At 31.0% G+C, this 114,061-nt stretch overlaps 26 protein-coding genes across 26 annotated transcripts; 14 read left to right on the top strand and 12 right to left on the bottom strand.

Moving 5' to 3' along the window:
• Positions 1-100: 100 nt before the first annotated feature.
• On the top strand, positions 101-2,976 carry PGO_050470 (hypothetical protein, conserved; the record flags this gene model as incomplete). The annotated part of the gene is made up of 3 exons (XM_028686425.1): positions 101-127; positions 488-526; positions 952-2,976. 3 exons carry the CDS (start codon positions 101-103, stop codon positions 2,974-2,976), a joined length of 2,091 nt encoding a protein of 696 aa, XP_028542226.1.
• Positions 2,977-3,634: 658 nt separating this feature from the next.
• Positions 3,635-7,267, bottom strand: PGO_050460 (ATP-dependent RNA helicase DBP10; the record flags this gene model as incomplete). Its single annotated transcript, XM_028686424.1, has 1 exon — positions 3,635-7,267. One exon carries the CDS (start codon positions 7,265-7,267, stop codon positions 3,635-3,637), a length of 3,633 nt encoding a protein of 1,210 aa, XP_028542225.1.
• Positions 7,268-9,075: 1,808 nt separating this feature from the next.
• On the top strand, positions 9,076-13,065 carry PGO_050450 (translation initiation factor IF-2; the record flags this gene model as incomplete). Its single annotated transcript, XM_028686423.1, has 1 exon — positions 9,076-13,065. One exon carries the CDS (start codon positions 9,076-9,078, stop codon positions 13,063-13,065), a length of 3,990 nt encoding a protein of 1,329 aa, XP_028542224.1.
• A 1,588-nt stretch (positions 13,066-14,653) lies between these two features.
• Positions 14,654-18,211, top strand: PGO_050440 (hypothetical protein; the record flags this gene model as incomplete). Its single annotated transcript, XM_028686422.1, has 1 exon — positions 14,654-18,211. The coding sequence occupies one exon, from the start codon at positions 14,654-14,656 to the stop codon at positions 18,209-18,211; it is 3,558 nt and encodes a 1,185-aa protein (XP_028542223.1).
• A 960-nt stretch (positions 18,212-19,171) lies between these two features.
• PGO_050430 (hypothetical protein, conserved) lies at positions 19,172-21,754 on the top strand (the record flags this gene model as incomplete). The annotated part of the gene is made up of 1 exon (XM_028686421.1): positions 19,172-21,754. The coding sequence occupies one exon, from the start codon at positions 19,172-19,174 to the stop codon at positions 21,752-21,754; it is 2,583 nt and encodes an 860-aa protein (XP_028542222.1).
• A 1,888-nt stretch (positions 21,755-23,642) lies between these two features.
• PGO_050420 (hypothetical protein, conserved) lies at positions 23,643-24,281 on the top strand (the record flags this gene model as incomplete). Its single annotated transcript, XM_028686420.1, has 1 exon — positions 23,643-24,281. The coding sequence occupies one exon, from the start codon at positions 23,643-23,645 to the stop codon at positions 24,279-24,281; it is 639 nt and encodes a 212-aa protein (XP_028542221.1).
• A 1,585-nt stretch (positions 24,282-25,866) lies between these two features.
• Positions 25,867-26,802, top strand: PGO_050410 (plastid 50S ribosomal protein L21; the record flags this gene model as incomplete). The annotated part of the gene is made up of 1 exon (XM_028686419.1): positions 25,867-26,802. The coding sequence occupies one exon, from the start codon at positions 25,867-25,869 to the stop codon at positions 26,800-26,802; it is 936 nt and encodes a 311-aa protein (XP_028542220.1).
• A 552-nt stretch (positions 26,803-27,354) lies between these two features.
• Positions 27,355-32,542, bottom strand: PGO_050400 (hypothetical protein, conserved; the record flags this gene model as incomplete). Its single annotated transcript, XM_028686418.1, has 2 exons — positions 27,355-28,260; positions 28,475-32,542. The coding sequence occupies 2 exons, from the start codon at positions 32,540-32,542 to the stop codon at positions 27,355-27,357; spliced, it is 4,974 nt and encodes a 1,657-aa protein (XP_028542219.1).
• Positions 32,543-34,010: 1,468 nt separating this feature from the next.
• PGO_050390 (hypothetical protein, conserved) lies at positions 34,011-36,623 on the bottom strand (the record flags this gene model as incomplete). The annotated part of the gene is made up of 1 exon (XM_028686417.1): positions 34,011-36,623. One exon carries the CDS (start codon positions 36,621-36,623, stop codon positions 34,011-34,013), a length of 2,613 nt encoding a protein of 870 aa, XP_028542218.1.
• Positions 36,624-41,115: 4,492 nt separating this feature from the next.
• Positions 41,116-47,721, top strand: PGO_050380 (SET domain protein; the record flags this gene model as incomplete). The annotated part of the gene is made up of 1 exon (XM_028686416.1): positions 41,116-47,721. One exon carries the CDS (start codon positions 41,116-41,118, stop codon positions 47,719-47,721), a length of 6,606 nt encoding a protein of 2,201 aa, XP_028542217.1.
• A 1,510-nt stretch (positions 47,722-49,231) lies between these two features.
• PGO_050370 (protein disulfide isomerase) lies at positions 49,232-50,928 on the bottom strand (the record flags this gene model as incomplete). The annotated part of the gene is made up of 2 exons (XM_028686415.1): positions 49,232-50,507; positions 50,756-50,928. The coding sequence occupies 2 exons, from the start codon at positions 50,926-50,928 to the stop codon at positions 49,232-49,234; spliced, it is 1,449 nt and encodes a 482-aa protein (XP_028542216.1).
• A 3,010-nt stretch (positions 50,929-53,938) lies between these two features.
• On the top strand, positions 53,939-55,471 carry PGO_050360 (rhomboid protease ROM3; the record flags this gene model as incomplete). Its single annotated transcript, XM_028686414.1, has 4 exons — positions 53,939-54,063; positions 54,197-54,325; positions 54,650-55,090; positions 55,363-55,471. The coding sequence occupies 4 exons, from the start codon at positions 53,939-53,941 to the stop codon at positions 55,469-55,471; spliced, it is 804 nt and encodes a 267-aa protein (XP_028542215.1).
• Positions 55,472-56,163: 692 nt separating this feature from the next.
• PGO_050350 (hypothetical protein, conserved) lies at positions 56,164-59,193 on the bottom strand (the record flags this gene model as incomplete). The annotated part of the gene is made up of 1 exon (XM_028686413.1): positions 56,164-59,193. The coding sequence occupies one exon, from the start codon at positions 59,191-59,193 to the stop codon at positions 56,164-56,166; it is 3,030 nt and encodes a 1,009-aa protein (XP_028542214.1).
• Positions 59,194-60,275: 1,082 nt separating this feature from the next.
• Positions 60,276-64,625, top strand: PGO_050340 (leucine--tRNA ligase; the record flags this gene model as incomplete). The annotated part of the gene is made up of 1 exon (XM_028686412.1): positions 60,276-64,625. The coding sequence occupies one exon, from the start codon at positions 60,276-60,278 to the stop codon at positions 64,623-64,625; it is 4,350 nt and encodes a 1,449-aa protein (XP_028542213.1).
• A 1,235-nt stretch (positions 64,626-65,860) lies between these two features.
• PGO_050330 (hypothetical protein, conserved) lies at positions 65,861-67,432 on the bottom strand (the record flags this gene model as incomplete). Its single annotated transcript, XM_028686411.1, has 1 exon — positions 65,861-67,432. The coding sequence occupies one exon, from the start codon at positions 67,430-67,432 to the stop codon at positions 65,861-65,863; it is 1,572 nt and encodes a 523-aa protein (XP_028542212.1).
• Positions 67,433-69,880: 2,448 nt separating this feature from the next.
• On the bottom strand, positions 69,881-71,254 carry PGO_050320 (mitochondrial inner membrane protein OXA; the record flags this gene model as incomplete). The annotated part of the gene is made up of 1 exon (XM_028686410.1): positions 69,881-71,254. The coding sequence occupies one exon, from the start codon at positions 71,252-71,254 to the stop codon at positions 69,881-69,883; it is 1,374 nt and encodes a 457-aa protein (XP_028542211.1).
• Positions 71,255-72,795: 1,541 nt separating this feature from the next.
• On the bottom strand, positions 72,796-74,789 carry PGO_050310 (translation initiation factor EIF-2b alpha subunit; the record flags this gene model as incomplete). The annotated part of the gene is made up of 4 exons (XM_028686409.1): positions 72,796-73,479; positions 73,699-73,912; positions 74,418-74,493; positions 74,735-74,789. 4 exons carry the CDS (start codon positions 74,787-74,789, stop codon positions 72,796-72,798), a joined length of 1,029 nt encoding a protein of 342 aa, XP_028542210.1.
• A 1,983-nt stretch (positions 74,790-76,772) lies between these two features.
• Positions 76,773-79,194, bottom strand: PGO_050300 (folate transporter 1; the record flags this gene model as incomplete). The annotated part of the gene is made up of 4 exons (XM_028686408.1): positions 76,773-78,037; positions 78,432-78,509; positions 78,764-78,877; positions 79,152-79,194. The coding sequence occupies 4 exons, from the start codon at positions 79,192-79,194 to the stop codon at positions 76,773-76,775; spliced, it is 1,500 nt and encodes a 499-aa protein (XP_028542209.1).
• Positions 79,195-81,891: 2,697 nt separating this feature from the next.
• PGO_050290 (hypothetical protein, conserved) lies at positions 81,892-85,050 on the top strand (the record flags this gene model as incomplete). Its single annotated transcript, XM_028686407.1, has 1 exon — positions 81,892-85,050. The coding sequence occupies one exon, from the start codon at positions 81,892-81,894 to the stop codon at positions 85,048-85,050; it is 3,159 nt and encodes a 1,052-aa protein (XP_028542208.1).
• Positions 85,051-85,972: 922 nt separating this feature from the next.
• Positions 85,973-88,321, bottom strand: PGO_050280 (GPI-anchored micronemal antigen; the record flags this gene model as incomplete). The annotated part of the gene is made up of 1 exon (XM_028686406.1): positions 85,973-88,321. The coding sequence occupies one exon, from the start codon at positions 88,319-88,321 to the stop codon at positions 85,973-85,975; it is 2,349 nt and encodes a 782-aa protein (XP_028542207.1).
• A 2,998-nt stretch (positions 88,322-91,319) lies between these two features.
• Positions 91,320-92,302, bottom strand: PGO_050270 (hypothetical protein; the record flags this gene model as incomplete). Its single annotated transcript, XM_028686405.1, has 4 exons — positions 91,320-91,654; positions 91,775-91,924; positions 92,073-92,093; positions 92,236-92,302. The coding sequence occupies 4 exons, from the start codon at positions 92,300-92,302 to the stop codon at positions 91,320-91,322; spliced, it is 573 nt and encodes a 190-aa protein (XP_028542206.1).
• Positions 92,303-95,567: 3,265 nt separating this feature from the next.
• PGO_050260 (hypothetical protein, conserved) lies at positions 95,568-101,210 on the top strand (the record flags this gene model as incomplete). The annotated part of the gene is made up of 2 exons (XM_028686404.1): positions 95,568-97,612; positions 97,850-101,210. The coding sequence occupies 2 exons, from the start codon at positions 95,568-95,570 to the stop codon at positions 101,208-101,210; spliced, it is 5,406 nt and encodes a 1,801-aa protein (XP_028542205.1).
• Positions 101,211-102,740: 1,530 nt separating this feature from the next.
• PGO_050250 (hypothetical protein, conserved) lies at positions 102,741-104,952 on the top strand (the record flags this gene model as incomplete). The annotated part of the gene is made up of 7 exons (XM_028686403.1): positions 102,741-102,896; positions 103,086-103,187; positions 103,464-103,556; positions 103,997-104,087; positions 104,310-104,380; positions 104,591-104,686; positions 104,911-104,952. The coding sequence occupies 7 exons, from the start codon at positions 102,741-102,743 to the stop codon at positions 104,950-104,952; spliced, it is 651 nt and encodes a 216-aa protein (XP_028542204.1).
• A 1,648-nt stretch (positions 104,953-106,600) lies between these two features.
• Positions 106,601-107,419, top strand: PGO_050240 (prohibitin; the record flags this gene model as incomplete). Its single annotated transcript, XM_028686402.1, has 1 exon — positions 106,601-107,419. The coding sequence occupies one exon, from the start codon at positions 106,601-106,603 to the stop codon at positions 107,417-107,419; it is 819 nt and encodes a 272-aa protein (XP_028542203.1).
• Positions 107,420-109,588: 2,169 nt separating this feature from the next.
• On the top strand, positions 109,589-110,467 carry PGO_050230 (U6 snRNA-associated Sm-like protein LSm8; the record flags this gene model as incomplete). Its single annotated transcript, XM_028686401.1, has 4 exons — positions 109,589-109,622; positions 109,743-109,905; positions 110,061-110,139; positions 110,456-110,467. The coding sequence occupies 4 exons, from the start codon at positions 109,589-109,591 to the stop codon at positions 110,465-110,467; spliced, it is 288 nt and encodes a 95-aa protein (XP_028542202.1).
• Positions 110,468-111,687: 1,220 nt separating this feature from the next.
• PGO_050220 (prolyl 4-hydroxylase subunit alpha) lies at positions 111,688-113,037 on the bottom strand (the record flags this gene model as incomplete). The annotated part of the gene is made up of 1 exon (XM_028686400.1): positions 111,688-113,037. One exon carries the CDS (start codon positions 113,035-113,037, stop codon positions 111,688-111,690), a length of 1,350 nt encoding a protein of 449 aa, XP_028542201.1.
• Between the last annotated feature and the right edge of the window lie 1,024 nt (positions 113,038-114,061).

Genomic DNA, 114,061 nt, shown 5'->3' with positions numbered 1-114,061 from the left:
AAAAAATTTTCACGTTTTTTGTTTTTTTGAAAAAAAAAAAAAAAAAAAAAAAAAAAAAAAAAAAAAAAAAAAAAAGTAAAAGCGTTAAAGGAGAGGGGAGATGCAGGACAACAAAGCTCAGGGTATAGTGAGAGATGGGATACTTTATATAAAATTAAAGACTTGAAGAAATATTTACCATTTAGTAAATTTAAGAAAGCAACCGAATTTAAGATGCCACCTATCGTACACTTATTCATTTAAAAAAAAATTTTGTTATAAGTGATAAAGGCACAAAAATGAACATTGGTATGGTGAGTATTTCAATGGGGCATTTTTAAGACCACAGGAGAGTCCTGTTTTAGGGTCTAGACATGACTGCCCAAATTAGAAAATCCTTGTGCAGCAGCACATGGATAAGCAATCACATGCGAGTAATAGCATCCAAATGATCATATTTAATAAATTTTTTTTTTTTTTTCATTTTTTCTCCCGCTGTTACCCGAAGCGATCATCGAAAGAGCCTTTCAGGAGAATGAATTATGAGGTAGGAAAATTGTCCAAAGTATTTTTTTTTTTTTTTTTTTTTTTGCTCAACCAATGAATAACTATATATTTGTGTGTTATGCGTATATGATCATATTTATATGTAGTCTTCTTACATTATCATCAATCTGGAATGTCTTTCATTGAGATATCCATTAGTGTTCGTGTGTGTCTTTTTGTCGGATCAGCGTGGTCAGGCTGTTCCAGGAAAAGTATCACATCTGTCTTTTCAATGGGGAGAAAAAAGGGTGATATCATACAAAGAGGGTTATGTATGGGATAGATGTCTATACAGATGCGATTGGTGAGAGAACAATGCATTCTTGATACTGCAAGTAGGTTCGAGTTGATAACCGAGCTGGACATTACCACTAAGTTCTTCTTCAAAAGGAGCAATTTTTTATACACCGTTCTCTCACCTTGCAGTTACGACCCAGAGGCAACAGAGTGAAATCGTATAGAATTCCTGAAACATTTAGTAGCTCTGATGGAGAAGTAGATAAAAGTTATTATGATGAGGTAAAGTATCTTAATAAGGATCAAATGAAAGCATACATATGCAAAATGAAAAAAGAAATTGATGAATACAAAATGAGAGAAATGAATTATGTTATTGAAATAAAATACTTGAGAAGAAAAATAGAAAGATTAAAAGGGATGTTAGAAAATGATAAATTTTTGTTAAAACACCAAAGAGCATTTTCTTTGAGGAGTCAGGATGGTTTTTCCCTTAAAAGTGGTATCAACGAAATAAATTCAGAATACACTGGAAGTCACTCCAGATGGTATAAAAGAAATAATATTTCAGAAGGAAATTTTCGTGATAGTTCTTTTACACAAAAATATCGAGGTGGTGGTGAAGGCTGTTATAATTATCGCTTTCGTAAGGACAGTTTTTTCGATGAGAGATGTTCAAACGTGTCTATTAAAAGAATTAACGATAGTATACATAAGAACAAACCAATGAGTGTTAATAATTTCACCGATGGGTGTAGAGAAATATCCAGGAGAAGTGAAGGGAATCAAATGATTTTCCCCATGAAAGCAAAGAAAGAACGTAATCATTCGAGTAGTAATTCTTGTAGAATCAACAGTATGAAAGATAATTATGTTAAATCGCATAACATTTCTAGATCTGGAAAAAATGACAAAAAGATGAACATGGTAACCATGGGAAGAGGTTTCGACCCTCTCCTATCAAACAGAAGTTATTCTTCCACATCTAAATTTCAATTAAAAAAACATTTAATTTCAAATAGTAATAATATACGTAATATGTCTACTGATATCAACAGTACTATCACAAAAGATATAAAAAATTATTACAACTCAAAGCAAAGTATTATGTCTGGTGCGAGTCAAAAAATGTTTTCTGCCAGTTTGGCTTCTGTGAGGAAATTCTCAAATTTGTACAACGGAAGAGAAGGTAGAACACATTTTCAGAAGGAATGTTTTAGTATAAAAAATCTTAGCAAGTTAACACCAAATGAAATAAAAAAAAAACTTAACTGTGATTTATTTGATTATGCACATCACCAGAGAATCCTCAGCAAAAAGTATATCTCTCCATATGCCTTCAAAAAAAAAACAAATATGAGCAGAATATCTATATGCAAGAAGGGTATTCAACATAGCGGTTCCAACACAAATTCAGCAACACTTGGGAAGAACAATGTTCCAATTCCAGCACCCTGTGAAGGGAAGGAGATAATTTCAAGACCAACAGAATATCTCAGCAACCAGAATGACAAAGCGGACTCCGATTGTGTGAAAAACACAGAGGAGATGCAAAATGACGAAAAAATGGATGAATCGCAGGACAGCACGGATTCTATTAAAAGAATCAAATCATACTTAGACACACAGAGAGGAAAAAAAAATTCAAGTTGTCGTATGAATAAGCAGGGTGCAACATTAACAAGTCAACGGTCCAAAGAAATAAGCAGCAGAACTGTTCTGACGAATAGAGGCACCCTATCGAATAGAAATATTCTAACGTCTAAATCAGAAAAACATACAGATCAAAACTTGAACACAAATAATGCAATCCCTGTTAAATTGCGTGATGGAGCACATTTGAAAAAAGAAGAAAAGAAAAAGAAACCAAATGTTCATACAGACGTTAAGAAAAATGTAGATGTAGGCATAAAAAGCATTTTTAAAAAAGAGTTAGAAGAATTAAAAAGGAGAAAAGACATATTGATATCCAAAAGGAACGACTGTTGTGATATTTCCTTCGGTAGTAGTAGCAGTAGTAGTAAGAGCAGTTACAACTTCCAAGATGATAAGGTCGGCCATGAACATGTGGAAAACAGAGAAAAAATCTCCAGTAAGCAAAGTAAAACCATGAGTAATCCGCTAAAAGAATCGAACATTTTAAACATCTCATTCAATGACTTAGATAAAAGAATAAGTAACTTGAAAAATTATTTGAAAAATACCAACAAGTGATATGTCACTTGAAATACTTAAAATGTGGGGGTGGGGGACCCTTCCTCCATCCAAAGAATCATTATTTGTGTAGTTTGCTGGACGCGCGTTTATAAAAAAAATAAAACTAAAATGTTAAAATAAAATAGTGTTTAAAAAAAAAAAAAAAAAAGTAAGGGGGGTGAGAAAAAAGGGGATTTTCATCCATTCTTCCAGCTCATGAATCTAATTAAACGGGAATATACATGTATTTCTTTCATTTTTTTTTTTTTTTTTTTTTCGTTTTATCCATTTGTAGTGTTTGCCTCTTTCCTTTTTTGGCTTCAATTTTTTTTCAGTATCTTTTTTTTTTTTGCCCCATTTTTTTTTTTTTTTCAATTTTGAAAGGTCATTTTTGATAAATGATTTTTCACTTCATTTGAAATGAAACCGAAGGATCATTTCTAGGAAAAGTAAGATTACTGTGTAAGTAAAAATTTCGGATACGTTTGAATCGATTTATTTTTTTTTTTTTTTTAAAGTATCATTTCAAGGAGTTAACATTACTCAGGAGTGGAGTTACACACAAATCCAATGTTATATGTTGTGGACAATGAAAAAAGTATGTTTATAGCCTAAGGAACCCTTCATGTCTCTGTTTTGTTGGTTGATCAATTCTCCTCTTTTGTGTATGCATCCCTCATTTACTTATTTTTTTCTTCTTAACAATTACTAGGGATCTAGCCCGAGCACTCTTGAGATTTTCCTTTTCTCGTAATTTTTGCACATGTTGCTTTTTCTTAATTCGCACATATCTCATCCTAAAGTTTTTATCCGTTCTGAGTTTTTTCTGCAACATTTTGGCTTTCTCCTTTTGCACTTGTGGATGATTTTTGTGCAGATTAGAATTAGGATCAGATTCTATATATCTGCCGGTTAGATATTTTTTGTACAATCTCTGTTGTTTCTTAGTTAGCTTAGTATTTTTGGACAAAGAATCTGTAATTTCTGGATGATTCTGTTGCAACATTTGGAGATGTGTTTGTTTTTCATCATCCATATCTCTCTTCCTTGTTTTTTCCGAAATAAAACGACTCGATTGTTTCTTTTTTCTAAAATCAGTTTGATCATTTTCGTCTTCCAATTCGCCTACATTTTTAATTCTATTTTTGGTTCGCTTTACCCATTTGTGGTAGATGCTACTGATGGGCTGATTCCATCGTCCTCCTAATCCTTTTCTTCCTTCTTCTTGTGCTCCTACTTCTCGAGTGCTTCTTCCAGATATTTCACCATTGCGTGAGTTCTTCTTTTTGAATCCATCTTCTTGCAAGGTATCTATCTCTTTTAAAATGAATTTCTTTTTTCTCATGTCCCAAACTTTTTTTTTAATAAATCTATGTTTATTCAATTCTTCTTCTTCATCTGGTGGCAAATCAAATCCTGGTGTTTTAATAGCAAAAACTGAACATGTCTCTCTTTTCTTTTTTCTTTCGTTAATTTTTTTTAAGATATCATCCAAGGGAGTATCTTCCTTAGCCCATCTCTCTCCTGACGTGTCATACAAGGAATTTTTTTTAATAGATTCCTTCATATTTCCATTTTCCTTTTCTTCACGTTTCTTCTTTTTTAGAGCTCTTTTACTCATTTTCTTTTGTTTCTTATTAATTTTTTCATTATTCTGATTATTTTCATCATCTTCACCATCGTTTGTATTTTTCTGATTTTTGTTTTTCAAAAATTCGTTATCATCCTCATGGTCAGTTATGCCCATTGCAAGAGCATCCATAAGTTCATTTATATCTTTTGACGTGTTTCCATTTTTGCTAATTTTGTTCCTATGCATCTTTACCTTTAATCTGTTCAATTTTTCTTTAATTTCTTCTGATATACTTTTTGTCTTACCTTTTTCATTATTTTGAAAATTATGTATAAATGTCATTACTTCGTTCTGTGTGTAATTCTTTATCTTTACTTTTTCGATATGTTCACTTTCATTTCTTTCTTCCATTTGTGAGATTGTTAATTTCGACACATTCCCTTCTTCTACATTGTGAAACTTATCATCCATGTCAATTACTTCACTCTCAATTAAAGCCTCTGTTGTGGGTTTTTTTCCTTTTGGGTCTTCCTCTCCAACGTTTCTCTTCAACGTGAAAGTGAGTGTATCAAAGAGTTCATCTACCTGTTTTAATTTTTTCTCATTCGATTGTTCTACTTTTGATTGGATATGAAGGCCCCTCTCCTCCTTCTCCTCCTCCTCCTCCATGAGAGATGATCTTTCTTCCTGATAAATTTCGTGGGGGTGACAGAATAGACATAATTTGTAAATTCCTCCGATTTTATTAATTTTTTTCACGCATTTTGTACTTGCATATTTAGAAACCTTTGGTCTCATCGCATAATATAGTTTGTATGAAGCTAAGATACTTTTATTTAACGAGATAAGTTCATCATCTGCATTCTTTAGCTTGTCCACAAGTTCTACGCAATCACTGATGTTGTTCACGCTGCCAATGTAGACAACGTTCCGGGGATGCTTTCCTACATCTGTCACGTCCTTTTTTTTTTCTGCATCTGTCACGTCCTTTTTTTTTTCTGCATCTGTCACGTCCTTTTTCTTTTCTGCATCTGTCACGTCCTTTTTTTTTTCTGCATCTACCCTTTGTCCCTCTGGATCGGCGTGTACGGGGACCCCCCCAGATTGGGAGTTCATCAAGGCACTCACCAGATCCGGATCCCTAAAAAATTTGAGTTTCTTTCCAATAAAAAAACATATCTCGTATGCATAAATAATGTCCTGATATGTAACAAGGGATATGGCAAAACCATGTGGAGTGTTGTCATCTCTGCAAGCACGACCAATACGATGAATGAAAAGTTTAGGCGAAAATGGTAAACTGTAGTTAATGACATTTTGAACAGACGTGATATTTATACCTCTAGCTGCAACATCTGTTACTAATAAAAATTGGATATTCTCATTTTGTGTAAATTTTTTAATCTGTTCCAAGCGGAATGATGTGTCTGAATTTCCGTATAAGATTGTATGCTGTATTTTTAGGTGCGTTAATATTTTTGAGAAGAATAAAATGTGATATTTGGTACAGAAGAAAATAAGAGTTTTTCCTAAATTTTTTTTTTGAAAAAGCAAAATAAGCTTAATTAAAAGTCCATATTTTTCATATGACCTTGTAAATAAAAAATGTAAATTTAATTTATCACTTATGGAATTATCAGAACTGAGAGAAAGAATATCAGGATTTTTTAGTTTTAGTTTGAAGTAATTCTGAATATCCGTTGGTAAAGTTGCACTAATTAATAATGTTTGCTTACAACTTCGGTGTAAATATTTATAAATAATATTCATGTCGTTAAAATAGTTAAGTTCCAATAGTCTATCAGCCTCATCAATAATTAAAATTTCAACTTTTTCAAGACTTAATTTTGTCTCTACTAGAATGAAGCTTAATCTCCCTGGAGTACAAATTAAGATATCTAAATTTTCTTTTAACATGTCAAATTGTTTTGTAAGGCTTATTCCACCAATTATTACATTTATTTTTAAATTAAAAAAGTTTTTACATATTTTTTTTGCCAACTTGTATATTTGAATGGCTAGTTCTTTCGTTGGTACTAGTACTAGTCCCCTGATTCCAAAATATTTACTGTGTTCTGATAGGATATCTATTAATGTACTTACATATACGAGTGATTTTCCTGTACCTGTTTTACTTATACATATTATATCTTTTCTGTTTAAAATTTTCGGGATGCATAATTTTTGTATATCAGTTGGTCTATTATATTTCAAATTGCTTGATATGCTTCTGCACATTTTTTCACTCAGTCCTAGATTATGAAAACAAATTAGCATTCCTTTTTGTTTAATATTTTTCTTTTTTCCTTTCTTTTTTTTATACAAGACAAATTTTTTTCTTTTTCTCTTATAATCAGTGGTCCCTTCTTCTTCTTCACTCTCGTTTTCATCACTATGGGATGTTTTCTTTTTTTTTCTATACTCGATTGATGAATTCCCAATTCTTCCTACGGTTGTGTATGTGTCCTTGTTGATTTTTTTTTCCTCCTTCATTTTTTCTTTATTGAATAACCAACTATATCGATTATTATTTGTGCTTCGATTTGTTTTTTCTTTCTTTTTTATGGCATCATTTTTTCCTGTTCTTTTTAATCTTCCTTCATTTGATTGCATTTTTTTTTTTAAAATTCCAATTTTTTCATTTTTTCCTTTCCTTATTTTCTTCCCTTTGTTAGATATGTTGCTTTTCATCATGTGGTTGGTATTTCCTTTCTTTCTCATTTTCTTGTTTTTCATTTTGGAAAAGTTTCAAAGTAAGCGCACTTTGGATCCTCAGCTTTGATAACACTGATTTGCCTTTTTCGCCTTTTCTATTCCTGGTAATACACACCACCAGGGATGGTTCGTTCGCTATTGGTTGCAATTTGGTTTCTGTTTACGTGTCCTCTTTTGCCCCTTTCCACGCAGACATGTGTGACAAATATGTTGCACGTAAGTGTTTCAAATATTTCAAGTGTTACTCGTAAATGTGAGATGTAAATGTATACATATATTTATATACATATATGTATGCATAAATCCCTTTGTACGTGGTTCTCCGAGATGAAACGTAGGAGTATCTAGATTTATCACTCCATAATAATGCAGATGACAATATGCAAATGAAATGCTGTAAGTTAGATTTTGCTTCAACTGTGACAAGCGAATATTTTTTCAGAATGCAGTTTTGTCTCTGTTTTTGCTTCTTTAACGGAAGAAGGCATTTTAATGTTTTTTTTTTTTTTTTTTTTTTTTTTTTTTTCTTAAAATTCGCTTCTTTTTTTTTTTTTCCGACTCAAGTTTTATGTTCATGGGAAGGAGGATCTATATGGGATGGTTGCAATTCACAATGAAAAAAAATAAAATAAAGCAATACGGGAAGACAAAAAAATTAATAAAATGAAATAATACAAAATTTCAGGAAAAATGGAAACAAAAGTAGGGAAAATACTAACAAGGGGCAAAATGTCACGTGCCAAAATGAAGAAGTAATTGCCATGGGGAAATGAATCCTTGATTGCATAAAAAATAAAACAAATCAACAAATAAATTAGCAAATAAATTAGCAAATAAATCAGCAAATAAATCAGCAAATAAATCAGCAAATAAATCAGCAAATAAATCAGCAAATAAATCAGCAAATAAATCAGCAAATAAATCAGCAAATAAATAAATAAATGAATGAATAAACAAAATTAAGTAAAAATGAAAATAAAAATAACGGTGAAAGCATAGCAGATACGTGCGGCGCGACATGTATTATTCGCAGATTGGTAGGAAGATATATATATATATTGGGGAAATTAAAATTGAATTTCCTCAACCTGCACCTTTTCTTTTTTAAAGAAAATGCAATTCATCACTCGTCAATTTTTTCTTTTTTGCCGAGAAAGGAGCGCATGTTTCATTTCTTAAATTAGTGGGGTGTTTCTTTTTTTTTTCTTTTTTTTCATGAGTTTCCATTTTAGATGTACAAATTTGTCATGTTGCTGAAAAATTTTCAAAATTTAAAAAATGATTTTCAAGCTGAGCTGTTTGCGAATGGCCCACCTGTACTAGTTTATATGTATACTTATTTAGATGCATGTTCATGCATATGTAGAAATTTGTTCGCATGGTTACATTCTCAATGGGTTATTCACTAAACGGATAAAGAGCATGTAAATGTATATGCACAGGTATACGTACAGGTATATGTACAGGTATATGTACAGGTATATGTACAGGTATATGTACAGGTATATGTACAGGTATATGCACAGGTATACGTACAGGTATATGTACAGGTATATATGTGCATGCATAATGTAGAGCCAACTTATTTTTATCTTTGGAAGAACCCTCGCTCCCTTCGTGAACATATTTTGAGCGAGCCGAACAGAGGCTTATCATGTGTTTTGTTTATAGTAACTCTCTAGCACCTTCATCGGTAGGAACGAACGGCATAAGTAAATATGTCATTCGCATGTGATGGAACGAAAGAAGGTGAAAATTAAGAAATAACGGGGAAGGCGTGAAATATGCTGAAGAAGTGAAAAACAAGACACAACAAACGGCATGACAAAATGAAGAAAATGAACATGAAAAAATTCGAAGATCCTAATTTTTGGATATATGAAAATGTGCTGAGAAATGTAGCAAAAAATGCGAGCTTCAAAATCACGAAGAGCGAACTAAGACGCAAGGCAGGAGAAAAACTGAATGAAATTATTGAGGCCTCTAAAGAATTCGATAAAGAATTGAAAGAAATAAACTACCAAAAATGTATCCCCCTTTGTAACCCACACCAGGGAAGAAAAGTAGATGTGAATAAACTACCAGTAAATCCTTTTAATGAAAGAAATAAACTAATCGATTTGAAACAATTTTTATCCAAAGGTAGTACCGGAAATGTTGGAATTGTTTCAGGTATGAAAAATAACAGAATACAAAAAGGTAATATAGTAAAAAAGAACGTTTTGCAAAAAATGGAAGAAAAAAACGTAATTAAAAGAAACATGATTTTTACAAATATAAAGAAAACAAAAACAGAGGAAATTTTCAAAATTACTTCCTTTTTTAATGAACATGCCAATTATTATGATACACATTTAAAGGAAAAATATATGAATGTGTTTTTAAATTCACTTCAAGAAAAAGGAAAAAATAATCTAATAGAAGAAGACTATTATGATTCCTCTCCCGTTTTAAATATACATAAATCTAATATTATCGAAAAGAATTATGAACAAAATCCGTGTATTTCCATCGCGTCTAAACATCAACTTGTTGCTAATCCCCAGGATAGTATCCTTCACACTTTGCCATGTAACAAATTGGTGAAAAATAGAACCGATGCATCACAAAGAAGCTCTGTCGATTTTAGAATTAATGATAATAATAGGAGTGACAATAATGTGGATAATAATAACTCATTAAATGATGAAGTAGAAATTCCTTTTACATATAATAAGATGTTTTTTAAATTCGACAATAGAGTCCATTCTTATGGAAATTCTACCAAATATGTAGAAAAGGCGATAAGGCATGAACCAAGAGAGGGGTATGACCTCGTTCAGGAGAATTTTTTTCAGTTAAGAAATTGTGATACAAGTGATGAAGGTAAAAAATGCGTTCCTCTTAACAAAAACTTTGGAATGGTAGAAATGAATTTAAATGAAGATGCCGTTGAATATGTCAACTCAGATGAACACTGGGATATGTTGAACCTTTGTGATAAGTCCCATCATGGTAGTGGTGAATTATTTGATAAAAAAGTTGTAGATGTTCCCCCATCCATTAGGGGAACAACTAACTTTTTTGCGAATCATTCAGAATATCATGCGAAAAATCTAGATATCAATTTGGCTAGCTCGATAAGAAAAATTCCAAATGAAAAAGTCATTTCGGTTGATAAATCTAAATCTAAGGGTTCCAAATTGGAAGAAACCCTAATTCAAGACAAAAGAAAAAGAACCATAAAGGAAAAACTGCACGAAATGAACAATGATGGGAATCCTACTTCTACCAATTGTAGTATCTCCAACAAAATAAACAGTTTCAACATTTTCGAAAAAATGAATAAGACATCGTTATACTGTGATATACAGCAATCCCATGACGAAGGTATTGGTAAAACAGATACTATCTTGTCCATACTACAAAACCTGAAAGAGAAAAAGAAAAATTCACATGTGACGAGCACAGGTTTCATTGGTTGTGATAGCGTTCTCTTCTCTCGGAATGGAAAAAATGGAACTGAAGAAAGTTCAACTAGTGTGACGTCTGGTGTGGTATCAGAAAATGGAAATATTATCTTAGGAAAAGGGAGTGATAATAAGAATGCAAATGTCGAAACAGAAGCAGAAGAAGCAGATGAAGAAGAAGGCCTACTTGCACGAGATGCCAGCGTCGCGCAGGCAAAGTTACAGAGTGAAGGGAATGATAAAAACGTGGCCCAAGTTAGTAGAAACAAAAAAATCATGAATAAAGGAAGAGGAGAACCACCCCTCCATGAGCAAGAATACATAGATAGTAACAACATAACTGTGTATTCATTGAGTCAACATGTGTGCATAGAAGAAGAAAAAATAATAAACCTGTGCAAATTCATTTTGGATAATGAATATATTACGAAATACACGAAACTGGAAAAAGAAGTAGCCGAACTGATTTGCGAAGAGTTGGGAATTTTAAATAGGCTAAAATATAGTAATGTAAATTTAAAGAAACGTAATCCAGTTGTAACAATTTTGGGACATGTAGATCATGGAAAGACAACATTACTGGATAGATTCAGGAATTCCAATATTGCTCAAAATGAAATTGGAGGAATAACACAAAAGTTAGGAGCATTTGAAGTGTTAGATAAAGAAACGAATAAAAAAATTACATTCCTTGATACCCCTGGTCATTCAGTTTTTAAAAAAATTCGACAAAGATGTGCTCAGTGTACAGATTTGATAATATTAGTTATTTCTCTGGATGATGGAATTATGAGTGAAACTATTGAATGTATACAACTAGCCAAAAAATTTAACATTCCATTGATAATAGCTGCAAATAAAATAGATAAATTTGGGTCCAACTTGGAAAAAATTTCGAAATCGTTAGTAGCATATGACATCATAACAGAATTGGAAGAGAATGGTCAAGTACCTATAGTACCCATATCAGCAAAGGAAAATATAAATATTGACAAATTACAGAAATGTATTCTGCATCTAAGTGATTCACTAAATTTAATGTCCGATTATGGAAGTTTATGTTCAGCATACGTATTAGAAAAGAAGATACATCCATCCAAAGGAAAGCTCCTCACAGTGATATGTAAATCAGGAACTTTAAAAGTAAATTCCTATATCTTAATTGGACATGTGTATACAAAGATTAAACAGATATACGATTGTAATGATAAGTTAATCAAAGAAGCTTTTCCCTCCGAAGTGGTTCAAATCGTTAGTCCAATTTCCTTATCTCAAGATAGTAATATAAATTATGGGGATCTAATTTTTGAAATGAGCAGCTTGAAGAGTGCACAAAAAATTGCCAAGTATAAGTTGAAAGTGGAACAGTATAATCTCATGAATAGTTATTATGAGGAAAATCAGAAAGGAGAAAATAAAAAGGAAAAGAAGAACAAAATTATGCAACCAGATGGGTCGAGTACTTGCCCGAGGGATATCCATTTGAAATCCTCTACCACGGAAAAACAGAGAGAAAACAAAATAACTCAAGATAAAACGAAGAACATCAAAATAGTGACAGAAAATGATGTAGTAACAGAAATAAAGTTACCACAAATTCAGCTAATAATCAAGGCATGTGATGAAGGAAGTATAGAGGCAATAATTGAAGGAATTAATGAATATAATAAAAAAGGAAAAAAGGAGAAATATTGCGACATTAATAATTTTATTGATAGGAATTATGTAAAGAAAAATAGCTTAACAGGTGATATCCGAGAAGATGATAAAATTTTCAAAAAATGGGAACCATTTAGAATTATAACCAAAGGAGTTGGATCTTTTAACATGAACGATTTGAAATATTGTAATGATATGAAACCAATATTTTTAATTGCTTTTAATATAGACATAGATCGACATATACAGTATAGTATAGAAAATAATGGAGCTATTTTAAGGACACATAATATTATATATAAATTATTTGAAGACATTGAACATATTTGCAATTTTTATTTCGATTCTTTGCATCTATATGAACCTGTTTCCAAAATGGTTGTTAATAAAACTGGGTATTATACAATAAAGAAAAATAAAACAAAAAAAAAAAGAGTCCTATCCGTGTCAATTAAAGAGGGGTCTTGCAATATGAAAAATTATTTCACCGTTAGTAGAAATAAAAATATTATTCATAAAAGACTTACCGTTCTGTCTATGCAAAAAAATAAGCAGAGTACTACTGAACTAGCCAAAGATTGCACTATCAATTCTATCATTTTTAACACTCCATCAGACGATTTCGAAGTCGGAGATGAAATAGTTGCCTACAAAAAGGTGGATCGCGCGCCGCTTTTCAACCGAGTGAAAACGTTTGACTTGTCCTCCTGAGGGTGAGCACAGTTGCCTTCTCCACCTGAGAGTGAGCACAGTTGCCCTCTCTCACTGAGAATGAACACGGCTGCCCTCTCCCACTGAGAGTGAAGACAATCGACTTACCCTCCTGAAAGTGTGCAGATGTTGTAGCCGAAACGGAGTAATAGAAATGGCGTAGCTCTTGATGCGTTGGAAAAGCTTGTGGAAATGTTGTGTGGTTTTTTTGTCTTTACGATATAGAGTGACATGGCTGATACTATTAATTCGCGGGATTATATACCTATCCTTTTGCTTCATTTTAGCAATTCATTTACAAATGTGCGACTGAGATTTATGGAGAAATTTTTTTTGAAGTCATGTGGATGTGCCCTATTACCCTCATTATTCAAATGACTAAAATATTGGGCCTGTACATACATAAGGACTCACGCACAACAACCCCTCACCGATGTGCACCACACACACGGCGTTTCATTAGCATATATATATATATATATATATATTTGTATTTCCTTTTAAGTATGTCCTATTTTTACCTGACAATTTTTTTTTATTATTTTTTCTACATTATTATGGTTATTTTTTTGTTACTTTTATTGTTTCGTTGGTTTTTTTTTTTTTTTTTTTTTTCGTTGTGTCGTCATTTGTTCGCTATATAATTTGTTGTTTCCATATTTTCTCATTCATTTTTTTACTTTTTTTTTTTTTTTTTTTTTTTTTTTTTTTTTTTTTTTTTTTTTTTTTTTTTTTTTTTTTTTTTTTTTTTTTTTTTTTTTTTTTTTTTTTTTTTTTTTTTTTTTTGTGCTTAATTTTTAACCTATCAAAAGAGTTCTACTTAAAAGGTAGCAGTTCCCTCGCTGCTTTATTTTATTTTATTTTTTTTTTGTGCAAATATCAATTTTGTAACATCACGTCTATTTTCTGCTCAGGTTGTACACAATGTGTAACTTGACTGTATATTTTTCCTAGAGTCCTATTTTTTATTTTTAATTTCGCTACTTGATTGACATAATAAGACATAACTCTATATGATACGATATAACTTTTTTTTCCTTCTCTGAAAGGCCAGGGGAAAATGCATACATGGGCTAATGAAATCACGGGGGATTCTGTTGGTGCATTTTGTTCAGGTGGCCATTTGGGGGGCACAATCCCATTTGGTAACTTTTTCATTTGGCAGCCATCCAATTTTGTTTCTTCCCCATTTGGCCGCTAGCCAATTTTGTTTCTTCCCCATTTGGTAGCTAGCCAATTTTGTTTCTTCCCCATTTGGTAGCTAGCCAATTTTGTTTCTTCCCCAGTTTATACCGCATTTTTCGTTTTTCCTTTTTTTTTTATTATATTTTTTTTTTTTTCGTTAAAAAGCTAGATTTACATTCTGTATCTGTTTCCGGTTATCCATCGCAACGCAATTCCACCACTTTGTCCATTTTTGACAATCCCTCCATTGCTATATAATAGTAACTTCTTCTTGTCTACATTAGAACCTGTTCAGCTGAGATCACTAAGTATATGTTTACCCCACTCATTCGAGTTCGCTCTCTTGTGTACACAACTCCAAGTGATATCCACTAATTTTTCTGAACACTTAAAATAGAACCCAATGATACCACTATGCGAACAGGCAGGGGTGGTGGAGAATCCAAGGGAAATAATTTCCTTCTATGAAGATATAATTAATCAAATGAAAAATTCATATAATGAATTGTATGATACACTTATGGTATTGAAGAATAAAACAATTGGTAATATAGATGAACAGTTAAAGGAAAGCGAAAAGTGCAAATTAAACACGTCGTTATGCCTAAGAAAAGAAGTCAAGGAGCAGGGAGAAGAAAAAAGGAATCTCTCGTTTCATAACACAGATATATTAAACGATATTTTGTGTAATTTCCATGGTAAGGACATTGTTCATAGAGGTGGAGAAGTAAGTTGGTTAGATGACCAAGAGGAAGAAGGGATAGAACCACGAAGACGTCACACCGAAAATGTTCACGAGTATGCGGGGGAAAAACGTATAAGCGAAGTCCAATCCAATGAAGATTTTTTCCAAGAGCGCAAAATAAAGCATGTGAACTGTTACAAAAAAGAATTTATGGTGAGGAATATACGTGAAAAAATCAATGATTTTTCTTGCATAAATGAAATGGCTAATTCGAACACAAGTATATGTGAAGTGAATAATGCAGAGCTGAAGGAGGGAGAACAGACACACATTTTTAATGGTAAGATTTTTTCACAGGGGAGGAGAGAAAATGTGGAAAAGCAACATATCCCTTCTTCTAAATCGTCAAACAGACATTCAACAGATTTAGAGGAAGAAGAAAAAGAAAAAGAAAAGAAGAAAAAAAACTCATTGAATGAAGAATCATTGCATTTCAGAAACTCATTTACATGTATGAATAAGGTAGACAATGAAGAAGTGAAAAAAGATTTGACTGTGTCTAAGAAAAATTATAATAAAAATGAAAATTCAAATTCATCACCTGAGAATTTTGCAGATTTAAACTTTTCTGACAATTCGATGGATTCAATAAAGGATGTAATGATTCGATTATCACAGGAAAATGAGAGATTGTCTAAAATAGTGAATGAAAAAAAGAGAGAATATGAAAATGGTGCATATAGTCATGTTAGGAACAGGAACGGTTATTTATGTTCCCTCATGAATGTAGATCAACTAGCTAGCCATGAATTGGAAAATTTTAACTATAGAGAATATGAAATAGGAGAGCAAAACAAACACTGTTGTAAAAACCTTATGTTAGAAAAATGGAGAAGTACATGTTCGAAAAACTGTAAAAAGGGGAACAGAATGACAAATATATATAATGAGCAAATAAGAAAGTTAAATTCTGACTGTTCAGAAAGAAATGAAGATTTTTATAAATTTGTGCAGGAAAAAAAAAAAAAAAAAAAAAAAAATTTCAGGAAAAATGGACCAATTCTTCGAAATGTAAGAAGTACAACATGCAGCACCTGTTGTAATGATAATACTACTACTTCGCATGAAATGTCAAGGGAATCCTGTAGGGATAGCAATTCGATGATGAATTTCAAACATGAACACATCTCAACAAATAACATAACGAACAACTGCATTTGTAGTGGCAAAAATGGAAAAGATTGTAACACATGTTATGCAAAAAAAGTTAAGCTGAAGATGTGTAAGGCACATAAAGTTAAGGATCAGTTCAGATTAAATGATACATCACTGTCAGAAATATACTTAAATGATGAACCCCATATGTATAGCAATTATTTACATGTGAGAAGAAGGAATCAGCTGATGACAGATCAAATGAAGCTAAGAGGTAAGAAGAGGGAAAAACAAAATTGTCCTTTTTCTTTTGAAACTACAAATTTGTATCAAAATGTTCATTCGAAAGGGAATGGAGATTGTAACAAGTATAAGGAATGTTACCCCATAGGGGATGATGAAAATACTGAGAAGGAAAAAATGGATACACGAAACAATAACCACGAACATTTTCTTCATGATGAAGGAAAAATTTTGTGTAAAGATTGCAATGATGATGAAACAAATATTCAAGATAGTATCTCAGTACTAGAGGAAAAGTTAAATAGCATCATCGATGGGAGTACCGAAACGATACAAAAAGGTAACAGCAATGGGAGGAAGTTCAACAGCTTGATGATGAAGAGACACAATGAAATTCCCTATCATAATTGCGATTTAAAACAGAATGTGAATAACAATTTATTACTTGGACATTACACAAAACATTGTGGAAATCACAACATTTGTCTTGGGGGTAAGTTGCAGAAAATAGGAAATTCAAATAGGTTCAATTCGTTTAAATCGGATACACTTCCTTATGGATTCCATCCCCCACGTTCCACTTATATCTCTTCCTTAGACCAATCCTTATTGGCTTTCTTCCCAGAGGGATTAGAACCCAGTCCCCCTCAGATGCAGCTAGATGTCCCCATGCATGCTCCATTTTTCCGCGGCACTTGGGGAGCCTGCAAGTGGGAACACGACAAAGGTTCGCTCAGCAGATGTTCACACGGAAGGTGCTCACACGGAAGATGCTCACACGGAAGGTGCTCACACGGAAGGTGCTCACACGACAGATGTTCACGAGACAAGTGGGGGTATGACACGTGTAGATGCCAAATCGTGAATCACGAGAACGTGGTAAACAACCAACTTTTCTCCAATTATATAGACATCAACGTGAATCCAGCATTGCATTCATGTAACAGTCTTGATACTTCTGAGGAGCAAGGCACTAGTAAGGAGAGACACAGGATGAGAGAGACGAAAGGTATTGAAGTTATGGGAGACGAAGGAAAGAGGAAGAATGAACTATCACAACACATGGCACAATATGTGAAGGAGGAATGGGAAATGTCTCAAACTTCACCAATTAGAAAAAAAAGTAACATAGTTGAAATTCCTAACACGCTGAACGAAACAAATGAGAAGGAAAATAATGACACGATCAGCTGTAGGGAAAGAAAAAAAACAGTCACATGTATCTCTACCCCTGGGGGAGAGGTTATTAGTTCTTCAGATGCAGGATTGAGCCTCTTCGATGGACTCACAGCGGAGGGTAGCTTAAGTGAGAGATGTGAAGAGGATAGTCTTTGCAAGAGTGCTGAAAAAAAAAATATTCAAAAGAGAAAAAATCAGGTGTGCATCGCAAACGAGCAGAATCGTATCGAAATGCATGATAAGAAGGAAAAAAAGAAAAAGGAGAAGTGTGGTAGTATCGAGAAATATTGCAATGAGACAAGAAAAACGAAAAAAAAGAAAAAAAAAAAAAAAAAGATAAAAAGGGCCCAAAATGTGAAAAAGTACTACGAAAGCAATCCAACCAATCTGTTTTGGACTGACTTGCATAATGCACACATAACTCAAGTGAATCAAACAATGAAAGTAATGCAAATGGCTCAACTAATTGAAACAACACACACTGATGATGGAAATCGAAATGATAGGTCTATGCAATTATATAAACAGTATAACAAAGTGAACTTGGGAAATATACATAAAAAGAAATACGAGCTACGGACTAAGCGAAAAGTTAAGTATGCATGGCCCTCCATACATAAGAAGCTAAGAAGAGACGGTTCGCGATTGGTGTATGATCCCTTTTTGTATAACAGCACTTGGAGGATAAAAAAAGTTTGACGATTGATGATTGACGATTGACGATTGACGATTGACGATTGACGATTGACGATTGACGTTTTTTTTTTTAACATAGGATGTTTGTTTTCTTTCCCCTGTCGCAACCGATTGGTAGAGGTCATTCTACATGCGTGCCCATGCAAATTTCTTTTCGTAAGGCCACTTATTGCTTAGGAATAAAACGGTGAATACTGGTGGTGACTCCGTGACAGATTGATGATTTGTCTACTTATATGCACAGTGCTTTGTTTTTGCACATTTTTACCTATTTTTATTCTACTTCTATGCCACTTCCATGCCAATCTATGCTACTTTTATTTTTGCTCCTCTTTTTTGTTTTCCCATACCTCCCGTTTGATAGTTCGGGAAATGTTATGTCAACACATGTACCATTTGCATATCCGTGTGGACTGCTTGATATGTCTCACAAAAACTTATATCCAAAAGGAACTGTTGTTTTATCGTGGCCTTAAAATTAGGCCCATCAAATATATGCACATCATGGGGGGGGGGAGGGAAATCCCCTGATCATAATTCACACAGTTTGAGAATTGGAATCGAGCAATCCATTGGTATCTTTTTTTTTTTTTTTTTTTTGTTTGTTTGTATTAGGAAGAATAAACCTTATTTGTTCATTTTTTGTTTTTATTAGTTTTTCTCTTTGGGGGCAAAAAAAAAAAAATGGGAGATGGTACATAGCTGGCTCTATATACCAGATTTGATCATCCAGGTTAACATTGACATTGTATAAAAAAAAAAAAAAAAAAAAAAAAAAAAAAAAAAAAAAAAAAAAAAAAAAAAAAAAAAAAAAAAAAAAAAAAAAAAAAAAAAAAAAAAAAAAAAAAAAAAAAAAAAAAAAAAAAAAAAAAAAAAAAAAAAAAAAAAAAAAATAACCTTTTTTTTTTTTTTTTTTTTTTTTTTTCTTTTCCTTGTTCATTTTTCTCACTTTATGCTAACATGATGACATTTCCCCACTTACTGATTAACCATGAAAAGAGTCTCAAAATTAAGAACGAAGAGAATTATAATACTAGAACTCCACCCCTGGACGGTCATGTAATAAAATGCTACAACTTACCGTTACATATACGCGAAGGGATATTTTATTATCTGTTGGATATACAAAAGAATGCTGAATTTGAAATTAAAAAAGTGATAAAGCCAGTAGAAGAAGAGACAAATTTATATCCATGGAAAGTTATATGTAATGATAAATTTGCAAAATTTTTGCTAAAAAAAGAAAAAATTCAGATTTATGATGATTTAAAAAATAATAACAGAGTTTTAGTGAGGCTTATCAATGAGACAGAATTAAATGGAAAAACTTCAGGCTTAAATGAAATTCAACAAGAGGAGAATGAAGGGAAAGATAAAGAAAAAAAGGAACCACAGGAACAGAAGGAACAGAAGAAACAAAAGGAGCAGGATGATAGTATTCACTTTGGGAAAAATGATTCAGTAGGAGAAGAACAAATAGTTGAGGGACGCCACTTAACAAAAGATTTATTTGAATCCATTATTATTCAAAAAAGAGATGAAACGAAAGGGAGTATTTTTCGTTTTACAAATTGTAGAAGATATGAGAAGGATGAAGAAGACATTTCAAGATTATCCGGAAGGCATAACATTCATGTAGCATCTTCGTGTCAAAATTATGAATCAATCGAAAGAAATAACAAGAATAAAGGAAATGTCTATGACGATCAAGAGAGGAGTAGACTGAATGAGATAGTGCAATACAATGAGAGTTATTTAAACTGTAGTGAAGAGATTGAAAACGAAAGGAATAGAAGTGATAAAAAAGTCCACTATTGTTTATACAATGAAAAGCTTGTAGGGGTAGAAGCTGAAGATGATATAGAGAATAGTGAATGGGATTATAGTGAAGTTAACAGCGAGCGCGATTTGTTTAGAAATGGATTCGACAGTGAATCTAGTTTCTCGATTCATGGAGAAGGAATTTCCAAATGGAGTAGGGAGAAACAATTTAGACATGAAGTGGATGAAACAGATGAAGGGGATGAGACAGATGGAGGGGAAGAAGATACACACGAAAAACCTATGTCAACGGAAGTTTCAAGCAACATGAATAAGAAACGTAGGGAATATCAAGACCACAGAAATTATAACCCAGGAAAAGAGAAACGGTACAGAGAATCATATGAAAGTAATAATGTTAGAAATAGATGGAAAGAAAAATATGGAGAAATAATAGAAAAAAAGGATTTTTCTAGTCAATATGTTGAAAATAGAAATTACTCAAACACGTCAGATACAAAAAGTGGAAGTGAACTTAAGAGCACTAATAGTTCTTACCGATATGATGATACACGTGTTCTGAATTGTGATGAATCAATTTTTAGTAACACAACAATGAGAAGTAAAAACCATAGTAGTAACAATAACCCCTCTAATTATGCGAAGGTGCAATCAGAAGAGGGAAAAAACAAAAATAATCGTGTCATTGAAGAAAGAAATATATGTGAGAAAAGGAGAAACAGAAAATACAACTGTGACATAATTCAAGGTATAATAAATGAACAGAATGAAATTTTTAAAAAATTGAAAAAATTGAAAAAAAGAGAAAAAAAAATTATCGGGATAAAAAAAATTACCATCTATTTTTATGAAGGAAATATGGAGGAAATAATTCAAGAAATACGAGAAGAAGATGTAGAAAGAAAAATATCATTAAATATAGACCCTCCAATAGAAGAGAAAAAAAAATTTTTTTGGGATAATTATGGTTGGAGAATAGATGATGATAATCAGGATGTTACTATCTCCATAAGTCAGAAAATAAAAGATAAAGGAGGAAATGAAAATGAGAACAAGGAAGAAGAGAATAAGATGGAAGAGGAGCTGATGCAGATGCAGCAGCAGGAGTGGATGGGAAAGCATGACCAGCGTCGTTACAATACAGGTGATGAAACAAATGGGGAAAAGAAATCCGATAGGAGGAAACGAAATAAGGAGGTAAGAAGTTGTAGCAGTGGTACTAGTGGGAGAAGTTTGGAAAGGAGGATCCAGAAAAAGAGTTGCAGCATGGACAGACGTAGCAAGCAGGAGTGCATTGAACAGAAGCGAAGGGGATCAATGATATGGCCGAGCAATCTAGGATGGAAAGAAATATCAGAAGAAATTAAGGAAAAGTTATGTGTTGTTATTAAAAATAAACCAGCGGAGTGGAGCGATTATGATTTGAGAAAATTTATAGAATCTCAATTTTCAAGCACGGATCGTTGTCCAGTATTTGAGGATATATTTTTAACAAAAAGTTGCCCAACTATAGCTACAGTAGCTTTTAAAAATGAAATATTAAGAGAAAATTTTTTGAAACATCATAAATTTAAGTTACCATCTTCTATTAAGACATATACAAATGATCGAAATTATGGAAGTAGTAATAATACCTCAGGGAACTATTATTACAATAATAGATATTCCAATTTTTTAACACTTGAAGAATATATGATATCGCGTAATGGGACACAACTTAATAACCAGAAGAAACACCTCTACCAGAAAAAAAGAAGGTGGTAATTATGAAACCTCGACAAGATGGAAAAATAACCATTATGAGTTTACTTCTGACCGAAAGGCAAGAGAATCTACAAAAGATAGTGATTTCCCGAGGAGTAAAAACAAATAGCGAAGTCATAATTACAAAAATAATTTTCCTCTCCCCCCCCCCTCCCCTTTTGTGCGTTAAAATAGAAGACAGTGAATGTGCGAAGAATCTTACCATACAATAGAAATGAAAAGCGTAAAAAAAAAAAAAAAAAAAAAAAAAAATCAACTTCACATGGATAAGATTTCTAACAATACGAGAAATAAAAATTGAGAGAGGCATATTTGTGCATGAGTTCATAAAATATCTTCACATTTTTATGTTTCCCAAGTGTTTTGTTACCCCTTATAATATTTCCTTCTTTATTTACCTTCCCCATCGTTTTTTTTTTTTTTTTTGTATTTTCCGAATCGATTTGTTGATTTTATTTTTTTGCCACACTTTTTTGCCGCATTTCCAAAGTGCCAAAGACGAACGTGAACATGTCATTTCATCCGATGTACAAATGAACACATTTGTTCGGAACGTACATATGAATAACCATCGCGAAGCATATTTTTAGTTTCTCAAGAGATTTGGAGAATGTGAACTGTGGTATGAACTGCCTCCTCAGTTGCATCCCCCTAGTTGCAACAGCAGGTGCTCATGGTCACATGTCTTCATATCCATTAACTTACCTCTTACCTGATGTGAGTAAACTATTCTTCTCAATTTTTTAATTGATAAATATTAATATAAAAAAAAAAAAAAAAAAAAAAGTGAATCAAAGAATTAAAAACTTTAATCAGGTTATCATATGTAATAACATATGTATTTTAATTCGACCATGTTGTCTCACCTGGCGTGGTTTTTGATGTATATATGCCTACACCTCTTTGTTAATTTTAAGTAATTCTCTTCAAAGAAATATATTTTGCTTTTTGATTTTTTTTCCTTACTGAAAGAGTGATCATTTGATTAAATTTCTTAGTGGGAGATGTTCTTTTTCTTGGACTGTTTTTGAAAACGATATTTTTTTTGTAGTTTCATTTTTTGCAGTTTCTTTTTTTGTAATTTCCTTTTTGCAATTTCCTTTTGTGCGTTGTACACATAGGAATTTTTTTTTTTTTTTTTCCAAAATTTTCCTGTGTGTACATTAAAAAAGTGTAGGAAAATATACCACCTGATGTTGCTTTTCACACTCATGATGATTAACAAGGGAATTATTTACTACACGTAGATAAACGTACAGTATATGCACACTACGCGCCTGCAAGAATATTCCCACTTCTCCCCCCGCGAAATTTCTTTTTCTTATTTTGTTTACAAGGACACAAGTTTCAAATGTTGAATGAGAAAATGTGCAACACGTTGTGAAAGTGTCTACATGAGGTGGCTTCAAAAACAAAGAAGATTTTTTCGTCATCTTTGCAGTGGCATGCATCACATAATTGTGCCGTGTGTATGCATGAATGTATACATGTATGTACACACATATGTACACACATATGTACACACATATGTACACACATATATACACACATATGTACACACATATGTACACACATATATACACACATATATACACACATATGTACACACATATGTACATACATATGTATTGGAAGGAGGAGAGTAAAAACTGAAGAGTTCTGATAAGGTCCTCCAGTTCCTATTGGTGCAGTTCATTTTGTGCTTATTCGACGCGGGCAAAGCAGCCGGATCTTGGATGTGCTTTTGTTTTCCCTTCTGATTTAATTTTTTGTCCATTCCGCTTTTTCGTTTTAATCCATATTGTTAAACATACACACACAGTGCTTTTGATTTTTGAAAAAATCTCAGCTTGTTGTGATCATAATATACCCCATTATAATATCAAAAATGAAAAGGACAAAACTGTTCAAGTCTTTTTGTATTTATCTAGTAATTATAAGTTCACTGTTTTGCAATTGTGGGAAGGTGCGGAAAAACAAGAAAGTGCGAAACCTGTTAAAATCTCTGATCGAGAAGGTAGAGACCGATGAAGGAGAAAATGAATATGCTCGATTGACCCAATCACCAATTATACACTTGAATTTATCTAAAGTGAAGTTCAAAACAACATTACAAAATATACTAGTGGAGCCGTATTCAGAAATGGTTAAAGATTTCATATCGAAAAGTAATTACGAAATTCGGAATGAAAAGTCATTATTAGATGAAATAAAAAATGCTAATCAAAACATAAATAGAATTAGAAATATCATTTCCGCACGAGACATTAAAAAGAGTAAACATCAAGACAATAACATTATGAGAAGTAGATATTTCCATTACTTAAACGATGAAGATTTAGGTTTAAGTTTTTTTCCTGTATACAAAACTTTTAAATCGAATTCTTCACATTTTGATGACAATTTGAAAAATTCTTTATATCCCCATGAATTGTTGGAAAAGGGTTCCTTATCCAGAGAAAATTTTTTAAAAAATTTCTCAAATGGAATTTCCTTCCCAGAACGGTTGGCAGTGGATGTAATGTAATGTAAAAAAAAAAAAAAAAAAAAAATGTCCAGAGTTTGATACATGTCTACACATAGAATTTTCCATTTTGAGTCATTGATCCTATTGGTACAATGAGTCCATATATCATTCATATTTTACCAATGCAAGATTGAAAAAAAGAATATTTTGTGAAAACATATCTTAGCTCTATTATTATGATATTCATTTTGATTGTCATTTTGTGTAGCTACGTTTCCTATGACATAAGGTTTACATAAGGTTTTTTTTTTTTTTTTTTCTTTTTTATATTTTATTTGTCCAATAGTTGTAATCGTGAAGGGAAAATAATACATATATTGTATATTATACACAGTGAAAAAATGTACATATGTATATGTAGATATACTACATACATCTTCATATGTGTTGATTAAACGATCAGTCTAACGCATGAAAAGTTTTTCGCTTGAAAAAAAAAAAAAAAAGTGCTAATGCTTTGAACAAGGATAATTTTACTTCCAAAAGAACCATCAAGTGAAAAAGTACTGGAATGTGTTCGCAAAAATGTTCTTTTCACTCAATTGTTTTGTTGCAGTTTCCTGCAGTAAATGCTTTATAAGATTTGTTGTGAAAGCAAAAATGTGCTTTTGAAAATGTTTGCTTACAACTTGTGTAAAAAACTATTTGTGTGCTCTTTATGCTAGAAAAGGTTAAATAAATTGAAGTGAATGTAAAGCTATTTAGGAATCCTCTTTTTTTTTTTTTTTTTTTTTCTTTTCTCTTTTTTCTGAATTGTTCAGAAAATTGTGATGGTACACTTTAGCTAGGTAGCGCTATTTTTTTCGGGGAAAAATTGCCTGTGCATGAGGAAAAAAAAAAAAAAAAAAAAAAAAAAAAAAAGCCAAACATAACACGTGTGCTACTAATGTGTGAAGATATACATTTCGGTTGGGCTTAAATCCCCGGATTATGACCCCTGTTGATTTTTTACATCAACACTAGGCAATTTAAGCAATGTAAGAAGTTTAAATAATGTAAGGAGTTTAAATAATGTAAGAAGTTTAAGTATTGTAAGAAGTTTAAGTATTGTAAGAAGTTTAAGTATTGTAAGAAGTTTAAGTATTGTAAGAAGTTTAAGTATTGTAAGAAGTTTAAGTATTGTAAGAAGTTTAAGTATTGTAAGAAGTTTAAGTATTGTAAGAAGTTTAAGTATTGTAAGAAGCTTAAGCATTGTAACAATTTTAAGCTTTGCAAGAATTATAAGCATCATAGTATTTACAAAGAGCGTGTGCATATAGAACATTTACAGCACGTGCACATAATGTACATGCCCCGCCCGCCCGGGTACAAACTCATGCACTTAACACACGTGTTTACACTCGCGTCCTAAAGCATGAGTGGAGACCCACGGATGGGCAGGTTCATGAAAACAAAGTAGTCATAAAAAAAATAAGACTTCCTCAGGAAAAAAAAAAAGGAAAGAAAAAAAGGAAAATATACCACAGAACAGGATGCAATAGAGTGTCACAATTCCAAGTTGATAAAAAAATGAAAATAGGAAGGTAAAGATTTTGAAAGACGAACAAAATAGGGAAGAAACAAAAAGAGGAGATGTGTGAGAAATATGCTTTTTTTGGGCATATATGTCATTTTTTTCGTTTTTTCTCCACCATTTTTATATGGTACTAAAGTAAATCTAGTATCATCCCCTACCCGTTGTATAAGAAACCATAATATAAATTTTGTTAGTAATTTGAAAAAGTGTAAACACAAATGGACTAGACGAAATAAATTACACGTTTTAATAAATTCTCCTGCACAAGTAAAACTTTCAGAAATAGAAGATGACAGAGATAGGAGTGGGAAATTCTGTGTGATTGAAATATGTGGTAAGATCAGATGGGTTGAGGAGGGAAGATATTATGACGTATTTAGAATTAAACAAGAAGAAAACAAAAATATATATTTAAATAGAGTTTTTTTTTATAGTACTATGAACGGGAAACTATTATTTGGTACTCCTTTTTTAGATAATGTAAGAATAAAAGCAACAGTTATGAATCATTTTAGAGGAAATAAAATATATCGTTTAAAATTTAAGCCCAAGAAAAATTATAAAAGATTTTATGGACACAGACAAGAAATGAGTAGAATATTCATAAATAAAATCGAAATAAATAATGAATTAATTGATCAAGAAAAAAGAAAATATAATTTTTTTAAAGATGATTCCATTTATTACGTACTCAATCGGATTCACAATATTGTGAGGCCAAGTTTGGAATTAAAATATTTAAAAAGAAATTTCATGGACTACCTCAATAAATTCTGCAGCCTTAAATTTGAGACGTTTTATAAACATAGAGGAAATTATAAAAAAGAGCAAATGCTTAGAAACATTTTGAAAACCAAAAAATTAAGTAAAAGACCTGAGGTTCAGGAAGAGGTTCGGAAAATAGAACAGGAAAAGGAAAATAAGCGAAAGAATAAGTATGACCCTCTTGCTGATTTTGACCCCGTGGCTAATGAGTGTTTAATAAGGGAACATTTCTACACTTGATTAGTTTTCATCATATGAGGGTGGACAGAAGTGTAAGAAGGCATATAAAACAAAAAAAAAAAAAAAAAAAAGAAAAAAATGTGAAAAAAGGAGGAAACAGGTGCGAGACGAAAAAAACGAGGGGGAAAAAAATAAAAAAATTATACCATTGCAAATATGTTTGCATAAAGGTTGTACACACACTGCGAGTATCAAATTTGAATACATATTTATAATTATTCACTTAATGCTTTCGTTCAGCTGTTTTCCCACCTTCTATTCCTTTCTTCCCTTTATAACTGTGTTCCGTGCAAAATTGTATGAACAGCAAAAGGGGGGCATTTTGGGGAGATAGCTCTTCCATTTCGCTATTCCATTACGCTGTTCTATTTTTCTTATCTATCTTTATTATCCATTTTTCTGATCCATTTTTCTGACCTATTTTTCTGACCCCTTTTCTGGCCCATTTTTCTGACCTATTTTTCTGACCCCTTTTCTGGCCCATTTTTCTGACCCATTTTTCTGACCCATTTTTCTGACCCATTTTTCTGACCCATTTTTCATATCGTCAACCTAATTCATGTTCAACTTGCGATTTTGTTCCTTCCTAGGAAAAGGCCTCTCAAAGTAAAGCAGCTTAGTCATTTTATAAATCAATGGTATGGTGACATTTTTTGTATTTTTAATGTTGTAATATTTTAAGGCTCTCTTAAATTTGGGGTTACTTATAAAATGATTAATGAGTGACTGATCATCTAAATGCATATCCTTTTCTTTTATTAAACCTAGTTTCAATGACCATGATCGTAAGGCTAAACTTTCATTAGACATATGATTCAATTCTGTTTCTACTGCATTTATTGATTTTGTATTCATGTAGTTCGCTATAGTTTCATGGGTTCTTTGTTTAGACTGTTTAGTTCTTGGATCTCCTTCCCTTTCGATTATATTGAATGAATTCGCTATACTATTTGATTGTTTTTCTATAATATGTTTTTGTTTTTTGTCTATATCTGTAAAGTTTTCTTCAAGAAAATCAGCACTTTTGTTTGTTTCCCCATTTTCGTTATAAAAACTTTTAATAAACTCATCCGGATGTTCATTGACATATCTGTAATGTTGAAGGAGCATATCAATTTCTTTGCTGGCACCTTTGTTTTCAATTTTTTCTTTTGTGAGTAATTTTTCTAAATAATTGCCTTGTGTTATTTTGTCGTTCTTCCCAAGCAAGAAGAACATATCCATTTGCTGATCCAGTTTTAAAGATTCTTTATGTATTTCATCCGGATAACCGTTCCTCTTTTCTGCTCCATCGTCACGGTTGTCCCTGTAGCTGTCACAATTTTCAGTACCTTCATTTGCATTATTATCTAGAAAATCGTTATTATTTAAAATTAGGTCATCATTATTTTCTGAATCCACAGCTTCTAAATCGTCAATGTTTCTCACTTTTCTTTTTCTCTTATAATATCCTTGCACCTGCAGAGATGTTTAAAAAAGAAAAAAAAAAAAAAAAAAAAAAAAACCAAACTGTCAGTAAATGGAAGTATATTAACAATAGGGTATGTATGCCCTTTTTTCATAAACGAAACGGTATATAGATTATAAAAGAAAAGTATAAGATAGATTATTTGCACTAATGGGGTGGTATGCTCTTTTATGCTATGCTATGTTTTTTTTTTTTTTCTCTCACATCGTATGATGCATGCTTGTATAATTTCATATCGTCTCGATTATCATGGGTGTTCCTTTTATTGCTTCCTGAAACATCTTCCATGCAATTTCGTTTTGCATTTTTACTTTCTTCTTCTTCTTCTTCATTTTTTTTTAATTTCGCACTTTCCCCCTCCTTATTGCCCTGTCGTGCAATTCTGCTAACCCTGAGGAAGGGCTTACGTGAGAAATTTTCCATTGGCCCCTCGCCCAGGTGCTCATTAATTTCCCTCGTGATGGAACTCCTCGAATGGTCTCTACCACCATCTCTATCTTCATCTCTATCCCCATCGCTGTCTTCATCACTGTCTTCATCACTGTCTGTACCATCATAACAATCGCTACGATTGGACGTTTGTGCCTTTCTTCTTTGAAGAAGTTTTTCCAGTTCCTTCCTTCTGAACATGTCTCCTATTCTTATGGCCTTATTCAAAATATCAGAAACATTTATCTGGTTCTCAGATGAAGATTTCACGGCATTTTCTATATCCTCTTTTTGCTCTCTGTGCACCAAATCAATGAGCTGGTTTGTGTCACTCTTTTTTATTCCTTTGTTTGAGGTATTCAATATAGTTGATCTTTCATTTGTGTCTTTAACTGGGTTAATCTTTTTGTCTTTTCTTTTTTCTTTTGGTGGATGTAAAATGGGTTCATCATTTTGTATTTGTTTTTTTACCTGCATTTGTTCATATGTTTGTTCATTTGAGTCATCTTCATCATCCAAAAAGGTGTTCATGTAATTTTCGAGATCCCCTTCATTATCATCAATTTGTTTGTCCATTTTCATATTATATGCACAAATGATATTTTCTCCCTTAGTCCCATACCCTTTTTCCCTATCTCGGTCTACTTCCTCTGTATCAAGATAGGATCCTTGTGAATCCTTTTGACTGTTTCTCGTTTCGATTGGATTATGACTAGTTTGGCAATCATTAGCAGATGTGGCATCTACTACACTATCGTCCCCATATTTGGCTCCCATAAGGTCTATATCAGACGATCCATTAAACTTGTGTGAGTCCAGAATTTTGTCATATTCACTAAATTCTTGAATCTTATTATTGACAGTGTTAATTTTAAATTCATCTTGATCATAAATATCGAAACCATCAAGAGAAACATTATCCCTGTCTCCAAAATAGTAATACATTTTTTCATCCCATGTTTTGATATCATCTCCAAACAGCTTAGATGCTTCCTCAATACATTTCTCTTCATTATGTGGTAAACTCATACTTACATTTTGGCTGATAATGTATTTTAGATGTTTTTTCACGTTAAGGAAGTCCTCTTCACTTTCTTCTGAAGTGCCATAGTCGTCATTTTCGTCACCGCTGTTGAAATCGTCCTCACTTCTTTTGTAATTGTTCACTTCTTCATATCTGTTTTCATTCTTCACTCCTGAATTTTTATTTTCTTCATCCAGTGGTTCATGTTCATCATCTAAAAAGATATTTTTTTTTTTCATTTTTTTTTTTTTTTTTTTTTCTTCTATGTAACTTGGATTTCCTGCGAATTTTTTCTTTCCTTCTCCTTGGTTGAGATCACGGTGGAAATCGAAATCGTCTTTAGCTTCCTTCCCCTCTTCCTCCTCATCCTCATCACCATCATCATCACCTTCGTCAAGGTAGCTTGCAAAATTACATTGATCTCCCGAGGAAGGATCCTTCTGCTCCTCATGCTGATTAAAAGTTCCATGTTGAATTTTGTGAGTATCTTCAGTTACTACTTTATTCCAAGTGTCAAAAAGTTTTCGCGAAACATCATAAGGAACATTACCGTTTCGTTCATGTACATGCTGTAGTTTAGAATTTTCTTTCTTAACCCCTTCGTTCATTACACTTTCTTTGATTTTTTTGATGTTTTGTTTTAGATATTGTAATGTTTGTTTATTTCCGTCCGGAGTTGAGTCATTTTGTTTGTTAGGAAATGTTTTTTTCATATTATCATTGCAGATGTGGAATATATCATCTGATTCTTCCTCCATTTGGAAATTTTGGTTTTCTTCAGATACTTCGTCTCTATATTCATGACTTGAGAAATTTGTTGTGGATTCATTATTCAACATTTGTGCATTTTCTGTAAAAAATGGATTCAAATTATGATGCATTTGTTTTTCTGTCCATTCGAGTTTGGGTTCATCATGTTGATAATTCCTACTTATCCCAGATGTGGCGTTATCGCTAGGAATGGATTCTCTAAAACGATTAATTTCTTCTTTTAATGATTTATTTTGTTTCCTTAAAAGTTCTAAATTGAATTTATTGTTTCCTTGTTCGTTATGAGAATTTGGAAAAACACCAATTTCTTTCAGAAATTGTTCATTATCTGCATTTTGTTCTATCATATCTTCATAATTATTATTCGGGGTTGTAAGTTCGTTATATCTTAACATAAATGGAGTAAATTGACTTTTTTTTAAATGTGTAACATTCTTCAATTCGTTTAATTGTTCTTTTTTTTCAAATAAATTATGTATATTTTTTTTTTTTTTTTTTTTTAGCTCGTTATATTTTTTAAGATAATTAATCATATGATAATTATGCACAATAAAGGATGAACATGGCATATACTTATTTTGTTCTTTCAAAGTTTCTTGTTGATTTAGTATTCGTAGACATGCTTCTTCTTGCATGTTATAGATTGTAACTTCTATTCTGTTATTAAAGATATCAATTTTTCGAATTTTTAAATTTTTAATATAATCACTGACTTTTAGTTTCTTCTTTTTTACATCTTTAAACATATATTTTGGATCCTTATTATAATGTCCCAAATTTAAGAAAGCCAATGTTTCACACCCTATGTCTATGTATGCACCTTCTTCATTTATAAATTTTATTACGCCTCCTACTGTGTCTTCTATTTTAAAATCTGTGATTTTTTTTCTCTTCTTCATTATGTTTTCTTCCTTGATGTACATGAGGTCTGTTTCTCCGTCGTTCGTTTGGAAGCTCACGCCCAGTTTTTTTTTAATATCTTCCGGGTGGATGGGATCAGCCACTGGGTCAGAAGCCGAATCAGCCAATGGATCAGAAGCCGAATCAGCCAATGGATCAGAAGCCGAATCAGCCAATGGATTAGAAGCCGAATCAGCCAATGAGTCAGAAGCCGAATCAGCCAATGGATTAGAAGCCGAATCAGCCAATGAGTCAGAAGCCGTATCAACGAATGAGTCAGAAGCCGTATCAACGAATGAGTCAGATGTTCGTCGCAGGGAGGAATCGTCTTGCTGATGCATAGTGTTGTCGTCTAGGGTTCCATTTGGAGATGCACTGTGCAGATTTGGACCGGAATGTGGTGTCATCTGGTGGTCAAGGGATGATTCCCCCAGTTTGGGTAAATATCCTGAGTCTCTTAGCTTGCGCAAACTTCGGTGCAAGATTTTTATTTCTTCCTCATTATCTGTGACTTGAATAATTCCATTTTTTTTATGGATATAACAGATAACAACATCGATGTATTTTCCTACTTGGTACTTTTTATGAACTTGTGTTTTTTCTTCAAAGTATCGTTTAATATAGAGATGTGCAAAATTAATAGCATTTACATCTATCTTAATTAAATGATTTTGTACGTTGACAATTTTTCCCCTTATTTGAGATCCTAGTTTGAAAAAGTCAATTGGTAATTTGAATTTGTATCCACATATTTTGGTTTTGTTTATTAATTCTTGATCGTTTTTTATTTTTTCTTTAATTTTTTCATACATGTCATATTTCCACCTTTTTAATAAAAGTTTTTTTTTTGGTAATTTTTGAAGATATGAGACAGAATAATTTTTTTTTCTTTTTTTTTTTTCTTTATCCATATCATCTTCTTCATTTGTCAATGTGGCGAAATATTCGAACAAGTCATTTCCGCTAATATATATGCAGTTTTTTTTTTTTTTTTGTCTTATTTTTTTTATTTGCCATGTATGTTTCGCTTGTCGTGTGCTTGGCTGGAGGGGAAAATCTGCAAAGTTCATAATGTATGCCTGATTTATGCTCCTTTCGCACTTTATTGGCACCAAGCACAGGACAAGGGTTGTTATGATGACTTTCATTTTGTGACATTGACATGGTCCTTCGGTTTGACATTTCACTAGAGTGTCACATCCTCTCATGTATGCAACTTTGTCAGACGAGAGGATATTACACACTGATGTCTTTTCACTACCTCTACAACCGAAGTGTTCCAATTCAGGTTTAATTTCAATTGTGATGACGTCTTCCCGTTTTTTTCGCTTTTTAGATACTTTTCCTCTCCTTACCTATTTTCCTCTCTTTTTTTTTTTTTTTTTTTTTTTTTTCTTTCCCGTTCAGATGATATTAAATGAGTAAACACATTAACTGGTGGCATATTTCATGAATTGTTCTTTTCTACGGGTATACATATGTGCGAATGTGATAATATTTTTTACCCCAATTACTACTTCACTTATTTATGGGTACAGGGTCCTTTTTCATTGGTAAATTGGATATTATTCTGAAACGTGTTTTTTCCTTACTTTCTCACAAATGATTTTTTCTTCTTGTAGATAAGATACACCATGTTATGTGCTTATCTCCCATTCTAGCTAAGCGTGCATTTGGTGTTCCTGTTCACGTTTCTGCTTCTGTTTCTGCTTCTGTTTCTGCTTCTGCTCATGTTCATGTTTTTTTTTTTTTTTTTTTATTTTTAAAAATTGCGCATAAGCTCGAAAAGTCACAAGCGAAACACAGAAATATCACAAATTTATTTACTTGAATTTTTTCGCTTCGGGTTTTTTCCCTTTTTCATTTTCCCTTATTTTGCAAAAATATGCAGCATGTCATTTTTCATGTGGCAGAAGAAAGTAGTATTTTAAAATATTTTTGAAAAGTTTGCGACCATAGTTAGTGTTAGTTGTGTAGCTTTTTAGCGAGATGTAGCTTCCTACAGACGTATTGGTAAATTTTGACACGTTGGAATATTGGATAAGCATTTTGTTTCTAATGGTTCTTTGCAAATTTTTGCTAACAAATGTGGGTGTATGAGTACTACTAGAGGTCCTCCATTTGTATGCATAAACACTCTTGATAATTTATTTTTCCCATCACATGTATGTTGATCTGGGTCAGGGGTGGTAGTAGTGGTGGATATCTATCCCTTTAAATATTTTATTTTTCCTTTTCTAGTGCTGTGTGCATATTCTCTCTCCTTCGAGAGGAGTTCAAAAAGGAGCACAAAAAAAAGAAAAAAAAAAAAAAAAAAAAAAAAATGAAAAAAAAATAGCAAACCTTCATTTCTCTTGAAAAACAACACTTGTAAATAAGGCAAAAAAATAGGTTACAAAAAGGGAAAAAAAAAAAAAATTGTCTTTAGCTGACCGAAAGAGGCATTTTTTCTAACCATGATTAATATCTTTTAGCAAAAAATAAAATAAAATCATGAAATATACAAAATTAACACGATTAGAAGTAGGTATAGAAGCAGAAGCAGGTGTAGAAGTAGGGCCAGAAGGAAATACACGTGGAGGATAAGAGGAGGGAGAAAGGAATGACTCTCTCAGTTTACCCATTTTTGGTCTTGAAATATCTCAAAATAATGCGGTTAATATTATACTGCAAGTACAAAATGCCCAAGATGACAAGCAAGACACCGAGAGAGAAGAAAATGGCATTATTGGGTTGAATAACGGATTCTTTTTCTTGCATTATTATAGTAGTGAGGCTGCTGAAAAAAACGATATTGGACATTATCAGTGGGATGACAGATGTAACGCTAAATTTTGATAAAGATATGTTTAAAAAGAACAGTTGATTACATAAACAAAAAAGGGTTAATATGATTAATATATATGAAAAGGGGTGTTGAAATATATGTATATTTTCTCTTGAAAATACTCCAATTATTTGTTCTGAAAAAATATTAACGAAGCCTCCTGACATTCCACATAATGTGCAGCAGCAAATTCTGTAGTATATTTCATTTTTTCGCAGTTTGTCAGACTTGGGTGGTGTTGAATAGATAGATGCGATAAAAACTAGGTACGGAAAATGGACCCCGTTACCTCGTTCGTTTTGTTCACTTCGTCCACTTCTTCCATTTCTTCCACTTCTTCCACTTCTTCTACTTCTTCCACTTCTTCCACTTCTTCTACTTCTTCCACTTCTTCCACTTCTTCCACTTCTCTCGCATCGTCTACTTCTCTCATTTCTCTCACTTTTCTCACTTCTTCCACTTCCTCCTCTCGCGAGACGCCCAATGCTACCCTTATCCGAACTTCCATTTGTGCAGGCACCACCCACATCTCCATCCGAAACTGTGAACGTTGGTGAATAAACCATTAAAGAGAATGATTCCCCTTCTTTCCAATTTGTAGGTGTGTCAATTTGGTCTCCGTATTTAAGAAAATCTATATGACAAAAATGGTTTTTAACTTCGCTTGAATCAGGATGATTTGATTTAGCATTAACGTGGGGTATGTCCACTATCCTAGGGGAATATTGCTTGTGTTCATTTATATAAGGAACAAATTTTGTCTTTTTTTTTGTGAATTTTTTTAATTTTTTTCTATTCTTTTTTAGAAGATATTTTTTTAGCACTTTGACACTATTGTGTGGTGATAATAAATTATCATTTTTTTTGTTCACTTTAGTAAGTATAATTCCTTCTGTAGTGTCATTTATTGCATGATTTATTTTGGATTCTATGTGAATGTAGCTAGATGATGTGTTACATCCATTTTTTATGCGATGTCTATTTTGCCATTTTAGCTTATGGTTTCTTTCACCTGATTTGTGATGTATTTCACCACGACAATGAACTTTCCACGTTTTCATTTTTTTCTCATACTTCAATTTTTGCATATCTGGGTGGCTAGAACGAGCGTAGTTCAATAACTCAAGGTTCATCCACTTGATATCTCCTTTATGTTTCACCATAGATTTATCACTTTTGCAAAATTGGGAAAAGACCCTATGTGTTCCACTTTCTTCGTCCCTTTCTTTTTCTCTTTCCTGATATGTTTTTTTTTCCCCTTCTTTGTATCTCTTTTTACCTTGCTTACTCGATTTGATATTGTTTTTTTTAATTTTATCTGCCGGATTAAGAGGAAATAACGTGTTCACGCATAGATGTGCTACGGTAGCATCAGATCGGTATGTGCCTTTATTTTTTCTGAGACAAAAGTTTCTTGGTTTTTCTCCCATTTTTGCGTTTTTTTCTATCTCATTAAGCAATATGAACCCACCCCTGGACAAGACAAGTTCCTCCATTTCAGCCTCACTACCAATGTGATTACTCAAATCTTTTTTTCTATATCCATTTTTTGACAATACAGAAGAATTGTCAATATCGATGGATGTACCTGATTCTGTATCATTCCAAATTGGACTAGAACTGCCACTTGTAGGTATGCTTTTACGATCATTGAAGTTGGGGTTATCCCCAAGGGAATCATGGCCATCATTGTTTTTCACAAGAAGAAGTGAATGATTGTAGAACCTGGGAGAGATATGCTGAGGAGAATCTCCTTTTTCCATTTTAGATGAAAATACATTTCCTAATAATTTGACACGCGGATTAATTTTTTGAAAAAATGAATTTTCACGTGAACGTGAATACATGTTTGTAACAAATTTTTTAGCGTAAAAAATTTTTTCATTTTCATAAGGGGAATTATTTTGTATATCTTTAAAAAAAAAAGGAAGTAAACAAATAATTAAGAGTATAATAATAGTAGTAAAAGTAAGAATAAGATAAATGACAACCTTTGTTTGACTATACAAGATAGCTAAGTCGTTCATACTGCTTATGTCTACTTTTTTTTCAGAAAAAATAATAATTAATGCAATACCACAGATTAAAAAAAAGGATCCCATATATTGATGAAATTTCGTTTTTATTTTTAACGAAATGTTAGATATTATTAAATTCCATAAAATATGTACACCTGCAAAAGGAGCAACTAAAGCAGCTGAAGTGAAGTATAATGCAAATATTGTAAATACTGGATCTATAACAACACTCAATATGGTTCCAAATATCCATAGGGTCATTTTGGACATGTGTTGTTTTTTTACATCTTCTTTACTGTAACTATCATGAACTAATTTATCTCCCAGTGCTCCTAAAAACGAGCCAACAAAGCAGATAGCGATTCCGATGAATGACGTGTTCATTTCGTGGATCCTGTTCGTTTATTGCACGTCTAATTATCCGCATGTACATTTGTAGCTATGTTTTTACGTATATATTTTTTTACTGCATATGTACCTATGTTTTTTATGTATATATTTGTTAGTGCATAGTACATATGTTTTTATGTATATTTTTTTTTTGTATATACTTTGTCTATATCTGTGCATGGGAGAGATGAGAATATGAATAACAACAATAAAACAAACATAACAGGAATGGGCGAGGTAAATAAATTATCTCCATTATGTTGTTATTGGAATGTAAAAACAATGGGTGTATCTTTATGTATACCTCAAATATGTCTCGTGAACGCAAAAAAATAAAAAAAAAATAAAAATATATATATATATATATATATATAATAAATAAAGAATAAAAACGGTATGCAAACATGTGAATAAAAATAGGGGCATACCCAAATTGTCTATATCATATTTTACACACACAAAATAAGAGATCTATGTATAGGGCGCAAAAGGAAAAAAAAAAAAAAAAAAAAAAAAAAAAAAAAAAAAAGGAAACAACTTAGATAGGTCTTTTCGCGTAACAAAATGAACGATGTTTTGATTTTTCCTCGCAATTTTTAAAACGAATATATTTAAGCTCCATTCGTCAGGACATATATAACAAAGAACATACACACTTAGCACCGTACTTGAATGTTGTGATACAACCTCTTCAATTTATTTACGTAATCCATTATAATTTTTTTTTTTTTTTTTTTAGATAAAATTTAAAAGGACACAAATGAATAAGCATTATTTTAAGGAATTCAAGGTATAGTTAAATTTGAAGAGAGGGGAAGAAGGTACTTCCTACAACTTGTCATAGTATGACTACTAATGTGGATGTTTTAATTTCATGTTTCGCGTCGATGAATGAAAAACAACTCAGAAATTGCAAAGATGTATGTTACACTAGATAGAGAATAAGGGACCTCTTAGGGGAATAAATGTCTATATCACATATAATTCCTATGTAGACATGCATGTGTGTATGTATGTATACATGTATATATGTACAACCGAACTTATGTAGAAAAAAAAAAAAAAAAAATTCCAATTTTGAAAACTTTCTGAACGGTACAATCATATTGAGGTAAACAAAAAACGAAATAAAAAATACATAAACCAGTTGAACGCCCTTTTTTTTTTTTTTTTTTTTTTTTTTTTCCCGAATATGTTCACATGATCAAATAGTACTCCTTTATAAATAACAAGTGTATGAGATATATATATTTTTTTTTTCTTCATTTTTGCATAAGCGATGTTGTTAATTCATTCCGATAAAGAACTATGTACACAGTGAGATACTCACGCACCTGCACGTCTTAATGTGGAGAGAAGTTTAGTGAAAGTTCATTCGAAGAGAAAATACAGTGTACGAAGATTCAAAGCACGAGAAAATTCTGCGTAGCGTAAGGCATTCCATTTATTATGTTTATTTTCAGGAGTGGCAAAAATAGAGCTTTAATGTAGTATTTTTTTGCCAATGGAAAAAGGAGGGAAAATCAAAATGCTTATGGGGCGTAAGCTTCTCCTTCAAAGGATTTACTTATGCTCAAAAGTGGGATGTAGAGTTTTTTTTTCATTTGTCCTTTTTATTTTTTCTCTTTCCCCTTCTGATCCTTTTTTTCCCATTTCTAATTGTCGTATTTCGAATAATTAAAAATAGGAAAAAAGGAAGACACGCCTGGGCATTATCCTCAAATTTTATACACAACAAAATATTGTGAATGCGAAAAGGTGAAAATGTAAAAAAAGTAGAACAAAAAGTAGGGAGTTTTTCACATGAACTGTTCATATATATATTTTTTTTTTTTTCTCTTTGGAAAATAGTAAAATAGTAGAATAGTAAAACAGTAAAATGCACGGAAAAATAGCAGTTCACTTCGAAAATGGTGAAACGGCAACAAAAAAAGGAAAAAAAAAAAAAAAAAGAAATAGGTATTCATTTTCTTACATTTTAACACAATAAATCGGGGATAAGGAGGTGAATAGGTAGAGGATTTTGTCAGAAAAAGAAAAGGATTGCAAAATGTTCAAGAAGAGAAGAAAAGGGGAGGTTAAAAAATAATGTTCTCATTTTTGGTGAGTTCAACATTTCTTTTTTTTTTTTTTTTTCCTAGCTAGCCAATTAAAAAGTAGGTTTAGTAACAAGGATATTTCACGTTATAACAAATGAAAATTCATTCGTCACACGTTGTGTATATATTGTGTGTGGGGTTTAGTTTTCTTTCTAGATAGAGTTTAAAAGTTTAAAAAAAAAATAAATAAGTTAAAGGTTTCGCCCAAAAAAAAAAAAAAAAAGTTAAAAGTTTGTTTAAAAAAAAAAAAAAAAAAAAAAAATGTCTCTTATTGCCATTGTCAATTTGATACATTTTTAACATAAATGTACGTATGTGGAGAGATAGCATGCATGTTTTTGTTTTTGTTCATGTTTATTTGTGTCAGTGAGGTGTGTGTGTGTGTGTAGGCGAATTGAATTAACACCATATTTCTTCTCGACTAAATTGAAAGTATTAAAAATTTCACTAAAAGCATTAGGTATAATATAATACGAAGTAACATTTTTTAAGCAATTTCGGGAAAAAAAAAAAAAAAAAAAGGGAAAAAATATGTTTTGGATTAGGATGTGCTCCTTATAGTGGTATGAGTGACGGGGGTATGTGTACGGGTGCATGGTGTTATATATATTATGTAAAAAATGTGAACGAGTTAGGCAAGAAAATACGGTTACGTGAATTCGGAAATGTTAAATATTAATTTATTTTATTATTAAGTGTGCTTAATAAGCATATATTTTTATACTAACTCTAGGAAAAAGGTTAACCAAGTTTTGGTTATTTTTTTTTTTCTCCCCTCAACCCACTCCTTCTTGTCTCTTGATGAGATATTAGTTATTATTCACGAAATGCAGACAGAACATTTGGTTGTATTACAAAAATGTAAATATTATTTATATATGTCCATTTATTCTTTATTTTTGCAAGGAAAATGTGAAAAAAAATGTTAACTTTTTTTCTTTTTTTTTTTTTTGCTCTCCTGGATACTGCTTAACCTATATATGGAATGACATGTTTATGATTTTCAATCAAAAAAAAAAAAAAAAAAAAAACACGAATCAGAAAAGATCGAGCTACTTTTGGTGTAAGTGAAGAAGAAAATTTAAAAAAGAAAAAAAAAAAAAAAAAATTCGCAAAGGACGTAACCAAAAATAATGTAGCAAAATAAAGAAAAAAAATAAAATAAAAAAAGCATAAATTTACATGAAATTCTTTTAATATTTTTATTATTGAACGAAACGGAAAAGATAATTTATAAAGGTGGGGATTTTCCCATCTCTGTGGCCCTAATTAAATATTCTCTTATTCATCATAATTATAACTTTTTTTTTTTTTTTTTTTTTAAGAAGCCTTTTTTTTTTTAAGATTTTTACGGGAACAAATAAGTAAAAAAAAGTATATAAATACATATATACGTATATTTTCCCATCGAAAGCTAAGCAACTGAAAAAACCGTGATAATGAAGTAGTAAATTACACTAAATTTTGTTATTATCATGATTTTTTTTTTTTTTTTTTAATTTTTTCACGACGCTTTTATTCTGTTATTATATTTTTTTTTTCTTATTTATTTATTTATCCTAAATATTAAAAAAAAAAAAAAAAAGGGGGGGGGGGACATAGAAATATATTATTTTTTTTTTGTCCCCAGTGGAGAATCACAGATGTTTTTTTTTTTTTTTTTTTTTTTTTTTTTTTTTACAAATTTTTTTTTTTTTTTTTTTTTTTTTTTTTTTTTTTTTTTTTTTTTTTAAAAAATTTAAAAAAAAAAAAAAAAAGGGGGGGGGGGGACATAGAAATATATTAGTCTTCTTTTGTCCCCAGTGGAGAATCACAGATGTTTTTTTTTTTTTTTTTTTATTTTTTTTTGTTTACATAAGCGTCATCCGTGCATGAACCCGTGAACATACGAATATATTTATTTATATAAGTGGGGTTAATATACATATTCTATAATAACTCCTTAGGGATTTGGTAGAAAGGGGAAATAAATACGAATAAAAATGCTTCATGAAAAAAAAGGGAGGACCAACAGTTTGTAACATATGTTGTATGTACACGGTATAGTACATTATATGAATATATGTATTCATATGCATAGATACGTAGGTGCACAGATTGCATATATATGTAGATACATAGGTGCATATACATGTACTCATATGCAATGCCAATCCGTTTATTTACCTAACCTAGCTTTTGTTTTCTCCTCCATTTGCTTCTCATCCATTTTAAAGATCAAACACAACATTGTGGTAGTCTAACAGAGTCCCACTATACTACATTGAACTAAGATACAAAAAAAAAAAAAAAAAAAAAAAAAAAATGTTACGTATACGATAAATATATTCATAAAATTATTTTGAAGAAATCGTTAAACCATAAATTTAAAAAAAAAAAAAAAAAAAATGAAAGAGAAGGGGGACGAGGTAGAGAGAGAGAGCGAAAATGAAAAGGGCAACAGTAAAGACATCGGTAGTTATAGCAGTGGTGATAAAAACTGCGAAGAGAGTTCCCACAAAAGTTGTTTCAGCAATCAAAGGGGGAATAAGGTAGGGAATGAGGTAGAGAATAAGATGGGTAATAAGATACATAATAAAATGAACAGTGGAACATGTAGTGATCGTGATAACGGGATTGGAGATGGGTGCAACACTATTGAGGATGACACGGACAGTCCTAAGATTGATGAAATTAGAGAAAAGATGAATGAGAGAAAAACCAGAAATTTCTTCAATCGGGAAAACGATGAAGAGGTACACTCTCAGGAAGTTAACCAGAGAGACGAACAACATGTGCAGAAAAAATTCAATGAAAAAATGGATGATGAAGGAAGAAAGGCAATAACGTGTAAGATAATAAATCATTTTGAAGGAGGTGATGAAATGAAAATTGCAGCAGAGGGAGAAATTATTATGTGTGATGAACTAGATTGTAGTGATAAAAATCAAGAGATTCCCAAGAATAATAGTAATAATATAATTGGAACAGAAATAGGAAGAAAGAATCAATTATCCAATGACGATTTGGTACAGTTGTCCATAAAATCTATTCAGAGGAATGATAATATCAGTCATAGTTTTCCTATGGAAGGGGAAATCTCTAGTGTTAACACTTCGACAGCACGTATTAGTGTTGTAAATAAGATTGAAAATGTAGATAAAATTGAGCATGTTCAAAAATGTGAAATCATTGCATCCTCTCTTCAGAGGGAAGAAATCAGTCATATAAAAAATGACAACGGTGATGAGCACAGCTTGGTGCAGAAGGTGGAAGTGAAAAAATTGAAAAAGAGAGGAAACCCAAACTTTTTTAAAAGAGGAACGAATATGAAAGGTGGCAATAATGAAGAAATAGGAGAAGAGCAAGCCATAGCAAAGTTAGGGAATAATAGTAAACTATTTACCGTTGGAAGGAACATAAGCATGAATAAAGTGGGACGGAAAAAGGGAAGGAGGGAAAAGAACGTGAACACGAGCAACAGTACAAATGTGGATTGTGGAAATTCATTTCGAATTAATAACGGATGTAATATCATAAAAGAGAACAACAATGTTAATGATGGTGGTGATAATAACAACAGTAACCATAATTATGTCAATATTAATAGCGGCAGCAATAACGGTAGCAATAATAATCCGCTCAATTTTGAGAAAAACATTATGAACAAAACAGGTGAAAGAGGAAAAAGAAAATTGCGCAGAGGGAGGATGAAGCAGAAAAAAAAAATTCCTCGAAAGAAGAGATCTCGATGCACATTAAATGGAAATAGTTCAAGTGATAAATTTATATATGAAACAACTCATTCTCTAAATAGTAAATTAAAAAATGAGAAAAAAAATTATTTAAAAGATATGTTGTACTATAACCATAATGATGATAACACTGATACTTGTGGCGGTGAGGTGGTACATGAAATGGATAAAAAATTCTCTAACATCAAAATTTCTAAACATTTTTTCTTAAAAATGGATGATGATGATGATGATGATGATGATGATGATGAAGAGGAAGAGGAAGAAGCGGAGGAGGAGGAGGAGGAGGAAGAGACGGAAGAAGAAAAAGCAGAAGAAAAAGAAGAACATGAAGAAGAAGAAAAAAAAAAGAAAAGAAAAGAAAAAGAACATGAACAAGGAGAAGAAGAAATAAAAGAAGATAGAAAAAAAAAAGATACTTTTGATGATGCCCAATCTAGTAAACAGAGTTCAATGTCCTCCAATTGGATTAAACAAAATGTTCCAAAAAAAATCATTATCTTAGATGAGCGTGCTTGTGGTTGGAGTGGTGACCATAGTGCTTCTAATGCTTCTAATGCTTCTAATGCTTCTAATGTTCCTAATGCTCATAATGGCCCAAGTGGCTGTAAGGGTGATAACACCAATAGTGACACGAAAAGTGAGAGTAACCCATGTGGGGGAAATAAACTAAAGAAGAAAATTTTGAACAACGAAGAAAGTATTGCTTTATTAAACCTTGTTAAGGAAGTAAATATGAAACGATTAAATTTCAGTTACATCGTTTCGAGTAAAGATACTCTCATGGAACAGTTCATGTTGTATAATTTGTTTTCTTATGATATTACTATATTGAAAGGTGCTTTAAAATTTATATACACCTTTTGTTTATTTAAAAATTTAAGATTGTACTATCAAACTCAAAATAAAAATATATATATTGATGAAAAAGCCATATCAAATTGTAGAATAAAAGACAACCTGATTGATACGCACTCCATTATACTAGCCATGTATAATGATTATTGCAAGCACCTAAACAAAAATAAAATGCCCATTGATGATTTTATAAATTTGAATTATTTCAATATACATAATATAAAATTTGCTAAAAAAAATGTCGTTCAGCACAATAAAATGTATGAAGATATTATTCTCCCTGAAAAGGACAATCGAAAAATTAGTTCCATGTATAAATGTCTCCCCTATCTTTACTCCAGTTATTCGGATGAAGAAAAGAACTTGTCTAAGAATAAGAAGTGCGATGTCATGGATTGTGAGAGTGGTGCTGTAAAGATGGAAGAGAATTTTCTTCCCATGAGAAGGAGGGAGTGCAAAGAGGAGAAAGCAACCCTTAGCGGAATAACGAAGGAGGATCCAAATGGGCAGTTCGACAATCAGCCGGAGAAGCAGCTGGAGAAGCAGCCGAATGAATCATGCAAAGAGCACGGAAGAGAGTCAATAAAATATCCAGCATGTGAGTCCAAAAAAGAATCGGTTCCTTTAAATTGCGTGGTTAAGAATAACCATGTTGATTCTGAAAATCTAACGCAAGGTAATAAAACATCCGATGAGACCCATGACATGCAGGATATTCAGAAGAACGAGATAATAAACATTGCAAATGAGGCTAAGGATGGAAAGTGTTTACATGAATATAGCAAAGAGAAGAACTTGGCAAGTGATACAACATCCAAAGGGGAGTATCCACTGGGGATTTTAAGTAATCAGTGTGGTAGAGACCGATCGGAAGGAGCTACAGATGTAGAAAATGTGGTATGTGCTGAAAACGTGGGTGAAGAGAATCAATCTTGTTGGGATTCGCAAAAAATGAGGAAGAGGAAAGTTGTGCTTGGGATAGGAGCAGACGAGACTTTTGATTACACATGTAAGAAGCAAAGAGGAGTGTATGATGTTAAAAAAGAAGATGAGAATTGTGAGTTTAAAGTGCAGGAATCATCATCTGTGCAAGAGGAGAATCCAAAGAGAAGGACAGTTAATGACGTTTGTTTCAAAATGGAAAGGGTAGAAGCAGAACCCAATGGTGATAAGGACATGAGGGAAAAGGGTTCTATTTGTGAGTTGACAAAGAAATGTGATATTAAAAAAGAAAAGAAGGAAAATATTTTTAAAGAAGAAGAAGAAGAAGAAAAAAAAAAAAAAAAAAAAAAACATAAAAGTAAAGAAATGGATCTTTTAGGGGTTCGAGTGAAAAATGAAGAGAGGGGAGAATATGTGAATGAGAAGAAGAAGTGTATCCAGATGAGTGGGAATGATACAGGCATTGGTGTTGATTCAGGAAATACAAGAATGAAAGGTGAGTATAACATTATAGGTGATGAACCTTTTGCTCCAGATGGAAGAGATTATAATAAATGTTTAGAGGATAAGGAAACCGAATCGATAATGAATGGAGAGTTGGGAGTGTACAAAAAAAAATGGATATTACGAAACAGAAGTATAAAAAAAGAGAAAGAAATAAAAAGGAGTAAATTAGGAAGACCGTGTAAGAAAAATGGTTCCTCGAAAGTAGGAATGAAAAGAGGAAGAAAGAAATATTTTTGCAACAATAATCTTTCGCTTATGAAAAATAGAGGAACGAGAAGAGGTCGCATTGCATCGAAGAGGACAAGAAAGAAGAGTGAAGAAAAAATGACAAAAAATGAATTTCATTTTAAAAAAAGGAATTCAGAATATGATGATTCTACTGAATATGGCGAAGATGTAAATGAATTGGAAAACGTGAATGTTATGCTTTTGGAAAGGATAAAGCATAATTACAAAATGATAATGGAAAATGACAAGCTGAATAAGAAAAAAAAGGAAGAGAAGATGTCTCTGATGAATGGTGGTGGTGGTGGAAGTGGAAGTGGTAATGGCAGAGGTAACGGCAGAGGTAACGGCAGTGGCAGTGGCAATGGTGGTAATAATGGGAACGCGTGTAATTCTACGCTTGGGAAAACAGAATGTGGTTTAAGTTTTAAGAACATTCAGCATGCTGAAAGAAGCAGCAATAATAACAATGGGGTAGGAGGTGGAGGCGTGGGAAGTGGGGTTGTTGGAGCTAGTGTTGAAGGACGTGATTACGATTGCAGTATGAAGAGCGGATGCAATAAGAACAATAATGTCGAGTGCAATGATTACAAAGAGAGTGATAGTAAGAATGTCAAAATGGAAGAGTGTGAATGGGGAGGAAGAGGTGTGGGGATGTATATGAATAATAGCGAGCTGACAGAAAAGGAAAAAAAGCACATGTTGAGTGTAGATTGGTTATATAATAACAATTTTAATATTTTGGATATCAAGGTAAATACACATTTTTCTCACAATTATCATATATCATTATTTTTTTTATGTAAATATACATCATATAATTTGTTTTTACACCCCATAAATAAGAATGAACATATTGTATCATCAATAATTTTAAATTCCAAAAATGAATTGCTAACGGATAATGGGAATTTTTTTGTTTTAAGATATTTGTTATCTTTTTTAAGTAATAAAATTTCTAGTTTGAGAAAATGTTATGCCAATGCTTTGTACAATTCATATTTGTTGCAAATGCCTATACGGATTTTTCGTCATAACAATTTAAAAACAAAATATAGTCCAAATTATGGAATTCGATATGATGGAATATACAAAATCGTGAATGCTTTTACTACCAATGATTATTCTACTTCAGAATATAAGAGAGATATTCTCTATGTCTTTAAGAGGCTTTATGTGGATAAATGTTTCATTCCTCGTAGTTGTCGATTTTATGATAACCAATCAGAAATGAAGAAATACTTAATTGAGAAAAACTCCGTTTCTATTAATGTTTTTAGGAACAAGGAAATTATAATGACTTTGACTGTGCCGTACTTGAAGAATTACAAATCCACGACGTTTATGAATTTTAATCACATATATAAGTTTATCAGACGCAAGTGCATCAGGGAGAAGCTGGCCCCAGAATGGGTTAGGAGAGACGTGCGCATGTATGAGGAATGCAAGCGGCACTTGCGACATGAGGAGATGCAGAAGAGGGATGACAATCGGGATGATAACAGGGATGAGAACAGGGATGATAACCAAGATCAAATGCAGAATAAGATGCAGAATAAGATGCAGGATAAGATGCAGGATAAGATGCAGGATAAGATGCAGCTGGGGATGCATGACAAAGGGTCGAAAATTGGACGGAGTAAAGTGGAAGAATATCCATTTTGGTGCAGAGGGAAGTATCTGCCATTGGTACTGACCCTAGAAACATTGAACTTTGAAAAGGAAATAAAGGAAAATCCAAGTATTATTCGAACGAAAAATTTTAAAAATATAGAAATATCTATTAGAAAAACCGATATCCCAATAAATTGTGAAATGGCAAAGAGACCAGCTCATTTATTCATACCTATAAAAAGTAAAGAAGCTATAGGAGCATATATTGAATTGAAGAAACCTTTTGATGATACATGGAATCCATATGAAGATTTATCTGCTGGGAAAGAAAAGTTTAAAATTCCAGTTGAAAATGTAGTAGATGATTCATTACCTCCCATGAATTTCACTTATGTAAATAAAACATTATTTTTTTCAAGACTTCCACCTTATAATTTATTACCATTGTGTTCTGGTTGTGCACCGCAAAATTACAGTAAAAAAGAATATGATGAAATATATATAAATGGATATTGTAAAGGATTACGTCATAAAAAAACAAATAAAGTTTATTGTGATGGAAATAAGAGTTATGATATTAATGACTTTAATGTTTTAGCTGCATGTTCAGGTAATTGCTTATGCGATCCTGTAAAATGCACAAATAAATTTCCTGAAGGATTACATTATCCTGTTAAGGTAGTAAAAACGCGAGATATTGGATGGGACATTGTTTCATCATCACATATAAAAGCGAATTCTTTAATTATGCATTATGTAGGAGAAATTACTACAAGAAAGGAAATGATTTCTCGAGAACATGAATATGATAAGAAAGGTTATTTTAATTATTTTATAGAAACAGCTGAGGTTGATGAAACTTATACTGACGATTGGAAAATTCCTTGTATTGATGCTTTATTCATTTCAAATGTAGCTAGATTTTTAAACCATTCCTGTGAGCCTAATGTTAATGTTATTACAATTTGGCGTGGAGATAACTATCCCTCTGTTGGCATCTTTGCATCTAGAGACATAAAACCGGATGAACCCTTGAAATATCACTACGGGATTAATTACAAAAATATTAAGTGCATGTGTAATTCGAAGAACTGCAAAGGATACATCGGGTAACGTCGTCTCTCCCCTGTGTGTGTAGCGGTTGGTATATGCAGTGGTTCATTTGAAGCGAATCATTTTCATGGGATCAATATTTTGCCTTGTTTTATTCCGTTACCTGTAAACTCTCTTTTGTTACACTTTCAATGTGTCATATTGTATTAGGCCATATTTTTACTTTTTTTTTTTTTTTTTTTTTACCGTGGCAGTTTGTGCATATCTCTTTCACTTTTAAAAACAATCCTCTCTTCCTCATATTAGAACCCAAAACTTTTCTCCACGTTTTCAATGTTAACATTAATTTTGTACGTTACACACACGTCTTTGTGGATGTGTTATGTATATATATATATATATATACACACCTTATGTTCACATTTTACACAAATGGGTGCTTGAAAATGGAAAAGCAGAAAGTCGCGGAGAGACTTAAAACCTACGCAGGTAAGACATGCACGTGCTTAAAGTTCATAAATTCGTGGGTTCATGGGTTCCTGTTTGTGCGTTAATATGGATATTATATGCAAGTGCTTTCACGTAGACATTTCAGCGTGGACGTGGCTGAAAATGTAGTAGAGGAAGCACAACTGAAATATATCGAAATGCATTTTTATGCATTTTGGGAAAAAAAAAAAAAAAAAAAAGGAAAAAGGAAAAAGAAACTTATTCAGCAAAAAATACATGCGCTCCCCAAATGTGATCTAAAATTTATGAGTTTGCAAAAAATGTTTTTTTTTTTTGTGCAAGCTCTAGATGTGTAAATTGTCGTCCACACAAAGATGGAAAACGCAGATCAGATCATCCCCTCTTTTTTTTTTTTCTTCTTATTTTTTTTTTTTGTTGTAAAGCTTGTGGCTTTGATGGACATTCAATCATCCGTTCATTCGTTTGTTCAATCATCTGTTCATTCGTTTGTTCAATCATCCGTTCATTCGTTTGTTCAATCATCCGTTCATTCGTTTACTTGTGTACCATGTACAGATGTAAACGCCGAATGTATGTATAAATAATATGGGTTCTGAAAATCTGAATATTCATGGGGAAAAGGGGAGAAGTGCCGATAGTAGCAAATGTCAATCAGCAACCATGTATACTGTTCCGATTATTGTGAATTATAAGAGGTAGTGATAATCGTGTACATTTTGTTCAAAATAATTTTTCTCTAATAGGATAAGATTTAACTCTTCTATTTGTGAATCATAAGTGTTTTTTTTTTTTTTTTTTATTTTTTTTTTTTTCATTTCTTCTCTTCCCTTCTCTTTCCACATTGTGCTGTTTGAAGGTCCAACTGATAAATCCACATAATGTCGTTTATGCACATCCCGTAGCAAATACCTTTACATGTTCATGAATAATTTTACCGGGATATGTTATTTGAATAAATCTCACAAGCACCGGATGTGTAAAAAATGAATGAATAATACATTTCCCAATCTGATTAATTATTCTCCATTGAAACTGATTGTGGCCCAGCTGCAACTACGAGTAACCAACTGCGACTGCGCGCATCCAAGTGCAAAATAACTTACAGTTCATCTGTACTTCCATCTTCAAACTCCGGAACTCCTTCCACAGATATGGGTGTGTTAGTTGCGTGTTTATTGAGAAAATCTACGAACCCCTTTAAGGATCTTTCTCCCTCATAAGGTAAAGGTATCTTCGAACCTGCCTTAACAAAAAAGATGGTTGGGAATCCTGACCATTCGAAATCTTTAATTGGTGTTTCATTAAGAGTTCCATCCATTTTTGCAACAATTATGGAATCATATTTTTTTAATTTTCTTCCAAGATCTTCATAAACTGGTTCTAATTTTTTACAATGACCACACCATGGAGCATAAATTTCAATGAGTACATCTTTTCCACTTTTTAAAACAACATCTATGAAAGAATTTCCAACTACAATTTTAACAGGTGCATTATTATCATCTTCTGGGATTGGTTCTGATTTTAAGGATTTTTCAATTTTTCCTTCTTCTACATCTTTAAAAAATGTGACAATAGATTTATGGTTATGTAAGGATTCTTTTGGGTTGGGTAGTAAATATCGACCTTCACTAGATTGATAAGCTAAACCTGGAAAGTCATTCAATCCTAATGATGCTCTGGCATGATCTGCATATTCTGGTATGTTGAGAAGGACAAAATGTGTTTTCTTTCTTAATTCAGATGCGGCTAATCTAACTTCTTCTTTTATTTCATTATACTGTTCAGAAGTAGCACATACCCAAACTAATTCTTTAGGACTTTCCGCATAGAATCGATAATTTTCAGTGTTTATTTCTCCAAATAATGGAAAAGATTCAGTAGATACAAATTCGCTTAGTGGTGTTTTTTCATCGTATTCAACTTTGTTTTCATCTTTTCTATAACAAAAAATTTTATTATGTTTATCATTTTTTTTAACAAAAAATTTTGCAATTTCACGATTCTTATCCCCTACTTCATTAAATTGTTTATACAATTCATTATCTTCAGATGTATATTCAAGATAAAATGCTACAGAGATGTTTTTTTCTTTTAACACATCTTCAATATTTGTGGTAATTTCACTAAATACGGGCCCAGTCATCTGTTGCAACCAATCTACGATTGATTGTGCTGTTCTTCCTCCTCCATAATTTACACGATTCTTTTTATTAAACATGATCATCGTTGGATATCCTGTGATTCCATATTCTTGTGCTAATGCATTTTCAGTAGTTGCATCTATACTGGCTAACTTTATTTCACTCTTGTTATCTGCTAGGATTTTAGCAGCTTCGTTGTATTCTGGAATTAGTCTCTTGCAGTGACCACACCTGTGAGATTTACATTTATATGAGCGTATGTGTGTGATTGTGTAAGATGGTATTTTACATGTATGTTCATAAATGTGCATGCAAAGGTGTGTTTTCCCTTGCATGGATATTCTTGGAATTGTTTAGGAATTCGGTTTCATTTAATTCCTGGAATGCACCTTATCATACATACTCATATACACATCAGGGGTGTGTAAACATTTTTACCACTTTTTTTTTTTTTTTTTCTTTTGCATGCAAAATCTTACCATGGGGCAAAAAACATAACCAAAACGATGTTATTCTTCGTGATAAAATTATTTAATTCTCCATCGTGTATGCTCGTCACAAACTCGTTAAAGAGATCTTCATGAGCACGTGCATAATTGTAAAGAACAAAGGGACTTAAGAATAAAAAGAACAATAAAAATTTCGTATTCATCTTATGAGCCAATTCGTGTGAAGTATAAAAATGTGTACGACACGTTTCTGAAGGGGATATACTATGTTTGGTGGGGTGTTGGTGGAATAATAGGAAAAAAAAAAAAAAAAAAAAAAAAAATGAGAATGGGTATGGTTTTACGTGGAACAGGTGGAATTACATGAATTATGTGCGTTGTGTGAGTTCAAAAATTATCCAATTTGACTTTAAAAGAATTATTTTCTTTTTTCTGAGCTCTCATTTCGTTAACCAATCTTAGCTGTGTTGGTATTGTTGGAAAGTGGTAATATAGCACACGCGTAAATGTGTTTACCAATTTTTTATTCAATTTACCTGAACAAGCAAGGTGAAAAAGGAAAAGAAAAAAAAAAAAAAAAAAAGGGGGAAAAGGGGGTACCAATTATAATATATCTATAATGGTAACAAAAAATGGCATAAACACATTATGGTAAGTTGTGAGGGAGGGGGGGGGTATAACTCATCCCAAGTGTCGATAATTATGACTATATAAATAACCTAAATTTTAAGTATGTTGGTTTTTTTTAAGTTACAGATATGTTATTAATTTTATAAATAAAATAAAATAATAATAAAAGAAGAAGGAATTGGGGAATACAAACAAACGTGTACTTAATTATGAAATTGAGGGGGGGATGGAAAAAAAAAAAAAAAAAAGCTACACTTACTGCTGTGTGCTGTATGTAACAATGTTTTGCTTATACTGAGAAGGGTGCCTAACTTGGGTTTTTTTTTTTTTTTTTTTTTTTTTTTTTTTTTTTTTTTTTTTTTTTTTCCCTTTCTTATCATGTATGAATACATATGAACGCATACATAATGTATTTTTTCGTATTATACACAAATACCACAATGCATACTGCCCATGTGCACGATGTTATATATATGAGATCGTGGGTGTGATTAACCCCGAACTGCCAACCCAGGTGATAACTTACGTGTGTCGAATTCACAGGGATCAACATTGAGTTATGATGCACATGTATAATGTATTGTTTTACCCATATATATATGATGCCTTAAAAAAGAAAAAAGAAATTCCACATTTTATAAGTAATTGATTCTAAGCATATGTAGCGGAACCATTTTATATACACCCCATTTTGCATGTATATAATGTTAGGCTGCGTAAGTTACATGTTTAAATTGGGGAAGGAAAAAAAAGAAAAAAAAAAAGAAGAGGTACCTCAATTGTATTTTTAAGGCACATTCTTGTATTGGGATTATCGAATGACAAAGAGTGAAAATGTGAAAGACCAAGGGATAAATGGGAATAACAGAATAATGAGACTGGCACACGTGACATATGAATAAGGAAGAAATAGTTGCATTTGAGTAACCCTAGAAAAAAAATTAAATTAAAATAAAGAAGAATATATAAAAAGTTCCCAAAATGAACAAGCTCTTATATAAAGAATTGTGCACCCAGGAAAAGTAAAAACACAACAACGTATGTTTTTCTTCACATTTGATTTGAATGCAATTTTGCAATTGTGAGATTTTTTTTTATTATTTTTTTTCATTGTTGCTTGTAAGGAGATTTTCGTTTTACACCAAAATTATTGTCAAATTATTGGAGGAGAATGGTGTGTAAAAAAAGTGGGGACTTTTAGTATAATCCCATGATTTAGTAACACATGTGTTTTATTTATACTCTTTAACAATTTATGTATTGTCATTGCTGATAAAACCATTCATGCGTGCAGCTATTTGGAGGATGTGTACACATCCTTTCATAAGATGAAAAACAAAAATAGAGGAACATAACTTTATTTGAAAAAAGAAAAAAAAAAAAAAAAAAAAAAAAACTATTCCCCTTGTTGATTCGTGTGCATAAAGCGACATTTTTGCTGGGCAAATCTGTATCCTTTTTTTACATAATTTTTAATTTAATGTCATTTATGAATTTTTTTTTTTTTTTTTTTTTTTTAAGAATTTTAAATGCAACCAAGATGAGTGAGATACCACACTATAATGAGAATTTACTTGCTACCTCACTTGATATAAACTAAATAAATATCATTTGAAGAAAAGACGAAAGAACTATTTTGCCTTTTTTTTTTTTTTTTTTTCAACTATTATGTAAAGACGTGGTATACAAAATAAATGTATCTCGTCATATTGGGGAGTAGTAAACGAAACCGGCTGACTAGGTACAATGGAATTTAGTAAAAAAAAAAAAAAAAAAAAGAAAAGGAAAAGAAAAAGAAAAAAGAGCCTTTTTATTACGGCTTAACCAGATTATATGTACGTTGTTGTTCTTGGAAAACTTACTACCTTTACGCCCTTTTGAGACAATTCGATTTTTTTGAGAAGATCAAAAACATAAAGGGACTTGAATTAGTTGCCATTCGGAGTAATGGATATGGTCATATCACATTGACACGCGGTTTTATGTATTTTTCCATTTTAAATTCTTTCTTTTAGTTATTATAGAAAGCTCGTTCATGTTTGTATTTAAGGAGATGGATCAAATGGGTGGGTAAGGAAAACAGGAAATGCGTGTATTTACAAAGATTTTTTTTTTTTTTTTTTTTTTTTTTTTTCTACTCATTTCTCATTCGCGATTATAACGAGCATGCAAAATGTGCAACGGTAAATTTCACGCATACACCAAGTTAGCAAGTTCACACCAGTGCATTACCATAATCGAATTGGAAATTTTTCATGAGGTTGTGTATTCTACACATATAAAATAGATGAAAAGACAGTTTTGCAATAGATTTAATGTCCATTGCAATTACAAGTATACTCATTTGTATGTGTACAACATATGTGTATATTAAATGTATATATAAATTAGTATATAAATGTGTGTGATGACTGTATTGCATTGATTTAATCTTCCCCCTGTTCACCAAAAATGCAAGTACGAATAATGTCTAATCTTGTAAACAAAAAATAAAATAACCCCTCATAGTATGTATAAAAAGATATGTAATTTTGTATATCATTTGATCCCTTCATTTTATATATAATATAAAAATTGAGGAAAATGTTACGAGAAAATTTACAAAATGAAAATGATGTCAATGAGGTGAATGAAAATATTCCCTTAGTGGGCAGAAATAAAAAAGATACATTTTATGACATGCTTATGCCTGATATATCCTTAAATAAGTAAATATGTTTTGTTATAGACATATCTTCGAAATAAATTTTATGAGAGAGAGATTCGCATGATGATTTTATTTGTATATGTCACTTCGAATGGAATTCATCCGTTGTTTATATCCTTGTTACATCATTGCAGAATCATTGTCTGGATAAGTTTAGCTCAAGTTATCATTTACATTTTGAGTTGTCTTTTGAGTGAAAATTTATTGGCACCCAATGTAGAGATATTGATGTTCCTAGGTGCTACTTATGGGCCCTCCATTAAGTACAATGCATAGAAGCAGTTATACACTTTTTTCCAAAAAGGCGTATACGTGTTTCTTCCTTTATAATTCAGAACATGTTTTTAGTTTGGAACGACGTTGTGCTTTTTCTGTTATTCCATGTGTTCATAAATATATTAACACATGAATGAGCACGCGTGCATGTATATGTAAATATGTTCACATATTTACATATTTGCACATTTGCATATTTGCATATTTTGTATATTTATATGTGCAAATACATAAACGTATAAAATATATGACACATGCACGCACACAATGCACACACACACCGTCACTCGGGCAAAACCCCACCTGAACAGACAGGGAGAATTGTGGAGACTATTATTTCCAATTTTTCTGCACGCAAATTGGTGGCATTTAATAATAAACATAATATGTATACTAAATTTAGGGCTAGTAATTGAAGGCAAATACAAGAGAGGGAAATTTTCCCTCTTATATATCATGTCAGGGTTTATTGGAAATACATTAACGACAATTTGTAATCCATGCCAGCTAGCCGTTGGAGCATCAACAAGTGGCTTCGGATTAATTGGATGTTCCATTCTTGAAATATTTTTAGCTTGGAATAATTTATCAAGAAAGGCTAAGAAGTACTATATTTTTAATGTATTTATATTTTTGCTATTTTTTTTGTTTCTTAGTTTTTCTCCAACTGTTGATTTTTTTGGACACATTGGAGGATTTCTCTGTGGGGCTTTTTTCGCTTGTCATTACAACAAGTTTATAGGATACGATTTGTATGACTTCCCAGTTTTCAGAAGCGACAATTTCGAACAATTTATGCGCGCTAAGATTCAAAATCGATCATGCAGAAAGAGAGAGAAATGGAGAAATATATATATATATATATATATATATATATAGAGAGAGAGAGAGAGAGAGAGAAAAGACAACTTTGAAATCTGCTCACCAGAACATATGCTACCATAACTTTTCACTATTATAAAATTCACACTTCCCCGTCCTTTTTTTTTTTTTTTTTTTTTTTTTTTTTCCTCTTATTCTTCAGCTTTCAAAAGTCCCTATATTACAGCTTTTCATCCATTTGTGTCATAATTGTTTTATACTTGCCAATTCGACTATTTGTTACAGATATGCCATGCAGGCTTTATCATTAGTTTTATGCGAATTTTTTTTTTTTGCTTTAAACATGTTTTATTTTGCCCTTTATGAGATGAAAATGAGTCTGAGTGGTGTTGGAGAAAAAGAAGCAGACGCTAGAGAAGTAGATGAAACGACACAACTACTGAAATAAGCCCCATCGGATGGAACCAAATCGAGCTATTCGTCATAACCATCGTATGGATAGGAATACCCTCCTGAGTTGGGTTTCACGAAAGTTATGTCTACAAACGGTCACCGAATCCTTGAGCCGGAACGGGAGAATTACAAAATTCGGGGCACAGATATGTAGTAAAAAAAAAAAAAAAAATTAATAAATTAGCAAATTAGTAAGTCAACAAATTAGTAAATCAACAAATCAACAAATCAACAAATCAACAAATCAACAAATCAACAAATCAACAAATCAACAAATCAACAAATCAACAAATCAACAAATCAACAAATCAACAAATCAACAAATCAACAAATCAACAAATCAACAAATCAACAAATCAACAAATCAACAAATCAACAAATCAACAAATCAACAAATCAACAAATCAACAAATCAACAAGGCAACAAAGCAACAAATCAACAAGGCAACAAAGCAACAAATCAACAAATCAACAAATTAATAAATATGAAGGTGGGCACTTCTCACCATCACAAATGAAAGGATGCAAATAAAAAGAAGACTGAATTTAATCATGGACACGACGTGACCATGGGTGCAGAAGTTCGCATTTTCTTTAAAAATCTAGAAATAGAAAAGTGTGATAGATGGTTCCCTTCTATGGTACCTCTAATAAGAGCTGAAACGCTTGTTCTTTTTTCATCGGATATATGATCCATTTTAAAAACTTCTTTCAAGAATGGAAGGTAAACATCTTCCCATCTTGTCATTTCATTTAAACAAAGCATAAAAATAGAGGATGGACGAAGAAATTCACCAGCATATAAGAAATCAAATGGATGTTTTTTCCTTTTTATTTGTTTTCTAATTCTTCTTTGATTGTTTATAGTTATAATAGAATTTTCCCACTGAATTAATTTCTTTAAAACATGATGAAGGTTAAACATTGACTCGTTCATTTGTGCACATGGAGATTCTACAAACATATCTGTTCGAAATGGAAATGACAAGATGTATGAAATTGTCATTTTAGTCACGTTTAAAGATTCTTCACGAGTGTCACTAAAGATGTGTGGTAAAATTATTCTTAAAAATAAATAATAAAGAAAAATCGGTTCTGAGGACGACATTATTTTTTTTTTTAAAATTTCGTTCATATCACCTTTTTCTAACATAACATGGATTTTATTACTTCTTTTCTGGTCATTTGAAAAATTTAGCTTTTCCAAAAATATATAAAATGTTCTCTCGAATATATCTACTGATTTGTCGATAGTGTACTTATATGAATCTTTGTGTAATTTAACTGATGAAGTGATAGTACAAGTTCCATTTTCTGTTAACGGGGTTCCTTCAAGGGATACACTTTCTTGCATGAGCTTCACAAGGAAGAAACATTCGCATATTGAACTAAGCTCATATAAAGTGAAATTTTCATTCATGTCATAATGTTGATTATTTTTGTCATGAAAATGAAGATATTCATCTTTACATTTTGAAGTATTCATAAAATTGAGTAAATGATCGGATACATAATTAACCCGGCTGATAAGAGTATTTAGTTCTTCACTTTTGTCGTTCGTTTGATTGTATTGATAATCTTGGTTGAGATATTTTACTTCGTTTTGAGGTTTTTCATAATTATCAATGAACACATCAATAGTGTGCGAAAAAATTTTTTCAAAAAATAAAATAAAAGATTGGTCATGTAGCAATTTTGGCTTAAATAGTGATGTACGAATGAATGATTTGAATATGTATGGAAAATACCTCGGGTTTCCTGAATTTCGGTGATTTGATTGGTTTGATTGGTTTGATTGGTTTGATTGATTCGATTGATTCGATTGATTTGATTGGTTTGATTGATTCGATTGATTCGGCCGATTTGACTCCTTTCTGATTATTTTTTTGGTTGTCGAAATTTGTAAAGAATCCTCGTTCGCACGTTCTTCATTGAGATAACTAAAACTCTTGTTTTTGTATAGTAATATATTTAACAGATGCGATATTTTATCTACCATATGATTTCTATTTGGAATTCTTGATCGAACAACTCCTTTGTAAATTTTTTTTTTTTTTTTTAATTTTTCATTTATTACTGTGTCATCCCACCAATTGGAGAATAAAGTGAAATGGCAGTAGGATGTCAAAACGAGGTATCTTTGGATATACTCGACCTCGTTACAAGTATTTGATATGTAATAGTCATTCGTTCTTATAACTATATTTATCATAGATTTTGTTGATAAGAAATTTCTATACCTTTTATCGAAATTCGTTTTGGAATGTTTTCCCTCCGTCTTCTTCTCCTTCTTCATTTCCTTCGTCTCCTTCTTCTCCTTGTTGTGCTCCATCTGTGTTTCTGCATGTAGTTCTTCGTTTGGATCTAAAATAATATAATCATTTTTAGTAAAATTAAGTAGCACATTCGAGTATAGAAGTAAGGTGTCGAATGGATTCACGTAAGATGTACATGTGTGTATATACCTTTTAACTAATAAATTGAATTCATTGTCATAGAAACTCGTTTTTACAAAAATTTCCTGCATTTTGATTAACTCATCTGCATTATTTACAAGTTTGGGTTCTATATCCTTTTTTAAGTTGTTATTAAAATAATGCATGTACTTTTTGAATACTGTATGCAATGCAAGCATATTAGTACGGTTGGAAGAACACATAACCGATTCAGTTAAATAATTCAGAAGAATTACAAAATTGCTTTTGATGCATGAGTTCCTATGGAGAAATTTGAAAAAAGAATCGTTAAAAAGGTACTTGGAAAGCAATATACCAATTACCCGGTCGTACATGTTTTTCTCACTTAGGTGTTTTATTATGCAGTAGCACTGAATAACTTTTTCTTCTTCATTTCTTGTGTGTATAAGTATTTTATGGATTAAATTTCGATACAATTTCATATCTACTATGTTATATATGCAGGATAACTCGAAAATGTTGAACAAATAAGAATATTGCTTATGCTTAATGGTGAAATTTGTGTACTCCTTTAGTAAGCATCTAATTTTGCTCGTACATATGAATTTTTTTTTCTTTTCTTTTTCAATATCGTGTTTATGTAGGATTGATAAGGTTAAGAAATCAAGAAAGCCGCTACTCGTGTGTTCTTTTTCAAGTGCCAGTTGGTCTATTAAAAGGATCATTTTTTCTGCCTCCTTTCCTGCCTCCTTTCCTGCCTCTTTTCCTGCCTCTTTCTCTGCATCTTTTACTGTCTCTTCTCTCGTTCTGTTTATCAGCGCTTGCGTTACTCTCCTTTCATCAGGGAGCTCCTTGGGTGGTGATAAGTTACCTACTCGACGTCTTACCTCACCATTTGGAAGGTTCACATGAGACATACTTTGCATCATCCCATCTTGAATTTTGTATTCTCTGTATGTTCCTACTTCTGATAAACTCCTTTTTTTCACCTCTGAATTTGTTTCACTACCAGCACATTCTATTGCATTGTTTTTTTTTTTCCTTGTCGAGAACTTCATGTAATTCTTTTTGGTGACTCCAGCATGATTTACACACTGATTGAATCTATAACATTTGCCACATCTGATGATGTTGTTCGATAGCCATTTTTGTAATATCTTCATGAATACACTCCCTTTTAAGTTAATTGAACTTTCTTATGACATATGATAAGTATTAAATTGATTCTTAATCTGAATGAAGGAAAAAAAGAAAAAATGCCAATTTATTTGGTAGAGGGGAGGCGCGCTGTTTAGAGGCCTTGGGTGGGGCAAGCAATGCCAACATCACGGTTTTGCATTATCTCAATTTTGTATTATCTCAATTTTGTATTATCTCAATTTTGTGCTATCTCAATTTTGTGCTATCTCAATTTTGTGCTATCTCAATTTTGTGTTATCTCAATTTTGTGTTATCTCAATTTTGTGTCATCTCAATTTTGTATTATCTCAATTTTGTATCATCATGGTTTTCTGACTTGACAGGTTTGCTATAATTTTTTTTATTTTCTGAACACGCCGTGGCGTTGGTCGGGACGTTTGCACAACAAATTGGAGAAATAGATAGGGGCAAGAAAAAAAAAAAAAAAAAAAAAAAGATGCAGCCCTTTATGATTTTTATTACTTCATTTATTTTTTATTTTATTTTTTTCCTCTACTTTTGCCTGTGCATATATCCTTCGCTAAACATATTTGCAATTTGATGAAATTTGACGTGTACACACAATTTCAGCCTTTTTCCCTTCTTTTTTTTTTTTTTTTTTTTTTCTTTTTTGATAGATCTTCAGAAATTGACATAACACTATGTTGTTGTTGTTCTTCTAATTGTTGAGTTCATGTGACTATGGGCTTATACCTACACGCTGATGAGAAGAATAAGAAGACTATTTTTGAGAGAAGTTTTTCCTCCCGTGCCTTTTTTTTTTTTTCATTAACACTTACTATATATATTTTTAAGAAGATTACACAAAACATACTCAATGTGAGGGACAAATATGGTATAAATAAGAAAGAAGAAAAAAGAAGGTGCACCTCATGGGGGTTGTTTTGTGAATCGTTCGTCTTCCATTCTGTTTATTCTTCTCCTTTTTTAACCTATTTTTGCCCATTTTTGCCCATTTTTGCCCATTTTTGCCCATTTTTGCATATTTTTTCATATATATATATTTTTTTCTCCGCTAGAGCATTACACATAACATGTCTGTGGCATGCCATTCAGCTTAATTCTAACAATTGTCATATACTACTTACTGGTATGTAAAAAGGATAATAATGTGTTTTCAATAAAAATTCCATTTAAAGATGGTACTTATTCGTTCGTACACCCAGGTCATGGTATGACCTTTACAAGAAATGGGAAAAGGAAAAGATATGTGTATAGGGTAAAAGCATATGATTTTAGATCCATCGAGAGGAAATGGCAAATCGTGTGGAATTCAAAGAGACTGTTGGATAGAGACTTTGAACAATTCAACAAACAGTTTGTGGGAAAAAATATTGGGAACGACAGGAGTGATTCAGAGGAAGATTTCCAAAAAGAAGGGAGAGACGAAAGTAGTGATGCTGAAGAGAACTTCAAAATAAAAGGAAGAGATGAAAATGGTGAAGGAAGAAAATTGAGAAGAAAGTTTTACATCTTGGATATGTTTCCATACCCATCAGCCCAAGGACTTCACATGGGTCATATTCTCTGCTTTACAATAACAGATGTGATTAGTAAATTCAAACGTATGAACGATCATTGTGTTTTTCACCCTATCGGATGGGATAGTTTCGGATTACCATGTGACAGATTATCAATGAAATTGAAAGTAGATCCAAGAATAATTATAAAGAAGAATATTTTGAATTTTAAAAAGCAGCTAATAAAGTTAGGATTTCTGTTTAATTGGGATGAAGAAATTAACACATGTGATGAAAGTTTTTATAAATGGACTCAGTGGATTATCATACAAATGTATATGAACAGATTAGGATATAAAAAGAAGTCTTATGTAAATTGGTCAAAAAGAATTAATTGTGTAATTTCAAATGATGAGATGAAAAATGAAATGAATAATTTAGAATTTTTAAAAATTAAAAAAATGAAATTATTACAATGGTATCTTAGGATTACTAAATATGCAAATAGACTAATTGATGATTTGAAACTTATCAACTGGCCAGAGAAAATAAAAAATATGCAAATTAATTGGATAGGTGAAAAAAAAGGAATAATTATAAAAGCTAGAATTATACTTTTTGACGAATGGGTTAATCAGACATTTTTATATGAACGTTCATGTAAGTTCATGACGCATGTTCATTACAGTAGCATCTACAGAAATGTAGAACTCACGCTTTTGTTTAATTATTTGTATTCGCATGAAATAGATGATGCACCTTTGCATGGTGTTTCTCGCTATGAATTCTTTTCCTCATTCGTAAGAGGGTTAGAAGAGGATGACGCTTCCTCTTTAGCTACCTATCAGATGCACTCAAAGTGGCCTGATCGTGATGTGAAGGAGAAAAAGGGACTAAAAGATGTGGATCATACAGAAGACAAGTTAGATGATTTTTTACATCCGATTCATCTTGATTGTAATCGTGAGAATTATGAGGTACAAAAGGAGGAGGAGGAGGGTGAAGTATGGAATTTACTAAGTGAGGTAGAACCAAGTTTCCACAGGATATGCTCTTTATGGGAAAGTTCAGAAAAAGACCAGAGTAAAAATAAAAAAGAAGATTTATTAAAAGTGGAAAGCTATAAAATAGAAAATGAGAAAGATTTGTATGTGAAAATATTTTTAAATTATAAAGAAGCCATTTTTCAGAGAGATAAAATTCTAATCAGTGTTAACCACCCGAACATCAAGCAAATTGTAAATAAAAGAAAATATTTATTAAACTTCGTGAGAAAAACGGTTAAACAGAGCGATAATGAGAGACTAAAAAATGAAAGTATTTATTTCACGGGTTCGGTTATTTACAACCCTATAATCAATCAGTATATTCCTATATTTGTATGTGCATTCATATTAGAAAATAATAGGAATATTCTTTTTGTGAAAAAGGGAAATGTCACACAAGTGAGTGAAACTAGACAAAGGGAATTGACTCACAACTTCTTGCGTGCATCTAATTATGGCAAAAGAAAAAGTGTTTATAATTTGAGGGATTGGCTTTTTTCGAGACAGAGGTATTGGGGAGAACCTTTTCCATTTCTTTTCCCAGTGAGAAGCACAAAAGAGAATGAGGAGTTGAAATCATTGGAGGCGAAGCCAAATGCATCGAGGGAGGAATCTCCTCATATGGAAAATGCTACCCACTCGAATGACAACTCCTCCACCCCAAAGAAAGAATCCACCAATGACTCCAACATTGAAATTAAAAATATCTGCAATTCATTGGATAGTGACATATACATAGACAATATTCCTGTACATCTACCAAAGTTTGATAAAAGAATATATGAAGTTAGTAAAAGCAAAAATAAAAGTTATACGCCTGTCCTTTCGAGATTTAAAAAATGGATTTTTCAAAAAAAAAATAATGTTATGTACAAGAGAGAATGTGATATAATGCCTCAGTGGGCTGGATCTAGTTGGTATTACTTAAGATACTTGGATTCGAAAAATAAAGAACAAATTTTTGATAAAGGAAAAGTAAAATTGTGGCTTCCTGTTGATTTATACGTTGGAGGAAGTGAACATGCTGTGCTACATTTGCTTTATGCAAGATTCTTCCACAAGTTTTTGTATGACCTCAAATTGGTTAATCATAAAGAACCCTTTCAGCAATTGTTTAATCAAGGGATCTTGCTTAGTGCAACATCATTTTTTGTTTACACCACACGCATGGGTAATCTGATTAGCTACTCTGCTGTTTTGCGTGAGCAAACACAAAACGGGAGAGGTGCATCACGTGGGGTCATACATGACAGATGTGCAGATACAAACACGGGCTCTAGTGGAAGTAGCAGGTGCAGTGATAGTAGTAATTGCAGTGATAGTAGCACTTGCAGTGATAGTAGAAGTTGCATCACCAGTAGAAGTAACAATGGCGATGCAAAAGGTGAACTTAACATGGGTGCTAAAGAAGGGAGTGAGAATGGGACTGAAATAGAGCATCCCGAAATGAACCATTCGCATGAGAGAAATATGAAAAATAAAAATGGTAGAGGCGAAGAGACAGATGCGCTTTGTGTAGAAAAGGAAAAAGAAAAAGAAATAAATAATGCAATAGAAAAAATGATAAGAGGAATTAAACCAATAATGGTAGGGAAGAAATACAAAAAGTATCAAATTGATGAAGAATATGTAATTCAAAGAGAAGGAAAATATTATTTAAAGAAATATCCAGATATTGAAGTTAAAGCAATTTTTGAAAAAATGTCTAAATCGAAAGGTAACACAGTTAATCCGAATGATGTAGTGAAGAAATATGGGTCGGATTGTTTACGTTTACACATTCTATTTTTAGGACCCATAGATCAAAATAAAAAATGGAATTTAAAAGGAATAAAAGGAACCTTTAAGTTCTTGAACAAATTGTATAATTTTTTTATAAAAACAAGAGAAACGACGAATGTCAAGAGGGATGAGAAGATGGGAAAATTTGGAAAGAAGAAGGAACCAAGTGAAAGTAAAATTGTTTCTTCTAATGTTCAGATAGGGGAAGACCAACATAATGAACGAAAAGGAACTGTTAATTTAGAAATAAATGAAAACAAGAATGATATGTATGAAACAGAATCTAATACTGTGGGGTACTATAACAATAACGATATAATTTGCTTATCTTGTATGAGAAAAAAAAGAAATAAACAATTAATCCTGAAGTTTGATAAAATTAGAAGTGGGAAAGGGCATGATGAGAGAGATAGAAAAATGTTTGAAGAAAAAGTAGTATTATTAAAAAAGTATTTTCATAAATTGAAAAGTGAAGATCATTTATCGAAAGAACTATCAAGCATTATAATAAAAAAGAAAAACAAGGAAATTGAAAAGGAAAAAAAAGAAAAAGCAAATTATTACATCAATAAAATAACTACATGTATAAATACTATGAAGCTAAACACGGCTGTGTCTTTTTTTATGATGTTTTTCAATGAGATAAAAAATTGGGATTATGTACCTTTAAAGATCTTTTTAATATTTATTAAATTATTATATCCATTTTGCCCACACATTTGTGAAGAATTTTGGTTTTATTATTTGAAAAAGTACAAAAAGGAGAAAAAAAAGCATATTTGCTATTTTTGTAATTCCAAATTAATGTTCTTTTCCAGGTGGCCATCACTGTTTCAATTGAAGGAAGAGAAATTGAACAGGCTGTCCATTAGATTGAATAATAAGCACGTGGCCTTTATTGATATTGACACATCTGAAGTTTCGAACAAATCGAGGGATTGTGAAAATGTGAAGAAACACCCCGATTATGCGAATCATTCACAAAATGTCATACGAGAGGCCACAAATGTGATACGGGGTCGAATCGAAAAAGAAAATAAAAGAGGGAAAAAACTTGTCAACGTTGTGTATATTCCAAATCGAGTAATAAACTTTGTAATGAAATGAGGCACAGCTGGGGAGGCGTGAAAATGGGAAGAGTAAAAATGGGGAGGAATAAAAATGGAAAGAAGTGAAAAGTGTGAAAAAAGAATGACAATTTCGCCGGTTATTTATCCCTCTCCTATATGGGGCCAACCATTGGATCCCTGAAACAATTGTGAGCAACTTTTCCCTTGTATATGCACACACACACACACACACACACACACACAAAAAAAAAAAAAAAAGAAAAAAAGAAAAGAAAAAAAGAAAAGAACGGCATAGAGATGATGCCCCTTTGGGAACATTTTTTTTTTTTTTTTTTTTGCCTGAAAAATTTAGATCAAACAAATACGACCCTGTGATGAATGGATCGATGGGAAGAGATAGACTTTTTCTCCTGGGAAAGTTCTCCTGATAGGAGGGGGTGGAGGAAAAAAAAAAAAAAAAAAAAAAAAAAAAATACACCACTAAGTTTTACCATTTGTTGTTTTTCTTCTTATCCTTCATCTACTTTGTCTGCCTCGCCAGCTCCGTCTGCTTCATTCGCTTCGTTCGCTTCTCCCCCATCATGTTTTTTTTTTGTTTCATTTTTTTTTGTAATTCGGTTAAGTTTCACTTGTACATCTTTTAACTCCTTTTCCAGTGTTTTTTCCTTATACGTTTCATTATAGGGGGAATTTTTCAAAGACTTGATTTGATTTTTAATGGCTTCACATATAAGTTGCAAGAGCTCGATGTCCGTTTTTTTAATTAAATTGTTGTAACATGGACATGTGTCTTTGTCTCTTAAGTCGTATGCCTTTCCTGTTGCATCTCTAAAAACTCCAGGGAATGCAGAAATTTGGTATACTTTCTTGAATCCATCTTTGTCTATATCCTCTTTGTCTTCATATTCTTCCAAAGAGACTAACTTCAATTTTCTTTTTGTCAATTCGGGTTCATAGTTGAAATCTGGTATTGGCCAATCTGGGAGAACGTACCACCAGCGAATGAGTAGCTGGGCCACAAGTTTTTCCTTTGGTGTCCTATTATGGGGGTCAAATGTACCTATAACAATGGAATCTGTTTCATTGTCGTTATTGTAGCTATTTTCATAATCTTCATCATTTCTATGTGTATGTTGCTTATGTTTATGCTTATCTTTAATAATTACATGATTGCCACCTTTGATTTTGTGCGTTTTTTTATTTTTTTCGCTTCGCTTTTTTTTTTTTTTTTTTTTTTTTTTTGTATCTTTTTATTTTTCACAGCTACGCCACTTAGGCGTACCTCCGTGGAGGTGCTCTTGCGGGCAACTTTCTGCAAACCCGTGGTACTTTTTCTCTCGTTTTTTTCCTTATTTTTTTCCTTATTTTTTTCCTTATTTTTTTCCTTATTTTTTTCCTTATTTTTGCCCTTTTTACTTTTATCTTTTTTTTTTTTTTCTTCTTTAAGGATTTCCTGTTTTCACTTGCAATCCTTTTCTTTTCATTTACATTACTTTTGGCTACTTGAGCCACTACACTATTTTTTTTCGGAATATTCATTTTTTTGCTTTCACTGCTATGATGGACGCCTTGCTTCAGGTTCCCGCTGCTGGCACTGCCACTATTTCCACTATTGCTGGTACTACAAGTATTGCTACTATTTCTGTTTTTATTGCCTGTGTCTCGCGAATATGCATTCACTTTATTTTTTAATTTACTTTTAACAAGGAGTGGTGCATCCGAATCCAAGCTGGATATGCTACGTTCTTCTCCGGAAGGGGTATGTTCTTCATCTGCTGCATCACTTAGTCTTTTTTTTTTTAAAACATTCCCATTTAATAGATGTGTACTGTTCCTTTTTACACTTTCGCATCTTTTTACATCACATAATTTATCACTACTACTGTTATTGTTAATTAAACTTATTAAGTATTCGTCATCGCTGCTTACATCTGTTTCTGTATTTTCATTCTTTTTTTTATTTGCACATTTTATATCGTCACTGAATCTTGAACGCTTTATGCTTTTTATTTTTTCTGTACCTTCATTTGTTTTCTTTATCTTTAAAATTGTACCTCCTACATCCGACGTTCCCATATTTGGCTTTTTTTTTTCTCCTATTTTTACCTTTGCAAGGTTGAGCTTTTTCAATATTGAAACATCATCATCGCTGCTGCTACTGTCAGTGATAATGTTAACATGTTCATGTGCAAATTTGGACGAACGTTCGGGTGGAAGTTTGTGGATTCCATTTGCATCTCCATCGTTTCTTCTTTTTTTACTTTCTTTTGTTTCTTCACTGTCTCCACTCTCTTTGATGAGATTTAAACCTATATCGCTCATTTGCTTACTCAGATATTTCCTGATTATTTTATCTTCAACATCTTCGTTAAATGATTTACCATTAGAATGGCTATCGGTGTGCGATTTGCCTGTTGTTAGACGACCCTGGTCGGTGATGACCTCGTGTGATACATTCTGATTCTTACTAATGGTGGTAATAGTAGTTTCTTCTCCTTGTATGCTATGTTCACTAGTCTCATTTATCGATGCATTAGCCTCATTTATCGATGCATTGGTCTCATTTATCGATGCATTAGTCTCATTTATCGATGCATTAGTCTCATTTGTCGATGCATTAGTCTCATTTGTCGATGCATTAGTCTCATTTGTCGATGCATTAGTCTCATTTGTCGATGCATTAGTCTCATTTATTGACACACTAGCGTCATGTTGCATCCTAGATAAAGTATTCTCTTCATCTTTTTCATTAAAGTGGTTTATTTTATTTTCATTATTGGAACTCTTTTCGCGCTCACTTGGTTTCTCCTCGGGTTCACAATTTACGTTTTCAACTTTTTTCATTTTGATTGCACATTTTATTTATTTTTTTTCTTAATTATGGATAGTTGGTGGAATCCATGAATGGGAAGACTTGCATGCAAGTGTATGCGTGTTAAGCGTGCGTGTTGTGTATGAGACAGTTGGGTTGCATATATGACAGCACAGATGTTGTAGAAATGAGGAGAAGGATGGCCACGGGATTTGTTCTGTAAGAATGAGTTATATATCAACCTAAACTTATGGTTATGTTAAATGGAACAACTTTGAACTTTTTTCTATTGCCCAGATGAAGAGAAAAATGGGTGTGTGCAATGTGATGTATATGACACTTATAAAAACTGAATAAAAATATTACGTTCAGGGTTTGTTGAAGCAGTTTGCCATAGAATAAGATGACGCATAAAAAAAAAAAAAAAAAGTACCACTTGAACATGTAAAAATGTGAGTCCTTTTATAGTTTCAATTTTTCGATTTCAAAAAGGATAAAATAGAATAACAAGAAAAAAAAAAAAAAAAAAAAAAAAAAAAGAAAAGAGGGGAAAAAAAGAAAAGGAAAAGGAGACGAAAAAAGAAAAAGAAGAGGAGACGAAAAAAGAAAAAGAAAAGAACAAAGTGGAAAAAAAAAAAAAAAAGAACAACAGAAAAAAAAAAAAAAAAAATCTGCTGTTACTTTTACATGCACAAATATAATTGTTGCATATCACAGAAAATTATTATTCCTGTTCTTCTCCTCTTTTTGAATATTATATGGAAAACTTATTTGATAAAACAAAAAAATCGAAGAAAAATCAAATAAAAACATATAGGAAGAAAGAACATAAAAAAAGTTATCATCAAATATGGGAATATATATGTTTAAACAAGTGTACACAAAATTTAAACGGGAAATTGTGTGATGAAGCGGATGAGGGAGGAAAAAGGGACAGAAAAAAAGGATTAATGAAAAATAGAACAGATAGGATAAGTGAAAATGTAAATACCGAATAGGTGTCAACAAAAGAAGAAAAAAAAAGAAAAAACATTGTTTAAGCTTTTTTATTTTTTTTTTCTGAAAATGAGCAGATACATGAAGGAAACACACAAAAAAAAAAAAAAAAAAAAAAAAAAAAAAAAAAAAAAAGTAAATCCAAAATGGAAAATAAAAAGTAAAAGATAAAAAATAAAAAAACAAATTATATGAAAAAGAAAAGGGAGAAAGGAAAGTATAGTAAGAGTAAAAATGCAGAGAAAAAATATAGTCATGGGTAACAAAACATATCTTTTTTTTTTTTTTTTTTTTTTTTTTTTTTAAATAAAATTTCCTGTTCGTTTTTACAATTTTTTCACAGAAGAGGAAAATATCCCGTGTGATATATATTTTCCTCTATTTTAGTCTTACATTTTTATTTTACTGTTTAAAAAAAAAAATATATATAAATAAATTAAATACCCAAGAAAAAAAGCCTACCTAAGCTGTTCTAGTGTGTGTTCACACATATGAATATGAAAATCTTTATATTTTTCTTTTGAATAAAAAAAAAAAAAATGGGAAAAAGGGGAAAAAAAGGATAAAAAAGAAAAAAAAGAAAAAAAAGGATAAAACTGGAAAAAAAGGAAAAAATTGCAGTCACAGTTTCTTCCATTATTTCATTTCCCTTACTATCCTCTGTGTTTTACACATATCTTTTTAAATATGTTCCTGAAGTTTCTGTTTCCTAGAAATATTTTCACCTTCTTCCTCATGCATATGTGTTGACATTCTTTATTCCGTGCTTATACGAATGAACAGTGGAAAATACATTCAAGTAGCAAACACATACACACACACACAAAAAAAAAAAAAAAAAAAAAAAAAAAAAAGCATTTTACTCAGCTTATTCAAAAAGAATTATGTTGTATTTTAAAAAAGTTCTTCTAAGTGGTACGAAAGTTTATATGAAAGTGGATGCACTGCATAATTTAAAAAAAAAAAAAAAAAAAAAAAAAAAAAAAAAAAATGATGGTGATAAAACGACAAAATGATAAAGTGACAATAATAAAATGATAGCAGAACGCACAAAATATAGAGACTGCATAACAAAAAAAATGTAGTGAAAAAATTTTCTGGTCCAACATGTCCAAAAAATAGAAATGTATATCTATAACACATAAATTCACTTTTTCCGAACTTGTACTGATTGACAAAAGTGTTGGCCATCCCATAGTTGCATTTGATAAAGGATGTAGGGGTAGTGTACATGTGAGAATATCCAATATTATTGGGCGTAGGTGAAATATACATGAGCAGGCATAGACCCTGCATTTATGAAACAATTACAGTTCTGGTGTCACGTCTTTTTCTTGTTTGGCTTCTTTCTCCTCTTTTACTTTCTCTTCTTTTTCTTTCTTCTCTTTTTCTTTCTTCTCTTTTACTTTCTCCTCTTTTTCTTTCTGTTCTCCTTCTTTCCCCTCTCCTATGGTACACACCCCCTCGTACGTAAATGAATCAGTTTACATGAACTTATCTTGTAATAAGTCGTTCATGTGAACACCCTTTTTTCGTCTGGAATCGAAATAATCGGTCGGTTTCCCATCCTTCTGCATGGATAAGCCCCTGGAATATAGTGGAGGTAAGTCCAAAAACCTTTCAACAATTTTGAGTTTACAAATTTGGGTAGTGAGTAATTGAAAGAAGGTATTGGTGATCAAATAGAGGAGTAACCCAGATGGCATAGACTTAAAAAAAAATAAGGATGATATATAGAATAGCCTCATAGCTATTAGGGAGATTTCTTTCATTTTTTTTTGAAAATCACTTTCATCTGTGTATGTATATTTCAATTTACTATTGCTCAATGTTTTGTCAATCAATGCTGTTAATTCGTTATTTGATAATAATAAGAGGGATGAAAGGAAGGGTAATATGTAATAAGGATCTGGTAGAGATAAGCTATCAAGCCATAGTGGAGATTCAAAAGTAAATTCTTTAAAAATTTCTGGATAAGATGCCATTTTTTTCATAGAAAAATAAAATATAAAAAATAATGGTGTTTGAAAGCATGCCATTAATATAATCGATTTAGGTATTAAAGATATTCCATGTGTGTTTCTAATGTTGAGAATTTTTTTTTTAAATTCAAGAGCCCTTTTTACATTTCCATCTTGTGCATTACTTTTTAATTTATTTGTTAATTCCTTTATTAATGGGTTTAATATTTTCTGCTTTCTCCTGTCCCTTTCTGCTGATACAGTTAGTGGTAAAATTATTATTCTCATAAATAGAGTTGTTCCTACGATCGATGTCATCCATGAGCAATCGAACATAATTTTTGTACAGTTTAGCAATTCATATACAAGTTCAACATACCAAGAACTTTCATAATCGTCTACATCATGTTTTGTATTAAGTTTGCACTTTTCGATGATGAAATGAGTGTATGGTGGGAGATTCTCAGTATTGTCCACTTCTTGGAAAAGATCATTACTCAATATTTCTTCAGTTTTGTCCTTTTTTAACGATACTAGTGTTTCTTCCCCATTTTTATATATGTTATATATCTTTTCGTCATCCTGTGTTGAGGTGCCAATGGGGTTATCTCCTTCATCCTTTTCTTTTTTCCTCTTTGAATTTGTTTCATCACAACATGTGACAATGTTCGATTGATACGAAAAATATCGAGAATGGACAAAATGTTCCCCGATAGTAATATTATTCACATTTTTTAATTTTTTGTCATATGTGCTATTATTATGTTTATAACTTGTACTTCTTATGCACCACCCATGGTTACTTCTTTTGAAAGCACTGCTACAAGAAAATGTATTTAGAGAGTTTTTTTTTAAAATTCCATTATGCAGCTTAATTTGTAAATAGACGAAGTTCATATTATTAAAAAAGGAAAATGGGTAAAAACGACGAGGGTAGGGGGAGAGAGAGTAGTATTCGAGTGAAATTTTTATATATCTACGCCTTTGCAAAAAAAAAAAAAAAAAAAAAAATGAGAAAGAGAAAGAGAAAGAGTGTAAATATACTATATTTTGTAGAAAATGGGGATGACAAAGTGAACATGTATATATGTATTTACAACTCCCCTTTTGTGATTTTTTTTTTTTTTTTTTTTTTTTTTTTTTTTTTTTATAAAAAAATCCATTTTTTTTTTTTTTTTTTTTTTTTTTTGTACTGTGCAGTAAGCTTGCCGAAATACTGAAGCAACATTACTGTTGCACTTTTAATTTTAAGAAGAGAAAAATAAATCTTAACTTTGAAGTAGCATTAAGGTAACATATTCATTTGGTATAATTTTAATACACATGTGTTACACATAAATGAATATGTACATGAATTATACACATGTTTGTGTTTTATCTGTATTGGGGTTTTGCTTTGCACACATATTTTGAACGAACCTTTAGAGATGGCTCGGACGCCAATTGAAGAGAGCAGTAAGAGCAAAAGAAGGAAAAAAAAAATGTACGAAAAATGGACGAAAAAGCGTAAGGAATATACATTTAAATCGGTATAGAACAAAAGGAGAATAGGCAGAAAGGTTATGCTTTTCTACAATTTTAAGTTCTAATGCAAAAGAACATATGAGTGAAATAAAAAGATATGCACCAAATATGTGTTGCATAGCAAAAATAAGTGCCACAACGTTAGGACTGTTAAAATAAGAATACATATATTCGGGCTATACAAGTAAAGAAAAAAAAAAAAAAAAAAAAAACAGAAAAAAAATGGAACCATTCCAAAAAGTGTCGAGTAAAACTGTGCTGAACATATAGTATGTGCTATATACCTACATACAGAGGTTCCAAAAGCTTCGCAACAATTTGTTTTAAAGTTGCAAATTATTTTTTTCTTTTTTTTTCCCTTAAATGCATACTGAAGAAGGGAAATATGCTTGTCTAAATTCGGAATATCAACACATTATTATGATTCGATTGTGTCATAGAAAAGGAAAAAAAAAAAAAAAAAAAAAAAAGAGGCAAAGATGGGGAAAATGGAAATGGTGAAACAAATTAAAAATATGAAAATTGAAAAAATACATAAAAAATTTAGGACTTCCCCCAACCCTCACCCCCAAATGTCTGTAAAGGGGCCCAGAACCCTTAATCAATGTGATAAAATGAGTTGGTACAAAATTGGGGAAGTCAAATCAAATAAAATGATATGTAGTACAGTATGGTACAACAATGTGTGGGACTAACAAGAGGGAAATACTAGGGATGAGTTATATAAGGAGTACATAAAAAACATGAGAGAAGAAAGATAGAAAGGGGATGGTGGTGATGCGAGTAGAATACACTTGTGAATATGCATATTTGTGCATACGTGTATCCATATGCAGAGATAACACATCGCATAGATAAGCAGACGAAACGGTGGTACAGTAAATGTGGTCTATGCACATTGGGGATATAAAATTTTATATAGCGTCGTTTATGTATATTTGATTCAGTTCGTACGATATTGCAGATGGAGGAAAAATTCCAATGTCCGTGTAAAAAAGAGTAATAAAATGGTGTGGTAGAAATTCATAAAAATTTCCAGCTTCGGTAGCTATATTTTTGGTACAGTAAGAATAAAGATCATGAGACCAATTTTTTATTCTCTCAATTTTTAAAAATTTATATGCTTCACATGCGACATAAAATTCTTTTTTATTTAATGAACATAATTCGGCTAAGACTTTAATACCTTTTTTGTTAATAATTCCCCCATTGTCAAACACGAGTTCTGTTCCTATAACTACAAAGTCGATTGTACCTAATATATCCTTAACATTATTAAAATGAATTTTGGTTACCTTAATATTTTCTTTCTGCAAATCTTGAATAAACTTGTCATCGAAATTTTTGTCTTTCTTCAAATAGTCCTCACAAATATATTCTGTGCTGGTAAAATAGACACTCACCTGTTTCATTTGATTTTTTACAACATTTAATAACAAGCTTTTTACACATTCAGAATTGCTATGTGTTAAGATGGTTGTCTTCCTATTAATGAACATGCTATTGCTTCTATTTCCTATGGCAGTTAAACTTTTTTTAACACTTTCCGGAAAATTATTCGCGCCCCTGGTCATCAGGCTTTTCATGTTGGAAAAGTTCTTTTAGAGCGAAGAGAAATGGGGTGTAGGGACGTAAATAAAACTGCTTACAATCATGTGAACATTTGTAAATGCAAAATGGGGGAGGGAAGGAATTTCCCCTCTTGAGAATATGTTCCAATCAGTTTCCTCAAAGGAATTCCTATACAAAAACAAGCACGCATATAGGCATGTGAATATATGAACATATACATATATGCATATATACATCTTCCTTACGTTCTCATTATGTGTATATTTTTTCACTAAAAAGTGAAGATAAATATCGCTAGAGGAAAGAATAGGATAAATGGTCATTCGCTTAGAATGGGGCATAGCTATAATCTCTTTTTGCGTTTTCTTGTTTTTCAAAAAATTATTTAGCTTCATTTTAGCTTCACTTAAGTTAATAAACAATTCGAAGTTAGTCTTTGTGGAATTGCTTTGTAAAATTCTGTAGAGAGGAAAAGACATAGAGCACGAAGTGTGCAATGTACATGTTCATTTACATATGAACATAAGAATGCAGGTAACTGGTTCAGAAAAAAAAAAAAAAAATGCATTAATTTCTCGAAGAAGTTCTATAGCTTTAACTTTGTAGCAACGAAATGTGTTATTTATCACAAACGTTATTACATATTTTTTTTTTTTTTTTTTTTTTTTTTTTAAAGCGCATTCTTTTTTCATTTCCTTTTTTTTTATGAAATTACGAGTTTTGTTTTTTTAAATGTACCCACTTGGATGTGTTGACTATTCGTAATTTTCATCTCATTACAGTTTTTACTTATCATATTAGCGTTTAAGTAATTTCATCTTAGCTCTTGTTCACTAGAACGGTATTAGTAGAACGTGAACAGTGTAAACTTTTCTGTCTTTTCTACTTTTTTTTTTTTTTTTTTTTTTCGGTCTACTGCTCATTTAATTTCTTTTTATTTCCTCAGAATGTTTTTTCGTCTTACTGTGCTATGGCCTTAATGGCTGCAATGTGCATCTCATCCTTGCCATCAAAGTAGTGTTTTTTGAATGTTCGTACAACTTCAGTAAGGAAATAAGTGAATACATAAAAACATTAATATTTTTTTTTGTTTTTTGTTTTTTTTCTTTGTAAGATCAAAAGCGACAGTGTGTGTAATATGTACATAAAAAAAAGGTTTTCTCCAAATTTTAAAAATAAAACCGCTGTCTGTGTGAAAATGTTATATGTTGTAAAAAAAAAAAAAAAAAAAAAAAAAAAAACCAAAAAACTGTGAACATAAAATCACAACAAACAAAATACCTTCATGCTCCTCGAGAACATCACCTTCTTCATTTGTATATTCACAATGGTCCATTTTGTAAAAGCATTTATTCTGTTTTTACGAAAGTAGTATGGAAATAAATTTGTATGGAAGTATTCTTTTGTTAAAAATTCTCTACATTATTTTCATCTCACTTTATGTCACAATTTTGATACATAAAAACATACTAGGATTTTTTTTTTTTTTTTTTTTTTTTTTTGTTTTGCATTAAATCTACAAGGATTTTTTTAATTTTTACGTGACCCTAAGTATGAACTTTTTCCTCCTCACTTCGAAAAAAAGCGAAGAGGGGTGTATTTCTCTGTGTGGCTTAATTTTGAAATTTTCGCAAATTTCAAAAGTTCACAAAGCCGGAAGATCTGAAATTCCTGAATGTGTTGAAATATCTGAAATATGTGATGAACACAATTTGAAGTAGATATTAAAAGTGGAAAAGGCAAAAAATGCGTTAAAGAAAAAAAAAAAAAAAAAAAGAAAAAGAAAAAAGGGACTACCATTTGAACATGTAGGACGAACTATGACATTATAAAGGATGAATTTTTTCTTCCAATAATATTCTTCACACTATAAGCCATTTCTGATTTAGCAACGTACAATTTGGTGAATGACGATCTTATAATTTCCCCATGGCTCGCCTGTATTTTATTTCATTTTATTTTTTTTTCTGCTTAAAAGGAGACGGTTTTTATTACGTCACACATATATAACATGTTGCCAAATTGCCAACAGCGGAATAAAGTATTTGTACTTATAGCAAAAGGGTTGAAGTGTTGCAATGATGAAGTGTTGAAATGATGAAGTGTTGAAATGTTGATGAGTGAAATTGCACGCGCATTGATAACTTTTAAACACATGTAAAAAGTGAAAAAAAATAGCAATTTCCTTCTTTTTTTTTTTTTTGAAAATCCCCACCCCATTTTACCACCATCCTGGTTGCATATTTTACTGTTACGCTATTTCTCAAAATGAACAAAATGATGAGAGTATGTCTAATAATTTTAAGGACTCTCGTCCAGGGAAGAATCCATTTCAGACAATTAGTCTTGCCACAAAGTGGAATGAACGCAAAAAGATTAATGAATTTCAGATTTATCACAAGGGTTGGGATTATCTCTCTTTCTGAGTGATAAATTATGGCATGCCTGTATGCACACAAAGCAACAAAAAAAAAAAATAAATAAAATAAAAAAAGAATAAATAAAAAAAGAATAAATAAAAAAAGAATAAATAAAAAAAGAATAAATAAAAAAAGAATAAATAAAAAAAGAATAAATAAAAAAAGAATAAATAAAAAAAGAATAAATAAAAAAAGAATAAATAAAAAAAGAATAAATAAAAAAAGAATAAATAAAAAAAGAATAAAAAAAAAAAGAATAAATAAAAAAAGAATAAATAAAAAAAGAATAAATAAAAAAAGAATAAATAAAAAAATAAATAATAAATAAATAATAAATAAATAAAAAGGTGAAAAGATAAAGCTCAGTGAAGTGTAACAATAACATAAAAATGATGAACTGTGAGAGTGTTGTACAAAATTTTGATATAAAAAAAAAAAAAAAATTAAAAAAAAAAGGTCCTTCAAAATTTGGGAAAGTAATGTCCACTGGTTTCAAATGAATGTCAAACACCAAATGACGATTTGTTTCACTCCTTTAAACATTTTTGCAAAGATTGAATGTAAATAAACATTAAGACATATGGATAAGGTCTACTCCTATGTCTACATATATACACATCCACATCTTTCCCCAGGTGTGAACTCAATGCATAATTAAAAAAAAGCGATATGCCATGAGTGGCCATTAAAAAATGCGCACAAAAAATATGCATATATATATATATACATGTCGAACTGTTTTTAATTCCATTTACGCATAAAAATGAATACCTTCTTTTTATGTGAAAAAAATTGGAAATATCCACGAATATTCGAATAGGACTTGTTTAATGAAACCCTGTTGGTATTATTTCTTCAGCTACAATCACAGGGGGACTACTACTTCTGTATCGCTCCGGTTACAATGCCATGGGAAGTGCATCTACTTCAAGTTCCCGAGAAAGATGTGTCTCTTCGTCAGCATCTGAGTTGTCTGATGATGCACAATGTGTTGATTCGTATATGGTACGAGGAGGAGGGGAATTTGCTATATTCTGTACACTCTTGATATTATTGTTGAAGACAGGGAAAAGGCACAAAAATGTAATGGGTATAATATTTGTAAGGCAGCAGATAATTATCATGAGAGGGAGATTATTAAAATTTTTTGAAGTTATTTGAAGTTGATATGTTAGTAGTGAGGTAAGAAAGGAACTTGTGATGATAGCTAAATTATTAGCTGATAGAAAGAGTGAATAAATGGTTGATTCAAATCCTTCCGGTATTATACGTGAGCATTGTACTAATATAGGCATAGTCTGAAATTCTGCAATAAATTCCACGAGAATTGTATCTGTGATAATGAATAAGCTACTAGGTAAATTGAGAAGAAGATTTATTTTTTTTACAACTATCAAGGGAAGTAATCCGAATGGAGTTATTATAATTGTAGAGTACAGTATCAATTTGGTTACATCAATTGTGCTAAATAGAAACATATAAGATAAAATGGCTATTAAGCTAGCCAAAGATTGAAACATTGCCATTTTCCCCAATAAATTTGGACTAAAATTTAATTCATTGGTCATATAAAAAAATAATGTATTTCCACAAGATGGCATAGACATTAAAAGAAAAATAAAAATAATAAAATTTTTGACGTGGGACATTTTTACTATTTTGTATACACATCTAACTTGTTCTTTCACGGAACATTTTCTATAACTTTTTTTCTCGGTTGTAAAAAAGGAAGAAATGAAGACTATTGTAGGTAACATGGATCCAATTAGAAATATATGCTGCTTGGTCATAACTGATAATAAATACCCAGATAAGTAAGACATAATTGCAAAACTTAATTTTCTGAACGCAAAGAAAATAGAAACATTTTTTGCTGAACATTTTACTGTACCTCTTCTACTAGATTCTACTACTTGTGCTTCTCCTATGACATTACACAGAGAACTGCCAAAAAAGTACATCATTAACAACCCAACACTTACTGTAATGTTTTTGTGATGAATCCATCCTAACATAAGCAAGGACAGGATGCACACCAAGGAACCCACCAGTAAGTAATATTTTCTTCGAAATCCACATACAGGAAAACTGTCAGATATGATTGCCCAGAGGAGCTTGATCGACCAAGGGAGTTTTATCAGGCTCAGGACTACACTAAGTGTTGCTGCGAAGGGGGAATATGGGTTCGCTTGAAGTGGGTTCGCTTGAGGTAGATTCGATTAAAGTAGGTTCGATAGAAGTAGATTCGATTAAAGTAGGTTCGATAGAAGTAGATTCGATTGAAGTAGGTTCGATAGAAGTAGATTCGATTGAAGTAGGTTCTATAGATGGAGACCCTATCGAAGTTTTCTTTAAGAAACTCACTTAAAAGGTGGACTCATAAAGGATATACACAGCATATACTGCACATTGTACATATTTCACACATTGTACATGTTTCACACATTGTACATGCTTCATACTTCACAGAGTGCACTTCTTTTGCACCGTCCAACCGGTGGTTTACACATACATGGCAAGATTTTGATGCGCACTCTCTACATCTGCCATATGCATACCTGGATGCAACTTGTAATTATCCTTGAAAATGTATAAAATGGAAAGATTACACAATACTTCCACGCCCTGTAACATGGCTAGATAGAAGGAGAAAGGCGATTTAAAGATGTTCTAAAGTTTGGTTTGATGTGTGTTAAACGATCGATAAGAAGTGTGGTAAGATTGTGTTATAGGTCAAATTTGGTAAGATGGTTTTATATAGGAAAGATGAATGGTATGTTCAAATTGTGCAAGGCACAGAAGAAAGGAGTATACAGAATGTTGTAACGACACACATGAAAGAGCTCCACTTGGGACGTGCGAAATGATCATGTAGTAGTGAAGACCAAACCTATGAGACTTGAGGATATTTTGTTGTATATAGAATTGTTTTCTTTATCATCGTCATCATTTTTTATTTTTTCAATTAAGTAGCTGTTTTCGTTAAAGGAGCTGTAAGAATCAACTGCAAGAAGGAGGAGAGAGAGAGAGAGATAGAGAGAAAAAAAAAAAAAAAAAAAAAAAAACATTTATAATTTTGCAATCTTCTCAAAATAATTTATTTATTTATTTTTTTCCCATGAGTGGGGAATATCATACACATATAGGAATGGAAATATATATAAAAAAAAAAAAAATGGTTAAATATACGAGACCCCACACATAGTATAGGAGAGGTGTCTACATGTGTGCAAGAATATGTACATGTACATATGCATGTATATTTTGTAAGGAATTACTTGTCAGGGTACTGCAAGTTTCGTAACTGATTTGTTTATCCATCATGTGAGTGCATAAGTGCAATTAGGAAAGTAGACTTTCGTAGCAATACACGTTAAAAGCGAAGAGAGTTAAAGTATACGAATAACTGATTAGGAAAAATAGAAATGGATGAACGGAAAGTATTGCATCTGTGGTTTCACTGCAATTCGTTATTCTTAACTTGTCGTTCTTTATATGGTTCGATTAACAGAGGTAGCAAATATAAGCGTTTATATCATGCAGGGAAATTTCAATTGAATAAAACAACATAAGCAAATGAATCATAGTGCAAATTTTAATAACAAAAAAAAAAAAAAAAAAAAAAAACAGCCCAACGAGGAATCAAATAAAAATCAATGAAGTGGTACAACGGACGATGGTTCCTCACTTCTCATGTAAGATGGATAGATAAATAGGAAGATATATAGATAGATAAAATAAGGAATGGGGGTGGTGGTGGTAACAACATGAGGGTAAAATAAAAATAATATAAGCGACTTTTTAGGACCAACAAAATAATTAGGTATGTAGAAACAAAAAAAATAGAACAAAATGGTATGCATGTTACATGTTCTGTGTTCATAAAAAATAGAAATTACTTGTTCTGTTGCAGCGTAGGTCTATATGAAGTAGATACAATTTTATTGTACACAGGAGGTTACAGAATGGCACTAAAAAGGGAACCGTTCTTGTAGCAAAGAAGAAAAAATGGATGTACATACATGCTAATACGTGGTAATGAATGCGAACACGTGGTAATGAATGCGAACACGTGGTAATGAATTCTAACACGCACTAACACAGACTAATACATGCAAATATGGGCCGACTGAGACTAATACATGCCAACACACACATTCATGTAATGTTTTGTAACTGCCCAAAGGGGCAGATATCAAAATGGTTAAAGATATCGTGGCACGAGAAAAAAAAAAAATAAATAAAATAATGTAAAAATAATAATGAAGCAGAAAGCCAAAGGAAAATATAAATTCCTTTGGATCACAGAAGCGACAGGGGTTTAGTGCACAACACAATAAATCTGAAACGATGAGGTCTGCGTTATATGAAAAGACTATTTTCTAATGGATGAAATGTTAATTTTCTAAAATGTAAAGTGATAATTCGAGAAAATGTAAAATTTTTAAGGCAACAAGATTTGATGCATAACTTATCCATGTAAACGAAAATGCACACACAAGAAGGGCCAATGTGAAATGTGTAATTTTCCAGGGAATTTTTTTTTTTTTTTTTTTTTTTTCCTTTTTTTTCCTTTTTTTTTCTTTTTGCATAAACATTTTAAAAGATATATTTATTATTCCTTAAAAAGTAAATCCCCAAAGTGCAAGTTGTTACAAAACAATTTGGACAAAACGTAACTTTTTTCGTAAGTATCATTTTGGTTTTCAACTTTTTTCTTTTTTTAAAATAGAGATAGAAAATTATAAAAAGTATATCCTTTTTTTTTTTTTTTTTTTTACTCCCCTATTTTTGTCTAAAAAAAAAAAAAAAAAAAAAAAAAATAATTTGTTAAAACTGACAAATTTACCAATCCTCCCCCCGAAGAGATAAATAAAAAAAAAAAAAAAATGTACAAATTTGAAAAGATTCAAATTTCTTTTTGCATTTATCACGTCTATACTTATCATCCTCAAAGATTTGGGATAAAGAAGCTTCTAATTTGAGATTAGTTCATCTGTTTTATTAAAAAAAGTAAGATCAACTTGGGTAGCACTCGAAAAGGAGGTTATTCTGACGTTGCATGATGTTGGATTATAACACATCCAGCTTATACTGTGTCATGTTTTTTTTTTTTTTTTTTTTTTCAAAATTGGTTAAATGACAAATATTTTTAATTCTTCATATTTGTATGAGGGAAAGTGTGCACATACATTTCCCTTTAAGAGGTCCCTGTAAAAAACGACGCGTCTATTTATCATTCTACTCATGGTAGAAAATTTTGGGGTTATGTAAAATGTGTGTAATTTTTCAAACGGTAGAAGGATGAAGAAACAAATTTAAAGTTGGCCATTACACTTGTGGTGTGTTTTAGAATTGCGGAGATAATTAGGCCTGTGTGTGCAAGTATATAAACATTGCAATTATACATGTGCGCATATGTATATATATATATATATATATATATATATATATATATATTCATATTTCACACATACGTATATACATGCGTAAATATGTATGTGCAAATGATTGTATTCCCCTTTTTTCGAAAGGGCACACAAATAAAAGGAAAGGACATACAATAAATTGTAAAACGGGAATAACAAATTAGTGAAAACGAATTGAAAAAAAAATTATTCAAAAAAAAAAAAAAAAAAAAAAAAAAGGGGACAGGTAATTACGCATCTGAGTATGATTTTTGTATGAGATACACTTGTGGACACTATTTAAAAAAAAAAAAAAAAAAAAAAAAAAATTTAAACTTTATCTTATCTCCCAATTTGTCCAAGGAAACGTGGAAATTGAATTGAAGCAAAATATTAATGAATCTATGTAGCGCTTTACCTACTTCATCTGTGTCTATCTCATTTGTGTCTACCCCATTTACGTATACCTAGACAAGCTCATTCCGTTCTTTTTATTCATTTATTTATTGATTCATTTTGCTTTTTTTTTTTTTTTTTTTTTCTCTTTCGCACAAACGTGGGATGAAGTCCCCCTCACGCGTGTTCGTACATTTAGGAAACATTTCCAATTATGAAAAAGGAAAAAACAAAAAAGGGGAATAGTGCTACGAGTTATCAGGATTATGGTGCTGATGATCAGATGAACAATGACAGAAGTGGAGATGTTTGTATAGGTAATTGTAATTCGAAAGTTAGTAGTAAAATGGAAGAAGGAGATGAAAATGTCACCACACGCGATGTAAGTTGTACAAGTGAATTATACCCATTTGAGGAATTTCAAAAAAAGGAAAATTTTGATAACACAGATCTGGAAACTGATCTAAGGGAAACAATAAATAGATCAATGGATATAGAAACAAGTTGGGAAGAATTTGAAAAGAAGGAGGATGAAATTCCCAGCTATTGTAATCAACATATGTTACAAGGAGGGGAAGATGAAATAAGTGATATATCTACAGATGAAATGTTGAGCGGTATGGAAAGTGACAGTGATGTCTTGGATGATGCAAAGGAGTTAAGTAAAGATGAAGAATCAGTTTATGAACACTTTAATAGTGATGAGATAAGTGCATTATCAAGAGAAATATTAACTAAAGAAAAGCTCCTAGAAGAAACTAACAAAAAGATATGGAACCTAAAGAATCGATTCAGCAAAATTGAAAAATATATAAATAATAAAAAAAAGCAAATAACAAAAACGAAGAAAATGATTGAAGAAAAAAGTAAAACAGAAGCAGAAGAAAGAGGTATATGTCAAAATATTCAAGTGAAGAACGATTTTTTAGAAAGAGAAAATGAAAAATTAAAATTGGAAAGAGAAAAAAATAATGAAAAAATAGTAAAAACACAGAATGATTTACTGCAGTGTGATAACAATATTGAAGAAATAAAAAAAAAATTAATTAATAAAGAAAAGGAATTAAAAGAATGGATAGATAAAATTAATAAACTACAAAAGGAAGAATTTGAGATAGAAAAATTTACCCTGTCAAAAGATAAAGAAATTAAAAACTTAACTTACAAATTAGAGAAGCTATGTCTAGAAAGAGTAGAACAAGAAAAAAAAGTTAGTGCAATTAAAACGAAAAACATGCAATTAAGTATGGAATTACAAGCAAGCGTAAGAAGAAATGAAGAAATGGAAGAAGAAAAAAAAAACCTTCAAATAAAGTGGAAATGCATTGTAGACACTATAAATAATAGGGATCAAACGATATACAAATTTGAAGAGGAATTTCAAAAATATCTAAAAAAAAAAGAAAAGTTAACACAGAAATATGCATCTATAAATCAACATATAGACGCACAGAAAATGAAAAATAATGAATTGAATGACAAAATAAAAAGAGAAGAAATGTATTTAAACAAATTACAGAATGACAGAACCAAGGTAGAGGATGCATACAAAAGGGTTCATGATGAAAGGGATATTTTGTTTAAAGACTTGGAATGTGAAAAAATCGCATCTAAGGAAAAATTTGAAGAAAAAAAAAATCTCCAAATCAGTTTGGACGATTTAGAAAAGACATATGAAAAGCTCATTACATCATATGAGGAATCCAAAAAGGAACAAATGAAGGAAGAGCTAAATAATGTGGAAAAGAATAAATTAATAAAATCTAACGAACAGATACTAAAAGAAGAAAACAAATTAGCAAAACTGAATACAGAAATAAAAGCATTAGATGAAGAGAAATTTCGATTATATGAAATTTTAAAGAAAAGTAAAAATGATTATATTGCCCTGGAATCAGATATGGTAGGAACACAAATAAAAATTAAGCAAATTAAAAATAACATTAAAAAAACTGAACAAGAATTGGAGAGACAAAAGGAAATTTTATATAAATTTGATTTCCAAACACAAGTACTAACTAAAAAACTTAATGTCGCATCTGGAATTAGCACCTTTGAAACAAAAAAAAAAAGTCAAAAGAAAATAATTACTTTAGAAAAAGAGCTCAATAAATATGAGGAAATATATATTACTCTGAATAACGAAATTAAACGCATTAACATTGAATTAAAAAATATAAAAACTCATCAAACATGTTTGATAGAAGAAAAATGCAACATTCATCAAGAGATAGAAAACTTAGAACTTGAAATTAAGTCCTTAGAAAGTGCGGTATCAAATCAAAATAAAGAAAAAGAAAACGTCATGCTCATTGAAATGAATGTAAAAATAGAGTTAGCCAAAATAAAGGAAATATTTTCGAAAAATTTAAATAATTTAAATCTTTTAAGAAAAAAGAAAAAAGAAAATTTCAAAAATGAAAAATTAAGTGAACAAGATATGAATGCACATGTTGAATCCCTCAAAGCTATTATAAAAAATATGAAGGATGAAATTCATAAATTAAATATTCATGTCTATGATAAAAAAAGTAAATGCAACAATTTGGAGCTCAAATTAGATGCTATAAATGTTATCAGTAGGGAAGAAAAAGAGAATGAACAAGAGTGCAACAACGATATAAGCATTGCCAACCACCCGTATGCACAAGGAGGTAAAGAAATTCTTTATAAAATTAAAATAGAAGAAGATATTACCAAGTTGAAGAAAGAAATAAAGACGATAGATGAAGAAATTGAAAGGGGAAATGAACAAATATGCAAATTTCAAAAAACTTTAAATGATATTATTCAAACGAATAAATCCTTCAGTGATAACATAAAATGCATAGACCCTCAATATAAATTATTTTTGAAAAAAAAAAACAAGTTAAACAAAAAAATGAACGAAATCAAGGAGGAAATATCATTTATGGAGAAAGAAATAAATGAATATAAAAAAAAAATAAGCGTGGTAGAAAATCAGCTAAACACTACTCTAATGGAAACCAAAAGTGTGGAAGACAAAGTAACTCTTTTGAAAGAAAATTGTTCCAAAATGGAAGTATCCATCAACGAAATATTCGTAAAAATTAAAAGATCATCCGATCAGCTGAAGGGTCTCCTGGGTGCAGAAAAAAAGATGTTCAAGAACCATTCAGCTGGGGTTCAGAGTACAGACCATGGAGAAGTTTCTGAAATGGGTGATGAATCATCTCTTGAAGGAAAATCAAATAATCATTCAGAAAATGTTACACTGGAAAAGAAAATTTTTAAACAAATACAAATGGAATCATTAAAGGAGAAGATAGACCTTCTCTTAGAATGCTTCAAAAATTATGGAGATAACACAGTAGTTGAGCAGATTTATCATGTTATAGAGGCTTCTGAATAAGTTTAAGAAGAAATACTAAAATGATCCTATTATTCCATATATGCAGTATCAAACTAGGGGGGTGGGGTGAGAATCAGTTTCTTCAATTCTGAAGGAACATTGAAGAGATAGATGCAAGGAATGGGTGCACTCTGGATTAAGAATTGCTTATTTGCACGAGTTTATTATGTTTCACTTATTTATATATCTACATACTTATCAATCTATCTATCCATCTATCGATATAGTTATTTATTTTTTTTTGCCTCATCATGCATATATATCTGTGTGGGGAAAAGGGGGGGGGGACTACACCTTTGATCGACTTTTTTTAAGTTCTCCTCTTTTTCATACAAATAGTGAATCAAAAGCATATGGAATGGTCTGTGATGGTTTGCTAACGTTTCCATATTTTAACTGAAAAAGTAGGAATTCATTCATTTTGTGAAAATGGATTTCTACATTGAGACACTTTTCATTATTTGGAGGCGACTCCCTAGAGGAAGCCATTTTCAGCTTCAAATAGCTCTGGTATGGCAATAAAAATTGGAATTTATTTATGCTGTTCTTTTATATATATATATATATATGTATGTATGTATTTATGTTAGAGTTTTATGAAAAGAAAAAATTAGACAGGGTAAAAAAAAACAAATAGCAATAAAAAAGGGGACGAAGTGAGGAAATATACCATAAACGGACGTAGACAACAAAAAAGTATTAAAGAAATAAGGGTTCTCTATGGTGTACCCTTTGTGCATGCATGTATTGCATGTACATTAAAAATAATATATATGTAAAGCAAAATAGAAAAACGAAAAAAAGAAAAAAATGGTATAAGAGAAAGGAAAAATAAAGCCAAGAAATTAAATGGGTAAATTAATTCTATAGATTAACTTGACAATATTTTGAGTGGGATATCATGAATTATGTGTCTTATTATTTAACAAATAAATAGTAGTAAGGAAAAGGAAAAAATGATCATGATGACATACGATAAGTTTGCTGAGAAACTTCCACCTTTAGCTTCAAGGGTTTTAAAGGCTTGTTCTACGTCGGCTGATAAAGCCGAGACATCTATATTATTTTTAATGATGTCATCTGTTTTTTCTCCTTGTGCGTCACCAACTATTGCAATTAATGGAGAACCATTTCGATCGTTACCATTCCCATTTTCACTATTCATAGTATTACGAACTTGTAGCGCTGATAAATTTGTATTTGAACTTTTTAACGCTTTTTTATTCTGCTCAATTTCTCTCAATTCTTCCAATTTTAATTTCTCATATAATAAATTGTACTTGCTAGCGAACTTGTTAATTAAGTCATCTTCTTCTGACATTGTATTTAAATCCCTATTTTCAACTAACTGACCATTGACTAAAGCTTTCTTACAATATGCTTTTGCATCTCTTGTTGGAGAGGGTGTCATCATAATAAAAGACTGAATTATGAATAAGATAGACGCTTGTGGTTTTATTAACAAACGCATTAGCATAGTATTATCACTCAAATCAAAGAAGGAACTTTCTATGAGCTTTTTAATTCCTTCTGCATCTATTTCATTAGTTGGTTCATCTTTCTCAAACTTGATAATATTTATGTCCTTTAGTAAATCTTTTATTAACACTGCCACATTCTTTGGCTTTAATGAAGCAGTGTCATACAAGGGGTTGTTAAAGGAGGTGGGAGAGGTTGTTCTTTTGCTTTGCACTGCATTGGTAGTTTTGATGCTACGTGTTTCGTCATTTGGTCCCGTAGTTGGTGCAGATGTTTGTGCAGAAGTTGGTACAGAAGTTTGTGCAGAAGTTGGTACAGAAGTTTGTGCAGAAGTTGGTACAGAAGTTTGTGCAGAAGTTGGTACAGAAGTTGGTACAGAAGTTTGTGCAGAAGTTGGTACAGAAGCTGGTGCAGAAGTTGGTACAGAAGCTGGTGCAGAAGTTGGTGTAGAAGTTTGTGAAGAAGCAGGGGTAGATGTTTGTGAAGAAGCAGGGGTAGATGTTTGTGAAGAACCTGGTGCAGAAGTTTGTGAAGAAGCAGGGGTAGATGTTTGTGAAGAACCTGGTGCAGAAGTTTGTGAAGAAGCAGGGGTAGATGTTTGTGAAGAACCTGGTGCAGAAGTTGTATTCGAGTTAGCATTAGCATTTCTGTTCTGGTTTACAGTGGAATTTCCGTTGGAATTCGTGTTAGAATTTTTGTTATCATTCTCGGTTTCTCCATCGTTGGCATTCTTACTATCATTTTCGGTTCCACTGGAAGTAGCGGAGGGAACATCCCTTAATCCGTTCCCCTGGAGGAAGGAACCCCTATGGCTCACGCCGTGATGCTTGTAATTGCTCAGAGTATGCATAATATTCTCATTGTTGAGAACCTCATTTTTTGCTTGTTGATTTATTCTCTCCAATATATTTCTAGTTCTATAATTGGTTAAACTTTCGTGTATAGACACTAATCGTTCAACGAATCCACCTTTTTTTAACAAGTTTATAGCAAAGGGGGGGAAATTTGAATAATAATCTGAAAACGCTGCATATGCTTGATTTAGTAGTTCCTCATTATTGACCTTGAGAATTACAAAATTTTCATATGATATACTATTTGATACTAAGCTTGAATTATTTCCATTTCTTAATTCACATAAGATTCCTGCAATTGTTTGTTCTCTTGTTTTTAAAACATCGGTCATATTTTTAGACCACAATTTTTCTGTTATTTCTGTGATAGAGTTTCTTATATCGGAGAATAATTCTATAGATGAATTATAAATATCTCTTAAGTCATCATCAACACAAGTTAATAAAACTTTGTAATTCTGAATTATTGTGTTAAATGTATTTTCTTCATTTTTTTTATCAATGAAGGATTTGAGTAATATATTACTAAAAGCCACCTTAGAATTGCATAATTTTTTATACGTAAATCGATGTATTAATTGTTCATATTGGGGACTTGTGCAGGGGAAGGTCAAAGGAACCTTATCTTTTGCATGAATACAAATGTTCGTATATTTTGGCTCTGTACATAAATGATCATCGGTTAATTTATTCTGTAATGGTTCCATAATAGAGCTAAATACATCTTTTTCATTCATCAACTTTTCCATCATTTCTTCTGCCATGTTTTGATTTTCACATGAGTATTCATTATTGTTAAATGCATTATTTGGGTTTTCATTTTGGTTATAATTTTTCTCCGGAACCAAAGCTTGCGGGTTGTTTCCATTTCGTATCAGTGCATTCCCAGAGCTTAAGAACGCACTGACAAGTACTAGCAAGGAGATGTTATATTTCATCCTTTATAGCAATTCATATGTAAGAGCACACGTGGGGATTGTGAGTTAAGAAGGTGTATGTATGTATATATATATATATATATATATGTACATGTAAGTATATATATTTATATGCGTTCGGACATTTATTCCTACTCAAAAGAGAAATAATGAAGAATGCATAACACATAAACTGACTACAGCAGCTTTGGGTCGGAACACGCATAATTTATTACATACGTTGTGAATCTCTATTATTTTATGGTCTACTACTCATTTTTTTTCTTTATCTCTTGTTCGTGAAAAAAAAAAAAAAAAAAAAAGTCTTCATATATTATTTTTTTTCTTTCTCCTTTTTCATTTACAAGAAATGTATATAAAAACTGTATGCATAGATAGCTGTTATTTATATATTTATTTATTTTATTTTTTTTTTTTTTGAAGTTATTTGAAAGTTCACTTTTTCATTAACTGAAAATAAAATGTAAATTTTTTTTTATATAAGCAATAAAGAGGGAGCAAAAAATAGAAAAAAGGAAAACGGTGTAACGAAGCAGAACAAAGTAAAACAACAGATTAATTCTGTTGTTTTAATTAACACTATGGACTGTTTTAAATTTTATTGTATATGGAGAATGCAATAAATCAAAAGTGATATTTTCATAAAAAAACCAAGATTATTCAAAATTTTAAAAAGAATTTATATGCGTACTACTAATTTAAGTATAGAACAAAGAATTAAAAACAACTCTCACTTTTTTTTTTTTTTTTTTTTTTAAATAAAACAAGCTAGCTTTTTTTTCCATAAATGTGATTGTTCAGGAAAAAAAAAAAAAAATAAATAATAATAATTAAATAAGCGGGAAAAAAAAAAAAAAATGGTGTAATTAATTCATGTAAAATTATACGTTCATGTGAAAAATTTTAGCTACCTCATATGATGCAGTCACAAAAAAAGAAAAAAAAAAAAAAAAAAAAAAAAGGGGAAAAATAAAATGAAATGAAACACTCTCAGTCTATGTGAACAATTGAAAAGTTATATCTCCTGACAAGTAAACAAGTTTTATAGTAGACATAGGGTCTAGCAATATATTTAAAAGATACACAAATAAAAAAAAAAAAAAAAAATTATTATAAGAAATTACTAATTTTCATGAAAGAAAAATTGTGTAATTCCTTATTGCGAACGAATTTCATTTTTTTTTTTTTTTCAGAACAACATTGTAGCAACAACGACAAATGGAGATAAGACTTATAATCATAAGAAACTTTAAAAAAAAAAGAAAATAAAATAATTTCAAATTAAACGAACATAACCTTTCCAAATTTTCTCATATAAGACACAAAGAAAATTTATAAATATGAATGTTATATAATATATTTATACATCATTAAATGTTATTGTAGAGCATTTTTCCTCTTTTTTCGTTATCCTTTTTTTTTTTTTTTTTTTTTTCACATAAGCTGCGAGCGTTTTTGTTAAAACATGCAATTGACTTTATGAGGTTCACATTTATGTTCAATTTGTTGTGTGTTGCATGAAAAAAAGATCAATGTTGCATTTTTTTAATTAAGATATGTTGCAAAATATAAAAAAAATTATTTTTATATATACAATCAATATATTTTCTCATAATGATGTTAAATTGTTGAAGCAAAAGGCTTCACGAATATGTGTATATACAAATATGTGTGTGTGTGTGTTTTTTTTTTTTTTTTTTTTTTTTGTGCAAAAATTAAAGAGTTTTTACCTGACAAATCATGTGTCCCATTAAAACTGTTAATGTGCATGCATCGATCTACTTGAGAAAAAAAAAAAAATTGAACAGTTAATATAATATAACAATCATGACAATAATTCCTGTTAATTCTTCTTATATAAGTAAAATAATTAATGTCTCTCTCTTTTCTTAACTTGCCAAAGTTGAGAAAATGATAGAAACATATTGTAATATGCTTTTTTTTTTTTTAAAAGAGGTAGTGATTTTTTTTTTTAATATTTTTGAGAATTCCGAATGAAGGTTGAAATGATTGCTGTTCATTTTATGAATCCTCATATATGTGTAAATTTTAAAAAAACAGACAATTTTGTGTTGAATTCTTTACATTCACTTTAAGGGGAATTTTAAGACCCCTTAAAATATGGTGTCTGTAGTGATGAGATTAACATGCATGTGTTATATGCACACTCATATATACATATATAATTATATATATACATAGGGGGAGAACTGTTTGTGTGTGAATTCTTGCAAAAAGAGAAAATAGATATAAATGGGAAATCCTTGTGCATTTGGCAATACTTAGGTGCTATGGAAAAATTATGCGTATATTCATGAATGTGAATATGCACATCTACACACACGTATAAAACTTTTTTCATTATGCCCCATCTCTACAGTTGCAACGGGCAACCCTTTGTGTGTGCATATCCAAAAGGGGTAGCTGTTTGCTTAGTATATCTTAAAATTAAGGCACATAATACATTACTTTTTATTTTTCCAATAGTGGAATTAAAAAAACAAGCTTTCACAAATATTGTATGCTTTGAAATTTTTTTTTTATAATGTTTACATGCATTTACAAATGAAGTTTTCCCAGAGAATGTTTAAATAAAAATAGTTTGATCATAGGTTAATTAAAAATAAGTAAAATGTTACTACGCTTTATTTCATGTGGTTGACACGTCATAGTGCGTCTTGTCACAACGTGTTGTATCTTGTCTCGTCATGTTATACCATATTTGCGTCACGATGTGGCAACTGTTTGCCATAACAGAGGGTTCATTTTTAGACCATAAAAAATGAAAAACGAGACGTGTGCTAAAGTTACTGTGTCTCAGGTAAGAAGTGACAAACTTGTAATCCTAAATATGTAGAAATAAATGGAAGGGGATTGATAATCCTTACAAAAAGGGAAGTTTCTCCCTCCCCTCATCTATGATTTAAGCGAAAGGGTTAAGTTGTTTTAATACACATATACATACATATATGTGTGTATATATTATATTATTTCCTGATCACTCTTCCGTTTCTTCCTCATTGTATAATTCCCCTTGCAATATCCTTGTGACTCCATTATCTCGAATTAATTCTTCCGAGATTAAGCTAACATAATCATATTTGCAATTAGGACATTGCACATCTGTGTTTGATTTATCACTTAAGCAATTAGGGCATTTTAATCTAGCCACAATAAAGTCTAAATTTCCTTCATCTTCTAAATTTTGTAATGCTATATCATTTCCTATAGATACTCCATCAATTAAAATTTGAGGTAAAACAATTCCACTGTCATTTGATTGCAGCAGTTCATCTTCTTTCCATCTGTTAAAAAGTTCTTGATCTTTTAAATCTGCATTGATCGGTTAAATGTAAACAGGAAATGAATTAAGGAGGTAATGGTGGTGGATGAAGGGTGTTGTAAAATAACTAAATGTATGAGACATTTCTCAGTAATTTAAATTGAACTCACTTTTTGCTGTGCTGGTGTCTCTATTGGAGTCTATTACAACATAGAGGAACTTTTTACAGTTCAATAGGTTCTGTGCCCTTAAGGATGAAAAAAATGATGACTTTATTCCCCCTAGAGAAGTAGTTATGAGAACAATCTCTGCTTCTTGTACTGAAAAAGTGTATATAGTTAAAAATAAAATGTTTAATTTATATGGTGGAAGGAATGTTCTGTGTATGTGTTGTGTGAGTACAGGTTTTCACTACTTTGTGCCTTGTTTTTGTACAATTTTTTTTTTTTTTTCCTTTTGCATATTTACTTATTAAGTTTCCATTTTGCCCTAAAGACATGAAATAAAGTTGGAGGGGTTAAGTGGAATAAAGAAAAGGGAAATAGCGTAATATGGAATTTTTTAACCTAATTTGCAACATGGACATTTGAAGAAAAACCATAAAAATTTGTTTCATTTTTTTGAATCTTACCTTCATACTCGTACTGAGTGTTGTCGTTTTGCACGTCATGGACATTTTCCACGTTTTCAGTTTCCATGACCGAAAAATGTGCATATGTCTGTAAACATTACACGTGTGTGTGAACACACAGATGTATATATATATATATATATATGTAAAATTAACAGGACTTAGTCAAATTGCATGCATCAACTGTTAATGCGTATTAACTAGCTGAAATGCAGCCCACAAGAAAAATTAAACATTTTAATGGACACGAACATACGCAGATTTTTAATTATTCCAGGGAATAATGTTTGTTCCTCGCGTAAAACGTTTTGGAAAAAAAGAAAAAAAAGTAAACAAGTAATGCGAGAAGGGAAAAAAGGAAGAAAACACAAATGAACGAATGAGCGAAAAAAACGAAAGAATAATATAAATAAAAAGAAAAAAGAAAAAGAAAAATTTGCACATTTAAATTCCCTTGACGGGATTTCTAAACCGCTGCAACTTTTGCCCTTGTACATTTTTCGTATAAGGAAAAAAAGCAAAAAGCGAAAATTAAAAAATTAAAAAAAAGATTGTTAAGAAATTATTCCCAAATTTAAAATTAAAAAGTCGCATTTTTTAAATGGAGTTCCTTATTAACATTTTTATTTTTGCACATGTCATTTTATCTGTCTGTTTGTGTTTATGCGTGTGTTTGTTCATGTGTATTTGTTCATGTGTATTTGTTCATGTGTGTTTGTTGATGTGTGTCTATTTGAGTGTGATTTTCCTCTTTTCATTTTTCAGAGTGTTTAAATGTGTACAATTGCAGATGTGTTCATGTAACCAACAGCTCCAAAATAAATTTTTCCACTTGAAGAATAAATTCGACAAAATGATCTGAAAAACTATTTTTACATTTCGTTGTATATCATAAAAGGATTTAATATAATATGGTTGCACATTTTTTATTTGGACTATTGGCAAGTTCCATTTGAAAGGTTTAAGTATTTAAAAAAAAGGTAGCATTTGAGAAAAAAAAATACATTTACTCGTTATATTGGTTGTTCGATTTGTGTTACATTTTGATATTTCAAAAAAGTTATGTAGCGACTTTTTTTTTTTTTTTTGAAGCGTAGAAATGGTAGGTATGAAGGTAAAATAAAAAAAAAAAATCCCGCATATTTACACCCTATAATTAAGAAAAACCTGGTCCACGGGTTTATATCGGTAAAAATATATATATGTGGCATATCAAAAAAATGAAAATATGACCGATGGTACTGCAAATGATAGTGTTAATATACCAAGTCATTTGTATTCGATACAAAATTTGAATTTTTTTTTTTTGTGTGTGTGCTTGCAGGATGACTCATAATGGTGATAATTATTGTGTATATAAAAAGTGTGTAATTTATATGAATAGACAGTGAACCAGCTGACCTTGAATGGCTGCATTTTAAACATACGTGTGTGAGGTGAGAGCAAGGGACATTTCTTGATCCTTTGCTCTTGGTGTAATATTTGATGTTGCGGTTTTTTAGGTAATTTTTACAAAACATGTGCAAAAAAGAAGAAAACAAATAAGTAAATAAACAATATATATATATATATATATAAGCATCTTATTTCGTGTGAATGATGTCATAATGCATTTCCCAAGGGGGATGGTGAAAAAGTTTCACTGGAGCTGCTTTTCTTCTAATTTATGAATGTGTAAAAACGGTAAATATATTTTTTCAAGTTCTTCCCTACGTGTGCACCAAGACTTATGAGAGTGAAATTTGATTTTTTCTGGCGAATTTTTCCCCTACCATTGGTTTCTTTTTCACGAGTATCACCTGTCACAGCCTGTTTTGATGTAAAAATAGGGAAACATATCTGTCGTTTTATAGGAAATTGTTTCATTTTTGAATAAGATGGTGTACACTACACTTATATATCTAAGGCAGTAATACTTTTGCTTTAATATTTATACATATTAGTATGTATGCGTGCACATATGTATTTTTTTTTTTTTTTTTTTTTTTAATATTTGAACAAATGAATTATGGTTAATAAAATAATTATGTTAAGACGAGGTGTAATATATTTTCACAAACTTTTCTTTTTTAATTTGATGATATAAGCATTATTTATTTTTTTTTTTTTTTATTGTGAAAAAATGCCAAGTTCATTAGAAAGTTCACCCATATATATCATATTGCACAATTTATTGGTATCTTCTTAAAGGTGCTGATGACTGTGAAGTTCCGCTTCACTTTTAATGTAGAAAAATTTGGTTATTATGTAACACCCCATCGCAATACTTTCCCCTTTTGCAAGATGACATTTTAAACATTTTCTACAAAAAAAAAAAAAAAAAGAAAAAAAAAAAAATGGTTACAACTATGGTACATTCATCTTGGGAAGTTAACGTGCATTAAAAAATAAGGATTGTGAAGAAGGATAAAAATGATAAAAAAGGGCAAGAAAACACAGGCTCGTATAACACAAGTATTTTTACATTTAGTAGGCTTATATTCGCATGCACAAATAAACATTTGCGTGCACAGAAAACAACGAAGAAGAAGAAGAAGAGGAAAAAGTGGGTGGATGAGAGTCGAAGGGTGGGTCCTTCGTTGATCAAGCCTTCCAATTAAATATTCTCCTATTGAGGAGGATACATTAAAATGTAACAAGTTACAAAAAGGGAGAAAAATAAAATAAAGAAAAGATAAGAAAGGAAAAGAGTAAAGGAGATATAATTGTTAAGTGTGGGTGGAGTTCCGGTGAACAAGTTGTGGCTTGAAAATCGATGAGAATTGAAAAAATTAAGTAAATCAAGAAAAGTAAAAAAAACATAAAAAAAAAAAAAAAAAAAATTAGGGACAATATCAAAAGCAGTTAATGGCAGCATGAGTTGCTATAAAAAAAAACGCATGCAATAGTTTTGGCTGCATCTATAAAAAAAAGAAAAAATAAGCAAGGGCGTAAAGGAGGAAAAGTGGTGCTAATTGATGAACCAAAAGATATGGAAAAGAGGTCAACTTGGGTGAAAACTAAAAGGAATGATTTTACACCCACATGACTACCAATTCATACATGCGTTCAAAAGAAGAAAAAAAAAAGAAAAGAACAAGTATATGCATTTAATAGTATAAGAACGTAATAGCACAAGCACGTAATAGTATAAGAACATAGTAGTATAAGAACGTAGTAGTATAAGAACGTAGTAGTATAAGAACGTAGTAGTATAAGAACGTAGTAGTATAAAAACTTGAGAACGTGAGAACTTATGAAAGAAGGCGAGTTCCCAAAAAAGACGTTCATACAGTTGCACAAAAAGTGAACTGTTCCAAGGAAAACATAAGAAGGGACAAGAGGAATAAAATATGGAGTTATATGACGAGGAAATATATGATCGGGCAAGTGTAAATGTTAGTGTAATTTTGAATGATGATATAAAAGAGGAAATAATAGAAAATTTAAAGTATAATATGAAACATAGAAATGTTAAAATAAGTAGTTACAATTATAGTAATATTCATAAAATTAATTGCTACAAGAAAGAGAGTGTAGATGATAGAGTGGAGGGGTGTAACAATAATGCCATGTTGATGAACTCATGGCTGAAAAAGATGAAAATAGTTTCATCCGTTGTAATATTTTGTGTCGATTGGCAGGATATTATTAATGAGGATAGTGATGTTGTACCTGTGAGCCCCTGGGGTAGTGATTGTGAGAGAAACGGGAATGGATCGGACCAAATGTGTCTACATGACGTGAGTTCAGGTCAGGTGAATCGTAGCCAAACAAGTCCCAGTGATAGTGGACTCATGGAAGTTCAGCCAAGAGAGCATAAAGAGATAAAGTACAGCAAAGAAAGGAAATGCGTGCAGAACACAGATTTCATGAAAAAAGTCAACAAGGATCTCCTTGAGCGTATAGAAGAAATAAACACAATAATCATGAAAAGAAAGAAAATATGCAAGATTATTGTTTTAGTTATTTTACCTGAGAATACACAAAACACGGAAGAATATGTGAAATACATTAGTATGTTGAATTCAAAAAATATTAGTGCAATATTTATTACATTAGGACTAAAAGAAATACATAATAAAATAAAAAAATTAGAAAATTTGTTAAAAGATTGTATTAACTCCTTTTTTAAACAGTATATAATAAGTTTTGAAAGGAAAAGTGGACAAAATATATTTTCTTTTTTTAATTATAATTTTAAGAAAGCATATATATTAGAAATGTTAGAAAAATATGATGATAGTATTAAAATTTACGTAAATTTATGTAAAGTATTTTATGAACATACAGGTGAAAATATATTTTCAGACAAATTCGCATTTTTTAAGCATGTTATTTTTTTCAATTCAGTGAGCATCAGAATGATATATATATATTTGTTTTTTAAAGATATCAAAAAAGCAGTTCACCATATACATACTCATAATAAAATTATTTATTTGGCATTGGTGAGGAGAGAAGAATGTGTAGAAGTGTTGAACCTGAAAGGGGCAATGTACGAACTTATTGCAACATATAATATCACAGGAAATAGTGATTTCATTAACTATGTGATGTACTTCGATAATCCTGATGAAGGAGTGTGGCAGGATGCAGACGGAGGGGAGAATGATGTATCGAAGGACATGAAAGATCAAGTGGGCGATATAAATTTAGATAAGGTGAGCGATATAAATTTAGATAAGGTGAGCGATATAAATTTAGATAAGGTGAGCGATATAAATTTAGATAAGGTGAGCGATAGAAATTCAGATAAGTTAGGCCTTAAGAGTTCAGATCAAATGAGAGATGGGAATCCAAATCAGATGGGTGAAAAGAATGCAGACCAGATAATCAGCCCCGTAAAAGAATCGATTCACCTTTTATATGTTCAAACAATGAAAGAGTATTTATATTACAACCTGTTATCATGTATTTACTTCTATGTATATAGTATTTTAAAAAATATTAACATAAACATACACGACACAACATTGAATGGCATGTACAGCTGCTTCTGTATATACTATATGCTGAAAGCACGCATGAAAAGAGACAAATTAATAGATTGCTTTTCGAGAACCATCCAATTCGAGAGCTATTTCAAGATAGTTTCCACCGAATTTATATACGATTTTATTTTAAACTTCTTAATTGAATTGTATAGAATTATTAATGTTAACAAAATTAGCAATTTGTTTCGAATTATCATATATTTTTTATGTCTGATTTATTATGAAAAGGGGAATCACTTTTTTTGCTTACACTTGCTATTGTTATTTTATAGCAGTGCTGAGGATTCTTTTTTTTTCAATGCAGTCGATTCAGATGCACTGAGAAGGGAAAAGTGCAACTTGCATGATTTGTATTCCACCATCCAAAACGTTTGGCTTGAGAGGAGCTACCAGCGGACTCGGTAAGTGTTCATATTTGTGCATTTGGAGGAGTTATACATTTTGCGTATCTTTTCGTTGGATATTGATTTACCACATTATCTTTTGCTTTATTTGCGGCTCATTAGGGGACCATTTTTTGGCTCACGTTTTGGCTCATTTTTTGGCTTACATTTTAGCCCATTTTTTGGCTTACATTTTAGCCCATTTTTTGGCTTATTTCCCACCCCCTGCTGTATATTTCTCCCCCCCACACACAGGAATTCGCAAACACACGAACCAATGTTACTTCTAACCATGAGCTGTCTCGGATTTTTGCTTCACCGGGAGAATATTGGATCAAATGAGGTTGAAGATAATTTGAAGAATGAAGGATTTAATATGAATAAGTATGGAAATTTCTTTATCGAAATATGTTTCGAATATTTAAACTGTCTAATAAGGAATAATAAAAACAAGGAGCAAAATGATTTTACCCTGTTTTTGAGAAAATGTTTTAAATGCATAAATATAGAAAGTGTAAATAATCATGAGAAATTAACGAATATAACAATTATGAATATTTATGTGAACTTATATTATTTAATTAAGAAAAATGGCATTCATTTATTTTTAGAAATAAAAAATAAGACTCAAGTGGATTTTTCCTTTTTGCCGTTCATTGGCATTTTTATAAATAAGGAATTGATAACTTTTAAATTAAAATTTTCTAATTTGTTTGATGGAATTGTTTTTTCAACTGCTCAAACTGTACATGAAAAAGTAGATGGGGGAAGAAATTTTTTACTTCATTACGCAGTTAGTGAATGTATACAAAGTAAAGTGCATAACAAGGGGAATGCCAAAAATGAGAGAAACGGAGAATGTGAGAAGGACAACAGTAGGGGATTTTTCTTGAAAGAAAAAAATATAGTTAGTTTTTTCTTACATAATGGAAAGGAAAATCAAATAGATGTTGATTATGTCGATATGTATTTGAACATTTCAGGTCATATTATTAAGATGCAGATTCATCAAATTAATGCATGTTTATTGAAGGATAAGTTTCTTGAAAGGGTTAATACAAGAGAATTGCAAAAGGGGCTTGGGGGTATATTATCGAATGATATAAAATGGAATAACTCTCTGAATACAAACGGAATGAATATGAACAAAGTTGTGGAAGAATCTCATGTTGAAGGATCTCTGGATGAAGGAGAAAAAAAGAATGGTATAAATGGTGAACTGATATATGAAACTAAAAAGGATACAATAGAACCTTTTTATTTAAAGAACGAAAAAAAAAATAAGTTAAAAATTTTTGAAATAAGAGATATGGAGACTGATGTGGAAGAATCATATTTTTATAAATTAAAGCATGGGATATACTTGAACAAATATAGTAATAGAATTATATGCAACAATAAAAAATATAATTTTTATAAAGCACGAATGAAACATGTAGAATATTTTATTTATTGCCCTAACAACACTTTGTATATGAACGAATACAACTTTTTATACATTTTTGTGAAATATTCAAGGTATATAAATAGTTTCGAATTATGTTTTTCCTATACCACTGAGAGGGATGAAAAGGTACAAGTTTATTTTTTGACGAGAAATAATAATGTTATAAAATCACAACAGGTTGGTAGAGATCAAAGGATTGTAGTAACTGGAAGTGAACATATGTGTAAGTTAGTTTTGATAACAGGATGTGAAATACACCCATGTGAAGGAAGTAGCGCGACTGTAAGAGAGAGTAAAGCTTCTGACAGTGTTAGTAATACTTCTGAGAGTGATAGTAATACTTCTGAGAGTGATAGTAATACTTCTGACAGTGATAGTAATACTTCTGATATAGATAGTAATACTTCTGATATAGATATTAATACTTCTGATAGAGATATTAATACATCTGATAGAGATATTAATACTTCTAATAAGGGTGATAATACTGATGGTGGCCACTGCAAGGGGAAAAGCAAAATGAATCAGGATGGAAATAGTCACCATCGATGTATTGAGGAAAGAGCAGACCTATTTGTTAAAAATGAACAAATGAAAGAACTAGCTATTGATGATTCATTTCAGGAGTTGCTATCACAACGTTCGAGTGGAGACGTAGATAAAAAGTTAACCGATCAAGAATGGGACGTGTTTTTTTTTCAAGCTGAAAGAAGAGGTAACAATTTTGATGAAAGAAAGGGCGCGAAGAAACTGTATGGAAGAAGCAACTTTTGCAACCAGTGCTATATATCATATAAAATTAAAAAGAAAAGAAAAAATGGAAGAAGGAATATTTTTCCCTTTTTTACAAATGATAAGGATAAGTTAATATGTATTCCATTTCTTATACATCCAAGAGATGAAATAAAAAATGTGAATATAGAATTTGATTTTTCTTTTAAAAATGCTTTTTTTAAGGACGAATTAAAATATACAGCAAGATATAACATAGAACCATCACTCATAACAATGGTTACTAGGGTCAACCATGGAATGCAAAACAGCACACATAATAAAGATAATTTTGAAAAAGAAGAAATTTTCCAAAATGCCTTGATGAAAGGAACTACAAAGGAGAATCCCTACAACACTTCAAACACATTGCAGGAATGCAAAAATTATGCCAACATTTTAAGTTCTAATCAGAACAAAGAAACTAAGGGCAGAGAAATTACTGATTCATTGTATTCCTACTACTACATATATATACACAACAATAACATTAATAGTATATTCATTAAAGAAATTTCAGGGGGAAAAATTAGTGATCCCGTGGAAGTGTTTTACAAGAGTACATATTGCAATTTTGTGAAAGAAAAGAATCCCTATGATAGTGGTATTGTTATTAAGTATCATTTTAACTCGAAGAAACTTTTTTTTCCGTTTAACAATATATGGAGATATGTGATATATACTAATTTGTTAAAAGTACCATTTGATGACATGGTAAATGCTATGGAAATGAGTTATCATCCATTGACTGATTCTAAAAAGAGCAAGATACGTATAGATCTAATATATGAAAGAACTGTAAAATGCAACGAGAGCTTTGTTGTCGAATCAGTAATAACAAATGAGACTAATATTACAGAGGAAATTATTATTTTTTTGTACGACAGGAGAAAGGAGAGAAGTAGGAAGTGTAGTAGTAGCAGAGTGAGGAAGGATAATTGGGGAGATAATGGACAAAGAAAAGATGAAAACTCAAGTGTCAACGCCATGTTCAAGACAAGTTGGGGCGAATCTGGTAGTGCTAAAAATAGCAAAAAAAATCAAGACTTCAAATATAAAACAAAACAGGAATATTATAATAATAAAAACGTATCATCGGATAATAGTTCTGCTTCATCTTTTCTTTCATCAGATGATTTGGAAAAATTAACTGATAAGGACAACTACATATCTGATGACACAAATGAGGTGTATAAAAAGAAGACATATATTATAACAGGGGCTAGGGTAATGAAAAATATTTTATTGCCATATCAATCTATTCGACTTCGATGGTCCTTCATTGTTATTACCTGTGGCTTTGTGACTTTACCCAATGTACTTATCAAAAGGAAAACAAAAATAAAGAACAATGTTAATGTTTTTTCATCTCCTAATATTGAGTTGTTTGTAATTTAGCATTGCTTAGTTTAGGGTTCTCACCCTCTGATGGTGTTGATCCCTATGGGTGTGGATTGGGTTTTGCACGCTTGATACAAGATCCCTCATGTCACTTGTTGGGGGATAACAGTTCTGTGCACCATATCTGCTAGTTGTTGAAGTTTTTGCAGCTATCATTTGTTCCCATTGTTGTCAAATTCTTAAGCTTAATTTATATGTAGCTATTTGTTAGTATATATGGACAGTTTTGTTTTTCCTCTCACCTTTTTTTTTTTTTGCTTTTCCCATATAAACAGAGAAAAAAAAGGGGCATTGTCACCTTTGCAACTTTTTCCGGGTCCAGTTGGGCACCACATTAAATTCATTGTTCCGTTTCATATACAACACTTTCATTTAAATTTTTTATTTTATATTTTTTGTTTTTCTATTTTGTGGCAAAAAAAAAAAAAAAAAAAAAAAAAAAAAAATCAAATCAAATGTGTAATAAAACAGTCTGCTATTGAAATGTGGTGAAAAAAATCTTTTAACTGCGGGAGAAAACGTAGCATTTTCCTATGATAGAAAAATTAAACTCTCCCCGTGTTTGAGAGATAGAGAAGAACATTACAGTTTTCGTTAACATTTTGGAGATTTTCATTTTAAATGAAAATGTATTCTGTGTTAATAAGGGTGTGTAGATTATACAATTTCTCTTAATGGTATTCACAATTGTATAGTGGACCCGAAGTTCACATTTTGCTAATGTTGTTAATGTTGATTTTTATCAGCAAAAGGGAGATAGAAAAAAAAAAAAAAAAAAAAAAAAATGATAAATAAATAAATTGAGAAAATTATTACTATTTCACTGAAATAGATAAAATAGAATTCCATCTTTTGTTGATGATTGACAAGATCAGTGGCATATAAAAAAAATATGTGTAAACATTGTCGTACAAGTATCAGCATAAATTTATGCAATGTGTAACATTTAGCTTTACATATATATATATATACATGCATACACGTTTTTAATTATTCTTGTGTTGACATAAATAGCACAAACCTCGAAACTGAAATCTCCCTCCATATAAGGGTATGTATATAATAAAGGTCGCCATATTTTTTTTTATCCTTTCAGAGTTTATCCTCTTTTTTATATAGGAGGGAGAGCGGAGGGAGGAAGAGAGCTTTTGCTAAATTGCAGCTAATTGCACAATTTAAAAACTTCATAAAAAAAAAAAAGAAAAAAAAAAAAAATTTAACGAGTAAAAAAATTATCATTGAAAAAATTTGCATTTCAGCAATCTGTGAAATGGAATTTCAAAAAGAATAAAAACTTTTTCATCTGCTCTTTTAAGGAGTATAATTATAGATCACTCTAAAGTGGCAAAAAAAAAAAAAAAAAAAAAAAGAGCAACGTATTGCGAAGGGGTATAATATATTTGTATTTTCACAAACGAACCTTGCAACACATATAATAGTGTGATAAACACATTGTGAAATTAACTTTGTTAAATTTGTCAATTTTTGCTAAGGTTATTTACACAAACGTATAATCTTCCACAAAAGATGCCACAATGGGGTGCGGGGAATTCGAGGGCAATCGAAGCTAGGCTCCGAAAGAAAATGGAAAAAGACAGGAAGCAGAAGGAGTTGGAGGAGAAAAAATTGGATGAATACTGGAAGGATGATGATAAGAAGGTTCAGGCGAAAATGCAGAGGAAGGTAAAACCATCATTTTGTCATTTAATTTTGTCGCAGCTATTTCGTCACAGTGTTGTAATCTATCTGCCTCTCTTCACATTGCCCGCATGGGCATTCGAGTGTGTAGTTTTAGTGAAGCGCAGAAATGTATATTTATATATTCATACCCTCTCCGTATATGTTTTTTTTTTTTTTTTTTTTTTATCGTAGATGGAAGCTGAAAATAAAAGACAACAGAAGCTTGATCGGAAAAAAGAACTAAGGGAATTGTATGGAGAAGAAGAAAAGGCTCTGAAATCGAACAAAGAGAGTGTAAGTTTTTTTTATAGGAATACATGAAAACACAAGTTATTTTTTTACTTCAAAGGTTTTAGTTTATTTTATGTAGTTTGATGAATGCGCATTGAGCATGTGTATGTATTTATGTATGAATGTGTGTGGGTTTTTTTTTTTTTTTTTTTTTTTTTATTTTCGATCGTTGTGATTACGCATATTATTACTTTCTACAATTATTAGTGCTATTTCCCCATCCCTCGTGTTTCCTCATTTTGCCCACTTTTCTCCATTTTCACATTTCTTTTCATTCAGAAAACGTCCAGTTCTAAGGTTACCCAGGCGCAGATTTTACAAAGGCTCATTGAGGAGAAGAAGAAAGAATTGCAGGAGGATAAAAAAAAGAAGGTAATAAGAATTCACAAAAGAGTACACAATAGAACTCACAAAAGAGCACACAATAGAACTCACAAAAGAGCACACAATAGAACTCACAAAAGAGTACACAATAGAACTCACAAAAGAGCACACAATAGAACTCACAAAAGAGCACACAATAGAACTCACAAAAGAGCACACAATAGAACTCACAAAAGAGCACACAATAGAACTCACAAAAGAGCACACAAAAGAACTGACAAAAGAGCACACAATAGAACTCTCAAATTTTCGAAATACTTATGAAAATATGGCGCGTTGTCCACATGAAGTTTGCGTGATGTGCAAATCATTCACAAATGTTTGTTCGTGCAGATTACCATTTAATATTTTATTCTACTACGCTTTGTTGTTTTTTTTTTTTTTGTTCTAATTTAAATTCCCGCTTTTCTTGTTTTACACCTTTTAAGAATAACCTGAATGCACACGAGATGGAACTGGAGGAGAATATTAACCACATCCAGAGGGACGAGATAAATGAATATGATGAGTATATAAATGGTAAGAGAAAAAGAAGAAGAAGTAAATTTACGGAATATCAAAAAGTGTATATTTGTATTATTGCTGCATGAAGAAAAATCCCTTCTTTGCAACCCCACAAAATTATACATCACCCCCAGGCCATGCCTGTGTCCACGACACAATATTTTTATCGACGGATAAACCTAATAATTTTCTTCTCATTTTTCTTTTTCTTTTCCGTTTTTTCCCCTCCTTATTTAGCCTCTGGAATTGATAACGTCATTTCTGCATTAGACAATATCTCATTTGAAAAAACGAAAAAAGTCAAAGTTGTAAGTGGAAGAAGGAAATGAAGGAAACATGTGTCTTCTTCGTCGTCTTCTGTTTTGTCATTTTGTTTTTTAGTCATGCAAAAATGCATTCATTATTTTGTATTCACGTTCATATGTTCAGAGGGCTTATTATATTCGAGATTCTATATATACATGTGTAATGAATTATTACTAGCCACTTTTTTTTTTTTTTTTTTTTTGATTTACTAGGCCTATAAAAAATTCGAGGAGGAAAATTTGCCACTTATTAAGGAAGAGCACAAGGGTTTAAAACTCTCGCAGTATAAGCAAATGTTGTGGAAGCAGGTACATAATTTATATATATATTTTTTTTTTTTTTTTTTTTTTACAAAGATATTTAAGATTAGGTAGTTAATTTTTACCATGTCGCTTCTTTATGCTTGCACATATATTTGTGTTCACCTAGTTGAATGGGTACCTTGCGGTAGAGTGGATTTCGAAATATTTTAAGTCCATCAGTGGTAATTGATTGCATTCATTATTTACATTTTCTATCCTACATTTTGTAGTTTAAAAAATCACCAGAGAACCCAATGAACCAGATGGATTAAGCCTTCGAACATAAGCCCCTCCTGTCTTGTGGAGGTTCAGAAACTGTTTAAAGAATACGGCCAAATGGATCACCATGTTTCTCTTTTGTTCTATGCCTAATTTTGTTTGTTAATTGGTTTCACACGTTTATGAATTAGATTACTAATTTATTTATTATATTATTTTATATTATATTATGTTTTATTTATTTATGTATCTATTTATGTATTTATTTATGTATTTATTTATGTATTTATTTATGTATCTATTTATGTATCTATTTATTTATATACTTATTTATATATTTATTTATTTTATTTTTATTTACTTCTTTTTGTTTGTTTGCTTTTACTTTAAATATTAAACCATCTTGCAGAGGCAAAAAGGCACACGTCGGGTAATTTTGCCTTTGTATTATGGATTATACACTTTTTTTCCGCACACTTTTACATATTTAAAACATATACCTACATAAACACCACACATATGCTAGGTTCTCTGGATTTTCTCGATTTTTATTTGGTCCAAGTACGTTACGCTTATCTGGCAACTTTTTTTTGTTTTTTTGAAGCATATAATTTGTTTGTTATCCATACACACAACTATAATGCATATTTTATATACACATGCTTACGTGAATTTTATTTTTTAAACATACAAAATATGATGGTATCCCACAATAATACCTTATAAATAGAAAAAGTTAAATAGAAGAAACTAAATGGAAAGTGAGGTTAAGTAAAAAAGAAGTTAAAAAAAAAAGAAAAAAAAAAAAAAAGTTGAACTGTAGCCATTTTGATAAGTTGGCAGCTGTAGTGTTTTGATTTTGCATTTACATAAGGTGGAATGTATGCAATCCATGAAAACGGCGGTGTATGTAAATTTTTTTTTTTCTTTTTTTTTTTTTTTTTTTTGAATGTTGCTATGGTGTGCTTAAACAACAACGGGTGAAAATGTTTTTGAATTTTTCCTAATTTTTTTTTTTTGACATTCTGTTCCATATTTGAGTTTCTCAGCTGTTTTATTTTTTCACTTGTTTTACGTTTTTGACCTTTTTATTTTTTTCCCCATTTATTTTTCTCGTCTGTTTAAAATCATTTTGCCTCCATGCTTACTAACCTTTTAAGAATTTGGAAACTGTACGCGACACTGTTGTAAGTGTGATTCTACTAAATTGACGAATAGTATTTCTATGGGCAAATGAGAAAGAACAAGTACAAGCTGATATAGGTTAAAAAAGAAAAAAAAATCCCCATGTAATATGTAAGGAATGAAAAGTGTAGGTCCACAAAATTAAAGGAACCTTCACTGTGCACGAGGTTGACAAGCACATACATGTATAGATACATGTATATATATATATATATATATATATATATATATCTATTAGTGCGTAACATTTTTACCGATGTGAAAAAAGAAAAACGTATGAATCAAAGTTTTGTAGGAAAAACGTGAGTATAATTTTATATAAATTATCTTTTCTTATTTTAGAGAAAAAGGCTGCTGCATAAGGGAAAGGGAGTATGAAGTGAATAATATTTACATGTACTGTGATTTACGAAATATAAGAAAAAACATTTAGAGAATTAGATATTATCCCCTTTTTTTTTTTTTTTTTTAACACCCCACAACATTGGTATTATTTTCCCAATTTGAAAGCTTTAAATGGAAAAGCTATTGTCATCAATTGGGAAATTAAGTGTAGTTGCAGGTGGGTTGAGTTTAATTCCATACACATTCGTTTATGATGTAGATGGAGGAGAAAGGTGTGTTATGTTTAATCGATTTGGAGGTGTAAGTGAAAACACATATGGGGAGGGAAGCCATTTCTATATCCCATGGTTTCAAACTCCTTATATTTATGACATTAAAATGAAACCTAAAGTAATAAATACGACAACTGGAACGAGAGACTTACAAATTGTTACCCTGAGTTTGAGGTTACTCTTTAGACCCCATACAAAAAAATTGCCATATTTACATAGTACTTTAGGACCAGATTATGATGAACGTGTTTTACCATCCATTGGAAATGAAGTTCTTAAAGCAGTTGTTGCAAAGTATAATGCAGAATCACTTTTAACGCAGAGAGATAAAATATCGAAAGAAATAAGGGAGAGTATAACAGCAAGAGCTAAACATTTTAATATTTTATTAGATGATGTAGCTATTACACATTTAAGTTATGGAAAAGAATTTGCAAAAGCTATTGAAGATAAGCAGGTGGCTCAACAAGAAAGTGAACGTGTGAAATTTATTGTTGCGAAAACAGAACAAGAAAAAATTGCAGCCGTTATTAAAGCTCAAGGAGAAGCAGAAGCAGCTAAATTAATTTCCACAGCTGTTAAAGAATATGGAAATAGTTTGCTCGAAATTCGAAAATTAGAAGCAGCAAAAGAAATAGCTGAAAATTTAAGTAAATCCAAAAATGTTACTTATTTTCCAGCAACTTCAAATATTTTGCTGAATCCGAAGAATTTGTAGGGCTTGTGTTTTTCTCAGCACTAGCTTTTGGGACCAGGTAGTTGGTCGTACATTATATATTTTTGCATCTGGGAAGTCTTTCACCTAGTTTCTAAGGGATGCTTCTGCATTTTTAATTCTTCTATGGTTTGCAATTTTTGAAGCGTTAGTAGCGTTAGAAGAGTCGGCAGCGGTAGAAGCTGTAGAAGCGTATGTAGTGTTAGAAACTTCTGTAATTTTTGTAACGTTTGCAATTTCTGTTTTATGCTAATTTTTTTGAATTAATTGAACTATGGTCTGTTTAAATAGACTCCCTGGAGTTGCTTTATGTTTTTGTGCAAGCCACCACTGTGTGTGACGTTTGCGATTTTTAACCTCTCCTCCATGTGGAAGCTTTAACCCCGTTATAGGATACACACATATGAACTGTGACAAAATGTATTAAAAAACTTCTGGATGAAGGAAAAAAATAAAAAAAAAAAAAATAAAAGAAAAATTAAAGTTACCTCATCAATTGAATGTTTCGTTTTTCTTTGTTTTGTTTCGTCTCTCTGATTCTATTTGGACTTTTGTTTCCCATCTCACCTTCACACCCTTAAAGAGGGATAAAAATTAATGATACGCCATTGCGAAGCTTATCCAAAATGGTGTTCATAAATAAGTGGGATTAAATAGATGTGACGTGAATGAACAAATGCGTTGCACGTCATTGTGGCATGTTGTAACTGCACTGTAACAGGGTAGTGTGTCTGGGAATGGGACATTGGTTAATCCTAGTTTATAAATTCTAAACTTATTTTCGTTATGCACGTGTATGAACCATTTTCTAATTAGTTTAGCTATTACTTCCTTAAAATCAGTAAAAGGTGGGATAACAATTATGGTTATCCTAGGTGACTAATTAAAATGTGTAATTTATAAAACTGTGATAAAGTTAATTATTTCTGTTTTTATAATACACAATTCAACTATATATGTACTTTCCTTTTTTCTTATGGGTATTTAATTTATAATGTGTGGAAAAAAAAAAAAAAAAAAAAAAATAGTAAACATTTTTATCGATGTGAATTTGCTTTGTCAAGCTTTTTTAATAATTAAAACTGCGTCTACAGATGTGACATATATATACACACACATGTTCATTTGTTGCTTGAACAGATAATAATTTTATGGCGAGGGATGTTTTTTTTTTTTTATTTTTACTTCTTTAGTAGGGTATTGATGTATACACATTATTTTATTTTTGATTTTGATATTTAATTTGTGTAAATGTGCGAATGACCTTGTCAACAATATGCTTCATAGAAATGGGGAAGAAAAGGTACTTAGTTTTTGCAAAACGTAGGTTTCGAACATGTGAATGGAAAAAAAGTGTAGAAGTAAATCCTTTTGATGTAATTAATTTTAATTTTTATTCTTATTTTTATTTTTTTCTGAGGTACAAATAAGTAAGAAAAAGAAGTGAATTGAAACTTGAAAAATAAATAAAAAGTATATGTAGTATATAGGTAGAAATATGTAAATGAGTTATTTAAATAATTTTATGCAAATTTGCGGATGTTTGTAAGTTTAGAAGATCAGTTATTTGTTTTGTTTTGTTTTGTTTTGTTTTGTTTTGTTTTCTTTTTTTGTTTTTTTTTTTTTTTTTTCTTGAACTTATAATACCTTTTCAAAATTGTTGCACAGAAGGGACTGTTTTTTTTATGACATTTAGGACTGTTACAAATTGAAAATTTCTTACTTTTAAAAGGAATAAACACCAAAAGAAATTTACATTCATACATTTGTAAAAAGGACTATAAAAAAGAAAAAAAATATAATTCTATTTAAAATAATATAAGTTATAATTTGCCAGAATATTGAAGGCTCTTCTTAGAGCGTTTTTTACACATACTGCATGAACTCAGAAGAAGATATTTCACCCATCTAATTGGAGTAATTAAGAATAGAAAGGGGATAGTGGAGTAGAAGGACTTACACCTTCTTATATGTGAATATAAAGTTTTTTTGTTTTTTGTTTTTTGTTTTTTGCTTTTTGTTTTTTGTTTTTTGCTTTTTGTTTTTTGCTTTTTTCTCTTTTCACACGCCTGTGTCAGGAAGGGCCCCCAAATTCACATCTCTTTGTTCATACATCTACGGCCATTACCACTCCAGTCGTTCGTCTAAGAACCAAAAAAAAGAGCTAAAATCATGACGTCTATAAACATTGAATCATATTTAGAAAGTAGGAGAAGAAGAAAAACATTCAAATAGATAACAATAGGGAATAATTAACCAAGGAGTTTGACACAATTATATTCCATTTTTTTTTTTTTTTTTTTCTCCTTTTTTTTTCCTATGTCAGACGAAATACTAGTGATAACTAATGATAGTAGAATATTTACGGGAAAATTAAAAGGTTTCGATCAGACGACAAATATCATACTTGGGAATTGCTATGAGAGGATTTACAAAGAATCGTTGGAGAAAATAAGCTTGGGCCTGTATATTATTAGAGGAGATACTGTGTAATTTGTCAAAAAAAATTAGAAAGAATAAAAAAAAATATTGATACATTTTTTTTGATGTGTTTGCATTAGAAATGGTTGATGTGAAGTTGTTAAATTCACTATATTTTATGAATTTTTTTTTTTTTTTTTCCATATTTGCTACTCTTATTTAGGACCCTAATTGGCGAAATTGATGAGGATGTCGATAAGAACATTCTACACCACAAAATCAAGCCAGTGATGTTGAAACCGGTAATGAGAAAAAACAGAAATGATGCACCATATTTTTTCAGTGGGAAAAAAACAAGAGCCTCATTAGAAATACAATTATACGCTTCTGTGTATACATATACATATATTTCTGTGTGTGAATGTGCTTCACATTAATATCTATAGTTATATTTATATATATAAGGACACGACATTGCTGATCTGCTTCATTTCATTTTTATCATTTGTAACAGTTGTTGATGGAGGTGATAGAAATCGCAATTGTCTAAGACCCCATTTGTAATGACAAATTTTTCACATTCTGTGCGCATTTTTTTTTTTTTTTTTTTTTTTTTAGATTGTACATTAGGAATTACGAGTTCTAGATCCAAGTGTTATCATAATTTCTTTAGTTCTATATAAAAACTTTGACGCTGTAAAAAGAGTTTAATATAATTTTTTGCAGAATTCACAAATTCTTGTTAATATCTGTTAGGACAAGAAAAGAAATTCACATAGTTACCTATGTTATGATAATATATATGTTTACAGCATCTAGGAGGAATGGATGATTCGTAAAACATGAAAAAGAAAAAAAAAAAAAAAATTTTTACTAGTATAGATGTATGAAGATAAGGATAGAAATCATATGGAACAATAACTAGTGAAACATTTTTAATTACAAGACAGAAAAAAAAAAAATAGGTAAAATAAAATTGAGTAATAAGGAAAATAAAGATAAAACATACACAAATAGTTTGATTATAGGAGAAAAAAAAAAAAAAAATACATTCAGGCAACAAGTTGTGCAGGGAACAGGTATTATACACCTGCATGTATTCATTTATACAAACATGCCAGAAGTACCCCTTCTTAGGCTTAATAAAAAAATCCCTTTGGGATAAAAGTGTAGTAATAAAATAATCACAGAAGAAAAGAAATAAAAAATAAAGTAAAGATAAATAAATAAAGTTAAATAAAAAAATATAAAATTCAGAATTATATAATTAAGAGAATGTGACATGTAAATGGAAAGGAAATGTTTAAAAATATATATATTGGATTTATTAAATTGGGCATTATACGCATGTAGACAAATTCGGAATATATCTTTTTGGTTCATATACATGAATAAGCTTTTTTTAAGTAACACCATTTATTGTTCATTTTAAAATTTCATATGCCATTTCGGCTATCCTGATTGTTTATGTTCCTATCGGAATTGTTCCTTCTTGGGGGTTTTCATCATTTGAGCTTCTTTTTTTTTTTTAAAACTCCCATGCTGTTTTTCAAAATTATATATATTTTACAAGTTGTATGTTGTACTAATAGTAGGATGTACCCTCAAATGATTGTTGATTTTTCATATTTATGACAAAATTGGAATCTTCGATTTAGTTAATATCTCAAAACTTTAATTCTGCATAAAGGTGCTAAATCTAGTTTTCTGTTTTAACATCACTTGTAGTATTATACAGTCTTCTTCTGAGTAATTACAGCTCTGCCTATCAAAAACCCCACATACAAAGAAACACACAATTATGTAATAAATATAATGTGTATATATAACACATGAATTAAATGACAGATTTACACATTTCTAACTATGTTTATATTGAAAAAACAGTTTATAACATATTTGTATTCATCTGATACTTTATTAGCTTTGTGTAACATAGTCATATCAGCAATGTACATGTTTCCAAGTTCATCATTTATAACATCGATAGAGAACTTTTCTAAGTTTGATTTTTCCTTTAAAAAATTAATTAAATCGATAGTTTTGGTTATAGGGGTTTTATATACATTTGAAAATTCATCTTCTGTTGTGTTGTTGAAATTTGTGGCAGTGATGGTATAAGCATTTTTTGAAGAAGATAAGGTGTTATCCTGATTCCCTTGTTCTGGAAGTGTCGAAGAAGTTACTGCTGTTGATGAGTTTGTATTATTTTCTACATTTTTCACATATTTTAATTTATCTTTTTCATGAATTTCATTTATTCTGTTCACACAATAAGTAATGGCATGTTCTTCTTCTACTGGAATATTGTTATACCAAAAAATACCTGACCCTTGAATAGGTTTTATTGATAAATTGTAATGGGGAAAAATTGTTTCTCCATCTTTTTCAACATCGTTCAGATAAATTAAAAGAGTAGCCCGTCTAAAAGTTCCATCATGATGTATATTGAAATAATTATTTTTTTCATATTTTACAATTGCTAATGGTTCCAAATAGCACAAAGGTATTTTAACCAAATTACAAATGGTATTTTCTAAATCCATTATACTTTCATCCTTGGTATATACAATAGAACTTTCACTATCTACATGATTTTTTTCAATGACTGATCGATTTCTAATAGTATATAAAAATACTGTTGAACTTGTTCTATTGGAAGAATTTGTTATTTTGTAATTTTCTTGTTTATCTGTTGCATATCCAATAGATGTTTTACTTTTTTTATATTTATTTGCACATAATGTTAATATTTTTTCTATCATACTTCTGTCCAATATATTATAAATAATGCTAATGTTTTGTGGTGCTAACTGGATTTTAAAAAAAACTTTAGTATTTTCGTCATTTGCTTCTTTTTTTTGTTTCCTTCTATCATCAATATCAATGTATTCAGCTTCATTGCTTAAATATAACAAAAAGGAGGAATATTTTTTAAAAAAATGAATGTTTTTCTCATTAATTACTTTTTTGATAATCGTTTGTATATCATCACTATATTTTAGATCATTATCATATAGTCTAATTCCGAATTCGTTCTTTTCATATTTCCTTCCTTTTTCTTCCTCTACGGTTGTAGTGTCACTTCCTTTCACTACCTCCAAATTTTCATCTTTTTGTTCTAAGCACTTGTTTGACTCTTTCTCATCATTATTGCTCTGTGTGTCTTCAGAGTTTTTTGTGCTTTTGTTCATATCCATTTTGATCTCATGGGAGGATGTGTATGCTATTTCTACTTAGGTTTGTTTTCTTTGTGTGATTGTTTAAAAATTCCTTCTTTTTTTTTTCTTTTTCACTCGCTTTTGCTACCACTTGCGAGGGTATTCTTGGTTGTTATTTGTTATTTGTTATTTGTTATTTGTTATTTGTTATTTGTTAGTTGTTCTTTTTTTTTTTTTTTTTTTTTTTTTTTTTTTTTATATCTCTTATTATTTCAATTTTCGCTCTACATGAGGTAAATAATAGAATTTTCATTTTTTCCCTTTTGTCCCTTTTCTAATTATACGTTTTTGTACATGAGCATGCAAGGAGTTTTTATTTTAATTTTTATTTTTGTTTTTGCTTTTATTTCTGCTTCCTTTCTTTTCTTTTTTCTTGGACGATTATACAACAGAAATAATTTCATTCATATGCTTTGTTTGTTTGTTTGTTTGTTCGTTGGTTTGTTTGCTTGTTTTTTTGTTTGTTTGCTTGTTCGTTTGTTTGTTTGCTTGTTCGTTTGTGTGTTTATTTTATTTTATTTTTTTTTTTTGCTCTATCTTCTTTCATCTGAATATTTTTGTTATCCTTTTTTTCCCTTTTTTTTCTTTTTCTTTATCTTTTTTATTGTTTTTTTTTTTTTTTACTTTTGTGTAATGATATTTGTTCATAAAATGTAAAAGTACATGGGTGTGCATATCTTGTTCTTTTTTTTTTTTTTTTTTTTTATCTTTTTTATTTTATTTTACATTTCTGTGTTTATCCTGCTGAAGTGCTTAGGTGTATTACATGTGAATGGATGTTAATTCATAAAAGTAGTACATAAAATGTGAGGATTATGCAGGTGTAGATAATATTTTGTGTGTTACACACATGTGTTAATGCTTAAGAGTTCTTGAGAGTAAGAGCTGCTCTACTAAGCTTAGCGCATGTATATAGCTTTTTTTCTTCTTTTTTTTTCTTGTTTTCCTCTTAGATTTTATCTAATTTTATCCATCTTTTTTTTTTTTTTTTTTTTTTTGCTTG

The sequence above is a fragment of the Plasmodium gonderi genome (assembly GCF_002157705.1).
Source record: "Plasmodium gonderi DNA, contig: Chr05, whole genome shotgun sequence".
NCBI lineage: Eukaryota > Apicomplexa > Aconoidasida > Haemosporida > Plasmodiidae > Plasmodium > Plasmodium gonderi.
This window is presented reverse-complemented; position numbering and strand designations above follow the sequence as displayed.